The following is a 124,341-nucleotide window of genomic DNA, read 5'->3' as shown; positions in this document are numbered from 1 at the left end:
TCTTAAAAATCAGCTACCATGAAGCTCTCCATTTATAATGTATTTATTATCTTCATCTATGTTGAGTTTTTATTATTTTAACTATTCTGTTTTAACTAATTACTTTAAACTTGAATGAGCAAAATTAAATTAATAAAATCATGGATGTAACGCTATGTATGTTAACTTTCAATTTTATTTTTATTATTTCTCTGACTTTTCTTGTTATAAATATAATGCAATCTGATTTTTAATAATCAGTAACCTTCAATTAGTTTTTTTAGATCAGTGTAAGTTAAACAATTTATCAACAAATAACATCATATCATGCTATAGGTAATGCATAGGGGAACAAATCACATTAAAACTATTATCTAGTATTGTCTGTTGTCTAATATTTACACTCACATTGTTGAAAAATAACTTCCTTAAAAATATGTTTCTTCCTACGTCAGATTTCTGTCAGCTGGTGCTCTTCAGTCCCTATTTCCAGTGTGTCTTCCCCTGGTAGACTCTTAAGAAACTTCTAAGAGGAACCAGAGGATCAGCTATTGTTCACTGACATTCTTTTTTATAACTTAGTTAAGGAGTTATTAATCTCTTTAAATAAAATATATTCTTTTTGGCACAAAAGCTTCTTACCCTGAGTGGTCCACGTGATTGTTTCCTCAAAGATTCTTTTAAAAATGCCCATGTCAAAAATTCCGGGAGAGAGCATTGTCTCTCTCCAATACAATAGTGTTGCATTAGTTTGCTAGGGCTGTTAATAACAACATATCACTAACTGGATGGTTCAAATAACAAAAATGTGTTTTCTCACAGTTCTGGAGGCTAGAAGTCTGAAATCAAGGTGTAAGGGAAGAATCTGTTCCAGGCCTTTCTCCTTGGCTTGTAGATGGTTGTCTTCATATTCACATGGGATTCTCCCTGTATGTGTATCTGATTCCAAATTTCCTCTTGTTATAAGGACACCAGTCATTAGGGTGGGACTAGAGCCCACCCTAATGACCTCATTTTAACTGAATTACCTTTGTAAAGACCCTATCTTCAAATAAGGGGACATTCTGAGGTACTGGGGATTAGGACTTTAATATATCAATTTTTGGGGGGAGGGTGACATACACAATTCAACCCTTAACTAGTGTCATTTTCTAAACTTCCTGAAACTCTTATACATCCCAACAGCTATTTACACCAAAAAATATACATCTAGATTAAAACATCTCATAGATAGTTTTTAAAACTACTCAGTTAAAAAACAATAAAATATATTCCCATTTTTGGATATCCTACATTTTTTTTTATCTAGTCACCTGTAGATGGACATTTAGGTCATTTCCAGACTTTGGCTCTTACAATGTACATAGCTAATAGCTATGAGCTTTGTGTGCAAAGCTCACATGCTATGGACACATGCTTTCATTTCTCTTGGTAAAATGCCTAAGACTGAAGTGGCTGGATCATATAGTAGGTGTACATTTAATTATTTAAGAAATTGCCAGAGTGTTTTCCAAAGGGGCTGTAACATTTCATATCGATACCAGCAATGTATGAGAGTTCCAGTTCCCCCACATCCTTCCCAACCCTTGGTATGATCGGTCTTTTAAATTTAGCCATTCTACTTTTGTAAGTAGAATGTACTTATGTACTCCAAGGCATTTGGAGGGTCTCTACCAATTTTGTCAATTGAGTCTTAATGCTGTTGTGCATTCCACTAAACCTGAGGACTGAGGGTCAGTAGTAAGTGTAGTAAAAGCGATCTAAAACCGACCAAAATAGCACAGACTTGTCGAAGCACCTGACCAGTAAAATGTGTTTCCTGATCACTATAGAGTTTGAGAGGAGTTCCCCAGGTAAAGATAATCTTTTCCAAAAGGACTTTTGCCACAAAAGAAGCAGTAGCTTGCCTGTGAAGGAAAGCTCCAGTCCCATGAGAAAACATACAGACCATGACTAAAATTTATTTTCATGACATGGGGGAAACTTTGAAATCCATTTGCCAGACCTCTAATGGTCCATTAGGCAATTTAAAATGTCTGGAAACAGTGTGAATAGGCTTCCCTAGGTTGTACTTTGGACAAGTTGGACAAGTGAGGTAGGCACTTTGTGTGGTCTTATTAATTTTTTTCCCACCAATGTTGATTCGTAAATGCTCTCATCTTGTCAGTGATCCATGGCTTGATGCACGTAAGTGAGATTTTAGAATCTTTGGTAGGACTGGGTTATTACTTGGCCCAAACCAGAGCTTTCTCTTTTTAATCAAAGCAACAACATTGGATTTCTAATCCAGTTTTTCATTTTCTGAGCCCAATTTTTGGACCTCCCTAGCTAGCTGTTCTAAGTTATCATTTGGAGAAATATTCCTTTGGACCATGAGATGTTTGACTGCTGTTGGTTCCTTTTAGGGCACTATTCCCTGTGGCAGTGTCAGCAAAGTGATTTTCTTTAGCTTCCAGAGTGTCAGGTTTATAATGTCCCAGGATCTTTTTCTTTTTTAAAGATTTTTATTAAAATATAGCTAACATACAATATTATATTAGTTTCAAGTGTACACCATAGTTATTCAACATTTGCCTTGGGATCTTAATACTAGTTTAAGCAGCAGGTAAAAGTATCGCATCCAATAATTCCTGAATGTATTGACCATTTTAAAATTTATTTCCACTGGAAATAAAGACATTGTTCCAAGATCATGAGGTATTCTGAAAGCATACCTACTATTATTATCAATGTTGGCAGTTTTGCCCTTGGCTAGGGTGTAGGGCCTTGTGAGTGGGTATAATTCTGCTTGTAGGGCTATAGTAGCCAAAGGCAAAGGTGTCACTTCAGTTACATCAAAGGGGGTTAATATTGCATATTCAGCACAATATTGGCCTTTGTAACCTTTTAAATAAGGACCATCAGTGAATCTTGAGAAGTTAGTGGTACTCAAAGGAGTTTCCTACAGACCATCAAGAGGGGTCAGGAGGTGATCTGTCAGTGCTGAGCAGTTGTGAGGGGATTCGTAGGTAACTAGGTAACAAGGGGAGAAGAGTAGCAGAGTTAAGGTTATTACAATGTGAACAAGTTATATGAAGAGCAGTTAACAAAGGATTTCATAGGAGGTGAGATGTCTGACTGAAAAACGTTGAGTGTGATGAAAATTCAGGAGGACTTTTACTGTATGGGACACAAGGATGGTTAAAGGGGATCCCACAATAATTTCCTCAGGGGCCTTAACCAAATGGGCAGTGGCAGTAATGGCTCTAAAATAAAGGGGGTAGGTATCCCCGTGCCACCGTCCAGATGCTGGCTGTAATACCTTATGGGCTGATGGTGGTCCCCATGTTTTGGTGTGAATACCCACCCCAAGGGCATTCTCTTCCTTTTCATATACAAAAAGGAAAAAGGGAATCTGATAATTGGAATGCCCAAGGGCAGGTGGGTTCATTAAACTCCCTTTAAGCATTTAAAGGCTGTATCATCCACTTCTTCACATAAAATTAGGTTCCTTATTAAAACATAGAAATATTTGGTCATAAGAGAGATTTGGTATCCAATTTGGGTAATAACCTACTAGACCGAGAAGACCTCATCGATGATGCTTCTGGGGTTTAAAGCTTGAAGGGCGTCTTTACTTATGGGCATTGATTGATTCTGGGAAGGGACTTTGAGGGATCTATTTGAATCTTAGTAGGAGGTGCAATGTGGATTCTGCCAATATCAGTTGAAGATTTTGTCCATAAAGAGGATGGTAACTGATCTAGTAGGGACAGACGATCAGTGCTCACAGATTCAGCTATAGTGCCAGTGAAATGGAACAAATAAATGATGTTGAAGGGTCATTTAATTTACTTGATTGGCTATTTTGATGGCCACTATCAAATTCTAGAATTATTTTCCCCCTTTGGGAGAAAGAAAATTCTGGCATGATACTTTTCTAAGAAGTCTCTGCCTGATAAATGAATAAGGGTGGAGGAACTATGGAGAAAGGGTATCTATCTCTTAAGGGGCCGAAACAAAAAGGGGTAGAGTCAGAGGCAGGAACCTGATGACAAAGTTTACTAGAGACCCACTGTAGGAAGTGTTTTAGTGCTCTGAGGCAGGGGCTGCTTTATAGCAGTGGGGTGGTGTCAATAAGAACAGACAGATTCATTCCCAATCTGGAGAGTGGTTTCTCTGTGCCGATGAAGAGGAAGGATTGGGACGAGCCCCTGTAGTTCCTTGGAGCCCCATCATTGGGAATTAGGAGGGCACTGGGAGGGCTGGTTAGAAGGCTGAAAGTATCTGGAAGTGCTTAAATTTGTGGCAATTTCTGTTCCAGTGTCCTGGCTTTTTGCATTTTTACAATCTACATTTTCACAATATTTCCAAGCAATTCATATTACTGTTTGCAAAGCACAGCTGCAGAATTCTGGGGAAGGAGGAAATTCGATTTACACATACTCCTTGGTCATCCACCTGCTTCCTGCTCTTTCTCAGTGCTTTCCGCTCTGCTGTGGGACACCATTCACGTCCCGGCTGGTAACTGCTTGGAGCTTCCTGAGGAAGGACCCTGTTAGAGGGTGCTGTTCTTCCCACACCAGCCAGTTTCATTAAATTTGCCCTGCAGTCTTACTGAAAAGCGTAAACCCTAAATCCATCCAAGGGGGTCCATCTTGTGACATGCCTCAGATCTTAACCTCCTCCCCTGTGCTCCAGTCCACACCCCTTTCTGAGGGGGTCTTCTTAAGAGCTTACTCCCTTTTTAAAAAATCCCCAATAGGGGATTGTGATTTGTCTCAAAGTTGCCTGTTCCTCCTCACCGTTGCCATCCAGAGCGACCTGTGGGATGTGGTCATCCTCAGCAGGAGATTTCTCAAGTCCAATTTCCTCACTCTTCAGTAACACCAGGGCAGGGTGCAGCTGGGGAATTAGAACCCGAGCAGCACAAGCCAAGTTATGCTTTGCAACTCTCACCCCACAGAACTGTCAACGGTAAGCTTTGCCACTTCAAGTCCGGTTCCCTTTGTGGCCTGCATGCCAGTGTCAGTTACAGATACGGCTCTGCATTCTTCCAGACCTTCCAGTGGATAACTAGTAACTATATCTCTTACACACACACACACACACACACACACACACACACACACACACACACTCACACACACGATGCTCCCAAGGGCAAACGTTGCTCTCACAGACACCAGTGTGCATGCAGACACCTTTTCCTATCTGCAGAATACTCCGCACACTTGCCCCAGCCAACAGTAGAGTCACATGAAGAGTGAACGATGTTCCACTTCCTCCTTGTGGGCTCTGCCTCGGAACAAATTAAAGAGCAAAGTACCTAGTAGTGCTCATTCCTATGCTTATCAAAAACACAACAGATGGTTAAAAATGAAAGGGGTTTTCATCTTCCTATTTTTGGGGTCTTGTCAAATGCTCAGGCAATTTTTGGGGTGAGCTCTGTAAGAGAAAGAAAGCTGGGGTAGGCATCTATCAACGTCAGGTTCCCAACTGTATGAGAGAGGGCTTGATTTTCTATCTTCCTGTTATAAAGTAATGTTAAAGAAGCGCAATTGTTTCTAAAACCAACTTCCAATTCCATGTCATGGAATACTCTCAGCCATGTAAGAAAATGGTCAGTTTTCCATTCTGGTCTGTGTTCTTCCTTTAAGCTCAACTAATATTTTCCTATATCCTACATCATCCTTCCCTACTCTCAGCTACGTTAATTTATCACTTTCTTGCATTAGGTCTCTTTACTACTGAGGTAAGCAGTCCATTACCCATAATTTCAAGGTCCAAAAACTTGAAAATAAAATGCATTTGGTAGCAAAACTGCCCTGTCCTGATCTAATTTGATGGCACAACCGTGCTTGAGCAGATGGGAGGCTCTGCATGCCCCTTATCACTCCATGTGTGTATCAATAATAACTCGCAGCAGAAGTTTTAATGTGTTTGCTTATGAGATGTTGCTGCAGATGTGCTAGGGATGCTCGCCATCAATTGGGTTTTCACTGTATTCCTTTCCAAAATCTGAAAATTTCTGAATTCTGCAACACAACAGCCCCAAGGGTTTCAGATAAGAGATTATGGATTTGTATTTGCAGCTAGTTCTCTGCATTGACATCTGCAAATACCAACATTTACTTTGGGAATTGAATCTTTATCTCCCTTCTATCAAGAAATCTTTGCTTCTCTCTCAAGTGCTTTTCAAAATTCTGGTTATCCTTTTCTATAACTTCCCAGGAACTGGATGCTTAAGGTCACAGCTCTTCTTGTGCCTGTGTTAACTCTGTTCTATTTTTAAGTCTAAGTCTGTCTTTGTGGAGAAGAGTCACTCTGTCAGGGTCTAAGGTGTGTCCCTGTGATGACATTAACCCATTCTCCCAGAGTAGGGGCTCAGAGGTTTACCCCTGCGCTGTCACAATGGTGTCAATTTCCCAAACAAGGATTCTGTAATTAAAAATGTAAAAGCTAAGGAAGGAGGATCTGGAAATCTGGTTTGAGAGAGAGTAGCTGTGCTTCAAATACAGTGGTACCTTGGTTTTTGAATGTAATCCGTTCTGGAAGACCGTTAGAGTTCCGAAACATTCGAAAACAGCCCATGGCTAGGCCTCAGGGTCTTGCACTCAGCAGAAGCCACGTGACATGTTCGACTTCCGAGGTGTGTTCGAAAACCCAAAGCATTTACTTCTGGGTTTTATGGCATTCGTAAACTGAAATGTTCGTCAATGGAGACATTCGAAAACCGAAGTATTACTGTAAAATATTACATCATTGGTGACTTTGTTTAGAATTGAAACATGTTTGCAATTAAGTAAGTGCCAAGTTGAATTCATGCTGGTTAATTCTACCTAATCTACTTTGGACATCAGTTTAGTTGCTTTGATTGTACAAATTGCCATTTTTGGTAGGATATTACATTGTTTCCTGTAATTAAAATGCCATGCAATATTGATTTAAAATACCATGCAATGTTAGCGTTCTAAATATTTCTCTGTTTTGAAATAATTTTAGGGAGGAAACTTTGATCCAAATGTTTACCCAGTAAATATGGTTGAGTTCCTGTTACGTGATGGACATTTCTATGGGGGAGTCACGAAGGTTCATAGGACACAGTTCTATTTTTAAGACATTTAACATTAAGGCACATGTTAAGAACCCATATGGTTAATACTAAAATGGGGAATATTGTGTAAGACATAAAAACCTAGGCAGGAAGGGTAGTTTCTACGTTTGACTGTTGGGTTTGCCTCTGTGGAGCTGAATCTTGGAATTTCAGAATCAAAATAAATGTCTGTTTTATTCATATTTATATTTAACCTTTTCTATTAGGAGACAGTGTGGGGATCTGGAAAGATTACTTAGGACTCTAGTCCGAGCTCCGTCACTGAATTTCTGACTTATAGGAGTCATGAAAGCAGGCTTGTTGAAAAGGCATATGCAGTGACTGCAGTTAATAACACTGTATTGTGTAATTGAAATTTGCTAAGAGAGTAGAATCTAAATGTTTTTACCAAAAAAAAAAAAAAAAAAGAGGAGGAAGAAAGAAAGAAAGAAGAAAAAGTAAATATGTGAAGTGATGCATGTGTTAACTCAAAGGAGGGATATTTCTTTCACAATCCCTTCACAATACACGAATATGAAATCCTCATGTAGTACACTTTAAATATCTTACAATTTTATTTGTCAATTATGCCTCAATAAAGATTAAAAAAAAAGGATGCCTTTGGAGATGTGCGGGCAGATAGGCCCAAGGATAAGAAGACATCAGATCATGAGGCACATTTATCCTTTTTAAAAAATATTTTTATTAAAAATAAAGCTAACTTACACTATTATATTAGTTTCAGATGTACACCATACTTATTCAACATTTATATACCCAAAGAAGTGGTCACCATGGTAAGTCCAGCAACCATTTCACGCTGTACCATGTGATCACAATATTATTTATATTGTCTATGCTATACATTACAGCCTCATAATTTATTTGTTTTATACCTGGAAATTTGAACCTCTTATTCCCTTTCAACTTCCACCCCCTTTAAAATTTTTCAATTACAGTTGACATTCAATATTATTTTGTATTAATTTCAGGTGTACAGCATAGTGGTTAGACACTTACATAATTTAAGAAGTGATCCCCCTGGTTAGTCTAGTACCCTCTTAACACTATACATAGTTATTACCATATTATTGACTATTCCCTATGCTTTACTTTACATCCCCATGACTATTTTGTAACTACCAATTTGTACTTTTTAATCCCTTCATCTTTTTCACCATGCTCCCCAACCCCCTTCCTATCTATCACCCTGATAAAACTAGTACCCATCTGACACCACACATAGTTATTACAGTATTATTGACTATACCCTACATCCCAATGACTACTGTGTAACAACAAATTCGCACTTTTTAATTCCTCCCTCCTACCCCAAACACCCTCCCATCTGGCAACCATCAAAATGTTCTCTGTATCTATGAGTTTGTTTCTGTTTTGTTTGTTTGTTTATTTTGTTCTTTAGTTTCCACATATACAAGTAAGTGAAATCACATTACATCTGTCTTTCTCTGTCTCACATACTGCAGTCAGCACAATACCCTCCAGGTCCATTCATGCTGCCGCAGATGGCAAGAATCCATTCCCTTCTATGGCCAAGCAATATTCCATCATATATATGTACCACCTCCTCTTTATCCATTCTTCCATCAATGGACACCCTGGCTGCCTCCACATCTTGGCCATTGTAAACAATACTACAATGAACTTATGGATGCACATATCCCCTCAAAGTAGCATTTTGGGTTTCTTTGGATGAATACCCAGAAGTGGGATTACTGGGTCCTTCATTGTCTCTTATTATAGTCTTTGTTTAAACTCTGTTTTGTCTGGTATAAGCATTGCTACCTCAGCTTTTTGTTTGTTTGTTTCCGTTTTCATGAAATATCTTTTTCTATCCCTTTACTTTCTATTAGTGTGTGTCTTTCAATCTGAAGTGACTCTCTTGTAGGCAACATATGTAAGGGTTTTGTTTTCTTATCCATTCATCCCTCCTATGTCTTTTGATTGGAGCATTTAATCCATTTACGTTGAAAGTAACTGTTGATAGATATGTAGCTATTGACATTTTATTATTCATAATTTTTTTTTTTTCCATCTTAAAGAAGTCCCTTAAGATTCCTTGTAATACTGGTTTGGTGGAGATGAACTTTCTTAGGTTTTTCTTTTCTGGGAAGCTCTTTATCTGTCCTTTGATTCTAAATGGTAGCTTTGCTGGGTAGAGTAATATTTGTTGTAGGTCCTCACTTTTCATCACTTTGAATATTTTGTGCCAATCCCTTCTGGCCTGCGAAGTTTCTGTTGAGAAATCAGCTGACAGTTTTATGGGAGCTCCTTTATAGGTAACTAACTGCTTGTCTTTTGCTGCTTTTAAGATTCTCTATTTGTCTTTAACCTTTGGCATTTTAATTATGATGTGTCTTGGTGTGGGTCTCTTTGGGTTCATCTTGTTTGGGACCCTCTGTGTTTTCTGGGCTGTTTCCATCTTCAGGTTAGGGAAGTTTTCCATCATTATTTTTTCAAATAGATTTTCAATTCCTTGCTCTCTCTCTGTTCTCCATCTTGTACCTCTGTGATGCAAATGTTGGTATGCTTGATGTTGTGTCAGAGGTTCCTTAAACTCTTCTCATTTTTTTGGATTCTTTTTTCTTTTTGCTGTTCCGATTGGGTGTTTTCTGCTACTTTATCTTCTTAATCACTGATTTGATCCTCTGCTTCATTTAATCTACTGTTGATTCTCTCTAATGTCTTCTTCATTTCGGTTATTGTGTTATTTTTTTGACTGGTTCTTTTTTATGTTTTCTGTCTCCATTTTTATGTTTCTTGTCTCTTTGTTGAAGTTCTCCCTGAGATCACTGAGTATCCTTATAACCAGTGTGTTGAACTCTGCATCAGTTAGATTTCTTGTGTCTGTTTTCTTTAGCTCTGTTTCTAGAGCTTTGTTCTTTTCTTTTATTTGGGACATGTTTCTTTCTTTTTTTCCTCATTTTTGTTGCCTCCCTGTGTTTGTTTCTATGTTGTGCAAGGGCTGACCCTACAGAGTAGGATTTGATTTGCTTTAGCAGGGCTCTGGTGCCTGCACAGTTTGTCCTTTGGGTGTGTTTTTCCTTAGAGGAGGCTGGGTGATTCTCTGGTTTGGTGTGAAGCTGGCCACTGGGTGTGCCAGCCCTGGGGCCTCCTAGTAGTTGCCCCACCACAATCCCAGTTCAGCTGCAGCTTGTGCACTGCCTGGGGCCACCTGGCATGAGCCACAAAACAATCTGCAGATGGCTACCACCCACACTGGGCTTGGAGGTGCTTGGGAGAGGCTAGGGAACTGAGGCTGACTGCTGCTAGTGCAGAGGTATGAGACACGCCAAGGCCAGATACTGCTTTTTTGTGTTTTGTGAGCCTTTGAGAAATTTTAGTAAAATCCACAGCATAAGCCAAGATAGGCCATTTGTATGTAAAAGCCACTGGAACTGAGTCAGGTGGGCCTGCAGTTTGGGTGGGGTAAGGTCTCAGGAAATCACCAGCGTGGGTGATCAGTGTTAGCAAGGTTGATGGAGACATAGATACGGTGGCCTGTGTCTGCTTGCTGCGAGTCGGGAGGGCTCAACAAAGAAACAATGGATTCTGTCAGCACTTCTGTCTGGGAAAACGCTGCCCCTCCAGCCCTCGCTCTGAGGCCAGTCATCTCAGTTCCTCCCTGTATGTCTGTGACACCTTTCGACTTGCTGCCCCAGTGCTGGAATTCAGAGTCAGAGAGTGTGTCAGTGAGTAAATCTGAGCATGGGCCCTTTAAGAGAAGTACATGGTACTCCAGCTGCCCTCTGTCTCATTCAGCCACAGTATCCACTGGTTTTCACAGCCAGAAGTTATGGGGACTTTTCTTCCTGGCACTGGAACCCTGGGCTGGGAGCCTGGTGTGGGGCTGGGACCCCTCGCTTCCCTGGGGGTGGACCTCTGCAGCAAGATATCCCTTCCGATGTTTGATGGTCACATGTGGGTGTGGGCCAACGCGTTCTGCATCTCTGCCCCTCCTACCAGTCTCAAGTGGTTTCTTCTGCATGTCTTTAGTCGTAGGACTTCGATTCTCCTAGACTTTAGGCAATTCTCAATGATGGGTGTTCTGTAGCTTAGTTGTAATTTTGATGTGTTCATGAGAGGAGGCAAGCACAGTGTTTACTTACTCTGCCATCTTGACCAGAGAGGGACATTTATCCTTCAAGTTGAAAATCATCTAAAGATTTAAGCAGGGAGAAAAATGGTCAGATTATTAATAAGATGATTACTTTGGCTTGAGTATAGAGGATAGATTGATAAAAGGGGCCATGTTTTCTCACTTATGGGACCTTAAGAGGAAAATCTCTCTTTAATAAATGCTACAGAATGCATTCTATTTTTCACAACATCCTGACTGCCAGAATCTTGACAGAAGGGCTATGGTAAAATGAGAAATCACTATTAATATTAGGGAAAGAGCAAAACGAAACAAAAGAAAACAAAATATATCCTTCCAGTTCTAATATTGGAATACACAGCAATTAAGTTTCTAATGAAAGTCATTGCTATAAAAATCAGTCTGCGTATGAATGTTGGAAACTTTCATCCTTCCTTGCAAAGATTTTAGTTCTTTTCACTAAAGCTCAAAGAGGACTGGGGGTTTATGTGATTCATTCAGAAGCAGTTTACCATAGAAATACTTTAGAGACAGTAAAGCGCATCATTTGATCCCAAGAAAGCCTGTCATTTGACTCCATTTATAGTAGGCAGTGCATGTCAACGGGTGATGTAGCCGAATGCTATGTCCTACTTTGTGACTGAAGTCTTCCATTGTTCCTGGGAAGAGGTTATTTTATTTCTTCTCATCTCTTATACACATGCTTGAAATGTAAGTACCTGCTACTCCTGAAAATACCCATAGTTCCAGAGCAAAATGGGCTTCAGAGTTATTTAATTTAAGCCTCTTAAAACCTCAGACCCTTTTTTCCCCTAGTAAAATTCCATGTAGTGTATAGAACTTTTAAACTTTTACTCTTTTTGTCCTTACCATCACCAATATATTTTTCCTTTTTTTTTTTTTTTTTAATAAATTCTTCTTCTTTTTTTTTTTTTCAATTGGGGAATATTGGGGAGTAGTGTGTTTCTCCAGGGCCCATCAACTCCAAGTCCTTTTCCTTCAATCTAGTTGTGGAGGGTGCAGCTCAGCTCCAAGTCTAGTCGCTGTTTTCAACCTTTTGTTGCAGGGGGCACAGCCCACCATTCTTGCAGGAATTGAATCGGCACCTTGTTAAGAGCTCACAATCTGATCAGCTGAGCCATCCGGCCACCCCTCGGGAGGCTCAGTGGCAGCACATTGTTTTCAATCTAGTTGTGGAGGGTGCAGCTCACTGGCCCATGTGGGAATAGAACTGGCAACCCTACTGTTGAGAGCTCGTGTTCTAACCAACTGAGCCATCCGGCTGCCCCTATTTTTTTTCTTTTAAAGAAAATACTCTGAGGTCTAAGTGGCTGACTATGAATTCCTGGCTGTTGTGCTCCTGGATATAATGTTTGTTTTGTTTTCCTGAAAGATTACACTATAGCCCACTTTTCTTTGTATATGTATTCTAACTTAAAAATGATAATGAAAAAATTTTTTCAGTAATGTTTCCTTAGGAAAATGAGTGGGAGCACATTTTTGTGGTATCCTTGGAGTAGATTAGTAATTTAAGCCTCTTAAACCTCAGACCCTTACAAGTTAGTAAGCTTGTAGTTTCTATACCCTTTCATATCTAGAGATTTGTTGATTTTTAGGATTTTTGGCTTCATCTGGTTTTAATTTAAACCAACTTATTTAGAAGAAATTGCCATGCTTGTTCAAATAAGTTTGTTCACACACCAGGAAGTGAAAGTTTGTTTTATTTGGACTACTTGTATGTTTTGATTTGATATGGTGGGTCTGTGGATTCATCTAGCAGCCTGAGGCTTAACCTCCCTGTACAATGACGCCTGATATTTCTGCGCTCTGGAAAATGTTTTCCTTCTCATCAGAATTTGTAGTTGGTGGCAATAAACATCACCCAGATATTTCTATGATAACATAACAAAATAACAGTATAGACCACAAGTAGTGAAGAGCCTAAGCTTTAGAACAAAACACTTTCATGTTCAAATCCTAACTCCACTATTAACAAGTTATATGACAAGTGACCTTTGGTTTTTCATTGGATAAATGATGTAATATTCACCACACATGGTTGTTTTAAATTATTAACAAAATAAAATGCCACGTAAGGCACCTAATATGGCATCTACTAATGAAAGGATTTCAAATTATAAAACTATTGTTATTACTGTCTCTTCTTTTTATCTCATCTTTTTTATTTTTCCCAATATTTTTCTGCTTTGGAAGTAGATTTTATTCAACATTTACAATGTTGATTCTATTTTAATCTTTTGGCTTCTATTTCCTTTCAAATATCTAATTCTTCCTTTCTGGTCTTAATTTGTTATTTTGATTTTTCTCTAATGATTTTACTTTATTGATATAATAATCTTACTTTATTTTCCCCATTTTATTCTCTTTACTATTTGAGGTTTCTTTTTCTTCTTGACTGGTTATGCTGATAACTACGATCAAAGTTTCTAACTTAAGAGGTAAACATTGTTAGGAATCATTATATTTTTCAAGAAACTTGCTGATTTCAACTGCATGTCGATTTAAGTTGTTATGGTGTAAGATTAGAGTAGCGTGCATGAGAAGCAATTTATATCTAACATGCTGGCTCCATATTATCCTCCTCTGTGTCACTGAATTATAGAAGGTTGTAGAGCAATTATTGTGGGATCTAATAATGAATTTCACTTGTAATGGAGAAGTTTCTTAATGACCTACATGTTGCAGTCAATCTTGCTGATGATTTTGGAGGTTAATAAGCCTTGAAAAGTACCATGTTTCCCCAAAAATAAGACTGGGTCTTATATTAATTTTTGCTGCAAAAGTCGTATTAGGGCGTATTTTCAGGGGATGTCTTATTTTTTCATGTACAACAGTCTACATTTATTCAAATACCGTCATGTAGTCTTCTGGAACATCGTCATAACGTACTAAACGTGTCCATCTGGCTGATGATCTTAACTGGGGCTTATTTTCAGGGAATCACGGTTCTTAGGAAATAACATTGGCTTACTTTAGGTAAGACTATGCTTTTCTTCCTGCCTGTGCTCACAGAATTTATGCTGTACTTGCAAAATTGAACCATGGTATGAAATGCTATATAATATGTTTTAATTATAAAAGAACAGACTGCTCTCCTGCATCACTTACTGACAGAATCTGTCATGTCAGCAGATGTGATGTGAGTTTGTGTGATATGAGAGGTGTTAGCAGATGTGAGATGCGTGATGTGAGATGTGAGATAGATAAAGTGGGCCTCAATCATACACTGAATCAGCATAAGAAACTACTAGATTTCATCTACTTTATTCTCACACAGATTCCTCTGTCAAGAGGAAGTAAAGTAGTGAAGGAATCTGGGTGAGAATGCAAATCAAAAAAGCATTAATGTGAGGACATGGTGAGAAGGCTGTGTAGAGGGAAATGAGGGGAATAGGTGCACAGAGGGAGGAAAATATAGGAATCATGCAAGTTGGGGAAGTTCTGTGTGTTAAAGGAAATAAGTGAAGAAGAGACAGAGGAGATCACTACCTAAGAAAAATGAGACATATCCTAAAAAGAGTTTGCATGGAATGGGTCTGAGCAGTAAAGGGAGTCAGAAAAATTGCCAGGCTGCCGCAGGAGTTGAGGTGGATCCAGGGGCAGCTAGTCTGGCTGGACCAGAGGGTAAGGCCCACAGGAATACACCGTTAACTAGAAATACGCAGGTATTTCTATATAACACTGCCAAATAATAGTATACATGATTTGGTGATTGAGGCCAGGGGTTGGTGAGTGGGGGTGCACCAACTCAAGAAATCGAATTCTTCTGCTTCTTGCCTTCTAGTAAATTTGGAGAGAAAAAAAAAAAAAAAAAGAAAAGGACACAGGAATTAGTTGAGCCTTATACAACAGTATCAAATAATGATCCCAAACAATTATCTGGTGTGCTGAGTTGGAGGCGATCATATTCCTCAAATCTAGAGCTTTCTCACCCACTCCCTTGATGAAAGGTACAGACACTCATCTCTCCAGGAAGATAGAGAATGCCAGACTGCCTTAGGTGCAGGCACTGCTGACCTGAGCATTCTGGGCTCCCAGGCCTACCTCCAATGGCAGGCTCGGTCCCTTCCTTGGACATTCACTGTTGGCTGTTTGTGGCTCACCAGTGGTGTGAAGGAGAAATGGAGAACCTGAGGGAAGATTGAGAAAAAAGAACCATGTGTGAGCCCATTCTTTTCCCTCACTATCTCCAAACAGGTAAGTGTGTCCTTGTTTCAAGGCAAGCAAGGAGTTTGAGGCAGGAAGGAGAGGCTTGAAACGTTCTTTAGTGTTTTTCCTTCCTCTTTATGGAAATAAGAGCAGCATGAAAATAAAGGTTCCCATCCCCTTGGTGGCACTCAGATATTTTTGAGTAAAAGGTATCATTTCTGCAAATTAATCTCCTTTGTTTGTGATCAATAGATTCTCCATTTCATTTAACTTGTAACAGAGATAAGCCACAATGAAATAATTTTGATCTTAATTTTTCATGCTGAGGAAAAGGCCATTTTGCTAATTCTGTAATCATGTCAGCAAACAAACAAATTGGTGTTTCTTTAATTTGTTAGAAAATTTAGGATCTCACTTGAGCAGCTGGCTGTCTTTGCCACCATGTTAATTGTAATGAATGATCTAATTTCTTAAGTAAATGAATTTGAAAAAATCCTGGATTAAATGGGTTTGTGACTAAGAGGCAGAATTATTAGGTTATCCTGTCTTGGGTACCCAAGAAATCTCATTTTGGGGCCTGGAGCTCCATTAACAAATTTCACTTTATAATGAGACCTTCTTTGGTCATCAGTCAGCTCCCAAAATTAATTAGCTGGATGAAGCAAATTAAGTATAAGATACTAGTTTGAATTTGAGGGCCATGGCCACATTTGATAAGTAAATATGAGGCTGGATTTTCAGTTTCTATTTTTAAAGGGTTGGAGGGTTAGGCATGTCCTAGCAGCTTGGCTCTGATGCCTGGCCTCTCTACTTTGATCATATCCAGCTGTACCCAGAAACAAAGAAGCCCAGTAGCCTATCTTTCTGGGACAGCCTGTGGTCATAAGTCATGGCCCTAGTTTGTGCTACCTTCAGATCTCACCGCCTGAAGAACCTGAGCCTACTTATATGCCAAATAATAAAAGATACCAAAAGAACTATTTTTTTTTTTAAGATTTTTTTATTGGGGAAGGGGAACAGGACTTTATTGGGGAACAATGGTCAAATTATTGTCCTTTCAATCTTAGTTGTGGGGGGTTATGTTCAGCTTCAAGTTGTTGTTCTTTTAGTCTTAGTTGTGGAGGTCGCAGCTCAGCTCCAGGTCCAGTTGCCGTTGCTAGTTGCAGGGGGCACAGCCCACCATCCCTTGCGGGAGTCGAACCAGCAACCTTGTGGTTGAGAGGACAGGCTTCAACCAACTGAGCCATCCGGGAGCTCAGCGGCAGCTCAGCTCAAGGTGCCGTGTTCAATCTTAGTTGCAGGGGGCGGAGCCCACCATCCCTTGCGGGACTCGAGGAATTGAACTGGCAACCTTGTGGTTGAGAGCCCACAGGCCCATGTGGGAATTGAACCGGCAGCCTTCGGAGTTAGGAGCACAGAGCTCTAACCGCCTGAGCCACCGGGCCGGCCCCCAAAAGAACTATTTTGAATAATGATGTTATGAACAAGACTATCTGATGTCAATAATGACCATAGTCTAAGACCCTCCTTTTGGGGCCAAATTCACTTATAGTTTCAGATCTGCCTATCTCACAGCCTTTCACTAGCCTGTGCTGCTCCTGACATACTCTGCGCGCATGAGCCTTTGAGTTTGAGTTCCAGGTTTGGGGATATTAACCTTCCCCAGGCTTGGACAAGCGACAGGTGGTCTGCAGCATGCCTTCTGACCCAAGGCCTCTCTATGTTTTTTACACAGTGTTGCGACCTGCACAACACAAGCTGTGGGAAGGCAAGGGAGGCGGCGAGGGTTAAACTATAATAAAGAGACAGAGACTCAAATACAGTTAAATCACAGAGGACCAAGGGACTCGCAGCCTTAAGAGACTGGAGCCCTGAATTGGGTCGTCGTCAATATTTATTGATTTCTTACAATAAGCATCACATGATTAGGGGCAGGGTCTGCGAAACTCTTACACCACACTGTAATAAAAATTTTTCCAATACCCACATGATTGTCCCAAAGCAACCAATGCACATCGTCCCCAGGTGACTAAGGTGCGGTGTGTATAACCCCTGGGGGAGCAAGTCTCACAAGGCAAAACTATCCCATGAGCTAAGCAGAAAGAGTGAGATCTTATCGCTCTAATGGGTCCTTTGCACAACAGGGTGCAGGACAACAACTGGGGCTGCATCAGCAGCTTCCCGTAATGACAAGGAGGAGGGGAATGGTTTCCTCCTGACTTTGGTTATACTAGCTCATGGGGGTCCCAATGGGGTCCCGTCTGGCTTAAGTCATCCCTCCCTTGAGGAATCTTACTCATCTTTGACCACAGACCCTTCTCCTGAGGACAAGATGGAGAGACTCTAGGAATTACAAACTCAACCCCAAAGAGGCACAATCCCGCAGAGTCTTCTTTCCTTAAGGAAAGGTTGGAGGGGACAAACGGCTAGGCTGCTGTGTGACCACAACACAGCAGCAAGTCCCTCCAGACTTCTCAAGGTGTATGAAAACAGGGCCTGAACATTTCTTTCCTGTTCCGGCCAGTAACTTGTTCTTTGAGATGAGAATGAATAACTAGCAATGAAACTATTCCATCAAGAGACTTATTTTCTAAAAACTGCTATCTGAGTAAAGATGGCAGGGTTAACAGATGATCAAACACACATCTTCTCCATGACCACTGAAAATCCCTGAAGAAGCAGTAACACAGCAGAAAAATATACCAGGGCTGAAGCTAACAAAGTTCCCAGCTGCAGATGATAAACCACAAAGAGAATCTTCCAGAGGAAGCACAGTTTGAACTAAAATGAAAGAACACTCCAGGGGTACAGTGCTGTGTGGTTGGCAGTAAGTGTGGTGTCACACTGAAGACCCAGCTTAGGGGAGCAGGGGCTGAACACATGGATAGGTTTTGGCAAAGACAGCAAATCCCCTGAAGTTTTCTTCATGAAAGGTTGCCAAGAGTGGCAAAGCTGGAGGGTAATTTTTTTCTTTTCAGTTTCATTGAGGTTAATTGACAAATAAAATTGTAATATATTTTAATGGGTACAATGTGATGGTTTGAGATACATATACATTGTGAAAAGATTTGGAGGATAAATTTGTCCCCAGTGTTAGGAACAAAAAGGGCTCTTCAGACAAGCAATGCCATTTTTCCTTTTTCTCCTTTAAACAAAGGGAGCAGTCAGAAAGAATTGTCCAAAGACTTCAGGAATACCAATCGAAGCCAGAATGTAATGAAGTGAGGTGTGATACTGTCCCCCAGGCCCATTTGGTACACATAGCACAGTCTTCTGCAGGGCTGTGATGGAATGAGAAGAGGAGGGAGCACAGCTCTGTGTAGGGGATGCTGCTTTACATGATGTCTGAGCAAACCGCCACCAGCTGCCAATATCATGGGCCTCTTTTGGTGGTTTTCAAACTCTGCAGCACATGAGAATCATCTGGAGAAATTGTTTAAGATACATGTTCCTGGCCCCCATCCCAAGAGGATCTTGATCAACAGTGAAGCCCTAGGAATTTGTATTTTTTTTAACCAGGCACCTGAAACTCCACCAGCTACACATGGGAAATACTTGACTGTTTATTTATTAAAATGGACGATAAATAACTAGGTATTTGAGCAGGGCTAGTAATCAGAGGAGATGAAACTAGAAAATTAGAGCAAATGGTCACCAGGGAACTAATTTTAGAATCTAGAAAATGAACACTAGAAAGTACATTTTAAAAGATTAAGTGTAAGTTTATTAATTAGGAAGCAAAGCTCTGTGCGTGTGAACACACACTCACACACATACACACACACTCTAAAACTATAAACCATGGGTTTAATAATAGTTAAACAATATGCAGGCACCATACTAAGAGCTTTATATGCATTAACTCATTTAATTGTCATCATATCCTATGAGTAAAATTCTCTTGTTATGTTTATATTAAAGAGGCGGAATGGAGACTTTGAGAGATGAAAACATTTGTCCAAGGTCATAAAGCTAATAAGTGCTGGGGACAGAAATCCAACCAGATTTAGGAGTCTGTTCTAACCACTGCACTGTTTTTTGTACCACACTTTCCTTTGAAGAGATCAATTAGACAGTGTAACAAGTCTGACCAAGAAAAGAGAGACGACACCATATTAAGAATGGAAAATTTATTCATTCATTCCTTAAAATACCATATTAATTGCATGCCTACTATGTGCCATGTTGGCACATCTTCAGCAGTGAAGATGAGGGACAAATTCCCCTATCCTTGTGAGTTGTACATTCTAGTTGGAGAAGCAGAAAATAGGCAAACAAACTATATAGACGTATATGTACTGGGGGTGCCAAAAAAATGTATACACATGACTTGTATTCCTCTTTTATCAGTATACTCATATATATAATATTACAATTTTAATACAGTTTTTTCCTCTCTTAAAATGTGTATACACTTTTTGGCACCCTCTGTATAGCAGGTAAATATGTGTTTTAAAGAAAAAAGCAGAATAAGAAGGTTAGATTGGAGGCTATTTTAAGTTGGTTACTCAGCTATGGTGTCTCTGAGGAGAGGACAAATACAACTATGGGGAGAGCCAGGCTAAAATCTTGGGAAGTGTATTCCAGATAATAGGAGCATATAAAGGTGGGCATGACTTTGATAATTTCAAGAAATAGTTAGGCTGGAGCAAAGGGACAAGAGGAATAACATTAGAAAATGACTCCAGGTAGGTAGTTTTGTCTGTATTACAGCAAAAGATATTCTAAGTCTGACCTCAGTGGGCACCCTATTACAGAAATATGGTCACTTTTGCAAATAACCCATACTGATTGCTCTGGGCACTAGAGAAAAGCTCTGAAAATACACATTAGTATTATAATTAGTGAAGATGGCTATGATAGCTCAAGTGCGCAGCGCCTCAGATTTTTAAACACGAACATGATTCTAAGATGCGTTTCTTTGGGCTCAAGTATCAGTGGATTACAAATGTTCCTTTGCAAGTCAGTTTAGAATGCATTTTATATAAGCTAAAGGGCTTATATAGTCGTTTAATTTTCCAGAATGACCCCCAAAGTCCTATTTAGCATCTCTGTGTTTAATTATGGTATTGACTATAGTACATAAGTGTACTATAGATGAGAGCATTATGCCCGTGAGGAAATTCACTCTGGGTTCCACTGAGTGGGGTCAGTTCACATCACCCCACTCTTGGTGCCCATAGAGCCCACTCTAGTTCTGCCATTTTATTGGGTCTCAGCAGCAGCAGCGAGCAGTATAAAGGGGTCCTGGTGATCCAAGTGGTAATAGGGAATTACACAAGAGTCCCCACAAGCATTAGGAGAGGGCAGAGATCCCAGTTGTAAAGGTGACGGGAAGGCAAGCGGTGAAGAGACTAGAATCATCAGCGGGATTCCAGCACAGAGGGGAGACATCTAGTCAGAACCGCCGTGTGGAGGGCGCTAGGGGGCACCATTGTCATTGGAGGGGTGCTCGTCACACAAAATGCAACGCCCCTGGAGTTGTATGTACAATGTGGAGGTCCTGTTGAGAAAATCCGAGGAGGTGAACTCTTGCAAGAGACACATAGCCCAGGTAAGAGACTTTGCATGTCAGGCATTTGTAAGACAAAAACTGCCTTACAAACGTCTATCTATGGATTATAAAATTTTCCTTTTATTAAAAAAATTATATTTAATAAATCAGGAGCTATACTTGGATGATTTGGTTTCATGTTTTTTTTTTTTTTTTTTTTTTTTTTCTCCAGAGACCAAGTGGTGTGCCCTCAAGTGAAAATTTCTCTCCAGAAGTGTATTTCGGACCTATCATTCTGGTTGCGTTGTGGCTGACTGCAGAGAAAGGCAAAACTAGACAGAGTAATTAGGAAGTGATAGAAACAATGAAGGTAAGAAATGTTCAGGGCCGATACAAGGCAGGAGGACTTGACAATACTTGGGTAGCAAACTTGCACAGGCTTGAGAGATGTCATAGGTAGGCAAGGAGAAAGAACAGCGTAGGATGCTTCCTGGCTCCTGGTTGACTAAGCAGACGACAGTGAACATTGATAAAGGAACAGTTTTGGGGGAATAATGGTGTGTTCACTGGTAGACACATTGAGTTTGATGCACCCAGGAAATATCCATATGCAAAGATCCAGCAAGCCTGCAGCTCAGCGGGAGTCCAGGGTTGGAGATAGTGATCAGGTGTCACTAGGTGTCAACTAAACCAAGACAATGCAAGGAACTGGCTCTGAGAGTTTATAGAGAAAATAATGTCTAGGGAAGAACCTTGAGGGTCAGCAGCACTGAGTGGTCAGATAGAGGAGAAGTACCAGTGACAGTTTAGTCAGGGAAATAAAGGGTGTGTTTTTCACTGGATTTGCAAAGCCCTTAAACCAATCTATCTGCTCCCTGGCTACTTAATACTGTTTAATAATGATTGTTGAGAACATTTATAATGAACATAAAATAGGTCACTGCTTCTTTCTTTAAATGCTTACTGAAATGTGTATGTCCTTCTGCAATAATTTGCAAGGAATTTAACATCAATTGAAACAGGATTAAATAAACAGCCGTTGGTAAACTTTTAGAGAAGACTTAAAAGTTACGAATGTTTGTATTGACTTAAAACTTTTTATTGCCAAACAATAAACTTATTTTTGCCAATTTCATATTGTTTTATTTAACCCTATTAATATTGTTAGATTTTTCATATTTTTGAAGTTGTTAATAACTGTATCATTTTCTAATGAGAAAAAAATACATCTTAGTTTTTTAAAAAGAACTTACTTGGAAATAAATATGAAAAATATTAACAATAACTGTGTGATGGTGGAAATTGTTATGTTGTTCATTTATAACATTTAAATTTCAAAAAATTAAAGTTTTAAAAATTGTTTATTTTTCATATTTCATTATTCAGCTGCAAGTCTGCAACGAGACGATGTTGTTATAAAATCTTTTCTGTACATTTTGAGTGTGCCAGGATTTAAAATCCAACATCACAATTATTACATAATTCATTTATATGTCAAAGACCACTCTCTTAAATATAAATGCTCATTCTACGATTTTATTTTCTAGTTTTATATTTTTGAACAAAATTGAGTAATAAAGAAATATCAGTATTTCATTAGTGATTGAAGACCTACTCTCAGTTCTGTTTTAAAATATGTGATACTGTTTCTCAGAGATTTCAGTAGAGCTGTGGCTCATTCAAGTTCTACCTTCTTCCTATTGTAATAGCTGTTCACTGCCAACATTACAGGAACCACCGTTGCCAGTTGAAATGAAGGCATGTAGCCAGAGGAAAACCATTAACCTGTGAGCAGCCATTTCAGGCCTAGTCTAGTAATTGGAGGGGCCAACTGATGAAGGGGTTCACAGCAACCGTCATGTCAAGTTCTTCTCGAAGCAGCCTCTAGAGGGCAGGAAAGTCACAGCCCTTGAGCAATGCTGTACAAACAGCCAGCCAAGAGTCTGCATCCCTTAACAACGTTATGTAGTGTGCTTTTTAAATTTCATTTCAGATTGTTTTGTTTTCATGATATATGGTACCAAATTTCAAATTTACAAAAGGATTTTCTTATTCCCCCAAAACAACCAATATTACTCAACATTACAAATTCCTTATGTATCCTTCAAGAGACTCTGTGTGTGTGTGTGTGTGTGTGTGTGTGTGTGTCCCTTCTGCCTTCCTCCATTATACAAATGGTAGCATCCATACACTGTATCTTGCATCTTGCTTTTTCCACTCATTATTACTTAGTTAAAATTCAATGTAAGAATATAAAGAGCTTTCCTGTTTATGGCTGTAAATTATTCCAGCGATGGGTGTGCCATGATTTTTCAACTCTTACTTCAGTAAAGGGCATTTCGTTGTTTCTGCGGTACTATAGAAACTTATACATGCATAATTTCATTTGCAAATTGAATACATCTGTAGGTTAAAAACAGGGAATTGCTTCATACAACGTGGGGGCTGGTGAGCCTGAAATTCATAAAGCAGCCTGGCAGACTGGAAACCCAGGCAGGAGCTGATGTTGAAATCTGAGTCTGAAATTTGTAGAGCAGTCTGGTAAGCTGGAAAGTCAGGAAGGATTTTTTAAACAATGTATTATATATGGCTAATTCATTCATACATCCCCTTTTAATTCAGTCAAGAAATATTTACCAAGTTCTGGGCTCTGTGCCAATGTGAGCAAACACAGACTTGGGTCCTATTCTTGAGGTGTGTTCACATACTTTGAACAAATCAATCATATTTCTGGCAGTTGCCATATTTTCCCCGCCTGAAACACGGAGACACTTGCTTCTTCTCTCCTCATCCTCCCCCACCCTTACTGACTCCAAATTGTTTCCCACAGCTCTGCTCCTGCTTGCAATCTCCTTGTGAATGGTTTCAGTATGTCCCTCCCCCACTTCCCCCATCCCAATTTCATAGTCGGGCAAAGCAACTGTCTGGGATCTCTGCTTAGGCACCTCTGCAAAAGGGAACAGTCTGCCAAGACCTGAGCACCGTTGGCTATAAGCCCTATTCCCCTTCTCAGTCTCTATCTGATCTCTAGTAGTTGAGCCCCAATGATCCCCGGGAGGTAAGACCCCAGGAGGCCTCCCAGGAAGTGTCTGGCAATGCTGGGGAAGCTTGTTGTCCACCTTGGGCTCTCTTTTTCCCACTGGAGAAACTGTAACCTGAGAGGCCCCTGTTGGTGGTGCTGTGCTGGCCTAGGAGAGGAGCCAGGTGGTCCAAGTGAAACCACTCTTCTTACCCGTCTGATGGGGTTGTCCCTGGTCTCTGTGATCCATGGTGGCGCTTCAGCCTCCCCTGGGTTCTGGGATTTTCACAATGGTGTCTTGTCTATGGGTAGTTGCTTGTTCGCCATCTTGTGAGGAGGACTGAAGTTCGAATGACCTATGTTGCCATCTTGATGATATTGCTCTCCAGGAAGGATTTCTATGTTACAGTCTTGAAGCAGAATTCCTTCTATCTTGGAAAACCTCAGTTTTTGCTCTTAAGGTCTTCAAGGGATTGGATAAGCTCCACCCACATTATCAAAGGTAATCTCCTTTACTTAAAGTCAACTGTAGATGTTAATCACGCCTGCCAAATACCTTCATGGCAACATCTAGACTAGTGTTTGACCAGACAACTGGGCATCATAACCTAGCCAAGTTAATGCATAAAATTTAACCATGACATCAAGTTTCTCTCCACAGAAGCTGTACCAATTTACTCTCTTACCTAGAACGTTTGAGAGCGGCATGCCCAAGGTAGCTTTGGAGGTTATATATCAAAGCATTTGAAAGAGGTTCTGGTTTGCTTCTGTAAACCACCTTATACTATTATGCTGGTAATAGCAATAGCTCTACTTGAGTCATCTCTTGCAATGTTCTAGAGGCCGAATCTTCATTTTGCTGGGGAAGGTGGGGAAAATGATATTAAACTGGATTTAAGAAAATCTCCTTTATACTTTAAATTCCCTCTGTAAGCAATGTTTTTCCCAAGGAAATCTCTCTTTCCCCCAAGACACTGCTTTCTCTGCAGGCATCTCAAGGAGAATGCTGATTATCTTCCTTGCTCTTGTTTGTCACTTCCAGTCCATTATACACCTTCCTAAAACACCCACTCTGGAGTCTCATGCCACCAGGCTTTTCAACCACCTCTCTTCATTGTTGGTGTTCTCCACCTACCCCCAGATCACATTCCTTCATTTCTCTAGGTTTTTCAGTTCCCAGATCACTGTTACTCTCTTAAACTTTATTTCTGTTCTAATGATTGGCCATTTTAATATCAATATAGGGGATGATTTCACCTTCTGCTCTGGCTGAACTAGATTTTAAAGGATGAGTAAGGATCTAGACAAACAAAGTGGGAAAGGGAATATTAGCTATAGGAGCTTATGTCAAAGCAAGAATGTAAGATGAAGGTTTTGGGGATAGGGAACTGCAGCGTAAGATTCGAGTTAAGTAGGGGCAAGAGCATAGCCAGCCATCATTATAATTTATTTAGACTGTTTAGTAGATAATGAGAGTCACAGATTTTATGGATAAGAGTAACAGGCCATAATTTATGTTTATAAGATAATTGATTGTAATGTAGAAGATGAATTGCCGAGAACAGTTGCGAGGGATTCTACAAGGCTGAAAAGGTGTATCTCTGGGTGGCATATTACTTCTCAGACTCTGTATTTGTTCACTGTGCCACATTCTTGATTTGGGAGGCTAGATAAATATTTTCTTATTGACCTTGTCAACCATGTCACCTGGGCTGGGGTCATGCTCACTGGTGAAATATTTCCAGATTACCCGAAAGAAGTTAGGTAGTTAGGGGTAAAGGAGCCATGTGGGTCTTTTCTTTTAAACTCAATAGGACTTAGGGGGAATTTTGCTGTAACTTCTTTGAAGATGGATAGGAGTAGAAAAATATAATATAATGGTTAAGTGTGTAGTTTTGGAGCCAGAAAGCCTGGGTTCGAATTTGAGGTCTTTTTTCCTGTTGGCGGTATGATCTTGATCTTCATATGCCTTTTCCTCATACAAAATAAAAAATGGGAATAAAAATCGTACTTTTTTTAGGGTTATCATTCAAAGTACACTTAGAGCACTGCCTAGCATATACTAAATTTAATGAGTGTTAGCTGTTGTCACATCTGTTTATATTATTTTGTAGCAAGGATAACTCTTTGGGAAAAATCTTCTGTTTAGTGTTTCAAACTCCACTTGCAAAACATGAATAAAGAAATCATTTTAGTGATTTGCTACAAAAATTAAATAAAGAAGAGACAGAATATAAAATTACAATAATAATGAAATCACGTTTATATTAGCTTTGTCACTTTTCAACTTCATCATACGGAGTAAAGGTATTACTTAAAATGTTTGTTTCATGTATGTATATGTTTGTGTGTGTGTGTGTGTGTGTGTGTGTGTGCTTCTGTGTACTGGATCACCATTTTTAGTATAGCTCACAAGAAAAAATTTAAAACACTGTTTCAAAACAAGCAGTGAGATTAAAATTCTGAGGTACTGTCAAAACATGAAACTCCCAAACATTGCACTTTGTTTTGCTCTAGGAAAAAGAGTGAAATTCATATCACCTAAGCCTCTACCATGTTCCTATAGGACCTTCCTGGGATCCTTGGTTGATAAGAAGAATGTAAAGGGGAGATCTTCCACTTACTTTACTATCTGCCCTCTAGGCTAGCCTGAATTCCCAAGTGACCATTACGCAAAACAAAAACAAAAGCAAAAAGCCCTATATTATATATCCTTCAATCTAGCCAATGTTTGTGTATTTCAACATTCCTGCCTGAGAGGCAAGCCAACCTTCTGGTGTATAAGTAGGTGAGAAGTGGCTGCGGTGAAAGGGTACCTGGGACCTGATACTGTGTTTCTTCAAAAATAAGACATAGCTAGACAATCAGCTCTAATGTGTCTTTTGGAGCAAAAATTTATATAAGAACCAGTCTTATTTTACTATAAGATTGGGTATAATAATATAATATAATATAATATAATATAATATAATATAATATAATATAATATAATATAATATAATATAATATAATATATACTGGGTTTTATTTTACTATAAGACCACGTATAATATAATATAATATAATATAATATAATATAATATAATATAATATAATATAATATATACCGGGTCTTATATTAGTTTTTGCTCCAAAAGACGCATTAGAACTGATGGTCCAGCTAAGTCTTATTTTGGGGGAAACAGGGTACCTATTGAACATCTATTGAGAAATTCAATACCACCTGGTTGCATGAGTCATGGTAGAAATTCTGTATTACAGTAAAGTATAAATAATGAATGAGATTCTCTAGAAAATTTTTCTGTGGCCCAAGAATGCATGAAGGAGGCTGATGGAAAAATTTCTATTCTCTCCTTTTTTCATTTTGACCCTTCCTGCTGTTGCATGCCAAATTTTTATTTCAACCTGGCCATGTAAAGACATAAAAAAAGATTTTGGGGAATAGTATTAAATATGTTTCAGAATTTAATTTAAATAAGTCTAACAGATAATATGAAAATAAATGAAATTTTAAAATAGATTTTAAAAAACCTGAAAGTATAAAAGATGAAAGGTGGAACTAGAAAGATAAATTTTAAAACAAAGCACAACCTATGAGACTATAAAGTTAAAAAAGTAAGGCAACCAAAGTTAAGAATTCACAAGAAGGAAAGAAATACAGGCAAGAATTTTGGGTGCTGAGACTTTATGATTCTTTTTTTTTATTAAAGATTTTCCTAGAGTTTTACTATTTTCAAACTATTTAAAAATAAAAGCCTTGTGTATGTATAAAACTAAGTACTTCTATTTTTTAAAATCTTTACCACTGTGTAATAGCCTGTTTCATTGTTTTGATTTCCATCTTTTTGTTTATTAGTGAAATGGAACATCTTTTCATGTGTTTATTGACCATCGTGTTTCTTATTTGTGACTTGTCTGTTCATATCCTTTACTATTTTTATATTGAAGTGTTATGTTTTTCTTATTAACTTGTAAAATATATCTGTGTGTCTAAAGAATATAACTTTGTTTATCATCTATGTTTCAAATGTTAACTTTATGTTTTTCTCATATACAAAAATATTTTATTTTTAGTATAATCAGATTAATCGATATTTTCCTTGTTTTTGACTTTTTTTGGTCATGTTTAGAAAGACCTTTCCCATTCCAAGATTATAGGAAATATTCACCTATATTTTTTTCTATCTCCATCTTAGTGTGTTTAAATTTTTTTTGTTTATTATTTTAGTCTCCTTTAAATTTAGTCTTCATTTTTGTCTTTTTTTTGGTCTTCTTTTTAGATTCTTCCAGCTCTTTTGCCTCCCTCCTTACCTTCCTTCCTTCCATTTACATCTCTTCTCTGAGTTTTTGCAGTTTCTGCTTTGTAGTAATTCTTCATAGAGGCAACTTCAAGTTTTAAAAATCCGTGTTAAATGTTTAGTCACAAATTTCAATATTTATAACACAATTCTCTTTATTGTCCTGTTGTTTGGCTAAAACATTTTAGGAACTATTGAGTATTATTGGTGATAATTTCCTTCTTTTTCTTGTTTCTTACTATAAAAAGAATGCCTTGGGATTTCAGTGCTAAATGCTTTGTTATGTATTAGGTGCGTTGTTAGCTTCAGGTCTGACCTTACTCTACAGTCAGGGATGGTGAATACATGGCCCACTGTCCAGCTCTCTGTCCTCCACAGCCATGACAGAGGCACTCGTCCGTCATGGCACTTGCTCCTGGTGAGCCTGGTGGGACTTCCTATGTGAGACAAAATCTACTTGCCATCCTTTTCTAAACAACAAAGCATTTACATTTCATTTGACGTTGGTCACCTGACTGAGACCAGATTCAAGCTTCTAGAAGAAATAACAGTTAGGAGAGAAAATTATTACAGTTAATCCCAATGTGTATTTTCTCCTTCATCAGCATACAGGTGCCATCCATTACAGTAGATGAGATCACCGAGGGCAGTGATTTTTATAAAAAGCCTGGGAGAAAATGAGTAAGCCTGAGTTATACCCACATAAAGGCTAGCACTTATCTCCATTACATACTGGGGCTTCTATGATCAGAGGTTTCTCAAAGTCCTCTCTCTTTTCCTTCCCACTTCTGTTCCAGATGTTCTACTTTGCACTTCACCCTCTGCAGTCCTGGAGGTTCGACCCCTCACTTGTCTGTGCACATGGTCTTTAATGGCCAGCAACTTGGACCAGTCATCAGTCCCGTTATTCTTGTTACAAAGCTAGAATGAATCCAGTGAGAACTTTTCCTCAAAAGAGATAACATACTTGCTATTTTCTTTCAACTCCAGTTTATGCTGATTTAGGGGTATGAATATATTTGTTATTTAAATATTTTATTTTGGTTAGTGCACATTTGCTAGTATAATATGGATCTGGAAATAACTTGTGAGACCATCTGATCTCTAAACCTTATATTCCCATGTAAGACAACCATATTAAATCAGCCAACACATAAACTCATAGACTATTTTTTACCAACTCTGATGTCTTCTTAAAGGCGAGAGCCTGATGTTTTAAGCCTCAGTCAAAAAAATTCCTTGAGAAAATAAGTTTTCTAGGTTGTTTTCCTTGGTCAAATATGAGAAAATAATGCTTTAGGTTTTCTATGCCTCAAACTTTTGGTATACTTAAAAATTCTCAATCTCATTACCATGAAAGAGTAAAAAAGGACGCTGACACAAAATCTAAGTATTTGGTGCACTTTGCCATGTAATATAACAGTGTTACATATTATTCAGGAGCACTGTTTAAGTGTTTTGGAGGTTAATAGAGAAAGTTACTAGCAAAATGATTCTATATCTGAGTTTTTCTAATGAGGGTCAGATGTCTATAATAATAATTCACTCTGATACACCTAATAAGGATGAATTGTTTAGTTATTAAGACTGTTGAGTTACAACATGGGGCTGAACATATGTTCTTGTCCCATGCATCATATATTGATTGAGCAAGATATCAAGACTTAAGTATCTGTAGTGGGTACCTTTTAATCAAGTGTCAATGTTCAGGGATGTTTTAAGATTCAGTATATTACCAGTTCATAGAAAAGATTAAACAGGAGACATGTACCAAAATGGATAGATGGTGCTACAACTTCTCTAATTCTTTTGGAACTTCACATTATTCATTGTATTTCTTACAATTGAATGAATCTCTTCTGGTAGCACAGTACTGTCCTATGGAGCTGTGGGTGTGTGACAACTTGGGGTATCTTCAAAGAATTGCTCCCAACAGCAAAGAACTTAAGGAAATGAGCTCTGCCATCACCTCTTGGCATTCAGTTGGGATGGGGTAGTCATCTCTCTTCTGGAGCCTAAGAGCCTAGGTTTATGGTTTCTCCCTAATTCCTCTCCTCCAATGGTAACTCTTCTCTGACCCTGTTTACTGCAGTGCAGCTCATGGGGTCAGATCACGTGCAGAACTACTTATTATGTTACTGTCAGGAAATTCCAGGGTACGAACCAGGCAGTTGAGATAAATTATAGGCACAGTACCTCATTACTTAGTTTAACAACAGTTTCGAGCATAAACAGTTTCTGTCAGGCATTCTCTGTCCTCACTCTCATTACCAGTCCCAAAGCCAATTTCTAGACTATTCTGATTGTATTACCCAACTCTGAAACTCCCTCTCCCAAGACCCCTAGATTCCTGGAGAGTTGGGACCTTTTGAACTCTGGGTCCCAACTCTGTCTCTTCAGCTTCATTGTTGACTGGTGGTTAAGAGAGACGTGAGTCAGTACAGTGGTAATTGGTTAATTAGTCATACTTTTGATGAAAAAAATCTCAGAAGCTCTCCATCTCAAATTTTCTCTCACTCTGTCTTATATTAGTCTCACCCTCTTTTACCCATAGCACTGAATGAACATTGAAATTGGAACCTAGAAGACCTGAGTTTGGGTCCTATGTTTGCCACTTACTAGCAGTTTTGCCTGGGTGATTTCTTTAAGTCTCTGAGCCTCAGTTCTTTCTCATTGACAAAATGGAGAGACTCTGTCTTTCTCACTTTACAGGGTTGTTGTAAAGATCAAATAGCATAAGGAAGGTGACAGTCATGTGTAGTTTGATATTCCATTATGGAAGACTGTGATTCCATTTAAAAAGACAGATCTAAAGGTGACAGAAATTTGGCTAAGAAATGAAACACTACCTAGAGGCAGGTAAACTATGATCAGTGGCTCCTAAATCTGAATGAATATTAGAATTAGGGGGGCTAGAAAAATAATATTTTTATAAGAGGGCTACAGGTATAGGCTTTCCAGACAAAATATATATTGCATGGAAACTGGGTCATACTTATACTAAAAAAAATTATTCATTGTTACCTGAAACACAAGTTTAACTGGGAATCTTTTTACTTGCTAAAGTTGGCAGTTCTACATAGATAATTCTCATGAGCAACCTGCTTTTGAAACCACTGACTCAGATCCTGAGTGGGGCCCGCCATAAAATGAGGGAAATGAGTTGACTGCCTAGATGACAGGATTTCAGATGCTCCAGGGAGATGATCATGGTTTCTTTCCTATAAGAATAAAAAGTCCTGCCTCACCATCTCCTCTAAGTTCAACATTTTACTCTGAGAATTTTATGCCTTGTAAATGTGAGTATCCGAGGGAAGGGTAGGAACTTCAGGTAAGTATCCATTATTTACACTTTACTATAGTTGAATGACCTAAAAATAGGTTTTTGAGAGTGAGTAAAGAGAACATGAGGGCCTGGCTTCTCTGGAAAGCGAGGGATGGTGGCCTGACTGGTTGTTCCAGAGCAAGCATGTGGGAGATGCTAGAGGCACACTTTGCCTGCTCCCCAGGCTGCCCTGGATCTGGCTTGTTCTCAGGTAGTCTGTGCGACCTCTCTCTGTTCCAGTGGAAAAGAAGTGACAGGAATGGGCCTGGGGGAGCAGTAAGTTTAGCACTGCAGTACCAGTCGGTGGATCATGACAGAGGACAGACAAACAGCCCAGATTTTCTTGTTGTTCAAGTTCAGTGCTGTCTACTAGAACTTTCTGCAATGATGGAAATGCTATGCACTGTCCTTTTCAGTAGCCGCAAGCCACAGCTGCTACTGAACACCAGAAATGTCACTAGTGCCACTGAAGAACTGAACTTTACATTTTATTTATTTTTAATTATTAAAATTAAAATAGTTACATGGGGCTAGTGATTACCATATTGGACATATGGTTTGTGGGCCAACATCAGTCTATATGGGAGTCACGTACTGGCTGGCAGTTTGTGGGCCAGGTAGACACAGTTAGTTTGCACAGTCAGAAAAACAAACAGACCTGATTTAGTTGCCAACATTTAATAACTGGGAAATTTTAAGTGAAAACCTGAATTTCTGGCTTCTTTGGAAAACAACAGGATATGTGGCAACACCCAAACAATCGTCTTCAAGGCACCAATTAACTTGAGATTGTCAGCGGTTATTTTTCTTTTATTTTGATACCCCACCTGCTTTCCTCATTTGTTTTGTCTGCCTCACTACCACAGGGATTTGATTTTGGGATCCCTGTTTGAAAAACAACATTTCAGTTTCACCCTTATGAAAATAAGTGAATTATACTTCTAACATGGAGGTGCCTTTTACAAATATTAATTAGAAGGTGCCTCTCTCAGACTGACTAGAGAAGGGGCCCCGGTACAGGATAGTGGGGCTTCAAACTCTGTCAGAACAGGATTGCATGCTGGTCAACATGGGGCATGTCCTTTTGCGTTTGCGAAACTCAGTTTCTCTATCTGTAACACGAAGCAAATAACTTACCTCATAATGTTGTTATGAAGCTTTACCACAATGAGGTGTATAAAGCACTTAAGATCCATGCTCAGTGATAAACTTAAAATTTAGAAAGTCATACTTTTCATTTGAGTTGTTTTTATATTAGGTAAGAAAATCAGTTTGGAAAGAAACTGGTGAGAACTAAACATGCATGGGAAAATGCACTTTTTTGTTAATAAATAAAAAATAAAAGGCTGCAGCCTATATGGAGGAAATAAAAGAAAAAGTTATTTTCATATGTTTTCTGGGTTAAGCTCATTGGTCATGATTTAAGCCTGCAAGAAAATAACTGTATTTTGAGCGTGTCAAGATAAAATTTTCTCATTAACACACTTTTCTTTGCTTAATGGCATTGTTGGAATTGGAAAGGAAGCAAAAATAGAAAAAAAAAATTAAATTCAGATGGACCATAACACCACCAAAAGCCCTTAAAACAGGACAATGTGTGTAAATGTGACCACAAGGAAGGGAATTAGGAAGAAGGAAGTGAAAGTAATCTTCCTGAAAGATAATGTGAGGAAAGCAAAAGTAAAGAACTACCAATAAAGGTGCAAAAAACAACGGCAATCACAAACAGTTGTAGAAATCCAATGGTAAATAACAAGAAGTTATAACCCATGCCTACATCATCAGAAGAAATGATGGGAGTGGAACTTGTTAGACTTTTGATGTTACTGCTTTTTGGAAAATGGCAGGAGTTTAAACTTAAATGATGATAATCCTTCTAGGATATTTGGTTATGAGAAAAATACTTAGGAAACAAACATTTGAGCATGAGCTAAATACAGGGAGGTGAGAACAACCAGTCAGGGCTCTGTTCTCAAAGAGTTATCATTGAGTTGGGGAGAGATAGAAGAGAACAGAGGCTAATATGTCAGAGATAGATGATGACTGGTGAATTCTGAGGGACATTATATAATCTTCACTTTTTTTTTAAAACTCAAAATTACCTTTATTTCAAGATATCAGAACACATTTACATATGTTTGCAATTTTTGTCTTTCTATTATCTATCTATGTAACAACTTTCTTCAAGGCTAAAAGATCAGAATTTTTTGATGCCACTGTATGACAGACTTATCAGACTAAATATGTTTGGAAGTGAGTTTGGGAATAAACTCAGGTCTCTGAGTTCCCTGCTCCATGCACCATCCATTGGACCACCTCCAAAGGTATTATTAAAGTGAAGCAAATACAAAGTTTAATGGTGCAATTGCAAAAACAAAGCTGTGTATAACTCTTGGAATAACTCACCAAAGTAAATAGCTTTTTAGTTGTTAAGTGGTTATCACAGCCTGTTTATCAAGAATAAAGCAACTGTTAATAGCATCTTAAAATGACATCCATTCTGCACCTTTTCTTAGAGGTTTTCCAAAGACAAAGAGAGTCTGTTAAGAGTTCTTGCACTTGTACATGTTATACAGGAGATATGATTGCTTGCTTACTTATACAACTGAGTGCTTGGTGGTCTATCACCTTACCTTCAAAGAATAGTTTATGTGCTCAGTCTACCATTTTAATTTAAAAATTAGAATGGCTGAACTTTGTATCTTTTTGACACAGGCTATGTTTTATTATTTAACAGACGCTTAATATAAGAAGCATCCTGCTATCACCAAAATAGAGCTAGTTGACATTTTGAAATCAGATTTGATCTAACCACCTTCGAAAATTTTATAAACCATCCCTTTATCAGACTTGTGAGGTAGTTAACATTTAATTTCCCTTTTATTGATGAGACCTGACTCATCAAAATAAAAGTTATTTTATCCAAGCCCACAAACGAACATCAGAAGGAAAAAAGACCAAAACTCTATCCTATGCATGATTATAGTCAAATCAAACTTTGCCCTCTGGGTTCCCAATGCTTTATGTCACAGTTAAGTAGTATTTATTACCTATCTTACAGAGATAAGAACCAAAAACAGCAACAGAGTGCTTTGAGGTTTGCCAAAGAAGAGTGCTCTGTGAAATCTAAGTATTATCAGATTTACAATGCCAGAGAGAGCTGTATAGTCACATCCCAACAACCACACAATAAAACATGTTCCTCACCCATGATAAGTTGCCACATGGGCCACTCAGAGCTCTAAGACAAGCCCAATCTGTGCTGTGCCAGCTTCCCTATAATGGCTTCTTGCAACCACACATAGAAGTAGGGAAAACTTCACTTGTAACTTCATCTGTTTTCTTTCAAATCAGCTAGTAGAATAGCATTTTTTATTCCTATCACCAAACCACTTGGTAAATGGACCCCTGAGCTTCCTCATAGGACATCATATTATGGTATCAGGTGCCCCCCACATCATCAGGGTATGCGTATTTATGCTCTTATCATGACTACCTTTGTAGTACAAGGGCTGCTCTAGGCATTCTGGAATCTTCTATGCACGCTACTTTTAGAGGCAAGTATAACTGTAATGTCCTATTGCATAACTTCCTTTAACCTCCAGATAATATAAAAAAGATAATTCAGATGTGAAGGAGGATAGCAGCTTTGAGACTTACAGATATCAGTCATTTGTTTTGAACCCAAATCTCTTGTGAAGACAAAAAGGGATCACAGAACTAGGGTTTATTGTCCTCCTGCCTTACAAAGCCCATCTGCCAGCCTCTGAGGGCAGGCATACAGAGTAACTGGGCTACACATATTTTCCTTTTTGGGGGTTGGTTGGAGTGACACAACCATTTACTCTAAAAATCAGGGAATGACCAAAACATCTATAAAACAGTAACAGAATGGAAACATGTTCTTTCGGCTCTTCTTCCAAAGGCTTTGTTTATAGCCAAGCAAAGAAAAACAGTTTCACGGGTCAAGAAAGTGAAGTCTTGATTAATTGGAAGATTAATTGGAATCCATGTAAAGCTGATGTTAAATTATAATTTCCTTCTTTTTATTCACATTCTATGAAAAGGGGGCAAATATAAGAAAATAAGGCTATGTCAAAGATTGATTCAAAGCACTAACTTCCAGAGTTTGTTTGAAGGATAATAACGTATTTTGCTAGCTTTTCAGTCACCTGAGAGTAAGGAAATTTGCAAGAACATGATTCTCTGTCCTAAGAACTATGGCTACCTGATCTCATAACTGGGTTTGTCAGACTTCAGTTGGCATGAAAGTGCATTTTCTTAATATGTATAAAATAAAATCTATATAATAATTTATTCTTGTGTTAATCTCTCCATGTCTCATAACACGTCTATAAAAACAGCTCTTTAAGTTAGTAGAAAACAGAATTTTGATTTTTTAAAAAGCAAGTTCTTTACTTGGAATTCTGAAAATGCAATTAAGTTTTAGTATTGTGACTGCCATAATAGTTTCATCATCCGTCAACATAATTTAAATATCAGTGATTTTTTTTTCAAGTCTCTATCTCTATAAAAGAAAATAATAAACAGTATCAGAGGCTTCCTGTAACTACCATAAAAAATTCAGTTTTCACCAAGTTGTTACTAATGGTTTGTTAGGACACTCCTGCTTGATCCAAGTCCACCCAGCCTGAAGCTGTGTTTCAGTTCCATCCTTGTATCTGCCTGAGATGTCTTTAGGTAAAGAGGCCATCATAGGAGACAAAGGAACTTCTAGCTGTTGTCCAAGGGGAGACAGCAAATGCCTCCAGATTAGGCCACTTCCCATAAGCATAATTCCTGTAATCAGCCAAAACCATTTTATGGTGCTCTTCAAGGTAAGATTCCATGTTCATTCCCAAAGCAACCCCCTGTAGTCCAAAGAGTGAAAGAGAGAAGGTTCCCATGGTCAACTGTAGGTTCAACCTCATCATCACACGGCGGTGGCTGTCCAGGTTGAGGAATGTAATACTTTGTGAACCATCGATCAGTACTCTAAGTTCCCCAGCTGCACTGGAAAGGTCCTCATGTAATCCATAGTGCTTTTCCAGCAGCAGCTCCATCTCTTCTGTATAGTTAATTCCAGTGCCTCTCTCTTTTCAAAATCGTGTGGGTTGTCACTCCATTTGGTTAGACAGAGCTCCTCCAGCAGCTCTTCTTCATCCAAGATCTCCAAAATCAACTCTGAAAATTTTTAACTGTTTCTAACTGATAGACTTTTGCCATTTCGTACTAAGATGTGCAGTTTGCTTCTGTCTACAGAAGAGTGTTTGGGATCCAATATGTTAAGGATCAGTGGCTGCAAAATGCTCAGTTGGCCCTGAAGGTTATTGAGTCAATACTGCAGCTCTAAACTCAAAAGGTAAAGGGTACGTTACAAGTTGACCCTCTCCAACCAACTGTGAAGGGAGTTCCTGCAACAGCCATTGTTCTAGATTTAAATTATGATAATCTATAATATCAGAAGACACTGGAATTATCACAGCTTTCAAACACTCCATTCTCATGATAATCCTGTTGTTTCTACTAGTGATGCTCCTTAAATGCTGAAACCTCGAATCTCTGGCTTGAAGTTCTACTTCTTGATATGTCAGTTTTCCTCCTTTCAAAAGAAGTAACAGTGGGGCAGCTGGATGGCTCAGTTTGTTAGAGCAGGAGCTCTCAACAACCAGGTTGCCAGTTCAATTCCTGCATGGGACGGTGGGCTGCGCCCCCTGCAACTAAAGATTGAAAACAGCAGTGGACTTGGAGCTGAGCTGCGCCCTCCACAACTAGATTGAAGGACAACTACTTGGAGCTGATGGGCCCTGGAGAAACACACTGTTCCCCAATATTCCCCAATAAAAAAACAAAAAGAAGTGACAGTTTCTTCTTTGTCAAATTTGTCACAATAAACACTGGGGCTACACTGGACTGGGGCTACACTGGCTAAAGTGGCTTGTGGCTTGAGAGTCATCAGAAGTTCTAAACCGGCGCATTTCACTTTCCAGGCGGACCCTGCCGGGTCTGCACAGCGGCGCGACCGGCTTCCTCCCAGTATTTCAGCCTCGCGACACGTCAGGCGCCAGGCCAGCGCGCACTGGCTGCACCGGGCAGCCCCACCGCACGCCTGGCAGGAGCCTCGGGGGTGCTCCGCGGGCTTCCAGGGCGCTGGAGCGAGACGGAGACAGCAGCGACACCCCAGTGGTCTTGCGGGACACCCTTCCCTTCCCTCCCCCTCCCCCCCCCCCCCCCCCCCCCCGCCGCCGCCGCCGCCGCCGCCGCCGCCGCCGCGCGCGCCCAGCGCCGGGAGCACCGCGCTTCTAGTCTTCATTTTGTAATAACCCGATTTCTTTCACTTTGAAATAGGGTTGGACAGCTGAATGAGAGTTTACCAGGTGGACCAGGGGAGAAAGTGATTCCAAACATAGGGTGCCAGCATGTTCAAAGGCTCAGAGACTTAACATAGTGAAAAAAAAAAAATTTGTTCTGCAGAATATAGTGCTCAGAGAGGGTTGATGGGAATGGCTTTCATCACCAGGAAAGTCCTGTATAAGGATTTTGGAATTTTGGAAAGGAGAGGGGAACATAACGGGAAAAACTGAACATGATGGTGAAATTGTGTAGTGTGTGATGTAATCTTCCCTTAATACTACCCCCAATCTTTAGTAATATCACTACGCATAAGAGATGCTTGATGTTTGGGAATTATTTGTGGATACCAGTCTTGGGGAAGTTCTGAAACCACAGGACCAGGGGCAGGAGGACAGACACAAAGAACCACCAAGACCATTGCTGATGTTACATCATTTTTGTACAGTGTTTTAAAAGATACCTCTTTGGGACTGGGTGGTTGCTTTGTGCAAAAAAGAGGCATTGGATCCCCAAGGCAATTAGGGATATCCTCTCCATCCTCCCCCAGCAGGGCGTACGGCTTTGAGGGCAGAGCTCTGGTGGTTGCAGTCCCCACTCACCTCCCTGGTTGGACAATCTCCCGCAGTGCACAGCCTGTGTATCTCAATATGGCAGCTCCAACCATGAGGAAGTATGCATGGGAAGTCACAGGATGCATGAGGGGGGATTTTCGACTATTCCAGGTCATGGAAATGGGGTTTAGGCCAAGATCACTTCATCCCTAAAGAATTTGGGGACTAAATGATGTGTGCATGGGTACAGAGTTCAGGGAAGTCTGAGCAGATCAGTATTTTTGGAAGCTATATATATATTTTTTTGTGTGTGGATAAAATCTTTATTGATGGACACACCGAAACATAAGATGTTTAGTTCAAAATTGCAGAATAAACCAAAGAAGAACATATAAAGCCACTAACATTTCAATGCATAAAATTTATATTATCCTTTTTTAGTTATTTTGGATTCTTTATTATTTTATGGTACACGCTCATTTTAATAAGCTAATTTATTCAACAGATATTGATTGAGTGCCTACTGTATACAAAGCAGTGTTCAAGGTGCCAGGGGTATAGTAGTGAGCGAAACAGAAAATGTTTCTACCTTCATAGAGCTTATACTATAGTGGGAAGGAAACAGATGATAAATAAGTATAAATATGCTGTGTCAGGTAGTGTAATATGTGGTAAAATAAAGCGTGGGATAGTAAGTGCCAAGATGAGTGTAGGGTAGTTACTTTACATGTCCTCATGGGAGGCCTCACTGATAAGGTGATATCTGAACACACATATGAAGGGACTGAGCCATGCAGATATGTGAGTTGTGATACATGGAATCCACAGTATTTTGTAGCTTATTCCATCAAAAGGTGGAGTTTATTTTCCTGTGCTCTTAAATCACGGTTGGCCTTATAACTTATTTTGACTAAGTGCCAAAGGAAACCTTCTGTTCCAAATCTTAGGCCTTAAATGACCTTGCAACTTCTACCTTTGCCCTCTTGGAATGCTTCTTGTACCATGCAAAGAAACTTGGGTTAAAATACCAAATTATAGGAGACCACAGGTAGAGAGGGAAGTACAACCAACAGCCAGCTCCCAGGTCTGAGATGTGTAAGAGAGATCATCTTAGGTTCTCCAGCCCCAGCCAAGCTGCCAGCTGACTGCAGGCTCGTGAGTGACCCCAGATGAGACCAACAGAAGAACTATCTAGTTAACTGACAGACTTGTGAGAATTAATAATTTCTTTGAAGCTGCTAAGATAACAGAACATAGGGACAGAGGATTGAAAGTAGAAGGAACAGCAGTTACAAAGGCCATGATGTGGCAGTGTGGCATGACTTGTTTAGGAACAACAGGAAGGACCAGCATAGCTAGGACACAGTGAGTGAAAGAAGAGATGGGGTCAGAGAGGTTGCAGGAAGCCAGATCAGAGGCCTGTGTAGACCATGAAAAGGACTTTGGCTATTACTCTGAGTGAAATGGGATACCACGGGAGATTTTTCAGTAGAGGAGTGACCTGATCTCAAGTTTTAAAAGATTCACTTCGACTGTTTGTAGAGAATAGACTTGGGAGAGTGGAAGGTGTTGTAAAGGCAGAAACAGATCAGTTAGGAGGCCGTGGCAGTTATTCAGAAACAAGATGATGGTGACTAGGACTAGAGGAGTAGTAGAGGTATTGAGAAGTAGTAGGATTTTAGATATACTTTTTAAATGTATGTGGTATATGAGGTCTGACAGTTAAGTTCACGAACTCATCCTAGAAAAAGTGCTACATACCTCATTGCTGAATATCACTCTGGTCACCTTCGAAGTACTCCCTTTGGGAAATCATGCACCAACTCCCGTGCTTAGTTTACCCTTCAAAGCAATTTTGGAACTCTTTTTCTGGAATGGCCATCAGAGGTGTCGTTCTATTACCCTTGATGTCCTGAATGTCATCAAAATGTTGTCTTTTCAATATTTCCTTCATCTTCGGGTAAAGAAAGAAGTCATTGGGGGCCAGATCAGGTGAGTAGGGAGGGTGTTCCAATACAGTTATTTATTTACTGGCTGAAAACTCCCTGATAGACAGTGCCGTGTGAGCTGGTGCATTGTTGTGATACAAGAGCCATGAATTGTTGGCGAAAAGTTCAGGTCGTTTTCATCTAACTTTTTCACGCAGCCTTTCCAGCGTGGAAGCTATATTTTTAAAGGCGTGTATTTGTTTCCTAGGGCTGCCATGACACATTACATGACAAACTGGATGGTTTAAAACAACAAAAATGTATTCTCTCACAGTTCTGGAAGCCAGAAATCCAGAAGTCTGAAATCAAGGTAGCAGATGAGTCGGCTCCCCCTGAGGGAGTATCCATTCCACTCCTGCTGGCTGCTGGCAATCCTTGGCTCTCCTTGGCTTACAGATCACTCAATCTCTGTCTCTCTGTCTTCACATCGTCTGCTCCTCTGTTATAAGCACACTTGTCATTGGATTTAGGGCTATGCAGATTATATTTCCAAAGACCTTTTTGTGCAAAGAAAGTCACATTCACAGGTTCTGGGTAGACATATCTTCTGGGGGCCACCATTCCACCCACGACAAGGGGAGTCATGGGAAGACAATAGGCCAGGGAGCAGGAAGGAAGCTCCCATTCGCTATTGTGTGATCACCGCTTTGCTTATTTACAGCAGCTTATGGTTCACTGATATTTAAGTATTTGTCGCTTAGTTGGTGTTTATTTCAGCCTAAGGCTGTCCGCATTTTATGCTTGTGTGGTATGGTTTTATCCGAGGAGGAAATTGTTTTAATCAGAAAAACACAGTTTCTATTTACACATTTCTTATTTCTGAAAGACGAAAAGTCCCTGAGTTGTGGCTGGGTAATCTTTGAGTTTTAGCCTAAATTTTCTATTTCCCTATAACTTGTTTTAAATTATTGATATCCTAGAGACATCGTTTCCCTACTTACTAGTCTTTGTGGATTGACTTCCATGGAAGTCTTAAAACTTTCCTATAATCGATGAGTTCTCTTTGGCCCTCTGTGTTACAGAATAACGTCTGGTATCTCATGCATCTTGGATGAGATCGGTTACCTGTGAATGTATATTTCTAGGCTGTAGAATGCTCATTGTCACATACCACAGTGCCCAATGTTTTTAAAATGAGAATAAAGGCTCTTTTTCTAAAATGGGGTTAATTATAAAATGAAATAAATTGCTCTCTCGTGGGATTAAAAATGTTAGAGGTGAAAGATGCTGTGGATGAAGCTAATTGACCTCATACATTTCACAAAGAAAATGATGCAAGAGAGATTGACTTGTCACAGATCACACAGCTAGAGAGTAAGAGTACTAGAATCTAATGCTCATCCTATTTAATTTTACTGCTTACATTTGCAACAGTTGTGAAAATTAAATACGTAGATAGAATCCCTAATGAAATGAAAACTAATCTAACACAGGCATTTCATAATGATGCATCTAGAATGACAAACCTGGTCTCATCCTTTTTCAGTCACTTATTCCAAAACCTAAGGATGGCTGCCCTCCCACATTACTATCACCATTTTGCATCTTTCTAATTAAATGTTAGTTGAATAAATGAATTTTTTGCCTTTTGGACAAAACTGTTTTTGTTCCTTTTGCCAGTATCTTCCAGAACTCCTTTCTTGAACTATGTAGCTTCCTTCTGCTCTGTATTTTCTCCAAAAATCTATCTAATCTTTTACTATTTTCCCTTCCATGGCATAAGTGGGCAGGTCAGAGTTTGGGGGAGAAACAAGAAAGAAAGTTGGAAAGAAATAAAGGGAGAGAGAAAGATAAGAATCTTTCTGAATTTCTATTTCTTCTGTTTTCAGATGTCAATATTCTGCAATGTTCCATGTTTAAAAAAACAGAAAAATATAAAATGTCCATCAACAAGAAATTTGTTAACTAAGCAGTTCTCAAAATTTGGTCTCCATCAGAATCTTCTCTGAACACTTAAAAATATGGATGTTTGAGTCCCACACTAGACCTTCTGAATCTAAGCACTCGTATGTGTGATCTAGACATTGACAGCAGGGTAATTACTAACCTTCACAGGTAATCCTAATGTAAACTGAAATTGGCTAATTAATGCATTAAATGACTTCATGATAAATTCATGCAAAAGAATATTATGTAGCCATAAAAAAGGATAATGTAGATCCATATGGATTGACATTGATTAATGTCTATAATATGTTGGGTAGAAATGTCAGGTTTAAGAACGATCAGGTTTAAGATGGTACTTATTTTCTAATATATATCGTACATGTAATATAATATATAGTATACATACTATATGGTTTATACAATACATTTTATATAGACATAGATATAGTATCTGAAAGAGTAGAGCGCTGATGTTCTACAGTGGTATTAGGGACTTAAACTTTCTGCTCAATATATTTGTTTTCAAATTTTTATAATGAGTCTATTATGAACCATACACAATTGGGAGAAATATTAAAATAAGAAACTGCTTAGAAATTCTTTTCCTTAAATGACAATGTCAGGGAAACTTCTGAGGAGGATTAAATTAATTAATGTCATTTAAATAATTTACCACTGTGGAAAATGTTTTATTCATCTCTTTCCTGAGCTAGCTCTTCTCAAACATTCTACATTAACTTGTAAATTAACCTTCCATATAGAACAGGGGAGAATAAAAAAATCCTCTGTCTCCCTTTTCATTGTGGTAAAAGTTGAAACTCTTAATGAGGTCAGTTGATCAGCTTCGGTGAACGAGAAAGAAATAAAATGATCATCTTTCAAACCAGATACATTGGGTCATAGACACTAGTAAGAAATTTACTGAGTACTAACACTTGGAACGTGAGTGAATATTTTATGGAAGAGGAAGAAATGGATTGTGTTCCTAGGTAACATTAAATGTTAAAAAAATAAATTTGAAAATAAATAAATTTACCATTTCTTACAGATAGGGGTACAGTTAATCATTCTGAGTCCCTGAGTAGAAAGTTCAGGAAAAGTTGACTTTCATATTTTTATTTGCAAGGTAAATGGTTTCCCAGACATTTTGCTGTGCAGCTACACCTACGAAGATAGAAAAAGTGCAGACTAGTAGTGCTTATTTATGTTTCTCTGTTCTGTTTCCTTCTGTGTTTTTATCCATCTCTCCCATACATACCAGGACTGCATGAATAAACGTTCATTCAAGATGGATGTTTATAAATAAGCATCTCTTGCAATTTAGGTATGTCAACATGGTTAATGTTTAGCATTCTCACAGAGCACTCAGTAAGCTTCTGTTAGTGAATTAGCACAGTTCTCCGTTATCTTTATCGTATTGCTGTTGCTTTTCATTTGGTCTGTTTAAACATTTTCAGCTCAGGGATACTAAGCCAAAAACAAGCTTGAGAATATTGTTATTGGTTATTAATATTAATATTTTCTAGAAAGCATTAAATTCAGTCATAGGAATACGAAAATACAGAGATTTTTTGGAAGTTATATAAGGTTCTTGATAGCAAATATTGTACGTATAAGATATATACATCAATATTGTACATATGTAATCGTATATGTACATATATATGTACACACATCTAACACATTTATACACACGTGTATTTATTCCCTCTGTAAATAGTGTTACTTTTTTTCTTATAGGGCACAAACCTTAATAAAATCTAATATTTATTGAGCATTTACTATGTTCCAGCTATGTTGTCTTTTTTAACCATCATAACGACCTATCTGAATATAATTTTCAAGAAGCTAAAAACATGATCTCATTCCGATATACAATGAACACATGCTACATATTTACTAACTCATTAATGAGCGAATCAGCAAGATAATAAAGCTGTTCAAAGAGTATTTTGAGGAACTGGGTACTTATAAGCATTTAAGAGGAATGTTAGAATAAGATTGATCTATAGAGCAAACAAACAAAAGAACACATTCTTTAGCGCTGCCTTTTCTACTTGACAGAGATTACTTGCAGCTCCACTGTATCTACCTTCAAGTTAGCATATAACTCCACAGAGTCTAAGATCTTAATTCATGTACAATCATACAAAAAGGCCTGTTTAAAAGTTAAACAAAGGAATATTACCTAGATAATGAAATAATCCTTAAGCGGGCTGGTTAAACAATGCCCTAGTATGACATTGAAAGCACATGGCGCACTCTCTTTGTCTTACAGCCAAGTTTTAGGTAATATCTTTTAACAGACTCTATTGTGTAAGTACTTTTATTATCCTCATTCATTTGGTAGTGTTAAGAAAATAAATCAGATTTAAATATGCTCAACCACATATATTTTACAAGGCAGTAGATCTGAGTTTGAGTAGGTCAGCTCTACTCTATAACCCTATTTATAAATTGAGAATAGCTATATTCATACAGTTTCATATTTATTACCTGGCTTTTGTCGTATTTGACTGGTTTGGCATTATGTGACATATGTGATTTTTAAATTATAGGCTATGTCAGACCGACCCGGTGGCTCAGGTGGCTGGAGAGCTGTGCTCCTAACGCCGACCTGTGCCCTGCAACTAGACTGAGAAACAATGGCTTGAACTGGAGTGCGGGGAGAGGGGAAGGTGGAAGAAGGGGGAAAAGTTACAGGCTATGTCAAATTCTTTTGGTAGGTATACAGGATATTAATATAGAGTTACAGCTATAAAAATTTAACTTTGTATGCCTGTGTACATTTCTCTATATAGCTCTGTTAAATTGCACTAATTATTAATCATGTGTTTCTTCACTTGCCCATAACTCTGGATCATTCAGCCCAGTTGGTTATTGTATGTATTTATTGTACAAATGAGGCTGTTAGAGGTCGCCTAACTTTAACGTGAAAAAACTCTTAGATGGCTACTGCCTACATCCCTAAACCAACTGGTTAATTCACAAATGTGTATTATTGTTCAGGAGAGAGCAAAAACCTACATATTATATCTTCAAAACATGCAACCCATCATCACTCTTAGACAAACAAATCCAAATAACTGTTTCTCATATTTTATATGTTTTGGATAAGGCATAACAACTGTATTGAGGATAGATACAGGCCTTTTTTGATACGCAAAAGATCTCTTATGCTCTTTTATAAAAGATCTTGGTTTTTTTCAACCAATTATCATTATTCCATTATTTTCATATATCTTAAAACCCTTTAGGTTATTCAGTTAGTAATTAATTGTAAAATTATTATTACTTGTACTTGATATTCTGACCTATCATTTACTGCAAAACTTGTGGGACCAGTTTTCTACATTCAGTTTTTGCTGTCATTGATGTTGTTTTTGCTGAAAATAGAGATTACACAGAAAGATTAAAATCCTGGGACTGGATACATGATTTATTATGATAGAAAACGTCTGTTAGTCTCTTCTGCAGCATAAAGCACTGGCTATCGACTCCTAGAATCATATTTAAACCTCTTACCCCTGCTAATATGCAAAAGAGCTGATGCAAAGTAGTTGAGCTCAGAGCTTTACATATTGCTTTGTATGAATTCTTAGACATTTGCAGAATACCTGAGTCAGATCTGTCCTGAAATACATTTATTTGACTTTCCTCTAATGCTATATATATCACTCAGCTCCCCAGGCATCCTCAGAGCTCTAGCTATTTAAGTTCACTCTTTTCTTGGTACTGCCTTGATCTTCAACCTCAAATATGGCAAAAATCAGCATTCCTCTTACATTGCTGAAAACTTTCTAGGCATTTATATTTTCCCAAGTCAGATTCTGTCCTGATTTCTGGTTTAGGAGGAAATGTGATTTTTGTGTCAGTGCAACTGGAACGCTTCTTTATTGTCAGTCCTGAAACAGCCCAAATAGGAAAACAAGTCTCTCTTCCTTTAATGTCTCCCTAACGACATACCATAAACACAAGGCAGAGACTGTAGCTGCTTTTTTTCTGGAGGATTGGAGTAATACAAGACAGTATTAGAGAGCCTGTTTTTAGAATTCTGTGTCATTCTTGTCTTTTTTCTCCTCAGGTCTCAGCTACCCAGCATTTTCTAGGCCTGTTGTATCTTTCCTCAAATTCTTCACTTCTCCCCACGTTCTACCCATTCTTGGGTTCCCTCATTCTCTCTGAATTATTCTAAACATAGTTTTAGGGTTTGTTTTTTTTCTTTTTCTCTCTTCTTTGCTTCTCAGACCTCCCTTTCTTCAGCCAGGATAACCTACCAAGATGCTTTGCTAAACAAGAGTTTTCTCCCTAAATTCTGTCACGAACTGGTTTTTTAATCAAAAGAACAATATGTGCAAACACACACTCACAAATATACATATGTATGTATGCATATATACATATATATATGTAAGGCTACAAAAATTTCCACAGTAAAAGAATGCAGAGAAAGTATGATTTACTTCTAACACTGCAAAGACCCCCATTCTCATGATTCTCTTTCCAAAGGCCCCTCTTGCCGGATTCTTGGGTGCATAAGTATGTGTATATCCCCACTTTTCAAAAAACAGAATGCTGCTCATCTCTCACTCCCTCTCCAGATCCACTCTCTACTTTTCTTTCCCTGCTCAGAGCTCCATTATGGGTTAATTCTCAGACTTCCTCACCTCTGGCTTCATGTTGGAAAACATAAGGGGGAGAAGAGCAAGGTGGGGCCTTGATCTAGCTAGGTAAGATCCCATTGGTGACACTTTCCAACTACTCTCTCCTTGCAGTTCTGATACTTGTGTCTTTTCTTTACCTCCTATTCAAGGCTTACAGTGCCTTGTACTATGCCCAGACGTTTCTTCACACCCCACCCAGAAATTATAAACTTCAGTCTCCTTTGAAAACTCCTCAGACATCCAGTTTGAGTGTTGCCTGCTAGAATTCTAAAGACATAAAGGGAACACCATAAACATGATTTTCTGGAACTTAAATGGCAGGCTGTGTCAACTTATATGAAATCTACTTTAGGCCTTTACAAGAATAATTTTCAATTGCATTGCTGTAATTTATTTACCCAGTCCCTTAATGTTGACAGTTAGGTTGTTTCCAGTCTTCCTGTGTTTATAACATTGCTGCAAATATATATCCTTTTGTTTATAGCTTTGCACACAACTAGAATTGCAGAATAATTTTTTTTAATTAGCCTCTTCTTTTTTGTTGTTGTTTTTATTGGGGAATATTGGGGAACAGTGTGTTTTTCCAGGGCCCATCAGCTCCAATCGTTGTCCTTCAATCCAGTTGTGGAGGGCACAGCTCAGCTCCAAGTCCAGCCGCATTTTCAATCTTAGTTGCAGGGGGTGCGGCCCACAATCCCATGCGGGAATTGAACTGGCAACCTTGCTGTTGAGAGCTCACGCTCTAACCAACTGAGCCATTTGGCTGCCCCGCAGAATAATTTTTAAAAATAGTAATTGCTGTACCAAAGACTATATGCATTTAAGCTATCAATAAATGCTGACAATTGCCCCCTTAGGGGTTTGTATTAGTTTTTACTTCTACCACTGATAGTATCTTTCCAATACAGTTTATTCTTTGCCAAACCAATAAATGGAAGGTGATATCTCATTGTCATTTTAACTTGCATTTAAAAAATTGCGTTAAAGTTTAAGAACTTTTAATTTATTTAAAATGACTGTTTTCCTGAGAACTTTCTTTCCCTATATTTTATTGATAAGTGCTTTTTATATATTAAGGATACTAACCCTTTGTTTCTTCTATGCATTTCAAATATTTTCAGATTGTCATTGATTTTTAACTTTTCCTATGGAGCATTTCCAATGAAGAATGTTTAAATTTTGTTTAGTAGCATTTTGCAATCATTTATTTTAAGAAAGTTTAAATTTTGTTTAGTAGCATTTTTCAATCATTATTTAATCAAAAGATTCACCTTTTTTTCTTGAGGTATTTTTACAGTTTTACTTTTTATATTTTTATGTTTAAAACTTTGAACTCTCTGGAAAGTCTTAGTGTAAAATTCAAGTAGATGTAGTTTCTTCCAGATGTTCACATCATTCTTTCTTCATTTAATGACTAATTGTGTCCATTTCTTATGACTTGAAAATGACACTTTTATATATATTAAATTTCTGTATTCATTTCAGTCTAATTCTGAGTTTCTATTCTGTTCTATTGTTTTGTTAGTCTAATTTGTTAGTTGTAATAATCTATGTTGTGTTGTAATATAAACTATTCCTGAAATATCAGTTGCTTAATAAAACAAAGGTTCATTTCTTGCTCAGGCTCCATGTCACTGTGAGTTGGTAGTTCAGATGAGTGTGGGATGAGTTTTTGCTCCACATGGTCACTCAAAGATAAAGGCTGATGGAGGTGTCACCATCTTATGACACCAAAGATAATCTTAGTATTCTAAAATATTATCAGTTTTAGAAATGTCACATAAGCGCTTGAAACAAAAGCTCATTCTTTTGTATTTTACAGAATATGAAGTTTCATATATATATATATACACATATATATGCATATATATACATATTTTAGTTAAACCTGTATCATAAACCTATTTTGGGTTTATGATATAAACCTAAAATGATACAATTTTAGGTTATATCCGCTATATCTTTATTCATGTGTACATAACATCTTAAGCTTAGAAAAGCAAATTATTTTTCTTTACTCTTTTTCTTTTTATTTCTTTAATTTTGGTTAAATAATATTTTTAAATATAATGTCTTTAAATTAAAAAAAAATATTGCATTATAACATCCATGTGGTAAAGCACACACATATATTTAATGATTGATGGTTCTTTATTCATATGTGATCACCAGGATCTGAGAATGTGTTCTCGTGCCCTCTCCCAGTTAATGCTCTGCCAAAAGTAATCACAGTATTTTTTTTTTCTCAGAAATCTATCACCACAGATTAATTCTGCCTGGCTTTTTAAATCTTTATATAAATGGGATCATATATTTTCTCTTTCTTCTCTACCTTATGATTTTGCTTCCATAAATTATCAATGATTTTAGGGATTACCTCTTTATTCTCAAACACATTGGACTTCTATTACTTGATTAGTCGGTTTTAAACACATTCCATTTCTCCCCACTCTGTAAGATGGAAAAGTGAATATATTTATGTAATTACTGCCCATCTTTTATTTCCTCCTACCAATTTTAGTTATTAAAGTTTACATCCAGTAGCCATAATTGCCATTATTGTTTAGCCTTTGCTCTGTATTTATATTGATTCAATGGTCACATCATTCCTCCACCTTCATTTCATCATTCAGTTCTTTGTTAGCTGAAGTTCTCTGTATAGCAGGTTTTTCAAGAAATCGATCATGGGAAATACATTTCTTTACGTTTTCCATTTTGAAAATATCTTCCATGTTTGAAAGAAAGTCTTCCATCTTCCAGGTTTGAAAAAAACTCTGTTTCCTTTATGTTAAGCAATAGTTTGTATAGATATAAAGTTATTGTATGACATTTTCTTTTCTTAGTGACTTCTGAAGATTATTGTAAAACTCAGTGACTCTGTGGAGAAGTATGGAGCCAGTTAATTTTTTTCCCGGTAATAATGACTGGGACTTTTTTTGCTTGGATGTCCACACGGATTTCTTTTCTGTTGTTTACTGAGTGTACTGATCAGTGTTGATTAGTCTACCTTGATTTTTTTCTGGGACATGGCGTGTCCTTTGAATTTGTTGATTTAAACCTTTAACTTCCTGTAAGATGGTAGACAAAGTTTACAAGATAGAGGCACCCCTTCCATTATAAACACTTTGAAAAGATAAAAAATAAGAATAGAAAAGCAAGACAACAACTGAACTGAATACACAGTCTGAGGATCTACGCCAGAATGACACATATAGAGATGAAGAGATGAAATATTAAAAGCAAAATTAAAAGTCAGGCAAGGAGAATCAGAAGATCCAACATACCATATTTTGCCGTGGATAATGTGCACTTTTTTGCTCAGATTTGTGACGGGAAAATAAGGATGTGCATTATACATGGGTAGTACTAATCCCATACCTATATACATGTTTTTAATTCTTTTATTTATGCTTATGATTTAAAAGTGTAACTCTAGAAATCAATAATGATATCCATATGCAAAGTAATACCCTGGAATACAATAATTGGTTTTGTTGACTGTATGATGAAATTGCAATGATGAGAGTTCTTGGTCTTCTATGATGTGTAAATATTGTAAATTTGTTACCAGTACATCAAATTTGTTGTACCTTGCATCTATACTTGTGTTTTATAATTATTTGTTACATAAAAGTTCTTGTACCATAATATGTTAAAAAATAAATGCTAAAATTCCTTTACAATACAAAAAACAAGTACCTAAATGTAAACAAATATAAATTTGAATTCAAAAATTAAAATGATAGATTTTTCCCCTGAAAGTTTGGGCCAAAAATGTGGGTGCACATTATACACAGGAGCACATTATACACGGCAAAATACAGTATACCAAAGAGAATCCCTGAAGAAGCATGGCAAAAAAACATGAAAGAAGCAAATACTCAGAGAACTAATGGCTGAGAATTTTCCAGAATTTAAGAAAGACACCATACACACTGAGTCCCTAGCAGTATAAATAAAAACACATTTCAGACACATAATAGTAAAACCACAGAACATGACAAAAAAGAGAAAACTGTAATAACGATACAGAAAAAATTATTTGCAACAGAATGATAATCAGACAAATAGCAAACAATAGATACCACAAGACAATAACATAACACCTTTAAAGGCTGAAGGGAAATTACCTGTCAACCTATAATTGTCAACCAAGCTAACAATCATTTAGTAATGAGGGCAAAATAAGCCATATTTATATATACAATGATTGAGAGTTTAATACCCACAGACCTTTTCTGTAAAAATGATAAAGGGGATGTTTGAGCAAGAGAGAAAATGAACCTAGATGAAGCAGCCAATGCAAGAAACCATGGTAAGAAGAGAAATGGGTGAAGCATCTTCGAAAATAATATATAAGTATTAATCCTACAAGCAAGAGCAATAATAATTTTTTTTAAAAAGCAACTTGATGGGGTTTAAAACAATTAAGATAGCAGGCATTGCATTTTATATAGAATGGAGGCTGTTTACAGAGAAGTTAAATTGTTTTAGATCTTTGGTAGAGAAAAAACTGATAATTTTAGAATTGTAAAAATAATAAAAATTTTTACTATGCATGTTAAAAATTTGAGGATAATCAATAAAACAATGGAAATAGAATGGAGAAAATAGTAAAAGGGAAAAGGTAACAAAATAAAACTGAATTAATCAAATGCAAGACTTGATAGGAATGAAAGAAGCCAAGAAAATATATAGTGAGTAGACAGAGGTACTCTTCCCTTTTAAGTTTGTTCAATTATATTTTTGAATTTTTTTCTGTTGAATTTATTCTGTATTCTTCAGCAATACCAAATAGGCATGTGATGAATTTTGTTGCTTGTCTTCCATATCTATTTTTTTCTGTTTCACTTTGCTCAGTTTTCTCGATCATGTTATCACATCTCTGATCATTTTCAGCAATACCTGCTATTCTCTTATTTCTGCTCTCCATGTGGAAGACTTTTGTGATGGTATTATTCTCCTCTTTCACTTTTCCTCCTGAGCTCTGCCAGTTTATTTTGCATCTGCTTCCTTGAGCCTTTGTATCTTGGTCCATCTATATCCCAGATAAGAGTGTGTGTATAAAAATTGTTTTGAATTAAAAAAAAAAATCTATATTGGACTCATTCATGGTGTAATCTTTCTGGTATGTGATTATTTACCTTTCTTATTCACGTTCTTTTTCCTCCTGTTTTTCTTGTGTCTTATGATGGCTCCTTCTTGATTATTTCTGTTTTGAATGGAGTCATTCCGAGTCTATCGGAGGTAAGGGCCAGGGAGTGCACCCACGGAGCAGCTGCATTACAAGATACTGCCTGTGAATGAATGCTTTCTTATCACTTTGCCCTGTGGCATAATTCGAACCCACGTTAGAAGTTGCACTGTTTTTTCATGAATCTCCATATGACATAACATCTAGTATGTTTATCTTTGACTTAATTTCACAACTCTTCAGCTTATAAAACATTGGCACCCTGGAGCTGAAGGTCATCCAAGGAGTTGCCTTTACACAGTATATTGATAGACTGCTTCTGGGAGAAATGGTGCATCTGGCCTTTGCTGGTTGAATAGTTCCCTGTCTACGTTGCCAAAAGAGGTGAGAGAGGCCCTTCGGGCAGCCTAGATGCTTCTCCTTTCCAAGGAGGCGGTGACTCTTTAGCCCTGCAGGGGTTCCACCACATCGGAGAACCTCTTGCTCTGACACCTGTTTCAAATGTGTTGAGTGGGCATGCATTTCCAGCATTCTCCCTGACTGGAGGACAATGTTTTCAGGCTTTCTTCATATAGAATTGTGCAGTGTTTCTGGCATCATTAAATATTTTTCTTGGGCTTCTTGTTATTGTCAGTTGATTTAGGGGGGAGAGGTGGCAGAACTGTTTTTATTTCATTGATTTAAACTGGAAATCACCTTCTACCAGCCTAGATTTTAATAACAAATTTTCCTCCTGCTACATGTACAATACTTTGCTTTTAGCCTCTTTTTTTTCTATTTTTTTATTTTTTTATTTTATTTTTTTATTTGTGGCAGTGGAGAAAGGCTTACCAGAAAGTTTTTTCTTAAAGATAGGAAAAAAGTCACCCCCACCTTATTTTAATGAGACTTACATTTCTTGGTATTAATATTCCCTCTCCACCGTACAGCATGGTTGTTAAGAATTGCCTCACGTGATAAAGGCTCCTAGGGGATTTTAATGTTACTTTACAAGCATGGATCAGGAACTCAATCAAGAATGTTTAGAATTAAATGTCTATTTATTAATCACTATGCAATTCATATTGGTAAAATTATTCTACTATTCTGTTCCCCCAAAAATAAGACTTAGCCAGACAATCAGCTATAATGCATCTTTTGGTGCAAAAATTAATATAAGACGTGGTCTTATATAAGACCCGGTGTTATATTATAGTAAAATAAGACCCGGTATTATATTATATTATATCATACCATACCATATCATATTATAAAGACCTGGTATTGTATTATAGTAAAATAAGACTGGGTCTTATATTAATTTTTGCTCCAAAAGATGCATTATAGCTGATTGTCTGGCTAAGTCTTATTTTTGGGGAAACATGGTATTAATATTTTAAAGACATTCGGGGTCTGGGAAGACTGGTCTATAAAATGTGGAGGGGTAAACTTATTTCAGCTATTTTGGACTATCAGTTACACATATTTTTTTTTGGTAAAATGGGATTTTTAGGTTAAGCAGTTTTTATCATATAGAAAAAACAGAAAAAAATGTATTTAAATGAGTTATTCCAGGAAAACTTATATAAGGACCAGAACATAGATCAACTATAACTCAGTAATACCTGGCAGTTACTGCAAATATCCATGTGAGCAAAAACCCTATAGGATTCTTTTGAATTGTGTCAAGCAATAGGAATTGTTCTTTTCTTCTTTTTAACATAGTTATGTGTATCAGTAAGAAAGGTATCTCTCAGAGTTCTCCAAGACTAACTGTGTTTAGAATTCAAGGCAGCTCTAGGAATATGGGTATTGTTTTGTCTGTCCAGTAGCCAGGTTTACGGACCTTCTCTCCAGGGTTGTGTTGTCCAGCTGGTGTGCACAACGCCGGAGGGACCCTGTGCATCTGGGTGACACATGTGCAGAGACTTCGATTTCCCTCAGCTTTCAGGGAGGCTGCATGGGGCCTGGGCAGCAGAAACCTCAGGTAGGCAGAGAGGCAGCCTCCTCTGCTTACCCCAGGGGGCATTTCGATGGCGTCCTTTTCCCTGCAAGGCACAAGGCACTGCTTTGTACGGGACTTGCACTCCTTCAGTCTCCTATCTTTGCTCTCCATTTTCTGTTCCCCCACTGCCATCTTCATTTTTCTGAAGAGATGCCCATTTTATCTGTCACTGGGCAGGCTTCTTTCTCCAGGTAGCCCAGGGGCCAGTCAGGGCTATGGCCTGGCAGCTCTGATTCCCATTAAAGCAAAACTAGCAATCTGTTAAATAAGCCCAGTATTAACTGAGAAAAAGAATGGCTAAAGCAAATACAATCTATTAATTTTCTCATTTTGATTTATCAATTGATTACAGGCAAGGACCAGAAAGTTGGGGTGGCCAGTTTTCTCAGTGGTTAGAGCACAGTGCTCATAACACCAAGGTCGCTGGTTTGATTTCCACATGGGCCAGTGAGCTGCACCCTCCACTACTAAATTGAAAACAACAACTTGACTTGGAGCTCAGTTGCGCCCGCCATGACTAGATTGAAAACAACGACTTGACATGTTGCTGATGGCTCCTGGAAAACACACTGTTCCCCAATAAAAATTAAAAAAAAAAAGTTGAGCCTTAAATTTATATACCATGTAATAAAATTTGTATAGGTCCTGACACAAATGTCTGAGACAAAATCAGTAAAGAAAGTTTGAAAGCTAAATTGCATATATTTATTTCTAGAAAAATTTAAAACTACACTAAATGTTTTCCCTGATAGGCAGAGTTAAACTGTGTGGTTTGTAGAAAGGGCGCTAACTAGGCTGATGACACTTGGCTCTCTTCCCAGCTGGCTACCTTATTACCATGTGACCTCAGTTCAGATACCTCGGATACCTCATTGCACTTTAGTTTCCTCATCCCAAAATGACATACTAATACTTGCCATACCTACCTCAAAGGGATGTTATGAAAATGATAGGAAAGTGATTTGAATAATTGAAAATGCTATAGTGCGTTTTTATGATACGGAAGAATGATCTTGAATTTAAGATGTAAGGCTTAAGGCACGTTGAGATGCGTATGAAATGTGGATCAACTGCTGGAATAGGGATTGTTATTGCAACAACACTTTTCTTCTTAAATTTTAACTCCAATGAAGCATTATGGTGAAGTTCAGTATTATTTCATATATATAAGATTATTAAAGTCTGGCTTTAAGGTGATCATGTTTGCTCTCAAATGTGACTTTTTAAAGAATTTCTTTACTATAACTTAAATAGGATATAGGAACTGATATTTCTTTCTCAGAACTCTGACCATATTTATAATGGAAATCAGTGGGAAAATTGGCTTTATTTAAGAGGTTTCTGTCCCACAACAATATTTTGGAATACATTTTCTATTTTATGAATCATGCTGATGTCTAACTTTTATACAATCTATATTCCAATTGTATATGTTTAAAAAATTTAACTGTGTAAGTAAGCATAATTAATCAGCCTAACAATTTTCTTTAACTGAATCTCAGATGCTGAGACCATGTATTTTTGTGTTTGTTTTTTTTTGAGTTTTTTAATCCATGAACATGGAACATCTCTGCATTTATTTAGTTCTTTTTTGATTTTTTTAATTGAAGTTTATTGGGGTGACAATGGTTAGTAAAGTTACATAAGTTTCAGGTGTACAATTCTGTATTACATCATCTATATCTCATCTACAGAATCAGTTCTTCTTCCATCACCATATACGGTGTTTCCCTGAAAATAAGACCTAGTTAGACAATGAGCTGTAATGTGTCTTTTGGAGTAAGAATTAATATAAGAGCCGGTCTTATTTTACTATAAAACAGGGTATAATATAATATAATATAATGTAATGTAATATAAATAATATAATATAATACCGGGAGACCATGTATTTTTAAATATATAAAATTAGTATATTTAATCAGTAATTGTAATATGGAGGTATGAACCCTCGGCCACCACAAAAATGAGATTCTATTGTTTTATTCCTATTTTTCACTATTCACAGGAAAATAACATTGATTTTTATTTTATCAAGGTTGTGAGCAAATCCAAAATACTTAAAGAATATTATTTATCCTCACTCTGGACAGACCAAGTCATACATCTCATTAAACATTTTAAAAAGTACAATTTTCTTTTTTGTTGTAATTGAAATTCCAGCAATATATCTTTGATTAATACAAATAGAAAATCATTAGTTATAACTTAACTTATTCAGTTTGATACCCAAATATTTGAAAATATGGTATCTCTAGTAGACAGAAAATAATAAAAGGAATACTTGCAGGTAATAAATGTAGAACAAAGCAGTTAAGTGAAATTTACTTGTGACTTACTGTTAGTTACACTATAGGAGGTCTGATAATTAAGTTTGTGAACTCATCCTAGAAAAAGTGCTACATACCTCATTGCTGAATATCACTATGGTCACCTTCGAAGTACTCCCTTTGGGAAGCTATGCACCGACGCCAGCACCTAGTCTACCCTTCAAAGCAATTTTGGAACTTTTTCTGGAATGGCCATCAGACTGTCGTCGTATCACCCTTGATGTCCTGAATGTCATCAAAAGGTCGTCCTTTAATATTTCCTTTATCTTTGGATAAAGAAAGAAGTCATCAGGGGCCAGATCAGGTGAGTAGGGTGTTTCAATAGTTATTTGCTTACTGGCTAAAATCTCCCTCACAGATAATGCATGTGAGCTGGTGCATGGTTGTGATGCAAGAACCATGAATTGTTGGTGAAAAGTTCAGGTCATCTAATTTTTTCACGCAGCCTTTTCAGCACTTCTAAATAGTAAACTTAGTTAACTATTTGTCCAGTTGGTACAAATTCACAATAAATAATCCCTCTGATATCAAAAAAGGTTAGCAACATTGTTGCAACAAGTTTGCAAACTTAATTGTCAGACCTTGTACTATTAAGTAAGACAAGTTACGTCATACTATTATAAATTTTTATTTAATTAAAGTTTATTGGGGTGACAATTGTTAGTAAAGTTACATAGGTTTCAAGTGTACAATTCTGTAATACATCATCTACATATCACATTGTGTGTTAACCACCCAGAGTCAGTTCTCCTTCCATTACCATATATTTGATCCCTTACTATTATAAATTTGTCTTTTGGTATCATAAAATTAAACTTAGGTTTCTTCAAGGTCACTGTTGTGGGCCTTACCTGGCTCCTGAGAAACTATCAGTTGATAATCTGGGTTTGAGAGCGTTTGGTTGGCATTTCTTGGGCTCTGAGTACTCCTCCATCTCTTTGCTTTGGAAAACAGCTACGATTCAGAGGCATCCCTCAGGCTATTATGGAGACTTCATGAGTGACTCATTAGGAAATTTGGTTTTCAAACAGCAGGACACCTGCATCACATCTCACTGTTGGCACAGAGTGATCTAAAGGAGATTAAAAAAATTTTTTTAACAAGTATTCAAATAGTGCTTACTAGGTACCAGGCTCTTCCAAGCTCTTTAGAGGCATTAACTCATTTAACACCACACCTAATAAGTACCATGATTATCTTCTTTAGTTGATGAGGAAATGGAGGCATAGGCAGCTTAAGTAAACTTTGAGGTCACTTGTCCAGAGTGATTGTGATTCAACCCCAGGATACCTGGCTCCAGAGGCTTGGCTGCCTCCCTATGTGGCTAGTGATAAACAGTGCTAACCTGTGCACATCTGAGCTGGTTTTCTGGTACAGGCTTTATGCCAGGGGAGCATCAATCACTCTCAACAAGTACTGTGGTGAATTGTAGGGCAGTCACCTATGCCAGTCAGGCACATCTATAGACGTCAGATTTTTAAAAATAAGATTGATCATCAATTTCTAAGATGCTAATCCTTCTTAGTTTTATTGTAAACTTTCCTTTTAAAAAGCCAATCTTACCTGAGAATTATCCACCATCAGGTCAGCACCATGGTAATAATTTTGTAAACAAAGAGTTGAACTGGTGCAAATAAAGCGATGAAAAGTCAGCAGGGTCAGAGAGGGGAATACTAAAATTTTGCTTTTTCACATTCATGGATTTCTTTTGCTTTCTAGGTTGTTTTTGTTTTTACGAGTGAGTTTTATCTTTTATTTAATATGTTGCTCCACTTTGTATTTCAGATTCCACTTAAGTATTTAAAAATTTACAAAATAGTGTCGTATCCTTTCACATTAACTATCAAATTAGCTAGAGAAGTTGAGTAACTTGTAAGGACTCCAAAAAAGCAAAATATTAAAAAGTGAATTTGAACTTGGTGATTCTATCCAGTCAATTGTCTAATGGGGTGTAAGGGAACCTCTCATGTGCCAGACATCATGCTTAGCATTTTATACATTTATCCTGTTTAATTCCACAGCCTTGCAAAGTGGTATCACACCCACGATTTGAAGGCTGAGAAAAGAGGCTTGCAGAAGGTAGTAGCTTGCCATGAGTTTCAGTTAATAAAAGGCCTTAGTGGAATTGTAAACTCAGGTATTTCAGGCTCCACAGAACACAGTACTTTATCAAAGTCAACCTAAGGCACGGGAATCTTGCTGAGAACGTACCAAATTTGCTGGCAATCAAGTGATGATTCAATACCACTGCATCTGGAAATACCGAGCAAACAAATAATAGCTGCAGGGGCATCCAGCCACTTCTTACATTATTAGTTGAAAAAGAAATACCTGCACACACACGTTGGAAAAATGTGATTAGCTAAGGTTCGGCCTAATTTAACCGGCAGGAAGAAACAGCTTTTGAACAAAGGGTAATTTGTTCAAATAGGAGGTGAATTAAAATAATTTGCCTATTGAAGCTGGTCGGTGCTGCAGCACTCAAGGGCCTAGAGGCCGAACAGGAGTCTCTTCCGCCAGCTGGAATGGGTAAACAGTAGCTACAGTAGGAATACCCAGTGCTCACCTTCAGATGGGAAGGCAACTCCTATTATAAGGGATATACATAGATCCATATCACATCCCGACAGTACGTCTCCACAGGAAGTGCACGACGGGAGGTTTCATTAATCCAGGACAGAAATGCTCCTTGTCCCCATAGCGGGTATTTTGGGAGGAAATTACACCATTGAAGTTAACCACCTGGAGATACCCTTCCCCCCCAGGTACATCATCTTTCATCATTGATCCCCAGGGAGGAACGCATCCAAGGTTCAAGACTTGTCCTTCAGTCCCAAGCAGGGCGGCGAGCGCCGGGGTCCCCAGGCGGACGGAGGCGGCGGTGACGCAGGCGGTGGCGGCGGACGAGTTTCGGGAGCGAGGGGAGGGGGCAGGTTCTCGGCGCGGTGTGGACCAATCAGGAGGCGCGGTGTTTCGGCTGCCGGGAGGGTAGGGGGTAGGCGGCGGCCCCCAGGCTTCCCCGGGTGCCGGCGCAGCGCCGCCGGGTTCCCACCGATCGCGCGGAGCCTGGGGAGGTCTCCGGGCGCGCCCGCCGGTCCTTCTTTTCCTCCGCGGCTATCCCGCCCCTTCAGGTCCATCCCCTCTGCTGCCCAGACGTGGCTCCGACGGGGCCCAGCCTCCTCCTCTTCGGGCACCTGGTCTCTGCCCGCAGCGCTAGACGTCCGGCCGCTCTCCTGGTGTCCGCGGGCCGTGCGGGGGCGGCACCGGCGGAGACGCCTCACTCGGGTCGGTGGCGGTAATGCTGCTCGGGTTGCCGCCCTTGCGGCCCGGCGGGCAGCTGGCAGTGGCAGGAGCCGGAGCCGGTGCCGGAGCGCTCTCGTCGCTGGCCGGGACGCCGCCTTCGCCTGCGCTCGGTTTCCGCGGCCGCCGCGGGGCGCCGGTGCCCGGTGCGGCATGAGGAGGAGGCTGCCCGCCGGCGAGCGCCCAGCTCCGCGGCCCCCAGGGCCCCCGCAGGCCCCAGCGTATCGCGCGCACCGGCTGCGGCCCCGGCGCCCACGCTAGCCCCGCGCAGGCACCACGCGCCGCGGTTCGGAGTAGCAGGAAGAGGCGGCCCAGGCCTGCGGAACGCGGGCGACCCAGACCCTGAGCGCGAGGGGCTTCGCGCCCTGGACCCCGGCGGACGCGGCAGTCGGAGCCGCGGAGAGCCCGGCTGCTGCAGTTTGCTGCCCCTCTCCGCAGGGGCGCCGCGGCGAGCAGCCTGCGCTTCTCCCCACCTGCAGTCCCTCCTCCCGACGCTGCCCGGCGGATAAAACGCGCGTCTTCGGCCTCCACAGGTCCTTCGGTTCTCGGGCTCCCGCCCCGCGTCCCCTCTCCCGTCTCCGCTCCTTCCCCCTCGTCCTCCCGCCCTTCCCCTCCCCCAGGCTCTCCGGCCTCCCATTCATTCCGTCGCTCCCTCCCCTTTCCTCCTTCCTGCTCGGGCCCTCTCCCCCGGAGCCTCCCCGTGCGGACCCCGTTGCAGTCTCGGGGTTCTTAGCACATTCATGGAAGTTTAGGGTCTGGACGGCGCCCACAAGTCCGGCCAGAGAGCGCAGCCCAACTGCTGGCCGGGAAGAGGAAGATGTCTGTGCTCAGGAGGATGATACGGGTCTCCAATCGCTCCCTCCTAGCCTTCATCTTCTTCTTCTCCCTCTCCTCGTCTTGTCTCTACTTCATCTATGTGGCTCCGGGCATCGGTAAGCACCGAGACACACCCTCACTTCCCACACTCCCACTGGAGTAAACTCGGGATGTTACTGATGGGATTTGGAAGCTGTAGAAACAGAGGCTTGGCAGAAATTTTATTTGAAATGTTTTTCAGAAGTGGCGAACTGCTTCTGGGCATGGCTTTGGCATGTGAGTTTGTTAATGCACCTTTAAATAACTTAAAGACCGCATTAAATGGACTGCAAAATGAGAGGTGATCGCCTTGGAAGCCCTGCTCGCTTTCTCGAGTATTCACGACAGCTTTATCCATCTACTATCAAGTTTTAAGCTTAAACTCAGTGCTTAATCGTAGATTTGTTCAAACATCCTCAGATAGAATAACTGGTTGTAAAAATATGATGGAGAAACCAAGAGTAGCATATGTGATCGAGTTCAAGAATGTACGGATTCTAGTGTTCTAGGTCACTTTTTTAGAATGGGGTCACTGAACATTTGTGCCATGCTTAAGGAATTTTTAGGCGAGGAGTTGTCTTGTAAAAACAGTGCTCCATTATTTAGTCTGCTTGGGTCTGCTTTTCAAGGGTAGTTAGCCTCTGCTACCTGTTAGGATGACTTCTGATATAAAATAATGATTAACAATTATGTAAGGTAGTTTAGAATTTTAACCTATTTATCTTTTTTTTTTTTTTTTTGCCTTTGGTCCAAATTAAATTTATATAATCTGCTTGATATAGCTTCTTTATTAAATACCCTAATTTCTCAGCCCTCCTTGGTTTAAAAGGTGCCAATGTAGCATTCTAATGAATGAAAAAGAAACTTCTTATACACATTGTATTTCCTAAACTTTTCCGAGGTTTTTTCTGGTTATTATGTATCTAATGTTAAATTACTTAGTAACATTGTGTATCTCCTATCCTTTCTTTTTAGATACTAGTAGTCTTTTAAGCCAGTATGGTTTCTCCCCTTGAGGTAGCTACAAAAGGAATGGCCTCTTACAGTGTGAAAGCACCTGCAGAATTTTGAGATGGAAGTATTATCAGGGCATTGTTTTGTGTGGTAATAAATTATTGTAATAAAGTGCAGGCAGGGAAGGAAGAAGTAAACCTCATTGAGACCATATAATTTCTTAACATTACTACGTGACTTTTTTTTAAAAATAATATACTTTATTGTTTCTTGAACAAGAGAGTTGACATTTTAACTTATTTCAGTACTTCTCAAAGTAAAAAACTATATGCACTGAATTAATTTTTTATATCTTATTTTTTAAATAAAAGTATAGTTAACATACAACATTATATTAGTTTCAGGTGTCCGATGTGATTTATTCTTGATTAAACTTTCAGATTCAAGTAATATGTATAAGCTCAGATAATGCGTGAGAAGACAAATTGTTCAAACCTTGATGTATCCCAAAGTAGAAGTTTGAGGTTAAAGTTTGAAGAAGTATGAATATTTTAACATATTATTTCCCTTTAATGAGCTTTTTAAAAAAGGCTAAATAAAACACTCCTTGAAGCTTATAGTAGAAATGGCAGTGATAGCTCCATGGATTTGGAAGTAGTTAACCAAAATATTCAGCAGGCTTTTCTTGAAATCCTTTGCCATTTTGGAAGTCTTACAAATTAACTCCTCCTTCTACAGCATCTTTTATTTTCTTATGTAGCCCTTTAAAGGTTGGACATCTCTGGGGGATGTTATTTTATTAGACATTTAACTGAGATTTTGGAGAAAAAATTTTTTTACACTTAGATAATTTTATTATTTTCTTGGTATTTTGAGTAACATCATCAAGTTCAGTTACTCAAAAAGCTAACAGAAGAAAATCAGAATTCCAGCTGTTACTTGGTAGCCATTCAGTTTTTGTTAGTGCATTAATATATTTTCTATAGATTTTTAAAATTCAATTGATATGAAGTGCTAATATATTTTTTCTTATTTGTATGCTGATGTTTGCCATAGAACAATTACTGATATGTTATAAACATTTTTGGCAATTTTCTAGGTTGACACAGTTTAAACTACTGTTTGAGTGGGTCTTATAATTTATAACTTTGAAAATTATTAAAGCCAGTAAGAGTGAAAACCAAAACTTACAAGATGCTATCAGTTGATTAAACGGAATCTACTTCCCAAATCCAGTATCAGCAGGAAAAGGAAAGCCTCCTTATTTATCTTTTGAGTATTGGGAAGCAGTTTTCCAAAATTTACGTTTTTGCTTGAAAACTCAGATTTTTATCGTTGGTAACAAACACTGTCACTTTTTCTTGAAGTGTCAGGCTCACTGATCATTTTTGGGAAAATGCAGGTCAAATATGGAAGTCTAAATAATCATCATTTGTTAGTTGTTCTTTCAAGTAAAAATGATGTTCCATGAAAAAATCTGGCTGTTTCAGCTCACAATGCAACAATCAGTTGCATAATTTGATTTTCAAAACAACCATGGTATTTTTGTATGCTGCAGAAATGCTTTATGCATACTTTCTATTTCATCATAGACTTCTTATTAATGAGAAGTATCCCAAACCAATTAGGGTCTTATAACTAGTTTACATTATAGGTACATGCAATCTTTTTGAAATAATTCATATTTTAGCCTGAATTACATTTTGGGGCAAAATTTTCATATGACTAAAATATATGTTGTATCAGAGAGCACTTTTTATTTAAATAAATGTTTCGAGTCTTTTCTGTTAAAGTTTATATTAATCCTGTCCACGTCAACCTGTTTAGTAGACATCAATTATATTTTCCTACCTTTTCCACCCAGAGACCTATTTTTGTTATGTGCTTTCCTCAGGCAGTCCTTCTATCATTTTAGTTACTCTTCCTTAGTCTTCTTCACCTGCGTTCTTTCTTCCCAACTTCTCTTCCTTCTGAGCAAATACCGTAGTACCAAATTGTTGTAGACAGTGTAATCTGTTTAGTTCCTAATGTTGTCTCATGTTGATCAACAATTTTTTGGCTATTTGGGTCTTAATCTGCAATGAGTTCCATCAGACTCAAAGCTTGTTATTTGAAGAATAATTTGAAACATTTTCTTTGAAATCCCAATTCATATAGGAAACACAGGATAGTCTTTCTATTATGAGCTTTAGTACTGTAGAGGGAAATGGGTCTGCAGACACCCCCTGCCCCTCCTCTCCCCAGAAGTCCATGGACAGATTGCCCTAGCCCACCCATGGAGCTATGAATCATTTCTCGTTCAGTTTCTATCTTTGTGCTTGATTGCAAAAAGATGAATGCAGTGTCCCTCCAAGGTCTTGACCTAGCTGGATTGAGAATGGAATTGCATTTAGTGTGAAACAGTTTCAAGCATAACTCCCAACACAACACAGTCATTTTCCTGCTATGGTATCAGATGACTGGATGAGTAGTTTGCAGATTCATTCAGCAAACACGAATAGAGCAGCTTAGATGGGCTAGACATTGTTTGAGGCATGGAAGATGGAGAGATGACTAAGACACAGTTCCTTTCCTCACCCTCCAGTGGGATGAGCACCGTGAAAGCTGTAACAGGTCCTTGCAAAGCATGCAGTGGGGGAGTGAGGACTGGTTAAGGATTTCCAGAGAAGGTGATGGTTGGAGTGGGCCATTGAGGATGGATAGGATTTATCTGGACAGAGAAGAGATTCTAGTTGGAGGGAACAGCATAAGCAATGATAGGTTCCAGAAAGTGGGAGTATTTTCATCTGGCTGCTACTTAGGGTGTGGAGTGGTAGGTGGGGCAGATTGGGGAAAGTCTTGAGGCTCCCCTGCCCAGCTTAGTGTTCTGGTGCCTGAAGTCCCTAAAATTTCTGGCAGAGAGAAACTTGTCTTGGCACATACATCTTTCTCAAAGCTGTCTATGATTAGGAAAGACGTTTATGTGCCTGTAATCAGTGGGGAAATATCATGAGGAAGATTGCACAGCTTCCCTGGGAGTGGGGATTTCACTGTCCATTTGACTCACCAAGGCCTTGACCTTTTCTAGACAGCTGATAGGCTGATGTATTCTCTGAGTAGAGGTGATATCTGGTTGGGCCACTTTGGTCTGAATTCCTATAGGCCCTTTGAAAGAATTACTTAGCCAAGTGCTTTGTTATTTGGGCCTCCAGGGTGTCTGTGCCCTGCTGGAACTAGTGGAGCTGGTAATGGGCGGTCAGGATATGGGGGTTGTATGTGCAGCGTATGTGTTGTGGGAGAGGGTTGCTTAGTTAGGTCCTTGCTCAAAGCCCCTAACCTTTGGCCTGGGTTTCTCTTGGCTTGCTCAGCAGTGGCTAGTTGCCCTGTGGCTTTCTTATTGCAGCCCTTTAGCCTCCTGGCCCTAGCTGGGTGAGCCTGGTTGTGTTCTTTTTTGACCTGTTGTAGTCTACTTTTGGTTTCAAATGTCCTTTTAGTTTCCTCACAAAAAACTCCGATGTGCACTGCCCATTTCAGAAATTCTTTTGATTTGAGCCATAGCATTGGACATTTCTTTCCTCTGGGCCTTTCTTACTAGCCATGTATCCCATGCTAATATTTTTGTGCTGTGAGTAGCAGGAACCATTTGAAGTTTTGAAAAGGGGGATGATACAATCCTCTGTTTTAGAGCAATTCTTCTAGCACGGAGTACGGGTTATGGAGGGCAGAGCCAGTGGCAGGGAGACCAGCTAGGATGTTATTTCAGTAGCTCAGGAAATAGAAGATTAGAACCTAATCAAGTTGGTAGTTGGATCAGGGCAGAGTTGAGGGGATGTGAATAGTGGGATTGAAGGCAAGGGAGATACTTTAAGACGATGCCTGTATTCTAGTTTAGACAACCAGGCTGCTGGTAATAGGGGATATAGAAAGGCACATGCTTTGAGCGGGCTATTTTGGTTTTAGAGAAATTGAATTGGGATTGCTGTAGGATATCGAGGAAGAACTTGTCAGTAGGAAGGCAGATGGAAATAAGGGCTTAGAGTACAAGAAAAATGTCTGACAGGAGAGAGGTTTGGTTTTCTTCTGCATCTAGGTGAATGATGCTTATCTATTTCTCCCCTGACACACCTGAATATAAAACCAACTCCTATAAGCAGAAGTAACTCACTAAGTTAGTTGCTCTTAAATGTAGAGAGAGAGTGGTTAAATCAGAATATGAAGGAGGCCCACGTGTAGTTTGACAAGTTTCCCACAAGGCTCTGCTACCCTTTTCACTCCCCAGCCCCAAATGGGAGTTAGTGTGGTTGACACCACGCAAAGTTTAGCTGACCTCCCAAGGACAGTTTGTGGAGACTGAAGAGACAGTAGCCAACAGCTTAGAACAAGTGGAGAAATAGAAACAGGAAAATAATGGGAGAGAGAGATCTTGAAAGTGAAGAGACCTTTGCAACAATAAATAAGTAAATAAATAAAAATGATAATAGCAAGACAAGTATTGCAGTGGGATAAAGTTCAGTGGGGGTAAAGACTGGAAGGAGAATTGTCGATTTGGTAAATACCATGTTTCCATGAAAATAAGCCCTAGCTGGACCATCAGCTCTAATGCGTCTTTTGGAGCAAAAGTTAATGTAAGACCCTGTCTTATATAAAACCCGTTATTATGTTATGTTATGTTACGTTACGTTATGTTATATAAGACCAGGTCTTATAGTAAAATAAGACAGGGTCTTATATTAATTTTTGCTCCAAAAGACGTGTTAGAGCTGATTGTCCGGCTAGGTCTTATTTTCGGGGAAACACGGTAGAAGGCCTCTGACAGCCAGCCACTGTAAGAGCTGTTTTTGTGGTGTCATAGGGAACCAACTGGATTGCGTTGAGTTGGGTAGTAAATCAGAGGTCAAAAGAAACTGGCTCATTTAGTGGAAGGTAGCGGGTGAAGTGAAAGGGGGAAGTAGGATCCAAGGAACCTTACCAGATGGGAAGACCTGAGCTTATATGGAGGGTTAGGGAGTAAAGATAAAGTTTAAAGATTTGAGAAAGGGAACAGATGATAACATGTGATCTAAGACGACTTCATTCATTTACTTATTCGTACAGCAAACGTTTGTTTGTACAAGGAGCAGTGATTCCACATTGAACAGGATCCACACGGTCCCGTTCTTCACAGAGCATATGCCAGTGTGAAATTCACCCAGTTGGAGAGTAACTATTCTAGAATAGGGTGTGAAATACAATTTCTTACAGAGGCACACATTTGGGGTGGGGGTGGAGGCACTAAACTAGTGTAGGCCTTAGGAAGAGGAGGAAGATTAAGCTGAGGTCAGAAGCTTAAGTTAGGTCATCAAAGGGTTGGCTTGGAGAGAAGTGCTTCAGGCAGGAATGGAGTATTTGAAGGCTAAGAGGTGAGAGAAAATGGAAAGCTAAAAAAAAAAAAAAAAAAGGGAGGGGGCTGGTGCATAGAGCACAGAGGGGTGTGTTGGCTAAAGCCAGAGATAAATAAGGCTCCAGTCACACAGATCTTTGTAAGCTGGGTTTAAGAACTTGGACTTTAACCTGAGGAAAATGTCAAACCCATGAGCTTAACTTCTAAGGAGGAGAGCGGCATGATCTGATTTTTCTCTTATAAGGATTTGAGCTGTGCTGGTATGAATGCATTAAAGGGGACAAGATTGGACTCTGGGAGACCGGGTAGAGGGAGTGGGATCAAGTGTACAGGTAAATTAAGTTTGACATGTTAGAGGAGGAGATAAAGGTGTTTGTGATTGCAAAAATGAGATGCATATGGAGAGGGAAGTTGAAGGAGGTTCATATCTGGTAAGGTGGGTGACTGAGTTATCGCTTTAGAGTGCGGAACTCTTTATGTGAACAAATCTTAGTGTGGAGTGGCCTGTTTCCTGGACTAACTTAAGAGATTTGGGTTTTGGCTTAGCACATACACGAGGTTTAGGAAAGGATTGTTGCTGGTATGGATGCTCCTGGTTCAGTAACTGCTTTGGGTCCGGCAGCTGCTGTTCGTTCTCTTACCAGCTGACTCATCAATGCCATTCTGATGTTGGATGTTAGACACCTTGGGAGAATATGGAGGGGTTTAGGAACAAGGGAGAAAATGCCAGGATTGGTCAGTGCATTAGTTATCTATTACTTTGTAACAAATTACTCCAACATTGAGGGGCTGAACACAGCAAACATATATCATCTCATAGTTTCTGTGGGCCAGGAATCTGGACATGGTTTGGCTGAATGCCCCTGGTTCAAGGTCTCTTACTAGGCACAAAGTGTTGGTCAAGGCATTGGGTGAAGGCTCTGTTGGAGGGGGAACTGCTTCCAAGTTTCCCTAGGTGGTTGTGAGGTTGTTAGATTGAGGGCCTCCGTCCTTTGCAGGTTGTCAGCTGGCGGCCTCACTCAGTTCCTTGATACATGGGCCCCTCCGTATTTTCTTTGCTGTATTTTCTTTGTCAGGAAAGAGTCATTAGGTTCAATCCACACTCAAAGGGATCGGGTGAGGCCTTCTTAGAAATTGCCTGTTTGAGCAGCATATGTAACTCAGTTATTTTAACATAAATGAATCTTAAGTCCTTTGGCCTGTGGGAAATGAGATATTTTTTGAAGCAAAAATTGATTCATTAACATCTGACAATGCTTAGTACCATGGAGATGTTATTCTTTTATGAATACATTTGAGTTCTATTAAACAATGTGGCAGAATGAGATAGTGAGGCGTTTATTCTGCAGCAATGTTTATCACTACTGCCTTTTAATGTTTATTAAAGGTAAAAATAGCCACGTCTGCGGATACTTTGAAAAGAGAAATTTCTAATCTAGGTTTGTAGTGTGTGTCTGTATATGGTAGATATTCCAAACACTAGTTGGAATTTGGGTGGGAACAAGATGCATTTTCTTCTGGAGGCAGGATTATAAAGGGTGGGTACATTTCTAACCCATCCTGGGACCAACGTGTTACTCACAGGAAGTCCTACAAGGTTTCTCAAGGCATTTGTGCTGTAGGCCTTCATTTCTGGTGGTCGTAGCTCTGGCCGCTCCTCTCCTCACGAGAGCCCCAGAGCCAAGGGCCCAGCGCCATGGAGACTGTGTGTCTGGAGCCAAAGCTGTGTGCAAAGAGGCCCCAGGGGCAAGATCCCAAAGCTGGCCCACTGCTTTGTCCACTATTGGAGCTCCATGTGGGCGTCCCTACCATTCCCCCAAGCCCATAGTAGTAGGATAACCTTGTTGTAAAGAAAGAGAAGGACAGCCAGGCTCCCAAAGATTGTTACTTTCCCAAAAGCTCACACGTCATTGTTGGAACTGAAGTGGACAGTTTTTGGAAGAGCTGAAATGTACACCTCGGGATATCTGACTGCACTGTGCCTGAGTTGAAGGAACTAATCATTGTTGCCCTGGCAAAATTGAAGATTTGGGGGAAATATAAGCTCCCTCTTCTTCAGCTTAAAAGGATAACAGAAGAGAGATGAAACTTTTTTTGCATAGCTTCAGATACAGTGAGGGTAATTACAAAAAGGCAGCTTTTTGTCTCATTGTAAAGAAACCAAAGCAAACCATTCTGAGCTGTAAACAATGAAACAAGTGGTCTTATAAGCACTCCTTTCATTACATGTTTTCCAAGCTGAGGGTTTCAAACCTGTTAAGGCTGGAGAAGGTGCTTTGCTTGGGAGACTGATCAGGCTTCTAATAGCCCTTTAAACCCAGCTGCTCTGTGCTGTGTTACAAACTTTGCAGTACTCTTGGTCACCCAGCCCAGAGACACACCTGCTTCTCCACCTGTCCCTTCTTCCACCCACACTCCTTTCTGTGACTTGTTTTCCCTTTCAAGCCTGCCTTTCATGTTTGTCTTAGCCTAAGTAGAAATGTGAAGGTGGGTGGGGAGCTGCGGGGAGACAAGTGGAAGGAGGTGCATTGCAGAGTGATTTTTCTAGAGCTCGGACTTCCTAGGTCATCTTTGGGAATTCTTAGAGAATCGGGAGCCCCTCAGGCTTGTGTATTTACAGTAGTCTTCTTTTGGTCAGTTATCCTGGTCTCCTTACGAAGCTGACTATTGTCACCACTGCCTCAGACTGCACTTTACCAGTTTAATCAGAACCGCCTGTCCCCGTTATTTCTTTCGTCTCTCTTTTTTTTTTTCATTTTCCCTTTGAATCTGTTTTTGTCTTCATTTTTGGAGGATAGAGTGATTCAGTATTTAAAAGACCTTTCTTTACATTTCTGTTTTTTTTGTCAAGATAATAACAAAGTGAGTAATGTTGTGATTTGAGTTGAAGATCAGGTCAATTGAAGCTTGAAATTAGGTTTTCTGAAGGTACCTACAATGCCATTAACGTGCCATTGGAAAATTGAGTTTATGTCAATTATTACTAGGTGTTTTTACCTCAGATCTTGGGATCACTGGAGAATTTCAGGTAACACCCCAATGTTATTTTTCTCTAGTCTGTAAATCCTATTGGGCTAACTTGATTGGTTATGTTTCATGGGCATACTTGTTTCTGGTCATCTCAGAACCGGGCAGAGTTTGGTTTAAGCTATAGCAAAAACCCTCCACAAGTAAAATAAGAAAGATAGCTTAAAGGATGTTCTTTGAAAAGATAAACAAAATTGATAAACCTTTAGCTAGACTCACCAAGGAAAAGAGAGAGGGCTCAAGTAAAATCAGATGCGAAAGAAGAGAAATTACAACTGATACCAAAGAAATACAAAGGATTGTAAGAGACTACTGTGAACAGCTATGCACTAGCAAATCGTACAACTCAAGAGATGGATAAATTTTTAGACACATGCAATCTTCCAAAACTGAATCATGAAGAAATAGAAAATCTGAATAGACTGAGATTGAGTCAGTCATCAGAAAACTCCCAAAAAACAAAAGTCCCAGCCGAGATTACTTTACTGGTGAATTCTCCCAAGTATTCAAAGAAGATTTAATATCTATCTCAAATTCTTCCAAAACATTGAAGAGGAGGGAACACTTCTGAACTCATTTTACAAGGCCAGTATTACCCTGATACCAAAACCAGAAGACATCACAAAAAAAGAAAATTACAGGTCAATATCCCTGATGAACACAGATACAAAGATCCTCAACAAAATATTAACAAACCAAATTCAACAATACATTAAAAGAATCATGCAACATGCTCAAGGGGGATTTATTCCAGGGGTGGTTCAACATCTGCAAATCAATCAACATGATAGACCACATTCATAAAATGAAGGATCAAAATCATATGATCATGTCAGTAGATGTAGAAAAAGCATTTGATAAAATTCAACATGCATTTATGATAAAACCTCTCTACCAAGTGGGTATAGACTGAATGTACCTCAGCATAATAAAGGCCATATATGAGAAGCTGACAGCTAACATCATACTCAGCAGTGAAAGGCTGAAAGCTTTTCCTTTAAAATCAGGAACAAGACAAGGATACCCATTCTTTCTTCCAAGATGGTATTGGAAGTCTTAGAGCAATTAGGCAGGAAGAAGAAAGAAATAAAAGCACAAAGAAATTGGAAAGGAAGATGTTAAACTATCACCATTTGTGGATGACATGATTTTATATATACAAATCTGTAAAGACTCCACCAAAAACTGTCAGAACTAATAAATGAGTTCAGTAAAGTTGCAGCATTAAAAATCAAAATGCAAAAATCTGTTGTGTTTTTATACATTAACAATGAACCATCAGAAAGAGAAAAAAAAAAAAAAAATCTCATTCACAATTGCATCAAAAAGAATAAAATACCTGGGAATAAGTTTAACCAAGGAGTTAAAAAACCTGTACACTGAAAACTATAAGACATTGATGAAAGAAATTGAATAAGACACAAATAAATGGAAAGATATTTTGTGCTCATGGATAAGAAGAATTAATATGTTAAAATGTCCATATTACCCAAAGGAATCTACAGATTCAATACAATTCCTATCAAAATCCCAGTAGCATTTTTCACAGAAATATAACAAACAACCCTAAAATTTGTCTGGAACCATAAAAGATCCCAAACAGCCAAAGCAATCTTGAGAAAGCAGAGTAAAGCTGGAGATTTCAAACTATATTATAAAGCTATAGTAGTCAAAACAATATGGTATTGACATAAAAACGGACATGTAGATCAATGGAATAGAATAGAGAGCCCAGAAATAAACCCATGCATATATGGTCAATTAATTTATGACAAAGGAGGTAAAAATATGAAATGGTGGAAAGGACAGTCTCTTTAATAAATGGTGTTGGGAAACTGGACAGCCACATGCAAAGAATGAAACTGAATCACTACCTTACACCATACACAAAAATTAATTCCAAATTGGTTAAAGACTAGAATGTAAGACTGGAAACAGTAAATGTCTAGAAGAAAACATGAGCAGTAAGCTCCTTGACCTTGGTCTTAGCTATGCTTTTATGGAACTGACTTCAAAGGCAAGAGCTACAAAAGCAAAAATAAACAATGGGACTACATCAAACTAAAAAGTTAGTACACAGCAAAGGAAACCATCAAGAAAATGAAAAGGCAACCTACTGAATGCGAGAAGATATTTGCAAATCATACATTTGATAAGGGCTTAATATCTAAAATATATAAAGAACTTCTACAATTCAATAACAACAATAGAAACAATCTAAAAATGGGCAAAGGATCTGAACAGACGTTTTTACAAAGAAGACATACAAATGGCCAATAGGTACTTAAAAGATGCTCAACGTCACTAATCCTGAGGGAAATGCAAATCAAAACCACAATGAGACATCACCTCACTCTTGTCGGAATGGCAATTGTCAAAATGACAAGAGATAACAAATGTTGGGGAAGATATAAGGAAAAGAGAACCCTTGTGCACTGTTGGTGGGAATGTAAACTGGTGCAGCCACTATGGAAAGCAGTATGGAGGTTCCTCAAAAAATTAAAAATAGAGTTACCGTATGATCCAGTAATTCTATTTTTGGGTATTTATCCAAAGAAAATGAAAACACTAATTTGAAAGATATATGCATCCCTATGTTCATTGCAGCATTTTTTATAATAGCCAAGATATGGAAACAACCTGTGTCCTTCAATAGGTGAATGGATAAAAAAGATGTAGTAACACACAAACACACACTCACACACACACACACAGACAGAGGAATTTAGTCAGCCATAAAATGAATGAAATTTTACCATTTGTGACATGGATGGACCTTCAGGGTATTATGCTAAGTGAAATAAATCAGGCAGAGAAAAACAAATGCCGTATGATTTCACTTACGTATGTCATCTAAAAAAACAACAAGAATGAAAACAAAACCAATCCCACAGATACAGAGAACAGATTGGTGATTGCCAGAGGGAGGAGAGGACTTGCGGGGGTGAACGAAATGGGTGAACAGGATCAAGAGGTACAAACTTCCAGTTATAAAATAAGTAAGTCACGGGATAAAATGTACAGCATGGTGAATATAGTCAATAATACTGTATTGCAAAATTGAAACTTGCTAAGAAAGTAAATCTTAAAAGTTTTTCCCACAAGAAGGAAACTTGTAATTTTGTATGATAACAGATGGAACATATATTTAGTATGGGGATCATTTTGTAATATATACAAATGTTGAGTCACGTACACCTGAAACTAACATGCCAATTACATTATGTCAATGTAATGTCAATTATATCTCAATTAAAAATAAAACAAAAACATTTTTATACAGCATTTGGCTAGAAAAGTCTTTATAACATCTTTATAGTTAAATAGCTATATGAGGATTGTTACTATAACATATCTTGATTGAAATAGCTTGTGTTTTATTTTTGAGTATTTGAGGTTTGCTAGTCTTAATATGACTTTACTGAAACCATGTTACCTATATTGCCTGCCTGTTAATTGGTTAATTGCTCAGAAATGACTTGTAATTGTAATGCAATTTCCAGCTTGACTCAGAGAAGGAAAAACTGGACTTTATTTTCGTTTGAATCAAGAGACATAAGGAATGATAAGATGCCTTGTTTATTGATTCGAAAATAGTCTCTAGCTTTGGAAATCTTCGCAATTCGTTTCCCACATAGTGTTCTCTTTTCTCCTGCTTGTTTTACAGTCATTTTCCTTCCGTGAATAATAAGTTTAAATTGTGAAAAGTATTTTAATTGTGAAAGCACAAGGAAATTGAGGATAATTTTAAAACATATAGTTCAGATTTGTCTCACTTTTATTTTCTTCTCATTAATGAGAGAATTCTTAAGTGGATCGAGATTCATTTCTTAGTCACCTTATGTACTCTGAGGTCATTAATTTTCCTAAGTTATATAATGTTTCCTGGGGTGTTTATTTATGGTTTGATTTTTTTAGTCAGTAATTTCGTTAAGTAGATTTCCCTACTGATTTCGATTTTAAAACTGTTTTTATTGCCTACAATCTTCCTTCCCTGATTCCCTCATTTCCTTCTAATTTTACTTTTCTCCAATGTGGTTTATCACTCCTCACTCTTTGGGCTCATGTCATGCATTAAAGAAGCTATACGTTTATTTTAAGTCAATAACAGTGAATGAACAAATGGCAGTGCTGATAGCTATATTTGATAGTATTTTCATATTCCTAGATCCAGGGTCTATTTGTTGAATTATCAGCTAGGTTTAAACTATCTTGAACTGATGATCTGGTCGTTGCAAAAGTACTTCTGATGTTTTAGGTAGTTTATGCTTCTTCAGGGTTTTGGTTTTTACAGAGGAACCCTTAGAGCCCGTTAGTTTCTGGTACTGCTTGGCGCATGGTAGGCATTTAATAAATATTTGTTGAATAAACATGTCTCCACGCTGAACATCTTTAATAAAATTGTTGGAAAAGTCAAATTTGGTTTAAAAATATTTCATGTTGATCAGTATTAAAACACAAATAATCTTCAAAAATAGCTTAAAACTTTTAAGCTGCAGAGTGGAAGTGGTAAAGGACCTGTTGTAAAGAATTTCTTGTTAATGTTTAGTGTCTGCATCAGCAGAGCTTTTGCTGTTGGCTAAGATCTGAACTAGATCTGCACTGTATATGACCACTGTATGTGGCTTCTTGGTAGAATGGGATTCTGAACATAGAATTCTTTCATTCTCTTTATTCTTTAGTCAGCCCCTGGCTTACTTGAAAGATGAGTACACTTGAAACCTATGTAATTTGACTAACCATTGTCACCCCAATAAATTTTAATTAAAAAAAAAAAAGAAAGATGGGGAGGAGAATATTATAGGTTGGTAATTATTTTGCCCTGCAGATTTCCTGGAGCCCATACCTGGCTTTGAGTTATTATCACCATGGTACGATAACTCTGTTTAAATAGTACTTTGACATAAAGTGAATCATTTGTTTTACAGCCTGGCATAGCCTAGAAGTTTGCTATTTTTTGTGTTTAACCCAACTCATACTTTGGTCCTAGACAAAGTATGAACTGTATTTCATATACAGTCTGGCCCTAGCCTAATCCAGGGGTTTATAACATGATTATGGGAGATAATTAGCTTTACCAACTTGGATGAGTAATTTGGGAATTTGTTGAATAAGAGGTAAGATGTGGAAAAGAAAACCTTTAAGCATCTGAAATAGATGTTTAAAAGATTATTGTGAGTTCTTAGAAATTCAGAGATACCTGATTCAGATATCTGTAGTTAATCTCAAGGGGCATATGTAAGCGGTATTTTGCTTTTTTTCATATGGTTTGTTTTCTTAATTTCCTGTGGATAATACAGGAAACCATTTTATTTCCTGTAACTTTTAAGTGCCCGTTCAGACTTCCTCCTCCACCTTGCATTAGTGGAAATCTGGTTTATCCCTTCTATTGTCACTTCCCTCATAACTTTTTGCATTGAAGATTTTTCTTTTTCTTTGTCCCTTCCTCTCCTCTATGACTTTCAGCCATTGCTTCTTCCCAACTTGCTGCCCCTCAGAGTCATTCAGACATGTGCTTGAATCCTGATTTTTAAATTCTATCTATGCCACTTCTGAGTTTGTTTCTTTATCTTATAATGGGGAAAGTTGTACCTATATTCTGGGGTGCTGTATTAGTTTTCTAGGGCTTCCATACACATTACCACACACTGAATGGCTTAAAAACAACAGAAATGTATCATTGCACAGCTGCGGGGGCCAGAAGGCTGAAATCAAGGTATTTGCAGGGCTGTGCTCCCTCTGGAGGCTGTAGAAAAGAATCCTGCCTTGCCTCCAGCCTCAGGTGCCTGTTGACATGCCTTGGCTTCCTAGGCTGGTGGCCACGTCGCTCCAATCTCTGCTTCCATCTTCACATTGCTTTCTCGTGTGTGTGTGTGTCTGTGTGTATAAAATCCCCTTCTGCCTTTCTCCTATCTGAGCATTTGTCATAGGATTTAGGGTCTACCCAGATAATCCAGGATGATCTCTTCTCAAGATCCTTAACTTAATTATGTCTGCAAAGACTTCTTTTCCAAATAAGATAACTTTCACAGGTTCTGGGAATTAGGATGTGCACATATCTTTTTGGGGGCCCCCATCCAACCTGCTACATGTAGGTGGTTATAAAAACTAAATGAAATGTAATTATACATCTACATGTGCATATTTAAATATATTTATATATGACACTTAGCGCAGTGCCTGGCCAAAGTAAGTACTCAGTAAATGTTAGTTCATTTCCATTGTCTTCAGAAACCTGTGCCTTCCCACATTCTACATCCTGGGATGATTTCGGCGGTTAGTGCTCAATTCAGAACATTCCCAGTTCACCGTCCCCTGCTCATGTCCCTGTGGTGACCATCAGGAAATCTGGTCTGTGTCTTCCATCTTCACCTGCTTGGCAACGCCCCGGGTGTCCTCATAGCTGTGGCCTGTTCTCCTTTGTACTTCTCTAGACCACAGTGTCCGAACCTCCCTCTTCTGGCACTTTCTCACCTCTGTTAACATTATTTCTCATCTTCACAATGGCCTCTAGTCCTCTCCCCCTCCTTTCTGTTTCTTTCACATCATCCATCCATCCAGTTGGACCTTTACAACTTATTTTCCATTGCTACCCAATCCTTCTCTTTTGGACTGTTAGTCCCTGGATATGCTCTGTACCTGTGCACCTCAGAGCCTCTGCGTATACTGTCCCATGAATGGAAATGTGTTTTTTTTTTTTTAATTTTTTCAATTTTTATTTTTTATTAGTTTCAGGTGTACAAAGCAATGTAATAATTAGACATTTATATGCCTCACAAAGTGATACCGTCCCCTCACTCCCCCTCCACTAATCTACTACCCCTCCAATGGCTTATATTGCTATTAAAATATTGACTGGGGCAGCCCGGTGGCTCAGTTGGTTAGAACGCGAGCTCTTAAAAGCAATGTTGCCCGTTCAGTTCCCACATGGGATGGTGGGCTGCACCCCCTGCAACTAAAGATTGAAAACAGCAACTGGACTTGGAGCTGAGCTGCGTCCTCCACAACTATATTGAAGGACAACGACTTGGAGCTGATGGGCCCTGGAGAAACACACAGTTCCCCAATATTCCCCAGTAAAATTTATTTTAAAAAAAACACATTGACTATCTTCACTATGCTGTACTGTACAACCCGTGGCAATGCACACATGTGCGCGTGCGCGCACACACGAGGTCTGACAGGTTGTGAACCCATCCTAGAAAAAGTGCTACATACCTCATTGCTGAATATCACTATCGTCACCTTCAAAGTACTCCCCTTGGGAAGCTATGTACCGACGCCAGCACCTAGTCCACTCTTCAAAGCCATTTTGGAACTCTCTTTCTGGAATGGCCATCAGAGCTGTCATCATATTACCCCTGATATTCTGAATGTCATCAAAATGTCTTCCTTTCAATATTTCCTTTATCTTCGGGTAAACAAAGAAGTCATTGGGGACCAGAGCAGGTGAGAATGGAGGGTCTTCCAGTTACTTGTTTACTGGCTAAAAACTCCCTCCCAGACAGTGCTGTGTGAGCTGGTACATTGTTACGATGCAAGAGTCATGAATTGTTGGTGAAAAGTTCAGGTTGTCTAACTTTTTCACGCAGCCTTTTCAGCACTTCCAAATAGTAAACTTGGTTAACCGTCCAGTTGGTACAAATTCATAAGGAATAATCCCTTTGATATCAAAAAAGTTAGCAACATCGTTTTGACTGTTGATTTGGACTGATGGAGTTTTTTGGTCATGGAGAATTGGCTGACTTCCATTGTTCACTTTGTTGCTTTGTTTCAGGGTCGTGTTGGTATACCCATGTTTCATCAGTGATAACATGGCCCCAAACATCGTCTTGCCTCGCCAAAGGGTCTTGGCAAACTTCGACTTTCTTTGCTTTTGTTCATCAGTGAGCTCCTTCGGACCATTTTTGCACACAGCTTTCTTATGCCAAGATTTTCAGTTAAGATTTTTCTATCGATGTGTCCTTGGTCAGCTGACAATTTTGACGCACAATTTGACGAATTTTTGCAATGTTTCATCAGTTCTGCTCATTACTGGCCGCCCTGACCTCTCTTCATCAGTGATACATTTTCTCCTCTCAGAAAAACGTTTAGTCAATTTGTGCACTGCCATTTTCTTCATGGCATTATCCCCATAAACTTAGACTAATATATCTGTGCTTTCACTTCCACTCTTGCCAAGTTTAACAAGAAATTTAATGTTTGTTCATTGCTCTAATTTAAGCTCAGACATTCTTGCGATGCCACACAAAAACACGCAACGACAATAATGAACGCCACTCAGCAAGACACTGCCACATATTGACACAAACACAGCTGTGAGATACTGATATACTAAGGTTATGAAACCTTACTGAGCTGTTTGTGCAGTGCTGCCAATGTAAGTGCACAGTGGCAAGTTTGTCAGATTTGTGTGTGTGTGTGTGTGTGTGTAATTATAGTTGACATTCAATAGTATTCTACTTTAGCTTCAAATGTATAACGTATTGGTCAGGCATCTACAGGATTACAAGTGATCCCCCTGATAAGTCCAGTGCCCATCTGGCACCCTACATAATTTTTCAACATTATTGATTATATTTCCCATATTGTATTTCATATTCCTGTGACTAAATTATGACTACTAATGTGCACTTTCTAATCCCTTCACCTTTTTCCCCCATCCCTACCCCCCCTCCCACTTAGCTACCATCAGTTTTTTCTCTGTATCTCTCAGTCTATTTCTGTTTAGTTTGCACATTTATTCTGTTCTCTAGATTCCACATGTAAGTGAGATCATGTAGTATTTATCTTTCTCAGTCTGACTTATTTCACTTAGCATAATATTCTCTAGGTCCATCCATGTTGTTGCAAATGGTAAGATTTCATTGTTTTTTTATGGCTGAGTAATACTCCATTGTATAAATGTACCACAAATTCTTTATCCAATCGTCTAATAATGGGCATTTTGGTTATTTACATATCTTTCTTGGCTATTGTGGGAAATGGGTTTTTTTCTTCTTATAGTGCCGTAAGTTTAAATTTACTCTTTTCTACCTCACTCAGACCACTGTCATGCGTAGCTCCCTCTTTTTTTCAAAAAATAAAAAAAATCTTCCCTTGACCTTGCTCTCACTTATTTTTTCTGAAACTTAACTGCTTTCATTTTGTCACTATCCAGTTAACTCTTAACTGTTTTCCTTTTGTTTTCCTTACTTTCTGGAGAGTGCTGTTTTAAAGATTGACAGTGATCTCCTAGCTGCATTTTTAAGAGGACTAATGGTATGATGGTAAAGAGCTAGAATGTTGGAGCCAAACTATCGATTTGTAGCTTCACCACTTGCTAATAACTGTATGACCTTGAGCAACTTACGTAACTCCATGCTTCAATTTCTTTATCTGTAAAATGGGAATGATATTAGTACCTACTTTATAGGGTTGCTTGTAGGGATTAAATAGGTTAGTATATGTAAAGTTTTTTTAAGGATGCCTGGCCAGTATGCACCGATTTTCAGTTGTTGTTTTTTTTAAGCTATTGTTTTTTATTGTTTCTTCTTAGCCTCCATGGCATTTGACATGGTCGATTGTTGCCCCTTCCTTCCTTCTTCAGAGCATTGAAGCGCAGACTAATTTATCTTGGGGTCTTTTGTCTTTGCGTCTCCTCTTTGCGGTCTGTCTCCACATCCGCATCTGAACTTCACCTTCTTATCTCCTTTCTGGATAAATTTTCTTGTGGTAATTCACCACCGTAGTTCTCACTTTTACTTTGATATGAATGTGTCCCAAATTGTATTTCTAGCCCCCCTTTTTTTTATCTCCAGACCTATTTTTATAACTGCATGCCAGAATGTCTAACCAACATGATCGCCCTCAAAATTAGCTCTTCACTTGCTGTACCTTTTTTTAAGGGACCTGTGGCAGTGTTTCATAATGGTTAGGCTCATGATAACAGGATCAGAGGTTATGTTGTGTTTGAGTCCTTTGGAGCTCAGGAAACCTTCCCAAATCACTGTAGACCGGCATATTCTCCTTGTCTTGAATACTTACTGCACTTTCGCTGAACAAAGTGGATGTGGAAAAGGGTGGGGAGACACAGTAATAGCAAATGCATTCCTTAATTTTCTTAGTTGAAAATGAGACAAGTTCATAAACCCGGGGTAGGATGCCTAGAAGCTGTTGTAAACTGTTGATTATTGAAGGTTTTTTTTGTTTTTGTTTTTTTTAAGTTGTCATAGTTTTTCTTCCCCTGGAAAGCAGAACTGGTAAATAAATTAAATTTATGTCTCACAATGCAGAGGCAAATAGCAAATGAACTAAATTCGAGACATAATGCAGCATGATTTAATTAAGCAATGGTAGTTTTTAGTGTATTTCTGAGTTGTATTGAGACCAAAGGGCTAGGCTGGGAAAGATTTCCCAATTTGTTTTCCGATAATATTGTTTCTTATAAGTTGAAATAGCAATTTTAGACAAGGATGTCTCTCATTTATTGGCTTGCCAATAAGACATTTTTATATTAATGATATTAGGCATATAGTTACTCGAGTGTGGGTTAACTTAGTTTTATGACATTTGTAAGTCAGAAAATTGGAACCATTCTCGCACTGCTTTAGTATGCCAAGCAGCACTCTGATGTCTGTTTCGTCTTGTTAGCATGACTCTGTTTAAACACAGCTTCATTCCCTAATGGGTTTTGATCTTTAGGGATTAAACCCTTGAGGACCCAAAGAATGTAACTCAATTAGCTGTACTTGATTTAAAATAAACTAATAGATTTTCCATTTGGAGAAGTTGGTGTTTCACTTTCCTTTATTCTTCTCCATCAATCTGATGAATAGTAAATGCATTCTTTTGGTAAATGGTTCACCTTTGTCACAGGTACCGTCAGTGATCTACTTTTTCTTAATAGTTTTGTAACCTGATAGTTTGAAAGTTTTTAGAAAAATTGACTTTGATTATTCTTTTTTATCCAGATTTTTTTTTTTGCTCCATAAATTTGACTTGATTTCAAGATGTCAGAATTTTTTTTTATAAGTATGTATGTTTTTTCTAAGTAGGTACTTTTTTTAATAAAGCAAAAGCTATGTGGTTTAAAAAAATTCTGTTTCCAGGACACACAATAATGCACATACATTCTTACCAAGCATACCCTTGCTTAGGGCAGTAGTATTTCCCGAAGTCTGGGAAACAATATTGGCTTTGGATTACCCCTTGGCTCAATTCTGCTATTTCAAGATCAGTCTTCTTTTTCCAGTTTGGTGCATAACAAATATAAAAAAGGTATGTACATCACTGATAACAAGTTTCATGTGCACCTTTAGGATTAGATGATCCAAGGTGTTGTAAACCAATAGGCATTAGTAATCTACCTGATGTCTTTTTCCTGCATCATTTCAATTGAACTTGAGATCTTGGTTTAGTTTGAATTGCTAATGTTAGTTTGGCTTTTATTGAAAATTTTCCCACAGTTTTGGTTGGCGGTTGTTTTTGTTTTCCATTTTGTCTCTTCTTTCTTTTAAAGTCCACTCAAGAGCAGAGACATAATGAGAACATGTGCTGTTTGTAACCTGTACAACAAATGCAAGCTTAAACAAGTTAAATCTAATTATAGGACTGCTTTCTGGAGAGGATGTAGACATACTCTTGGAAATGATTGAAGTAAAGTTTATGTGAAACCTAGATTTCTGTTTCTCCATTATGAATTGAATGTGAAAGGAGAAGTGTTATTTTACTTTGCCTCTCTACTAGTTTTATTCTGCTCATTTTGTAGTTTGAGCAAGTTCAAACTTACATAAGAAATGGGAAAGGAGGTAGTAAACAATACATTTTGCTCATCGTTCTGTATTATCATGAGGAAGTAGGACAGGGCCCAGAAAATTAGTTGTCGTTTTCAATTTTTTCATTTGGCATTCATTTTTCGAGAATGTTATGAGTGTGTTCAGAGGCAACTTAACTGATGAGTCATTAACTGAGCCTTGCGCTGTGTTGGTTTTGCCATGATAATGAGCCGCCTTCTCTTTTCTGAATGGAGTGTATGATTTTTGGGGTTTATGCTTGGAGAATTTAGAGTAGAAGGGGTTTTAGAGAACATCAAGTGTAATATTGCCTTTTCCAGAGTTATGTACTGCTCTAGCAGAATCAGAACCAAGAGAGGAAAGATCTTTTGACTTTAATTCTGTGCCTCTCTGAGGAGATGTGGCATCTCAAAAGGCAGGGATTTTTGTTATCTTTGTCAATTTACCAGTTTTTCCCAACAAAAACAAATTAGGGACCTATTTATGAAGCACCACAAAGAACGAAATTGACCAACTTAAAAAAATGCACATTGATTTTGATTTCGTCTGCTTTTACAATCCTGGTAGGTAGATTTGGGATTTGAAGGGAGTGTAAAGGTTCAAGTAATTAACTCTTACAGAGAAATTAGAAAAATAGATACTGACTATAGATAATTCTACCCCACACCTATCCAACACATTGACAATTTGCAAGGATATCCATACCAGATATTATGGTGATTTGATATATTTACAATTAGATAAGACATTCTCATCTTTGTGGCGTTTTGGGTTTGAGAGTATTAATATACAATTAGAGAAAGTGAATTTTATAATTATATGATTGCATACTTGTAATAAAATGCCTCTTTGAAGTTTCTAAGTATATTTTATAGCAGAAAATCATTTATGGGTTTCATTTCCTTTCATTAAAAGAATTCATTATGATATTTCTGTTTGTTTAGTCTCATTCTATTTGATGGATATTACTACTTTAATTTTTTTCATTTTTATTGTTTTTGAAAACGTTTGTTTTTGTAAGTTTTTGATAATAGGAAATTATGATTTTAATTTCTGTGTTCCCTTTGGACTCGCTAATTGAGTCAGTTTGGCCTTATTGGACAGTTTCCCAATTCTGAATATTTTATTAAATTTAAAAAAAGCTTACTGAGTCATAACATTCTCTCTCTCTCTCTCTTTCTTTCTAGCCAACACATATCTCTTTATGGTACAAGCTCGAGGGATAATGTTGAGAGAAAATGTGAAAACAATAGGACATATGATCAGGCTTTATACAAATAAAAACACTACCCTCAACGGTACAGGTAAGATTGCTTCCTGTTTAATCTTGCTTTGCTTCTGCCTCTTATCCTTGTAGTCATGAAGCAGCAAACCAAATTTCTCAAGCCCTGGTTTTGCCTGCAGCTAACTCCCTGTTAATGACGAGGGTATCTCCTCATAAGTGTGCTGGGAAATTCTTTTACTGCTGAGCCAGGACCGTCATGTATTCTGTTCTTGGGTATGTAAAAACATGGTCACAAAGGTGATGAGGGTTTTGTACAAAGATACTTAAGTTAATTCTTGCAAAGATAAACAAACAAACAAAAAAAAAACAGCTTGTATGTTTTTAATTCACCTATTGCATTTAAGAGAAATTACAAAAAGAATAATTTATTCATATTTGCCCTTCTGTCCCCATTCTTTATGCTCATTCTAATTCCTAAAGTATTTTTTCCAATTATGTTTAGAAAATACTTATTACTTTTAATTATAGAAGGTTCTTAATAATTTTATGGACTTTTTAGGGGGTAGTGGAGAAATTATATGAAATTGTAGATGAATAGCTGCTCTTGTCTTTTTAAAATATTGTCTGGAAGAAGAATGTCTATTAGAACCACATAAAGTTAAAATTTAAGTAATAGGCCAAACTAATGACTTAATGATGGTAGAATTGATGTAAATAGGTTTAACTGTTATGGAAGAATACTTATTTTCCTCTCTGGCAGTGTTTCCACATTGTCTCCGAGTATTATGAGGTATCATTTTAAAGGGTTCAGTGGCTGATTGCCAGTTGTTGAACCTTCTATATTCTCATTTTAAACAGTTAAAATTAAAGATTTAATTTGTATCCACAGTTCTTCATTATGCCACTGAAACTACACACACGCACGCACACACACAACACACTCACTCCACTAATACAAAGTCCCTATCTCCTAACCATAGATATTTTTTCTTAAGATGCATGTTAAGGTGGGTAATAGTTTTAGACCCTTGTAAAAAATTTAAGACTGTAACATACAGATTCTTAATTTAATTTCACACATGCTTCTGCAAAATCCGTTCTGGTCATTTGCCTAATTGGTGTTATGATATCAGAAATCAAAACACTGTTATTTGTTTTCTTCTATTTAACTTTAAAGAAATGTCTTTTAGAAAGACTGTCTCATGGTAGTAGACATTCTATTAGTACAGTAAAAGTCTCATTAACTTGTCTTGTGCATTAATTGGTCTTCTGAGTAGTAGGTCAATTTTTGGAGAAATTTAAACATTTAAAAGCTACTTTGGGACTTGCCCTGGTTGAATAAGTTAATTGTGAAAGTGTTCATTAAAGGTTAATTCAACTGAACAGAGATATTAAGCATCTTTAGGTTACTCTGTTTGTATAAATAAGTACTAAGAAATTTGTACAATAATCAAGTTCTTTTCCTGTAGCATGAATGAGTTATATGAGGTGTGATCAAAAATTGTGTTTGTTTAAACACAATGTTTAAATTGAAAAGAAAATTATTACAGTAAAAGACACATTGCCATTAATCCCCTTCAAAATACTCCCCCTCGCTTTGAACACCTATCCCATTGTTCTTGCCATTTTCTGAAGCAGTTCTGGAAGTCCTCTTTTGTGAGTGTCTTTAGTTGCGCTATTGTGGTTGCCTTGGTGTGCTGAATCAGTTCAAAACGTTTTCCTTTCGTGGTCATTTTGACTTTGGGGAAGAGCCAGAAGTCACATGATGCCAGATCTGGTGAATAAGGTGAATGAGGACACACTGTAATATTTGTGTTTGACAAATTGCCATATACCAGAAGCAATGTGTGACATGGAGCCTTTTCGTTGTGATCAACAAATATGGTGAATGCTGCTGCCAACCAATGGTAAGGCAGGGATCTTCAATACAGGAAGTGGCGTGTCAAACCTTAGTAGCAGTGTGTGACAGGTTTCAACTTGTTTGGTGCAGTCAGTCAGGTGGGAGCTATGGTTGAGAGAAAGTATGTTTTAAAGTTTGCCACAAATCATCCTCCATCATGACAATGCTCCGTGTTACACATCGCTTCTGGTACGGCAATTTCTGTCAAATAAAAGCATTATGGTGTGTCCACTTCTACCTTATTCACCAGATCTGGCATCGTGAGACTTCTGGATCTTCTCCTTTCATGTTTACCATTTTGAATCGATTCAGGACATGGACCAGGCAGCCACGACAGTGCAACTAAGGACACTCACGAAAGAGGACTTCCAGAATTGCTTCAGAAAGTGGCAAGAATGATGGGATAATTGTGTTTGAAGTGAGGGGGGTGTATTTTGAGGGGGATTAATTGCAATGTGTCTTGTACTGTAATAAACTTTTTAAAAAATACATTCACCGTATTGTTTGATTGCAATTACACCTCGTATGTGTGAATGTTAAGCATAATTAGGAAAATGATTGCTTGGGCAAGATAAATTTTCCCTGCAGCCTCCTGCAACTGAAGGGAAAAAAAAAAGGAAATCCTCTCCTCCCCTCACCAAGTCACAGTTTCAACAAAGACCGGATAGCCAATACATAACTTTGATTAAAGTTTGCTTACTTTTGTGAACCTTTGAAAACTTTTCATGTGGTCCCTTTATTGGTAGCAAACTGTTCTCAGGAGACAGTCAGTCATCTGTGTCAGTTCAGAATTGGGTTTGGTTGTAAGAGAGTCCCAACTGTGATGCTTTAAACACATGAGGATTATGTTCTTATGCAAAAGAAGTTTAGAAGTTGGATATCTGTGGTTCTTTCCACCTTCTGCTCTGTCATGTGGAGTCACAGTCCAAGATGGTTGCCAGGGCTCTAGTCTTCATACTGGTGCTTGGGTCAGTAAGACAGTGGGAAGGAAGGGGGAAGAACAGATAGAGGACCCTTTTAAGGAGCTTTCCTGAATGTTCCACACAGTATTTCTACTTATGTCTCACTGGCCAGAACTTAGTTGAAAGGGCACTGGGAATTATAGTCTTTGAGCTGCCTCACTGGGGCTCTGAATGAAATTCGGGTTCTGTTACTTAGGGAGAAAGGGCAAAGGGAGTTTGAGTAGGCAACTGTGAGGCTCTGCCATTTTCATTTATATTGAAGAATTAGTATAGTTACTATACTTAACTAGATACTGGGGATACAACATTAAGAAAAACATCGTCCCTTTATATGAGGATCTCCAGGCTTGCGGGACAGATGGAAACATAAATATTTATAATGCAGTTGTTTATTTGTTGCACAGACTTATACAAATATAATCTGCAAAAAAGAGATAATGGCCAATCAGATGTCAAAGAGCCAATTGAATTCTAGGGGAGAATTTATTAACATATACTGGCTCATTTAAAATTTAATACTTAGATTAGATCTTAGAAATTCTCATACAAGGAGAAAAATTTGTAATTATGTGAGGTGACGGATGTTAATGAAACTTCTTGTGGCAATCATTTTGCAACATATACATATATCAAATCATGTACATCTTAAACTAACACAACGTTATATGCCAATAAAAAATAGATTACAAAAAATGAAATTCAACACTTAATGGCAAGTATGTTGTGATATTTATAAGTACATTTGATTTCAAAAAGGGATTTTCAGTCCTGTACCTGACTTTCTGAAGCATCAAGTGTAAATATTATATATACATATAACATATTCTTGTGAAGAAATCACAGGCTCTCATAGTCAAGTGATGCCTTGCCGTGTGGCTATGAAGTCAGTCAAATTAAGAAAATAAGATATAGTCTATGACTAATTACCAAAGCAGATGATAAAGCTCATGCACTGTTAAAGCTGGTTGGTTGGTTAGAAATATCCCAGTACACTTCCTTATTTAATAGACGTGTGTATGCTCTGACACCCGCACACACTGCCAGGTTGACGTGGACAAGCTAGTGGTAAATAGACTAGAACTCTCATTGAGTTTCCAGGACGGGTTTGAAATGCCATTTTCCAGGAAAAACAAAACCCTTGAGAGGTCTCCTATTCTCCTTTACCTTAGGTGATAAAATCTAGTGTGAGCTGGGGAGGGCACCTGTTTGGCAGTTTTCATTCTGTGTTTCTTTCCTTTGGGTGTGGTTCTGGAAGGCAAGAAGCAGGCAGGTGGTCCAGACCTTGTTTTCATCCATTTGTTAGGTGAAATAATGTCTACATTTTAGAGAAGTTGTGGATCAGTCTCAAATTCATCTACCATGCATACCCTTAAAACCGCTCCCGATTTTGCAAGCAATGGTTATATTTGATGGACCTAATCACTTTGTAAGAATAATGTTTTTGAGGGTTTGTTATAATATAGTCCCGAAAACCTGAAATCATTGTTGGCTATATTACCACTTGTGAAGTGTTCCTTTGCAGTAAGTTTCTACTATGTTGTAGGTACTTTATCAGATACAAGAAATCAGAGGCAATTTGATTTCAGAAAAGGTATTCAGACTAGTGGCAGGGGGTGGATAGACTTATGTACATAATACATTGGGATGGCATAAATGCTACTGGACAGAGTACTCGTGGAACACAGAGACATTTCTGTACGTCTGGCAGTGCATTGAGATCTTTATGTTTGTAAGGATGTGGCCCAGGAATAACACGGGTAGCTCCAAAACATTGTGTTTAAGAGATGTGACTATACTGATATTGTACGTCTTTAAAGCTTTTAAAAAATGTTCTCCAGAAACATAAAAATGATAATGTGTTCTTCTGTGAAATAGTCAGTCATTCTTGCACTAAAATATAAAGCAAAACAATCCTCTGGCCCTCCTGTTGCCACTAGACTCCCCGAGGGGAGCTGACGTTAACAGTTTGTTTTGCAGAAATGTCTAGAGAGCTTAGAATTTCTGTGAGTTGGATGTGGATTTGTAGACTCGTAGTGTGTGGCTAAGAGAAGGAGCTCCGCATTAATGACAAGAATTAATAAATTATACCGAGTAAGAAAATACTCTAAAGTTAACTACATGACATTGAGGATTGCATGAGAATGTTAATATTTACCTGCTTCAGGATTATAAGAAAATGAGTCTTTGGAACACATAAAGGCAGTGGGATCTCAGAGATAACCTTATTTATCTTCTATTTTCCGCTCCTGCAAATGCATAGTGTGCGGTAGATGCTTAGCCAGCATAGCAAGAATCCCTAGGGCAAGAAAAAAGTTTTTTTTGTAATACAACTTTAAATTTGGTATATATCTAGATATATTTTTTAAAAAGCACCTTAAGGAAAGAATCAGAACTTTCTTAGACTTCCTTATGCTTATTATATGTTTAGCATCTTTAAATCTTTCAGATATATATGGGTGAGATTTGGATTATGGGTTACTAGAGGGGTTTCTGTGCTTTTAATCTGTCCCTGGGCATACAAAACAATGTCCACTGAATCCCCATCCCCTGTGGGGTGGAGGATTTTCCTTGTCGGATGCTTTCCAGGACTCCTCCAGAGAAAGGCTTTGGGGAGGATTCTTGCTGGGGCTTTCCCACTTCCTGGTAGAACAGGGTTTAGCAGTTGTTCCATCATCAGCCCCTATTTGTCATGCTGGGGTTTTGGCAATGCAGTTACCTTAGCACCTTCCTGACGCCCGGCTAAATTCCTAAACGGGTTTTCGTGCAGTCCTTTGGAATTGCGTCTCTTCCTTGGTACCAGATCTCCCATAAACCTCTGCTTAGCAGCCTCTGCAGGGCCCCTCACAGCGGGTGGGCCTGCAGCTGGGGGTGAGTCTCTGCTCTGAAGCACTGTTCTGGCTCCCAGGCTGCATCTCATCCCCCTCAACGCCAATGATAAATGAATATTTATGGTAGACAAAGGTGTACAGGGGAGGGGTTTAGTGTTCTTGGACTCTTATCACATACTTCATGTTCAATTTTTAGGATTCTACCGTTTTTGCACAGTGAAAGGGTTTAGCTTTTATAGTTCTTCAATAAGGTATATGATTTTGACCATTAGCCATTTTTCTTGCTGGTCACTGGCAGGCCTCCTTTTAAGTCATATGACATTCTCATCTTTTCTGTCCCTTAGCACACAGGCCAGTTCAGACAGGAATAGCTCTCTTATCAGAGCAGATTACTTTAGATGGAGAGAATATCTTCACATTTTCCTAAAGCGTCTGCTAGAGCTTCATTTTCTATTGGTCCATGGTTTGTGATCCAGGAGACAGACAGTCATTTAATCAGCTGTTTCTATCTTTTCCTCTCTTACTCACTGCATGTTGGTCTCATTTTCTTAGACTGGCTTCCTCTTACATAGAGGGAAACTGGCAGGTCATGGTTCCCAGATTGGTGTCTCAGAACTCTGTTCCAGAAACGGACTGAAATGTGATCTCTTTGGCTCCATGTGTTCAAAATTCTTAAGGTTCTGATTGTCCTAGGAGGTGTAAGGTGCCCATCTCTAAACCAATTGCTTGTACCTACAGTTATTGAATATATATGTGGGCCAGGGATTTACCTAAGAACTTTATACATTTATCTTATTGAAATCTGAAAATGACAACATGAAGTGGGCACAGATGAGGAACCATGTTGTCTTGCCCTGTACCACAAAGCTAGTGTGTATTGGAGCAAGGATTTGAACTGAGCATTTGACTTTGGGGCTCTAAACCAATTCCCTCTATGCTTTATAACTGGCTGATTCTAAAGATAATGGACCTAATGTAATAATAAGCTCCAGGGCTCCCCAGGGACTGCAGCCCATGGGTTGGAAATGACTAATTTAAAGATTTAAAATAGGCTGTTACAGAAGTTGAGTGAGTGAGTCAGTTTCCTAAGTGTGGGATGGTGAGAAGATATTACTCCTGCATCTGTGCTCTGTGGATGCTAGAAGCAGTGCTGTGTCTGTGTGAACACCCTTGGCTGTTTGGTAGTGGAAAGGATTCCCAGAGTGCCTGGGATACTGTCACACTCCCTTTCAGTCCCTTTCAGGGGAGGGATGGGAGCAGGTGCTGTCATAGGGCCACACATGAGCCTGCTCTGTATGATGCTCAGGGCAGCCAGGCTGCTCTCTAGACTTGTCCCAGAGTTCCTTTGGGAAATCTTGCTGAGGGGTCCATTCTGGTAGCGGTGAATAATAAATGGGAGAGTAGCCATGGCAGCTGCATTTTGCTTTCACTAGTTCTTTGTAGGTCATTGCTTTTAAGTACTTCTGTAGATTTCGTATTGCAGATCTCACAGTGACAGTGCCATATTTCATACCAGGAGCAAAGCAAAAGGCAATTTTTTGGTTGTAACTTTTTTCTCTCTCTCCAAGATTATCCTGAAGGCAATAATTCAAGTGATTATCTTGTTCAAACAACAACATACCTTCCGGAAAACTTCACATATTCACCATACCTCCCCTGCCCAGAAAAACTACCTTACATGCGTAAGTGTCATCTACTTTTGACTTAACTGTTTCCTTGAATTATAATAAAATAATAAAAATTACATGATTTGAGGACCAGGCTCAGATCATTACTGAGGGTGCTAATGTTTATGTTATATAGCATGTTATTTGATTTTTTGGTGGGGGAGGGAGGGAAAGGATTTTTTTGGAGGAGGGGGATTGAAAAGCTGAAGAAAAAGTGTACCCCTTACCCAGAAGTAACCTCTGTTGTGTTTGATGTGTATCCTTACAGGTTATTTTAAAGTTATTTTTTACACAGATGGTTAGATAGATAGGCAATTAAAATTGTTCAAAGCTTTTAAGAATTTATATAAATGGTCTTAAATTACATTTAATTCTGTAAATGGCTTTTTTACTTAACAGTTTTTGAGAATGGTCCATGTTGATACAGATAGGTCCATTTATTTCCCTTAACTATTGTATAGTACGTCTTTGAATAAATGTACCACATTTCACTTACCTTTTTCCCTGCTGATGAAAACATACGTTGCTTCCACTTTTTTGCTATCACAGAGCAAAACTGTAAGGAGCAACATATTTCTCAGTGACAATGAGTGTATGTGCTCGAGGGTTCATACTCAGAAGTGGAAGTGCGGGGTAGGCTGGCCTGGTTGTGTGCCCGAGCAGCTGTACCCATTGTATCCCCAGCACCAAAGCATGGAAGCACCTTTGATATTGATGGACTTTTTAATTTTTGCTAATCTGATAGACAAAAAATAATGGTATCTCATTGTTTTAACTTTCACTTTTCTCTTTACTAGTGAGTTTAAGTAACTTTTCATGTGTTTATGAGTGGTTTTGCATTTTTTTCTCCCATGACTCTCCCAGTCACGTGCTTTATCAGTTCTTTATTGGTTAATTAGATTTTTGCATTGATTAGTAGACGTTCTTTATATATGTTCTGGCATTGACATGTTGTCTACTATATGTGTTGTGATAGCTTTTCAGAGTCCCTGGCTTCTCTTTTTATTTTGTTTATGGGATCTTTTATACAAGTTTAAAATTATGATGTTTTCAAGTGTATCTATCACTTTATTTGAGGCTTTTGCTTTTTTTTTGTCTTAAGGAAGCTTTCCTTACCCCAGTGCCATGCAAATACTGTTTCCTTCTAATAATTCTATAATTTTGTTTTTAACTTTTGTGTATAATATAAGGTAGGGATCAAAATATTATATTTTAAGGATTTTTTTTTTCAAAATTATGAAGATAATACATTATCACTATTAAAAGAAACTATAATCACTCAGAAGCCACATGACTTATTATTTTGACTTTTTTCCCTTTGTCCCCTCATTTTAAGTATCCTTAATGCATATAAGTTTATATCTTGATTTTTATATAATGAAAAGTCTAAACAAACATCTTGTTTAATTGCTTGTTTATCCTGTGTTCTAATGTCCTCAGTATCTACCGTGTTTCCCTGAAAATAAGACCTAGCTGAACAATCAGCTCTAGAGTGTCTTTTGTAGCAAAAATTAATATAAGACCCAGTCTTATTTTAATATAAGACTACATCTTATATAACACAATATAATTGTAATATAATATAATATAATATAATATAATATAATATAATATAATACTGGGTCTTATATTAATTTTTGCTCCAAAAGACGCATTAGAGCTGATCATCCAGCTAGGTCTTATTTTCGGGGAAACAGGGTAAGCATGTTTTTTATAGCTTTACCTGAGTTTTCTTTATTGAGGAAATTAGCCTTTGCCTGCCATATTTGTGGGATTTTTTTTTCAGTTTATTGTTGATAGGTATAATAGCTCTATAATAAAACGAAAGATTCACCTTTCAATATCATCTAAGGCTATGGTTCTCAAACTTTCGGGTGCATTGGAAATTTTTGGATGTTCTTATAAAACACAGATTGCTGAGCTCCACCCTCAGAGTGTCAGCTTCATTAGATGTGGAGAGAGGTCTGAGACTGTTCATTTCTAACCTGTTCCCTAGTGATATTGATACTAGTGATCCTTGGGCCACACGTTGAGACCCCCTGCCCTGCAGTAGTGGATCTCATTTCTGGCTACACAATAGCCTGGGGAACTTTCATAATTCTTGGGCCAACCTCTAAGTTTCTGATTTTATTGATCTGACATGAGACCCGGGTATTGCTATTAAAAAAAAAAAAAATTCTCAGTTGATTCTAATCTTGCCATCTCCTTGCTGTCCCATAATAGAGGGTGAAAGTATGATTTTTGTGGCTATATATTTGTTAATACTTTGTTATCGTGCTTTGATTTTCTAAAAATGAGTGTTTTTGTGCAGAACTGAAACCACCGAGTTATGTTCTGTTGAAATATTGATTACAGTAATGTCATTTTCATAATTTGCATATTCAGGGATTTATAGTTTTAGGATCTCTTTCTGTTCTTGGTTTAGTTGCCATTTTCTTAATTAGTGCTTTATGAGTACTAATTAAATTCTGTTTAGAAGCATCTGCCTGCCAGGCCTTCCTAGTGCTCCTCTCCTCTAGTCCCATAACTTGTAAATATTCTGTCACGGTGCTTGAACGATTGTGTCATGGTTGCAACTCACTGCCTTTTCACTGAGTGTGTTGGTGTTACTGCTACTTTTCTCTGCTTCTCTCAGTGTCTTGCATTCTTCTACAAGAGAGGGTCACATTTGTTTGGCCAGCCACCCTTTCACAAAAGACCTCCTCAGGGCCTACCAGCACCAATCTCTTGTCTAATTAGCTGTGGCCAGAGTGAAGTGGGTTGGGTGAAAAATCTGGCCACGTACAAATATCCCCTTAGAAAGGGGCCATGGGCATAGCCAACATAATGAGGGTTCTTCCTAGAGGGCCTTGCATGAGCCCTCCAGGAGAGCACATTCGCTAGGGGAGCCTCAGTTTACCTATGTGTAAAATCAGGAATTATAATATCAACTTCAGGGTGTTGCAAGGATAAATAGAAGCACAATGCTTGAAGCTTGGCAGACGTCAATTTGATATTCCCTTTCCTTCTCCTCACTTCTTTGAATGATATAGCCAATCTTTACAATGATCAAGGGAATGAGAAACCTAGGAGAAATATATCGAGTTAAGTAGTTTTATAGTTAGCTGTGCATCCTTAATTTTTTAAATTAACAGGATTATTTCTCATCAGTGATGGAAAATAGCATAATAGAATTCCTAAGTGTAAAATCTTTCTGTAATATCACACAAAATAATTGAATATGGTTTCTCCCCAAATAACAATTAAAGGAAGGCTGTGTAAGAATAAGACCTACTTATGTGAAAACCACTCAAGCATGAATGATACTTAATTTTCCTATGATCACCAAAAGTGAAGTTAAGACTTAAAATTGGTGTGTTTAATTATCTAACTATAACTTCTTTTTGAATTTTATCTACTGTAGTGCTGCGACTATTGGCACTGGAGTACCATAAAGATAAAATCTGAACTTTCCAATTGGGATTCAGATATAATTGATTTCATGGATTTCAGCAATATTTTATGTTCAATCAATTACAACCAATTTAAATGTGATTATTCATATAATATGAGTGAATACTTCTTTGTTACTGTTAGTATTTACAGATTCTCCAGAGGGCAAATATCCTTTCAGCTTTATGAAATTTATATGAAATTCTTTGTGCTAACAAAGTAAAATAGAAATTTTACTGTACTTAGAGCCAAAAAACAATAAATGTTTAGCGTGGATGTTTTGATTTTTTCTGGGTGAGGTAGTGATGGAAAATGGCAGTTGTGCACTTTGCGTTAAAATGAAGTTAGACTTACCTGTAGTTTTCCTACCTTTTAATTCTTATTCAAATAGAATACATTTGCAGTGGCTTTTATATGTTCTGTCCTTACTGTTCGTGGAATAGTTCCCTTTATGTATTAATCCTGATAGTTTCTATAGTTGCTAGCCATTTGAACATAACTAAAGTCGCACAGACTTTTTGAGATGAGTTTAAATAATTCAAAGGAAAATTGGCAAAGAGGGAAAAGATAAGCAAATAAACTTCAGGAAAGTTGAAATAATGCGTACTGTAACAAAACATTATGCATATGTTTATTGTAGAAAAGGGATAGGAGTCATTTTAGAGTAAACAAGCAATTGTTGAGCAGTGGCAGTACATGCGGTGGGCTCTGAGTTGTTCATGGGGGCAGGTAGAGGAGAAACAAAGCTAAATATGATCTCGTCTGCCAGCTAGAGCAGGTAACACACTCAGAGAGAGGCAGTGTGCTAACTGCTATGAAAGGGTTATTAATGGGATGACAGGGAGACATCAGAGAGAGAGGGAACATGGGACATTAGAAGTGGGTCTTGCAAGATAGTTCAATAGGTCGGTGAGGGGAACAGCATCACAGCACAAGAGATTCTGTATTCCAGGAATGGAGAGTGGTCCACCGTGACTAGGGTGGGTATGAGTGGGGTGTGTGGGGCAGGGAGAAGGGCCTTGTGGAAAGCACTAACCAGTTGGTGGGCTTTGTGGGTTCCATGAATCCCTAGTCACCCATGAGCTAGGCTTCAGAGAGAGTGGAGCCCCTGACCGTGTATGCAACAGACTGCTTGATGGCCTTGTGTTAATCTCTCTAAGATGAAGATGCAGGGTTTCAAAGATCCAGGGGCAAAAATAAGGGTAAAACAGAAACAAATGAAAAACACTGCTTTAGGGAATTTCACATTCATATGCTTTTGGTAGATGAATAATGTGACTAAGATGGTACTTCAGACAGATTATTCTAATGAGAAGTTGAAAATGGATGAGAATGGGGAAATACTAGAACCTAGAACACCAAGGAGGAGCTCACTGCAGGGGGCCAAGAGGCATGACAAGGACATATGCCAAGGCTGTGACATTGGAGAGAGGAAGAGGCACTAAAGAGAAGCTATAGGGATGCTATTGGCCAGATATAATGACCAACAGAAGGATCAGGCTTAATTTTCAAGTGTCTGACTTGGTGACCATTAACTGAAACAAGTAATGCAGGATAAACATCACATTTGGAGAATGGAGAAGTGAATGAGTTCAGTATTAGGCCTGTTTTGTTTAAAGCTCAAGAGAGTTAATTTGGACTCTGAATTTCATCAGAGAGATCTGGGCTGGAAATAAGAGGAATTGAGATTTGACGAAGGCTAATAGTGGGTCCCTGAGCAACGTCAGCACTCACGGGGATGACGGTAGTCAGTAGAAGAAGGAAAACCCTCAGGGACACAGAAGAGTCAGAGAACAGTGTCCCAGAGACCAACAGGGAGAGAGTATTCCATCTTGTCACATACCTCAAAGGAAAGCAGGTAGAATGAGACACTGTGAAAGGATATTGAATTTGGCACATAGAAAATTAATGGGAACTATAGCAAGGACAATTTTAGTAGGGTAAGAAGCAAAATACACTGTCCTGAGAAGTGACTCAGAAGTATATAAAAACTAGTTGGTTTGAAAAAAAAAAAAAGTTTGGTGGGAAAGGGAAGGAGAATGGGGATAAGAAATCTGTGGAGAAGATGGGGCTGAGGGAAGAACTCTTTAGGAAGAGATGGACTTGAGTGAGTACATGTATGAGGCATTATGGAAAGGAATGATGGAGAGACAAGAGAGGGACGTAAGAAGGAGCATAAGGTGGGTGTCCAGGAAGTTAGGTCCAGAGAAAGTGGAAGAAACAGAAATATGCTCAGGCCAAAGAAGTAGCTTTGGAAAGTAGTAGGAGCACCTCCTCCCCTGAGGCAAGAGATGAGGTGGAGAAAATTAAGGGGGTTCATGCCTGTTGCTTCTATGTTCCTGACAAAGTAGGGGCATTGCGAGGAGCCACAATTGGGTGAAGCTCAAAGGGCTGTGTTTCTTTTGAGTGTGGTCCAGGGATTCTCTGCACCAGAATCAGCTGGGATGCTGGTTAAAAACACAGGCCGCTATGCCTAACCCCAGGCCCCCAACAAAAGTCAGGTTTCTTGGTTGCAAACCACAGAATGCAACTCACTTCAGTTTAAGAGGAAAGAGAATCCATGAAAAGCTAATAAGCAACCCTCAGAAAACCTGGGTGGCCACAGACATAGGTTCTGAGGCTGAACAGTCAAAACAAGGCCCAGACTAGTCTGTGAAGAGTCTCCCGCTGCCCCTTGGCAGAGATCACAGCTCCCACTGGGGGTGCTCAGGTCTGGAGACCAGAAGTGTCACCCCTGGTGCCCCTAAAGCCCCTAAAAGTGCTACCACTTTTACTGAAAGATCGTTTTGCAAGGTGCCCATGTCCTCATGTTGTTCACTTCTACTTCCCAGTCTCCTGTGGGTGTATCTGGTCATGTGACTGCTCCTATCTGCCACTGAGGCTGGGAGAGTGGGTTCTAGCTTCTTCCTCTGGGAGGCAGGACTCCATGGTGGACAGTTCAAGCAGCTGAAATGTGTTCAGACCAAGCTGGGTGGCCACAGATGTGAGCCCTAGGCATCTACGGACACAGGAACTTTGAGAGAATGGGGCCAGTAACCTCCATTCTAAATAGGCCTGCCTGGTGGTTTTTAACCGCATCACCAAAAGTAGTGAACTGGTTGATTAGGATACCAGATAGATAAGAAAAATGGGTATGCAGCAGAGAAAACTTAAAGCGAGAATGGCCAGGCTTTCCACACTGACACTGCCAGTCAGTTCAAGGTGGCAGTGATGGTCAGGGTGTGGTACTGAGCTGGGTGCACCAGGATGACGGGTAGGGAGGGGAGGGCATCTGTCAGTGAACATGGCTGGGTATTGGAAGGTAGCACGGCGACAAGTCGCAAACTTCAAAGTCATAAAATTCAAACTCAAATTTATGAAAGAAGGAAGGGCGTGCTTTTTGGTAAGGTATAGGTTTGAATCTACAGAATGCTTTCTTTCATGTCTGGCTTCAAGTTGGTAGACGTAAGAAAGTAGGCACTTAGCACAGTTTGAAAGGGAGAATACTGGTTTAATGCAGATGAGGAGGAGGGGTGGTATTCTAGAAAAAACGTTGAGGTAGAGTATATGGAAATTTCTTGGCAATTGAATGATTCTAGAAAACACATTTGAAAAGGCCGGAGGAGAATAGGATATACCATATTTCCTGGACAAGACCAAGCTTTAATTTTATAAGGGCTTTCTGGGAACAAGAAAGAAGCCCTACATTAAATGCGCACATTGTAGGGTATATCCCTATGTCAGAATGCTAAAACGTGAACGAATGTGTCTCAGAATTGAGGGACTATAGTAATAGGGGTTGTGGGTTCTGACTTTAAAGGAGGTTGTCGGCTTCTCAGTCGTCGGGGACCAGGAGGATGATTTGAAAGCATGTGATAAAGGGTATCAGTACCTCCAGGGGTGGACCAAAGGTTCATTGGGTGGATTACCAGGCAAAACTGAAACAGAAAGCAGACTGTTAACAGAGGTCACAGCTAGTCATTCAGAGCACAGGAAGAAGGACCGTAGCGGGAGAAAGTGTATGTTAAGTACTGTGTCCTGTGTCCGAGATTAGAAGACAAGAACTGCAGCTGTACAGGGGGCTGTCATTTTAGGTCACCTACCTGTGGGACCCCTTTTGCACAAATGTCTTAAAGGCATATTTGAGCACCTGATGGAGCCAAGGAGTGGAAATATAGGTATGAAGGAAGCAGAGAGAGAGAGAGGTGAGACAGGATTGGACATGGCCAGCTTTTGACATTCCCGTTCGTTTGTTCGTTCATTCATTCGTTCGTCCATCCTATGTCTATGCATTGCACTCGGCATTGGGGTTGTGTGACTAAAAAACGACCCTATCTATGTTTAGAATACTCGGATTTGGTTACTTCAAGGATAGTTGAGTACGAAATCATTTGTGTAAGCAGAGGTTATAAAATTCCACACATTGAGAAGCCTAAGTAAAGCATTCGAAATGGGCAGTTTCTAGTGTTGGCTTCAAAGTGGGTAGTGGGGGACTGGGGGCAGATGACTCATGTAACTGGTCAGCCTCAGAGCTGTGGTTAAGTGGCAACCCCGAGGGAGGGGGAAGGAAGGTGCCATCTTATTGTAAAAGTGGTTTTCTGACTTTGGAGAGGAATCCACCCGAAAGGATTTTTCTAGAGGAAATTCAGGTCTTTCTCTGACATTGTTTCAGATCTTTGGGCTGTGCAGATTTTGAAACCCTGAGGATAAAACAGTGACACGAGCTCAAGCATCCAGAATTAGGCTTTAGATATAGACCCCAAACTGAGTGAAGTAGTTATTTAAAACTATTAATTTATAGAGATGACAATTCTCTGCCTAGAGAATATATGCCTTAAATTTTACTTGAAATGTGAGAAAAATGTAAATATAGGCAATTTGTATGTATTGAATGTTTATTTTAAGAATTATGTTTTAATAGGAAAAATAATATCCTAAATCATGTCATGTGATACATTATAATCCACAGTACCAGGAGCCTATAGTGTGGGCCCCGTACATACCTAACAGGCCCCAGGCCCATTTAGGGAGGCACTTTGCATGTCTTACAAATTCAGCATTAGGAGATTATAGCAAATGGCCTGCGTAACCAGTAGTGCGGCTAAGTTATTTTCATACATAATAGAAGTAGTTTGGGGCCTGGGCTTTGTTGCCAAGACTGATGGGTAGCTTAGAGTTGACCTTCATTCTTCCACTTTACCCTCCAGCTATCCGGCGGCCCCATCTCTCTTCAGGCCCCCACTTCTCCTGCTCTTTCCTTTCTAACCCCAGTTGCACCTTCTAAATAGTGAAAGTCAGGATTTAGTAAATGACATTATTTACATTTATGTCCTGATTGATTATAATGCTGGGTAAATGGGTTTCAGCCAATGCATTTATTTCTCGACCTTTTAATCTTGAATTGCAGAAAGAGTACACATGTTCTCAGCTGTAGCCCAGGCGAAGAGGGAAGAGTGGGGGTTCCCTGTGGGGCTCTGGATCCTTGCTCTTCAGCTGGCCTTAAGTCTCTGCAAGCGCAATAAAGGGACTGGCCTGCTGATTGCTCTTTTGGTTTTTTTTAAATATTTTTTTTTTATTAGTGTCAGGTGCACAAAACGATGTAATAGTTAGACATTTATCATTTATATCCCTCACACAGTGACAACCCCCCACACCGCATCCACTACCCCTCTGACATCATACACAGCCATTACTCTTATTTACCATAAAGAAGACTGTGTCCTCCCCTGGCTTTAAAGCACTGAACCGCTTTCTGGAGTGAAACCTGAACGGGACACCCGTATGTAAATGAGATGAAAGTCGCCTTAATGGGTGCAGTGGGATGGGGACCCCACGTCCTCCCTCATCCCACCACAGGCTCACTTTGAGAGATTCTTTCTGCTGAGGGCAGTTTGGAAACCACGTCCCCACTGGTTTACCTGCTCAGTGCCTCTTCCTGGGGACATTCCGTAATGTGTCCTTTTCCCCTTCCCTTCCTGTACACAGGGTTTTCTCCCTAATACCACCCGCCTGCCCCCACTAATTGGTGCTTCGCTCTCTCTTTCTGATTGTACTTTTAGTTTCCGTGGTGGCAGTGCCTATCCTGAAGGCCTGTCCCCTTTCCCGAAAAGAAAATGACATGGCTATTACCTCTGGCATGTTATTAGGATTTCAGAGCAAAGAGCAATAAGCACATAGGAAGGCTGCTGAGGGACTCTGAGGAATGTGGATGGGGGGTGCAATCAGGAGGGAGGTGAACTTAGGGTGCCTGGGGCATCAGGGATAGTAAGTGATGGACGCAGGAGGCCCTGTCCATTGAGGACAAAGGACTTCATCTTAATGTGCCAGCACATGTGTGTTCAAGATGAAAAATTAAACTGCAAATGATACTGGAGAAAACTGCTGACAACAATGATGATTACAGCTGTTGAAACAATAAAGCTGGAAGAAAGGCAAAAAAATTGGTTTCACAGTGCCTAAAGAATACTAACAGTTACTTGTATGGACTGCTTATTATTTAGCCTAATTACTGTCATTTAGCAATCATGCATACCATTTTAAATAGACGAGATTTATTTGTGTGAATTTTGTTTGGTTACACTGCTAGATTTTGTTTTTGTCAGCTGTGTCCTGATAGTCTGTACTCAGACTGATCACAATTATATTTGACCTACCCTTTCTCTGCAAGTCGTAAGTTACTCTTTCTTTTAGTTACCTGATCTTTCTAGTAAGATTAGCTATTTTGCATATCTCATTACACTAAAATGCTGGATATTTCGTTATAAAAGACCATTAACGTTGTCAGTAGAGCAGGCAGACAGAAGATTACAAATGGTTTCCTAGCTTTATGAAACATACGTATTTGCATTTTAAAATACTTCTTTCTAGCATGCTTTTGTGCTGAGTGGAAGCTACTGATGTTCCTGCCTAGTTAGGACAGAGAGGCCTATATAGAATATAGAATAGCAGGCGCGAGAAAAGGGGTTCCCTCAAGAGAACCAGATAGATGTTTTATATTGTGAAATCATGGCCACCGAGGCTCGGCAGACTGGAACTAGAAAACCTCAACACTTGTTGGTCTCCGTTTTATGAGATGAGGAGGTTAGAAAGAACTCAGCCCTGTTAGTTCTTAGTTCTGTTTTTGAGTTAATGGAAATGATTTTCCATCCAAGATTCACTCCTATCTCAGTGGCCTACATTAGGAAACATTACTAAAATCACCTCCAGTCATATCATATACTTGTTAATTTGGAGAGTGAGTGCCTAGGATACCAGGAATTCCTTAAAAGTTCATGGTTTTTCAGTTTTGTATATCCAGGGGATACATAGTAGGTACTCAGAATTGTGTTTGCAAATTTTTTCTCTTAAGAAATGTCAGTAAAATAAATGACAGTAATAGTAGTTGACATTTATTGTGTACCTTTGTACCAGCACCGTACCTGATCCTTCACACACACACACTATTTCATCTAATGGCTACATCCATGTTGGGAGGCAGGCATTACCACCTCCTTTATAGATGGGGAAACTGAGGCACAGAGACTCTAAATAGTTTCTCCAATGGAAGCGAAACTTCAGCTTCCAGTCAATCTAACTACTTAATTAACTTTCTCCTCCTGTGTGTTGTGTCCCCTCTGTTGACTATGTTGAAATTAAAAATAGTTTTTAAATACTTGAATAGTTGTTAATTAAATTGCAATGATGTGCTAAGTTGTAATGACATGTAATCTTTTCCCAAAGAATATTAACATATTCATTATATTACTCAAAACCACAAAGTTTAAACTATTTGATTCTCTTTGGCTGATTTACCAAAGTTAATAGTGTGACTGTATAATTTATCATCCAAAGTAAAATTGAAAGGGAGTGATATTGACAATGATGTGATAACTGGAATAAATCATACTGTTCTGGCAACTAAGTTATGCCATCACCCTACTGATCGTTACTTGTCTTGCTTCATCTTTGAGGCAAAAAAAAATATTAAAACAATTCTTCATGTTTTTGACCTTCCAGGGGGATTCCTCAATGTCAATGTCAGTGAAGTCAGTTTTGATGAAATTCATCAACTCTTCTCCAAGGATTTAGATATTGAGCCAGGAGGTCACTGGAGACCTAAAGACTGTAAACCCAGATGGAAGGTGAAGTAAATTTTCTCATAAGTAATGTGCCTATTACTATGCATTTGAGGAAAAGTATGCTTGATTCAGAATGTATAGTGGAATACCTTAACGTCTTGGTAAATTTAAGACATCAACATTTTTATGTTTGATGTTTAGGTACTTTTTATGTTTTATGTTTGATGTTTTAGGTATTCACAATTGAAATCTGATTTAATAGTGTTACTTGTGAAGACTGTAACTGCTCCTATGCAGATATGAAATATACCAGGGGTGCCAAAAAAATGTATACAAGTGGACACTTTGGTCAACGTTGCTCAAGCAGTAGTTCGCCGTAATCAGAAGTGTCTGGGCGCTGATGGTAACCACTTTGAGCACCTCTTGTAATTGCAGAAGTCAAACGTGACTTGTATTCATCTTTTATTATCAATATATATTATTACAATTTTAATAGTTTTTCCCTTTCTTAAAGTGTGTATACATTTTTTTGGTACCCTCTGTATATGTTCATGTGTTATTGCCAGTCTCTTGGAGGTCCTGATAATAAATACCTCACTTGAGACTGGCCTAGAGAACAGGTTTTTTTCAGTTCTGTTCTGTTTGGAAGAGAGGCTCTGATTTCTCTGCTTCCTGAAACTGTCCCTACTGATTATGGACACCTGTGGTCATAGCTCCACCAAGTCCTGACTGGTGAGAGCTCATGGGGAGGATATTACTATCCTGATTTCCAGTTAAATCTAGTATTGGGGTTTTCAAGCTCTGCTCCTCAGTTTCAAATTTCTAAAGAGCCACTCAGAGGTCACTGTGACATAAAAGGGAGCACTTTGGGCTCTTTACCTCTGTTTCATAAGGAAGAGCACAAACTTTTTATCTTTTTGCTGTGTCAGAATTCTATTTAATGTTTTGTTTGAAAAACTATAAAGGAATGGGCCTGTCTCTGCTGCTTAAAAAAAAAGAAAAGAAAATCATAGTTTAGACTAGCTGTGCTCTCTATACTATGAAATTGGTTAATAAGTGCATATTCATGTAATATTTTTATGGTTGAGTAGGAAATAGCATTGACATTAATTTAAGTGAAAACTGCATATGATTAAATAAAATGTTATGTCCTAAAGGATTGTGACATAGCCTTAATTTGGGACTGGTTTTCAATTTCTCTTTAAATCTTAGTATATTGCTAAAATATTTGTCTTTTTGTACCCAAAAAAAAAAAAAAAAAAAAAAAAGAATCACTGCTGGGAAGAATTATATCCTGTTAAGTTTAGGATAAAAGCCCTCTGACTTAATTGGCCTTGAACTCTCTGTATTTGGGGATGTGTATTATTTATATCGGCACCCCTAACACAGAGCATATTGTCTTGTATGAGGTAAGCAGTAAACCTAGTTTCGTTTAATTGAGTTCGTGAGACAAATAAATGCCTTGTTACAAATTATTTAATATCTCTATATTTTTTTTTGCCTCAAACAAGTTGTAGGGCTGCTTAAATGAATTCCAGTACAAATTTTGGCAACAATGTCCATTTCACAATTGTCTTATGCTATTTCCCCAATCCAGTTCAGTTAGTAAATGAATCTTTTCATATTTGATGATTGATTTTTCTCACATTTGTATATAAATATGGCCCAATTAACATAACTCCACTTTTTAAAATTGTTCTGGACACATAAATTATTTTTCTTACTTGGGGGATGAGTATGCATGGGTGCTAAAGGAAGAAAAAGCATACTCAGTCACAAAGGCTGTGGTACCCCACAAAGGCTGTGGTACCCCACTAACGCGGAAGTTAGTCCTCAGACACACTTTCCTGTTAAGTACCCCTACCCTCAGCTGTGCACTGTGTGACACGGTAGTAGAATAAGGTGGGATCCGAAAAATGATTCCAATGTCCTTTCTCCAATGGTCTATATCAGAGGTTGGATTTAAAATTTTATGGTTTGTTGTCTTCTTATTTTCTAGGAGAGAAGTATATCACACATACATAGTTCCTATTTAGAAATTTTAGTAGACTATAAACTCCATGTGAATCAGTAGGTAAGAGTATTGAAAGTGGAGTCCTAGGAGTGCGGTAATTCAGGGATCTAAAACTTAGCTTATTTTATTTAGGAACTGTATGGCAATGCTGCTCTTGTTTCAGCTTTGTGCAAACTCTTCTCAGAATACAGTTTCGCGTTCTGAGCTACACAGCTAAAGGTAGGAGAGGAAATTTAGAGATCGTTCAGAGGTCACCTGTCCTTGCCATACTTAATTAATTAAATAATCCCCCACCTCCCCTGCCTGTTTACATTCTAATAATGTCCATTCTAACCTAGGAACAGAGTAGAGAAAAGGGGGAAGAAGAAATAACTAGATTTGTAGTAAACGTCAGCTACCAACTTGATTGTTAATATTTGAGGTTCTTTTACTTAAAAAAATCAGTTAAGTTTATTGATGGTCAATTCATTGGAACTGAGCTCCAAAACTAATGATTTCAGCAATTCCAAGCTATTGCTGAACACGGCATGTTGGCGTAGAAGATTCAGCACAGGTTGGATGCCTTGGAGAGGCAAGCTCATTTCTAAAAGAAATCGATGAGGGAAGTGTTTACCTACGACATTGCCTTTCATTCAGGGTGCAGGTGGAGGCCTGAACAACTTTGGTCTAAGACGCAATGGCTTAAAAAACCAGGCAGCTGCTTGATGCTGTTAGCTACTCAGAGGCCTGGAGTTCCATTTCTAGTCCAGGGTGCCTCGAAGGTGGGTCTTGCAGCCACCTGTCTCAGAGCTGCCTGAGGTGTTTGGTAAAAATGAAGATTCTTGAACCCAATCTTCAGGCATTCTGATTCTATTAGTGGAAAGAAAGTGCATTTTTCTTTTCTTTTTTTTTTTAATCAAGTACCTCCTGCTTGAGAAGTTCCTGAACATACTGGCAATGAGGAGAAAGAGGAAGATGGACCTAAAAACACTGCGGGAGGATGAGAGCTTGGTAGCTTTGACTTCATTCAGTCTTAGTGGCAGATAGCTAGTGCACCCTTAAAAGTAGGCAAACATGAAGCCATGTCATTTTGGGACACCCTACCTGGTGGTGTGTTTGAAGTTCCAAAGTAGGACAAAAACTTGGTGGAGGAAATTTATGTAGTATACATTTTTCTGGCTAAGCTCATGGGGAATGTAGGAGAAAATAAGCAAGATAGAAAAATAGGTGCATAAATTCAGTAAGGTTAGTGGTTTTAAAGTCGGAGCAAACTATGGGATAATTTTGCTTGAACAAGAGGTGGTGAGGAGAGAGTCATGAAGATACCTGTTGTTTTTCAGAAGATAATGACCAGATGTTCTTTATTGCCACTGGAGATGCATCAGCAGGAGAGTGGCTCAAACAGCAAGTTAGGGCCCATATAAGAAAGAATGTCCTGGAACAAAAGCTATAAACTTAGAAATAAATCATCACAGAACACTGAGATCTTCTTTTTCTAGACAACAGATTGTAAACTATTGAGAATGTCATTCCACAGCCACAAGGGACATGTCAAATGAAATTTTAAGATACTGTTTAGCTTCATTTTAATAAAAACTTTGCTTTAGGCATATCATTCAAAATCTTTGATAACTGTCTTATTAAAATGTGGACAATTTATTTGCTACTAAAACAACAGTTTCACTTATTTAAGTTTGCCAAGACAGTGGTAATTTTTTTCTCTTATGACATTCTGAGTTTCCTTATGAGATTTAAAAAACAAAGAAATAACTCTTGCTATTTTAAATGTTTCATTGACAAAATTACTGCATTAGGGGCTATGACGATGCCTTTGTTTATTTTTATATGTTTAACTCATCACTCATCCTAATTGTATTTCAATAATATGGACCCTACAGCTGTTTAATAGCTTCTTCCCTTAAATATCTATAATTCACCTTAATTGCTTTTATAGCCCATTTACATTATGTCTGAGGCATTCAACTTGTGGCCAGTTCAAAACCAGGAAGGGCAAGTTCCACCCTCCTTTCAATAGAAGTTACTGATACACATCAGATAAGATCAGTGGTAGGGATCTGTACCCACCATCTAATTGCTTTCTCTCCTTTTACTTTTCACAGCAGTTTCCTATCCTAAGACTAAACCCAGGGGCCCTGGAACTGCTTTGGGAATTTGTATTGGTTTGGGAATTTGTTAAATATGCCGGTAATTAATACTGAAGTCCATCTGCAAGTTCCCAGTCAGGAGGGAGTAGCCAGACCCAGCAGTAGCCACTTGTGAGGGGGTGGAAGGGACGCTTAGACGTGGGCTGCTCTGACAGCTTTGCAGCCTCAGATTCATAAGCCAAGTATGAGGCAAACCAAAAGGGAATGAGATTCAAAGTGGGGTACCAGAACCTCGTTACTTCCTACCACTCACCAAATATAGAACGTGAACATATCAGCCTCATAGCGGATATTTAGGGAATAATTAAGGGAAAATTAGCAGTGGGGTTTCTAAGTTTGGACATCTTCAATTTTACTAAATCATACTTTGTTCGCTTTTTAAATGAAACTATTTCAAGAATTAAAAAATGTGTCTCATTTACCATCCTGGTAATATAAAATTCACAGGTAAATGTTATTATTTTCTCTTGACTATATCTAATGCCATATTCTGATTTTACAAGTAGGATGAGGTCCTAAACCTATACATGTGCCCCAGTTACTTACATGTATTCATTTGTTAGTAAAATTTATTTAGTACATGTGAAATTTTAATCAATATTGCATTTAATGTTCTTATATAATTTTCTGTTATAACCAATTTAGATTGTATTTAAAAATCCAGAATATAGAGTAACACAGAAATTTTAATTAGATATATTATGACTGTTATGTTCTTTGAAAATCTAATAATTTTAGAATTTATAATCTGTAGAATTATAAATTACTTTAATTTCAGTTTTTATTAGAAGATTCACAATTATAATAAAGCCAGCTTAGCTCAGAAATTGCTAAGAAAAGTAACGTTTAAAAAATATTTTAGCTTTTTCAAAGGCAAACTGAAGTGTAGGGTGACTTGGCTTGTGTGACAAAGTTTGGATATAGATAGTAGAGGATTTGAGTAAGTGGTAATTGATAATTGTTGACTTATTCCCGTATTATATTAACATGTTTTATATAGATGGTATTTTTTAGTCTTGATTTTGATAGTTCCAATAAATGGGTTTTTTTTTCCTATTAGAAGAAAGACTAATCTACTGAGAAACCATTCTAATTTCCATATACATGGTTTTTCTTTTATTTTTTGGATTATATAAGAACACATTTCCTTGATTTATAAAGGGCACATTTCTGTTTTCTGTGCTGCTTACATCATCATTTTGTTAAGCTTAACACATTAACACAATTTTTATTGTAAAATTACTTTAAATTGAATATTATCCTACCACTGAAATAAGTGTAAAATATAGCAAAAATTTAATCATGCATTTTGTTAAATGAAAAATATATTAATATAATTATAAAACTTCATGTATATTCCATGACATATCTGTTAGATTAAAAAAATATATCTCTAGACCAGATAAGCCACGTGTAGGATAATAGATATTCAAGTGGACTCTTTTAAATTCAGTTTAAAAATCATTAAGTTATTATTTATGATCTACTTCTACTTTAAAATCTAGAAGTTACTCTTGAGACATCCCTCTCCATCACTCCTCACATCCCATCCGTTAACAAATCCTGTCTGTTTCCCTCTTAAATGCTTCAAAACTCCATGCACCTCACTTCTCCTCCACCCTCATCTCAGTTCAAGCTACCATTACCTCTTGTCTTGACTATTGGGTTAATTTTCTAAGCAGCTCCCTGAGTCCCATTTATGGCTTTCTCCAATCTGCTCTCCGTAGTGTTCTCTGCCATCACCAAATCTGACTTTATCACTCTTTTTAATCTTTCCACACTTTGTTCATAGGATAAAGACCACAATCCTTAGAATAGCCCTCAGAGCCCGTTTATACCTCCCAGGTTCTCAAGACCATAAGTGGTATGGGGGCAAGGGCCATGTCTGTTTTTGCTCACTGTTAGATCTGTGATGAAGAAAATTCATAAGAATGGGACTTTAAAACCTTCCGAATTTTTTAAGGGTTAGTTATCATCTTTACCTTTAGGGCTTGTTGCTGTATTATTCACATATATGACTATTTTGTCTTAAAGGTGGCAGTTCTCATTCCTTTTCGTAATCGCCATGAACATCTTCCAATATTTTTCTTGCATCTGATTCCAATGCTCCAAAAACAGCGCCTGGAATTTGCCTTTTATGTCATTGAACAGGTGAGAAGTTTTTCCAAATTGTAACTAAGTCTAGTAGAATGTAATAAACTCTTAGCTATGGTTTGAGCAACAATGTTTAGCTTGAGGTTAATCAGGTAACTCAAATCCTTGGTTTTATATTGATTTTTGGATTAAAATTGAGTTTTGGATTGAGCTGTTAGTGGTATATACCACATTTTGTGAATCCATTTATCAGTTGATATACTCCTATCATTTTAAATCATCTAATATTTATTAAAGTGAATTTTTTCTCTATTGTTCATATTGTCAGCTACTTTTTTTCTCTAAATATTTTTCTTGTCTCACTATATCACAGGCACATTTTTTTTCAGCCTTGTTTGAACCCTTTAGAGATATTTTCCATACTTCTACTTTTTTCCACTTTTGTCATTATTTATTTTTACACTTAAAATGTCATCTTTGATTTCTTTCTTCCCTACCCCACCTCCCAAACATTAGGTTACTTGTTAAATTTTATCACTGATTTCTACATAGCATTTCTAAAATCATACATTTTGTTTGTGTTTCAAATACATTATAATTTGGTTACTTCTGGTTTTGACATTGATGAACTCATTTTATCCTGATCTTTCCTTTTTATTATTCACATTTAACCTGACTAAAATATATTTCCTTATTCATCAGTAGACAACAAGTGACCTAGCTTATATTATCAGATGCTTCTTTTTTTCCGATAGAAAATATTCAAATTTTATTCCTAAGATTGTAATATTTAGTGTTTTGCCAGCTCCTTTGCAGTTTATTCTAAATACACTTTTACTCTTTTTTTTTTTTTTTTTTTTTTAATTTCTTACTCTTTGCTTCCTGTCTCTACTATTTTCTTGACAGTGTTTGCTTTTTAACATAATTTATACTTCTCTGTATGTAAATCCCCGTTTTAAGGTTTGTTCCCTGTGCATACTTTGATGTATGTAGTACATATGAACTTTTTAATGTAACAACTTATATTATGAAAATTGGTATTTTTTGACTTAATAAGAAATCAAAATTTTTAGCCGCTTTCATGATTGTGAACTTCTAAGTGAGTGTTACCCACCGCTAGTTTCCTTTTTCAAAACTTCAGTCTCCATAATGTGTTGAGAGATAAGCTATCTGCCTCTGTGTTATTAAAGGCTTATTCTCCCGAGAGCCCAGCATCATGGAATTATTTTGTGTATGTGATGAAGAAGAAATCTTTGCAAAGCAACTGAGATCCATATTTTATAAACCTCTTAAGTTAGAATCTCAGCCTGGATCAATGTTAATTCAGGCCAGTGTATTTGATAGTGTGTAGTTTGGAGCAGTAAGATCTTTACCCCATATGAAATAGAAGAGTAATTTTTCTGTTGGACTGGCGCCCAGGAGCGCTCAGCAATTGAAGAGCAGCTCAGAACTCCTAGTTACATATGGAAGATTGTGCACATATTTACCTCTTCTCCTTTGTATACTCCTAAAATTAGAATGAAAGAAAAATCTTTTAAAAGGTTATTAAACCACAAGGGCAAAGCGATGGAAGTAGTTGAGAGTATTCAACACATTTCTGGAAGTCAGGAAGCAGATGGATCATTGGCAACTCCCTTAGCAGAGCAGAGGATGTTTAAAACCATGTGCTTGATTGTGACAAGCTTGAATTAATTTGCTGGACAAACCCCTGCACATCTCGGCCCTTGAAAGGTGTCGCAGAAGATGGACTGAAGCACTGGGCTAAAGTGAGGGAATTGTCTGGAAGTTTGATTCTAAAACAATCAAATCCCCAGTTCCTCATCTTTGCTTGTGTTGACAGGCGATTGATTTCTCTGCTATATCTTGAAGAAAATGAAAAGTTTACCCTCTGGAGAAATCCCACTAGAGAAGGTCCTGACTGTGTTACAGAGCTATCCTATGGGGCCTCAAATCCCAGGGGCTAAGTAAGTCTGCATGCTGACCCTAGGGACCCTCAGGCCTCGTCCCTGTTTGGCTTTTGGAAGCCAGCAGTTAGGTATGAGTCTCCCCAGCCCCTCCAACTCAGAAAGGGCACAAGTGATGTCTTCATTAGAGAAATAGATTATCCCCTGGAAGAAGATGCCCAGTCTAATGTGTGGAAGTCTCTATAGCAAAAGGCCAACTTATCACTTTATCACCTTCACGAAGCCCACTTTCATTCATTCAAAAAAAGGGAATACAGCAGTGACAAACCAGGTAAGGCTCTCCTGTTCTTGTGAGGAGAGACAGGCAATAAATAAATATGTGATATGTCAGGTGGTGCTCAGCGCAGGGTCAGGGCAGAGAGAGCGGTAAGGGCAAGGAGAGGTGCTCTTTTATACAGAGTGTTCAGGGAAGGCCTCTCGGAGGAGGTGAGGTTGGGGCAGCCCTGAATGATGTACCGAATGATGTACAAGCCGTGCTGGTGTTAGGGGGATGTGCATTCCTGGTATGTTTGGGGAATGAGGGCAGTGTCGCTAGAGTGATAAATGGAGGAGAATGTTAGGGAGGAAATCAGACATGAGTCGAGAAGCAGATAATGAAAGACCTAACAGGCCAGGGTGAGGATTTGGATTATCCCACATGAGGTTGGAAGCCTCTAGAGGGTTTTGAGTAGAGGAATGGCATGATCTAACTGTTGTTTTAAAAAGATGACTGTTCAGAGAATAGACTGAGGGGAACAAGGGCTGAAACGTGGGCAGTTAGAAAGCTCTTGCAGTTGTCCGGGTAGGAGAGGGTGTTGACTTGAGCTGCTATGGGAGGAGGTGAGCAATGGATGGGTGTGGGCTACATTGGGTTTAGAAGTGATATTATTTGCTGATGAGTTAGAGGTGCTGTGTGAGTGATGGAGAACAGTTAATAGTGATGCCACGGTTTTTGTCTTGTACAAGGATGTTCCCATTTTCTGAGCTATGCCATCTAGAACACTGCGACAGAGGAAAGGGGCTTTGTGGTGTTGGTGTTGTTTAGGGATTTGCTCTTGCACGTGCATGTGTGTATGTGTGTGGTGTTTGAGGCAAGAGTGATGCCATGATCCTCACATACATACATGCATGGTGATTTCCCTCAGCTTTTTAAGTGCCTTACTTAAAAAGTAATGAATGGGCAGCCTAGGATCCTCAGATTTTGAAGAAAGCCTCCACCAGAAGAGACAAAACCAATCGAGCAAAAGGTGTGTAGAACACAGAGACATTGGAGAGAACAGAGGAAATCTTAAAAGAACTGAATGACAACAGAAATTCATAATCAATATTCACAGAGAATGAAGAAAAAAGATAATCCATGAAACAAAAACAGGATACCATAAAGAAAGAATAATTAAAACAAGAAAGTTATTGAAAATAAAAATGTGATAATTAAAATGAAACTTTCAACAGAATGGCTGGAAGATAAACTTAAGAAAATAACTCCTAAACTAGAAACAAAACATAAGAGAATCAGTCTAAGAGTACCAACACATCACAGGGTAACCAGTCTCTATGATGGCCTCACGGATCCTTGTATCCTTGTAACCAGGCCCTTGTGTGGTCCCTCCCGCAATGAATAATGGCTGACTTGTGAGGGCAGCCCGACTGCAGAGTGACAGCATGTGACTTTGGAGGGTAGGTCATAAAAAGTGCTGCTTCTGTCTTGGTCTCTTGGATCACTTGCTCTCGGGGAAGCCAGCTGCCATGTGATGAGGACACTCAAGCAGCCCTGTGGAGAGAGAGTGACTTGGCAGCATTGTCTTGCTGGTCCTGTGAGTGAGCCAGATGGAAGTGGATCCTCCAGCTGAGGCCCAGACACCATGGGCAGAGATGAGGTATACGAGTACATACTGTGCTGTCAGAACTCCCTGTCCACAGATGCTGTGAGCATGATAAATGGCTATTGTATTTTTAGCCACTACGTTTTGCTGTGATTTCTTACACATCAATAGATAACTAATACACTCACTAATCAGGGTTCTGGAAAAATATGGCAGAAAAAAATTGGGGTGGAATGGAGGACTGTGGCCCAAGAAATTAAGAAAATTTTCCAGAAACAAAGACATGAGTCTTCAGATTAAAGGGGACCAAATGTACACATGAATAATTTCTGGGTCCATTGTGAAGCATATTATTTTGAAGTTTTTTAATTTTCATTGGGGAGTATTGGGGTACAGTGTGTTTCTCCAGGGCCCATCATCTCCAAGTCATTGTCCTTCAATCTAATTGTGGAGGGCACAGCTCAGCTCCAAGTCCAGTTGCTGTTTTCAATCTTTAGTTGCACAGGGCGCAGCCCACCATTCCATGTGGGAATTGAATCGGCAATTGTATTGTTGAGAGCTTGTGCTCTAACTAATTGAGCCATCTGGCTGCCCCTCAGGAAGCTCAGTGGCAGTTCGTTGTCTTCAATCTTGTTGTGGAGGGAGCAGCTCTCTGGCCCATGTGGGAATCGAACCAGCAAGCCTGTTGTTCAGAGCTTGTGCTCTACCCAACTGAGCCGTCTGACCCCCCACAGAAGTTTTAAGAATACCGATTAAAAACAGAAGATATCAAAAAGGTTCTGTAGGACAAATTACCAATGATTATGTATCATAATCATATGAACCTTCTCAGCAACGTCGATAGCTAGAAGATTGTGGATCCATGCCTTTAAAATTCTAGGGGAAAGTGATTTTCTGCCGAGAACTTTTTACCAAGACAAAAATGTCAATCAAGTGTGAGGATAGATTGGTGGCATTGTCAATCATCCATTAACTAAAAAGTTTTATTTTTTTTTTCATGGATGTTAACTTAGGAAGCGGCTAAGGGAGGTGCCTTTGCCTGAGAAAGCCAAGCAAAAAATATAGATGATCTAGAAAATGAAGGACAAGTCCCAGGATGATAGCTGTCCATGGTCAGACCAGTCCAGACTGCAGCACGAACTGAGGGCAGGGGGAGTTGGCGTTGGGCATGGGGCATGGAGAAAGACTTGATAAATGATTTGATCTGTTTGAATGATTACATCAATTATTAATAGATATAGGACATATTTATGGGGGCTTTTGTATAAAGTAATAATAGTGATATAGAAAACTAGGAAAACAAAAGGCAGTTATTAATCTCAGTTTGAGAAAGAAAGCAGAATCATAATTCACTCAGCACTCAAACAATATTTCCGCAGTCCTAATAATGTAAACACTATTGATTTAACCAAAGGTTATGATATAACTGTATTGGGAGAGTAGATGGCGGGGCAGTGAGTGTGGTGGTGTAAATCCTCAACAACCACGATAAGAAGTCAGTAAATGATGTCTAAAGTTAATGAAGCAAGGAAATATCAGAACTCGCATTGTCTTGAAATATGGAGGTAAGCACTGGAATAAACTGCTAGAGGAGTTGGAATTTATTGCTTTTGGAGGATGAAGGTGGGTTAGGCATAGAACTTATTTTTATTACAAGCCATTAAGTATTGTCCACATTTAATAAACAATTTTTAAAACCTTGAAGGGAAGTAGTTCAAGCTGATGTTGATATACCAGTAATCACGTTATAATTTCACTCTCCCTTTTATTCCCTCCATTTCATTGGTGAAGAAAGAAGCTGTAAGAAGTAAAGTGATGTCTGTTACCTCCAGTTAGTGCAAGACCCAGGACTGAAAATTAGTAACTTTTCACTCCTGAGGCAGCACTCAGGTGGTGACTACATTGTATATCTCATTCACTCCCGTCACAATCCTTTTAAATATTTTGGGAATCAGAAATATTGCTAAAGTATAGGTAATTGCTGTTTAATATTGTTTAGATACAGAATGAAACTTTTTATTGCTAATGCACCTTCATGTAATTTCCTCATAAAGACAGGTAAATGGCTATAATATAGGAAGTTGGGTTCTCTGTAACAAGTTCCCATTTTTTTGTCCCTTAAAATACTCTTGGCATTTATCATAAGTAAGAATAATAGAAATAGGAATGGTTTGTTGCCTGGGCATTTTAATATATTTTCTCTACTAATAAAGGAAAATGGTTATAGTAAAGGAAGTTTTATGTAGTAATTTCCAATTGTTTTTGTTCTCTAAACCTGTCTTTGTCTTTATTATAAGCATTAGTAATACAGAATTAGCCCTCCCTGGCCTTGTTATATAAGAGAAGGGTTAACGTTTGTTGAGTCATTTTCAGTTTCCTGCTTTTCTTAGTCTTGACAGCACATGGAAAGCTTCAGTAAAAAAATACAACCCATACTATTTTTAATGATTTTATATTTTTCCGGTTATAAATAACCTATATCTTGATGTAGTTGAAGGAAAACAGAAACATAAATGATGTCATTGTATAAATGTGATGCTTGACCATTGGACTAGACGACCACATTGTTTTCCTGTATGTTACCAAAGTATAAAATAACGCAAGTACATTTAAACGGTATATTTGAAAATCCTGACATGTTTATTATTGTATGGATTTGATTCATATGTGCTTATTATTTGACCATAGTTTAACAAGTTCGAAAAGTGTAGAAAAAAGTCAGGTGATAAAGCCTGAGTCCGTTTCTGTTTTTCTTCCTGTGAAGACCGGCACACAACCTTTTAACCGTGCAATGCTCTTCAATGTGGGCTTCCAAGAGGCCATGAAAGATAGCGTCTGGGACTGCGTCATCTTCCATGATGTGGATCATCTACCCGAAAACGACCGGAACTATTATGGATGTGGAGAAATGCCACGTCATTTTGCAGCAAAGCTGGATAAATACATGTATATGTAAGTGACGTGCAGTCTTGCAGATATTGTACGATGTACTTGTAGAATCATGTCACTGAAACGGCAGCAGCATGATGTGCCTGGATCTGAGAATGTTCCACAGCTTCAGGAGTATCTTTAACTCCAGCCTGTCTTCCTAGGGAGCAGGATGCAGAGTCGCTTGTCATCCATCTAGGGACTTCCTCACACAGAGGTTTGAGCGTGGGGTGGTGGAAAAGAGAGACTGCTTTCTACATCAAGCAAATGTGGATTTAACTTCTGGTTTTCCCACTTAACAGTTATGGGAGTTGTTTAGTTACTTTGTATCTCTGAACATTGGTTTCCTTGTTCAGTGGAGTAATAGAGCCCTTCCATAGGCTGGTGAGCGTGCCCATGTGCTGGACCTGCCCCGCAGGTACATACCATGTTTCCCCAAAATAAGACCTAACCGGACAGTCAGCTGTAAGGCATCTTTTGGAGCAAAAATTAATATGAGACCCGGTCTTAGTTTACTATAAGACCAGGTATTGTATTATATTATATTATATTGACCCGGTCTTATATTACATAAGACCAGGTCTTATATTAATTTTTGCGCCAGAAGACGCATTAGAGCTGATTGTCTGGCTAGGTCTTATTTTCGGGGAAACACGGTAGCACCTGTTGTCTCCCTTCTGCTTCCCCTCCCCCAGTGATGTTTTAATGCAGTGTATCTTCTTTCTAAGCTATGGATTCTTGACTTGCCTTTAATAAGAAGAAACAAATTTTTTCATTCTCTGACTGGAGATAACTTGAAATGTGAACAGTCATTGAATCTGTGACAGTAACTTAAATTAACATCAAAGTATGCAAGTCTGACCTGGGAAAGGCATCATAGTTTTCACTGGCTAACGGAAGTGGAGAGAAGAGAAAATAGCCTGGAGCAGGGGAGATGTTGCCGCTGCCCTACTGACAGAGTGGAGAGAGGCAGTGACCTGACCAGGCAAATCAGCCCGAAAACAGGAAAAGAATGGCTTTTTTATTTTTATATTTTTTGCTGGTCATGGTCGTCATTGGGAAACCTCTTCCTTAGTGCCACAGTATCTGAACGCCAAGCCTGGTGTTACCTTGGGAAAGACATCCAGGTTCAGGATCTGATTCTTGGCACTTCTGGAAACTCAATGTTGATCAGCCTGCTAGACTCAAATTAGATTCAGTGTAATTGATTTTCACTAAAAAATTTCATAAAGGTCATATAAACTAAGAATTCTAAATGAATTGTTTTACTTGCAAATATTAATTTCTAATGAGTAAAATGTTTATATCTACCTAGACTAATCCCAGGGACAGTAGGGTATCTTGGAAGTTTGAATAGAAATTCAAGTGGTAGCATACGGAGAATGATGGGGGTCGGGAATGGCAGGGCCCTGCAGATGTCAGCCTCGGGACAAAGCCTGATGAAGCATCTCTGCCCCACAGTGGTTCTCACTCCCACTCTGAGGGCAGCTGACCAGAAAGCTCAGGTACCCAGGTTAGTGTGTCTCTTTCTTTTGGAAGATAAACACTACTAGATTTTTGCTTGCTTACAGTTTCTATTTTTTATCTATTCGTATCTTTATTTTTACCTAATCTTTTTCTTCTTGGCTTTATGCATTGATTGTTTCCACTTAAGCAGAACAATAAAGGGAATTAATATGCATGTCAGTTTATACATGTCAGTACACACACACACACACACACATGCACACACATACGCACACATGCCTGCACCCCTACCTATCTACTGATCTCGGGTTTCTCCCAAACCGCTAGCCTGGGCAAGAATAATCCAATTAGTGTGGGAAGCACAACAGAGCCATGAATGTTTATTGGCTCTGTTGAACCCCAGCTGGTGTTACTACTAGAATCCTAACTTCCCAAGTGCAAGCCTCATGAGGTTTCTTGGGACACCATGGTTGTCTTTGGGGTCTGCGTTGCTGTTACTCTCCTAGGGTGCCTTAGGTCCAGGGCAGGGCCAAGATTGCTTTCTCCTGCAACCCTAGAGTTCCATGCAGGAGTGGCCTCTCCCATCTTCTGTGGCCACACAAGATCCCCGCTGGCAAAACAGCACTTCTTCCCTACAGGGAACAAGGTGAGAGTCCCTCAACAAAACAGTGGAATCCCCCTTCCTTTCTCAGAGGCGGCTGTGGATAGGGTCTGGGCCAGATTTCCTTCAGCGCGGTTCTCAGATGCTGTGCGTGGTCGTGTTTTCTCTGCTGGCCCTGCACACTGTCCTGGTCCCTTCAGAGGCTCTAGCACGCTTCTCCCCACTAGCACATTTGGGGCCATAGTACCATTCAGGTCTGCAAATCTAGGGGTGCTACCTCAACATGAGAAAACCAATCTAGATCTAAATGGATAACATAGTTTAACAAATTCCTTAGAACATGAGTTAAGAAAAGGTAAGGAAAATGAAATCCAAATTTGAAAATGTAGTTATTTCTCTGAGAAAGACAAATACTATATGATTTCACTTACATGTGGGATCTAAAAAAAAAGACAACTGAACTCAGATACAGAGAACAGGTGGGTGGGATGGGCGAAATGGGTGAAGATGGTCAAAGGTACAAACTTGCAGTTATAAAATAAATAAGTCTTGGGGATGTAATGTACAGCACGGTGACTATAGTTAACAGTATTGTATATTTGAAAGTTGTTAAGAGAGTAGATCTTAAAAGCTCTCATCACAAGGGAAAAAAAAAAGAATTTTGTAACAGTATGGTGATGGATGTTAACTAGACTTATTTCAGTAGTCATTTCAGAATGTGTACCTATATTAAGTCATGTTGTACACCTAAAACTAATACAATGTTACATGTCCATTATGTCTCAATTTAAAAAATAGTCATTTTTTAAAATATTGCATTAAAAGTAAACGTTTGTAAATATCTATGAGTATTTGGGGAGTATAATCCAAACAGATATGACTGTTGTAGGAATAGGCACTTGTCATTTCAAAATTAAATGCTAGACTTGTCTTTATAATTTATATATATCCTGGCCTATATACTAAATAATGTATTTATAATTAAGTTCAATTAAGCTAGAAAATTTTATTATTAGTTTAGCAACATCTAAAATTGTATTGACAGCTATTGATGTACTTAATCAAGTATTCTTTGGTGTGAAAATATACAATTTTTGAACACTAGGTTTAGTAACAATACTAAGTATTAAATTTTAATTACTACAGGTGTTTTATTTTGTGTTTTACATAACACATTTAGGTATACTTGTTTCACTAGAATACAAAAATATTTTGTTCCTTGGTGTACTTTACATTTCCCAGAATGCGATTTAATCAACAGATTTATTTATTTGGAAAATAGAAGTATATTGTGCAAAGCACATAAAAGACTCGAAACTTGATTTCATGTGGCAAACTGTTTCGATTTCATTTTAGGATGCTATATTCTGCTTTCTTTTTAGTCTTCCATATAAAGAGTTTTTCGGTGGTGTAAGTGGACTGACAGTGGAACAATTTAGAAAGATCAATGGTTTTCCTAATGCCTTCTGGGGATGGGGAGGAGAAGATGATGACCTTTGGAACAGGTATGTTGAGATCAACTTGCTTAATAACAATTTCTATACATTTCCTTTCTTTTAGGTAAATTGTACTTTGCTAATTCAAGAAAAGATTCTTTGGGATGGAAAATTTTTGAGGTTCCTAAATCTTATTTTGTGTTTCTTCTTTTTTTCATTAAGAATGCCTTCTAAAATTATTGACAACACATTCATTAGAGCATTCTTTTGTATTTTAAATTGAACTCATGGAATCAATTTTTATGTCAGATTTTATTTCTTTATATTTTCATTTCTGTATATTGTATTATAGAGTTCACTATGCTGGATATAATGTAACAAGACCAGAGGGGGATTTAGGGAAATACAAATCTATTCCTCATCATCACCGAGGTGAAGTCCAGTTTTTAGGACGGTAAGTTTAATATCCTCTTAAGCTACCAAGGTTGCAAAATTATTTAATGTATGGAAGATTTTAAAAAATGTATTGCACCCAAAAAAAGTCCCCTGAAGGGGATTTTCTGTCAATATCATTTTTTTATAGAAGTGAAGCATTTTTGTGCTTGTTTTGAAGAGATATGCATATATCTACATACATACATGCATTTTCAAGAGCCCAGTTAACTATTTCTATAAAAAGTGTTTTCTTAACATAAGACATAATATGTTTTCTTTCTTAAAGATGTCTACGTTGTAAGGGTGCAGAATAATTTTTTCAGGTGGCGTTTTGAGACTCGTAAAAATGCTAATTTACAGCAATGATTTAGAAAGATTTTTAATTATGTGTGAGAGTCAAAGATTGTAGAGCTTTAAATGCTTTAATTTATAAGAATGATCTTGAGCATATGCCTCATCAATTTTTCTTTTTGCACTTGTTTCTGTTACTTTTTTTTCTCTAACACTATAGGTACAAATTACTAAGGTATTCAAAAGAGCGTCAGTACATCGATGGGTTGAACAATTTAATATATATGCCAAAAGTACTGGTGGATAGGTTGTATACAAATATATCTGTAAACCTCATGCCAGAGTTAGCTCCAATCGAAGACTATTAAAACAAGTCGCTCTCCTGGCAAGATGGACCACAATGCTGGATCATAAACTTGGAGTGCACGCTTCATGGAGGTCAGTGAAGGGATGTGTCACAGTGCCCCTTTCTGTAAGAAGAGCCGGCATCCTCAGTGTTTCCAGTGTGAGATTGTACAGTCAGCTTCCTCCCTCCCATCCTCTGCTCTGAGACACACCCCCACGGCGAGCACTGCAGAAGCCAGATGACATTGCTTAAGACTGGAAGTTAAGAGAGCTCCCTACAAAGAAAAACATTTTTATACTGAAATCTATAATTTAATTCAAGAGAATGCTTTATTTCTGTTTAAACATATTTTGTACATATGTGATGTAAATTAATGGGTTCAAATTGTTGAAAAATAAGCTGTGTTGCAGTTTTGCATGTAATTGGTTATGCCTTTATTGGACTTTTATAGACTTTTTTATTTGCATGGGAGAAAAACAATGTAAATTTATGTTACGAAACAAAGGTTAACCCTTGTGTGAAATGAAGGAACTGTCAATAATTGACAGCCAACTAATACAGTAAACTGTTATACTAGTTTTGAGCTTTAGATCTTCAGCCTTCTATGTGGAAGAAGTCACAGCTTTCTTAGGGTCTTAAAGGGTAAGAAGAAAGGGTTTAAACAGCTTTTCTTCCTACCAGCATTACCTGTATTTTTCCTTGCTTGCAATCTCATCAGATTTGCTAAATCACAACCATATTGTTTATGCATATTGCATGAGTATTACCAAGAAAATCTTAAAAGTTGTGATGTGACATGATATAAAGGAACTCTTTTTGTTAAATGTCTTTCATGTACCTCTGTGTGTCAGGGATTTTGTGCCTCAAAAAATGTTCCCAAGGTTGTGTGTGTTTGTACACTGTTTTTAGTTTGTGTTGCTTTCGGTTCATAGTGAACAGCACTTTTATTATTTCCGGTTCAGAAGAGCCAAAACATTTTTTTCGCTTAAAAAAAAATCTAAATGATTTGTTTTAAAGAATGAGTTATAGAAAACCCAGTAGTACTTATAATAAACAAATGAATTATACTATTAGATAAGAAATTAAATGTTCTATTTTTATGAAGATAAATGCTTAGTAGATAAAAACAGATTTTAAGTTTAATTCTCAGACTCATAGAATTTCTGGTTTAGAAGGGATTCATTTTAATGTTGGCCAATTTCATTCAAACTATGTATTTTTTTCACTTCTAAGCAATTATATCTCTGGTGTTATTAAAATTCCCTTACTGAAAGCATAATTTAATAGAATTACATAATCAGTTATTTAAATCCATTAATGATTTGAGACACTTCTCAGAAAACAGGTCTTACTACCTGACATCAAATATATTACTTTATCTTAAATTTGGACAAAGTTTTTGACAAAACCAAGCATTATTTTTACTTTGAAAATGATCAATTATTGTTAACCAAAGATTCTTTAAAATATCAAGCTATTTTCAGAAATTTAAAACAAAAAATTGTATATGTATAAAGTGAATCTTCAACAACAGTGAAGAACAATAAAAATCTATATTTGAAAGATGTTTGATAACATTTGCCTCATGGATTATTCACCTAAAGCAGAAATATGGCTATTTATCTCAGGTTATAAGTTTAATTTTGAAGTGTCATTTTCTATGGCAATATTGGTAACCCAATGACTACAACCCAACTCACAAAATAATTGAAATTCTCGTACTTTGAGAAAACTGATAGCTCTCTGTTATGATACCAAACAGAATTTTTTCACATTTATTTTTTAGAAATAATTCCAAAATATATCTCATTTATTTGCTTTTACTGAAAATAATGAAAAATCAAACCTTCTGAAAAGTAAAATATTTGTTCTTAATTTGTGTATCTGTTCATTTTCTGTGTCTCATAGCCAATATAGTTTTTTAATTCAATGAAATGAAGGAAAGTAAATTGGGAAAGTTAACATTTGTTGATCACTAACAAGATAGGAGGGGCACAGAAGCAAAATTAATCCATAAAATAATAAAATAATTTAATATTTCAGTTGTGGGGAAAATTAGGGCTGTTTTTGAGTCTTATCAGGAAAATTTTTTTTTTTTTTAGTGTGGAGCTGCCCACATTTTAGAATCTTTTCATTATATACACTTTACAATTTTAAGAGAATTCATTTCTACTACAGTCTGCCTTATTTTCATGGATTAAGTCTAATAGTAATTTTTGTTTTAGGAATGGGCCTGAATATTTTGCTTTTTTCTGTTTTGAATATGATATGTCATTCTGTGAAAACCATCTCATAAGTTGGCTTTTTGTCTTTTGTTTTTGGTTTGCCTGTTAAGTGCAGACCTAAAATTGATTTTTGCCCATAAATAATGACTTTTATATGTTTCAATAAAGTGACAGTTTTGACCAATTATCTTTAATGTATGAAAATAAATCTATTCCATAAAAATGAACAAATGCATTGCAAATGCAAACTTTCTTTATAGTTATGTTGGTGGATTTATTAGTGAACATGTATTCTTGCCTACTTTATCAGGTGCAATGCTAGCTATGTCTACGGAAAAAGTATTATTTCATTTCTAAACAAATCAAGTTAAGCAAGTTGAAACCGTTCCAAAATTATGAAGACATGCTCTGATAACTTATTCATTGTATTTCTTAGTCTCAAAGTCTAGACATACATATATATGTGGACATAGAGCTATTATTACGAGGTCCCTATAGCACTATTGGGAAAGTTATATAGTGCCTTTCAACTAGAGAAAGTAGTAATGATTAATGGGCCTGTTTGTAGAAAAAGGAAAATGTTCACATGTCCTGTAACATTGTGTCTAATTCATAGTGGAGATAGTCATTTAAACCTTTGCCAAAACTAGGATTTAATGGATATTGTTTAAAATCTAAATTTAAATTTCTGTTTGTATTTTGTGAAAAGGTGTTCAGTAAGAAAACCTTGTTTACAATATTATGTAAGTACAAAGTTACGTATTAAAAACTTGCTTATCCTCCTTTTCCTAGTCAAGAGATTAATATCCGTTTTAAAACAAATTGGACAAATGTGCAATATAATATTCTCCCTCTTTTGAAGGCCCCCTCTGAGAGAAAGAAATTTTGTGTCATTTTATTTGGCCTTTGCTCATCTCTGTTACATTTCTTTATGTATTTTTTCAGAAAATATTAGCACTCTAGATTTATTGCCTTGTATTTGCAAGTATGCCCATTGAGAGAACCAAAATGGCCATAGTGGTGTTTATCACAAAGAGGAAGTGTACTTAAGATTAGTTTTATTAAGATCTGAAAGGCTTTCACATAAATGCACTGAAATAAATGCTAGTAATTTCTTGTACTCTTTTTTTTTTTTTTTTTTTTTGCATCTCATGGAAATGTTTGTACTTTTTTATCATTGTCTTTTATGAAATATAATGTTCTAAAGACTTTGTGTGATGATGTAATTATTTTCTTTCGGGAACTTTTTTTTAGTTATTTGGGTTTTTCCTTGTTGTTGTATTTGTTTTCCTAAATTTCAAGTGAATTTTTGATGAATACCTTCGTTGCACTAGGATTGCAACACAAGCATAAGACTATCACAGCATCTGCCTTTGCAACAGTTTCAGTTAAATACATTTAAGTATCACCTCATAGCTTTTCCCCCCAAAGAGACACAGTAATATTTAAATGTTTGTCCTTGATACAGTTGGGAATCTGTTGTATCAAGATGAATATTTAATGAACCATTTTCAGCGTAACTTTTCCCTGTACAACTTCAATAAATTAAACTAGTATGTTATGGTCAATTCCCTTCTTGTTTTTCGAGTGTCAAGTAGCATTGAAGATTTTTAATTAAGACAATCAAATCTCAAAAATACCTAGGGGCTAGATTTGCATTTGGGGTAGATTGTGAGAGCATGGCTTTTATCAAATTATTTGTAAGGAACTCTAAGTATTAATTTTTATGCATAGTATCAGTTACCAGGATATTGTCTCTACAGATCACAAATAAAGCCAATCATTAAATCATAATCATTTAGTTATTTACATCATGCAGAGTCATAAAATTGAGTCAGCTTAATCTGCCCCAGGTTTCTACCTATGGTATTAATGTGTCTTCTGATGAAACATGCTGACTCAATTTACTGATCTCATATCTTGGTGTGTGTGTGTGTGTGTGTGTGTGCTGTCTTTACACACATAGATTTAAGGTTGTGGAGATACTCTGGACCAAAATTGTTTTATTTAAGAGAAGATTGTTCGTAAGGAGAATGTACTGTATTGATCTTGATTTAAGTAACTTACGATAGTGCTATCACGCAAAACTATACTGCAAAAAAAAAAAAAAATATATGAGTTGAGAAATAAAACTTGTATCTTTCTCAACACATTCCTATAACATATTGTGGTGGCTCTGAATTCCATTGCTAGTTGAACCTCCCAATTCCATCAGTTGAAGTTTGTGCTCTGGAGGATATCCCAGAAGTATGAGATGTTACCTATCTTTAAGGAATTTACTGTCTTTGTGTAAAACTGACAGAGTGGAAACAACTGAAAACCCATATGCTGTCAGATGAGTTGCTCACTTCTGGCCTCTGCGCACACTTGGTTTTATATTTCACTAATGGAATGTTTGGCCAGTGGAGCAGATTTGTAGGAGCAGATTTTTTCCTACAAAGAATATTTCATAGCTGTAAGCATATGCTACAGAAGAGATCATTGTTCTTCTGCAATGGAACGTGAGGATTTGTAGTTAATTTTTAACTACTGTGTGGAAGGTGCTGGTTATAAAGCAAAGATTCGGGAATCAGACTGATCTGAATTTGCGTTCAGGGATCCACTGTCATTAGCTGTGAAATGTTAGCAAACTTTTAAACCTCTGTGGCGCCCAGTTTCCTGATCTCTCCATTGATAATGATAGGAACTACCTGAGGATTGTTGAAATGATTAAATTAATCCGAAGAAGCGCCTGACACACTTTGTAAAAACTTGGCTCAGATTAAGTCGGTTTTTAGCTTTCGAGTAACAACCTTTTCTTTCTCGCAAATTGTTTCGGGTTATAGAGAATGGTATCGCAATCT

General features: G+C 38.2%; 2 protein-coding genes and 1 pseudogene across 3 annotated transcripts; 1 reads left to right on the top strand and 2 right to left on the bottom strand.

Moving 5' to 3' along the window:
* Positions 1-35,966: 35,966 nt before the first annotated feature.
* On the bottom strand, positions 35,967-54,234 carry LOC109452309 (magnesium transporter MRS2 homolog, mitochondrial-like; annotated as a pseudogene).
* Positions 54,235-56,071: 1,837 nt separating this feature from the next.
* On the bottom strand, positions 56,072-59,887 carry LOC109452332 (uncharacterized). Its single transcript, XM_019741193.3, has 3 exons — positions 58,999-59,887; positions 57,284-57,504; positions 56,072-56,698 (listed from the first exon to the last, which is right to left on the bottom strand). The coding sequence occupies exon 1, from the start codon at positions 59,885-59,887 to the stop codon at positions 59,246-59,248; it is 642 nt and encodes a 213-aa protein (XP_019596752.3). The 3' UTR covers positions 56,072-56,698; positions 57,284-57,504; positions 58,999-59,245.
* Positions 59,861-120,838, top strand: B4GALT6 (beta-1,4-galactosyltransferase 6). Of its 2 annotated transcripts, XM_019741268.3 has the most exons (9): positions 59,861-60,664; positions 82,889-83,005; positions 90,185-90,298; positions 101,690-101,814; positions 107,944-108,060; positions 114,534-114,721; positions 118,148-118,270; positions 118,554-118,655; positions 119,148-120,838. In XM_019741268.3, the coding sequence occupies exons 1-9, from the start codon at positions 60,550-60,552 to the stop codon at positions 119,293-119,295; spliced, it is 1,149 nt and encodes a 382-aa protein (XP_019596827.1). In that variant the 5' UTR covers positions 59,861-60,549; the 3' UTR covers positions 119,296-120,838. The 2 variants fall into 2 exon arrangements, with proteins under 2 accessions (XP_019596827.1, XP_074196297.1); XM_074340196.2 differs by lacking the exon at positions 90,185-90,298 and having other exon boundaries at positions 60,412-60,664; positions 119,148-119,443.
* Positions 120,839-124,341: the final 3,503 nt, after the last annotated feature.

The sequence above is a fragment of the Rhinolophus sinicus genome, chromosome 4 (genome assembly GCF_057876585.1).
Source record: "Rhinolophus sinicus isolate RSI-liver-muscle chromosome 4, RSI-T2T, whole genome shotgun sequence".
NCBI classification, from domain to species: Eukaryota; Metazoa; Chordata; class Mammalia; order Chiroptera; family Rhinolophidae; genus Rhinolophus; species Rhinolophus sinicus.
This window is presented reverse-complemented; position numbering and strand designations above follow the sequence as displayed.

Excerpts from the sequence above, each read along its gene's own strand:
- B4GALT6 (XM_019741268.3), top strand. The coding sequence starts at position 60,550 with ATGTCTGTGCTCAGGAGGATGATACGGGTCTCCAATCGCTCCCTCCTA. Across the intron at positions 90,299-101,689 it reads AGAAAAACTACCTTACATGC|GGGGATTCCTCAATGTCAAT; the intron begins GTAAGTGTCATC and ends TTGACCTTCCAG. Across the intron at positions 114,722-118,147 it reads CTGGATAAATACATGTATAT|TCTTCCATATAAAGAGTTTT; the intron begins GTAAGTGACGTG and ends CTTTCTTTTTAG.
- LOC109452332 (XM_019741193.3), bottom strand. The coding sequence starts at position 59,887 with ATGCCGCACCGGGCACCGGCGCCCCGCGGCGGCCGCGGAAACCGAGCG.